The sequence below is a fragment of the Bos taurus genome, chromosome 28 (genome assembly GCF_002263795.3).
Source record: "Bos taurus isolate L1 Dominette 01449 registration number 42190680 breed Hereford chromosome 28, ARS-UCD2.0, whole genome shotgun sequence".
NCBI lineage: Eukaryota > Metazoa > Chordata > Mammalia > Artiodactyla > Bovidae > Bos > Bos taurus.
In genome coordinates this window covers 26379006-26481125 of record NC_037355.1, presented here as the reverse complement: position 1 = coordinate 26481125, position 102120 = coordinate 26379006, and the positions used below count along the sequence as shown (strand labels likewise).

At 42.5% G+C, this 102120-nt stretch overlaps 4 protein-coding genes and 1 long non-coding RNA gene across 10 annotated transcripts in view; 4 read left to right on the top strand and 1 right to left on the bottom strand.

Moving 5' to 3' along the window:
* NPFFR1 (neuropeptide FF receptor 1) overlaps positions 1 to 12897 on the top strand; it is a 20109-nt gene extending 7212 nt beyond the window's left edge. The window contains exons 2-5 of the mRNA XM_024986819.2: positions 521 to 611; positions 5968 to 6312; positions 9101 to 9200; positions 11315 to 12897. Coding sequence (XP_024842587.1) covers positions 521 to 611; positions 5968 to 6312; positions 9101 to 9200; positions 11315 to 12194 — 1416 coding nt within the window. The 3' untranslated portion in view covers positions 12195 to 12897. The remainder of the gene's footprint in view (positions 1 to 520; positions 612 to 5967; positions 6313 to 9100; positions 9201 to 11314) is intronic.
* Positions 12898 to 24624: 11727 nt separating this feature from the next.
* On the top strand, positions 24625 to 62934 carry PPA1 (inorganic pyrophosphatase 1). Its single transcript, NM_001075118.1, has 11 exons — positions 24625 to 24770; positions 27084 to 27142; positions 42830 to 42883; positions 43688 to 43807; positions 46914 to 47000; positions 47868 to 47994; positions 55915 to 56042; positions 56442 to 56527; positions 60727 to 60796; positions 61802 to 61844; positions 62592 to 62934. Exons 1-11 carry the CDS (start codon positions 24707 to 24709, stop codon positions 62621 to 62623), a joined length of 870 nt encoding a protein of 289 aa, NP_001068586.1. The 5' UTR covers positions 24625 to 24706; the 3' UTR covers positions 62624 to 62934.
* Positions 62935 to 63605: 671 nt separating this feature from the next.
* Positions 63606 to 85203, bottom strand: LOC101903896 (uncharacterized). Of its 2 annotated transcripts, none has more exons than XR_240481.5 (3): positions 84899 to 85203; positions 84290 to 84366; positions 63606 to 70228 (listed from the first exon to the last, which is right to left on the bottom strand). It is a non-coding gene; the product is annotated as an uncharacterized lncRNA (long non-coding RNA). The 2 variants fall into 2 exon arrangements; XR_009493260.1 differs by having other exon boundaries at positions 84903 to 85203.
* A 17-nt stretch (positions 85204 to 85220) lies between these two features.
* SAR1A (secretion associated Ras related GTPase 1A) lies at positions 85221 to 98766 on the top strand. Of its 4 annotated transcripts, none has more exons than XM_005226384.5 (8): positions 85221 to 85322; positions 85717 to 85933; positions 88713 to 88786; positions 88905 to 89024; positions 89448 to 89513; positions 91989 to 92092; positions 95183 to 95314; positions 96362 to 98766. In XM_005226384.5, the coding sequence occupies exons 3-8, from the start codon at positions 88729 to 88731 to the stop codon at positions 96476 to 96478; spliced, it is 597 nt and encodes a 198-aa protein (XP_005226441.1). In that variant the 5' UTR covers positions 85221 to 85322; positions 85717 to 85933; positions 88713 to 88728; the 3' UTR covers positions 96479 to 98766.
* Positions 98767 to 101109: 2343 nt separating this feature from the next.
* TYSND1 (trypsin like peroxisomal matrix peptidase 1) overlaps positions 101110 to 102120 on the top strand; it is a 7880-nt gene continuing 6869 nt past the window's right edge. For both annotated transcript variants that reach the window (XM_059882669.1, XM_024986881.2), the window contains exon 1: positions 101110 to 102120. This exon is cut by the window's right edge and continues 260 nt beyond it. In XM_059882669.1, the coding sequence (XP_059738652.1) occupies positions 101209 to 102120 (912 nt within the window). In that variant the 5' untranslated portion in view covers positions 101110 to 101208.

The window sequence follows — 102120 nt, the reverse complement described above, 5'->3', positions numbered from 1 at the left end:
AGACCTGGGTTTGATGCCTAGGTTGGGAAGATTCCCTGGAGAGGAGAAAGGCTACCTACTCCAGTATTCTGGCGTAGAGAGTTTCATGGACAGTCCATGCGGTAGCAAAGAGTCGGACACGACTGAGCGACTTTCAGTTTCTTTCACTTTCTCTCCATTTTACTAGTGAGGACTCTGGTTTCCAGAGAGGTGACATGACCTACCCGAGGTCACAGCCAGAAATTGTGTGTTTCCACTTTAAAGACAAGAACAGTAACCTCCCACGCAGATGAGGAGATGTCTTAGTTTTGCTGCTGTAACAAAATACCATAGGCTGGGTGGCTTTTATGCCTGTGCGCATGCTCTGTCGCTCTGCTGTGTCCACCTCTTTGCGATCTCATGGACTGTAGCCCTCCAGGCCCCTCTTGTCCATGAAATTTTTCCGGCAAGAATACTGGAGCGGGTTACCATTTCCTACTCCAGGGGATCTCCCCGACTCAGGGATCAAACCCGTAACCCTTGCAGTCTCCTGCCCTGGCAGGCGGATTCTTTCCCACTGCGCCACCTTGTGGCTGTTCAACAGCAGAAACTGACCTGTTACAGATCCGGAGACTGGCAAGTCCAAGATCGAGGTACAGATCCAGTGTCTGGTGAGGATCCTGTTGTTGGTTTATACACAGCTTCCTGTGTCCTTATGTGGTGGAAGGGACGAGGGAGCTCTCTGAGGTCTTTTTAAAATGAAGGCACTAATCCTATTCAAGAGAGCTTGCCCTTGTGACCTAATTAGAGTTGACCCTTGAACAACACGGGTCTGAACTGCACTGCTTCATTTATACACAGATTTTTTTTCCCAATAGATGCATACTACTGTACTACACGATCTGAGGCTTGTTGAATCCATGCATGGATTCGCAGGACTGACTGTAAATTTATATTCAGGGCTGACTGAGCTGAATTTAAAGTCATATTTGGATTTTTGACCGCACAGGAGTCAGAGCCCTGAACCACCCCATGCATTTTTCAAGGGTCAGCTATGCCTCCCAAAGGCCCTACTTCCAAATACCATCACACTGGGTATGAATTTTGAGGAGACACAAATATTCTGTCTATTGCCTGAAGTCAGGAGAAAAGAGGGCTGGGACTTACCAGTCTATGTGCATCCACTACCTCCAGGGTCTTTGGGCTAAGACCTTCAGCTCTGTGGTTCCCAGACTGGAGTGTCCATTGGAATCATGCGGAAGATACATTAAAACAGAGATACCTGGGTTTCTGTTTCCCTAGATCAGGGATGATTCCTGAGAATATGCATTTCTAGCAAGTCCCAGGTGATGCTGATGCTGCTGGTCAGGGACTACACATTGAGAACCAGAGCCTCCTCATCTTCTCTGGCCCCAGACTTTCAGTGGCTCAGAGCTTAATCTCTGAGATCATCAGAATGCCCTGGAGGAAAGGGGAATGGCATAATTGGGTCCAGCGGATGAAATTTTCACAGGCTGTAATGTATCCACAAGGGTACCAGGCAGATCCCCAGAAGGACAAGTCCAGGTGTTAATGAGGTCTCCAGCTTCTGGTATGGGGTCCAGATGGGGTGGGAGGCCTGCCTGCCTCCAACCCATCTCACCACCAGCCAGGGAAATTGCCAGGAATAGGAAGGAGTTTAACTAAATTGAGAATAAATCAGTCTACAGTGCTGGAAACTGTCCTAAGTGTAGAGACTGATGCTCAGGCTCAGCCAAGGGTCCAGGGATGGTCAGGGTTGCTCCCAGACACTTTTCAGGGCCAGCCTTTGGGATATGAGCTCACTAAGCAGTCCCTTGAAACCAAGTGAAAGGCAGTGGGGCAAACACACAGGCTAGAATTTAGTTGGGCAGGTTTTGACAGTTTCCTCTACTCATCCACACCCACAGATTCCCCAAGTTATTCAGGTCGATTTTGAGGCTCAGCAAGAGTGAGCTAACTAAGGAGGCTTCTAACAGACTGTGGTGGGGGTTCTTTCCAGAGGACCCTGGAAAGGGCCTCTCAACACTAGCAATGCCAGCCTTGAGCAGGACCCTGTCACCCGACATCAGGATCTGCCTTTCCTTCCTTTTTCTCTTCATACACGTATTTATCCTCTTAACAACCATTTAGTAAACCATTTATTAACACAATGATCAGGCCCTGCTGAGATGCTGAGGATATCTCCCCATCAATGAGAAAGAAAAGATCCTTCCTCTCCAGAAGATGATTTTCAAAGTTGGAGGAAAAAAAAAAATCCAATAAACCTGGGAGCAAAGAAAATATTCACAAATGGAAGAAAATAAGCAAGATGCCATGAGAGATAATAGTGGGCACCTAAATTAAATAATCAGGTCATGCTTCTTCAAGAAGACAGTATTTAAGCTGAACGCTAAAGGAGGGGGAAAGGCAGAGGGACTAGGAAGAGATTAAAGTGTTGAGATTGGAAAGAGCAAGAGTGCGCTGGAGGCATCAAGAGGGGACCAGAGCACAAAGGACAAAGGGGAGGGTAGCAGGGGGATGAGGCCAGATGGATGGCAACAGGGATCAGACGGTGCAGTAAGGAGTTTGGGTTGCATATGAGATGCAATGAGGAGTCTAGGCAACAGTTAGTGGCTCCTGCTGAAAACATTGGTGAAAGCTAATGGGAAACTTGATAGAGGAGGGATCAAGCTGACATCACTTAAGCCCACTGTTCAACCTTAGCATTAAGAAAGAGACCACCAAGGAGTTCCCTGGTGACCTAGTGGTTAAGATTCCAGGTTTTCACCACTGCAGCCCAGGATTCTGCAAGCTGCAGCCAAAAAAAAAAAAAAAAGAGAGAGAGAGAGAAAGAGAGAGTCCACCAGACATAATCAGATCAAGCCTCTAGATCTAATTGTTATTTACAGGAAATACAGCAGACAGAGAGCAGAATGTGTAAAATGACATCAAGAGGGGGCAATCAGCAAAATCCAGTCTGTGAGAAATTCTACAGACATTTATATGATCCCAAGAGAGACCTGCAGAAGGGCCACTCAGATGACTAAACCACAGTGCCATGTCACTAGATTTTGGGGTGGTTTGCCACATAATAATACATAATAGAAATGGAAATCTCATTTGGATCCTCACTCAGACAAACCAGTTATTTAAAAAATTCTGTAAATCCTTCAGTAAAAAATAAATTAGTTAAAATATCTAACAATGAGGGAATTTTGAATGCTGGATAATTGATAATATTGTGACACAATGGTTAATTTTGACACTGGGTTATGGATTTTTTGAGTCCTACATTTTAGAAACACAATCTGAAATATTTATGAACGAAAGAGAAGTGATTGTGCTTCAAAATCATCCAAGGAGAGGTGTGGGTATGGATGAAGCAAGATTGGCCTTGAGATGGTAATTGTTGAAGGTGAATAATGTACGCTTGGAGGTTCTTCATACCCTTCTCTCGTCATGGTTCATTAAACTATATACTCTTATATACATTCACCCTTACATTCTCTCTTGTACATGTTTGTCATATTAAAATAAAGATGTTTGGGTACAATCGGATGCCCCTGGAGGGCCTAAGCAGAGTAGTATCATTTCCTTCTCTCACTGTGCACCCAACACTTCCAGCGTCTCCTCCTCCTCCACTGGCACACCCTTCTCCTCTGACCCGAGTGCCCTCCTGCACCTGCTCGTCCCTGTGGCCCCACTGTGCCAGCTTATTATCCTGTGCTTCCCCCAGGGTCTTTCTAGTCTCTGGTCCCAAGGCTCCTGTGGGCCTCCAGGCCAGTGGCTGAGCTCTATATGCAACAGAAACTCCCCAGTGACTCCTCATCTCCTGAACAGGCCCCATTCAGTCCCAGAGGAAAGCAGGAGGAGAGTTTACAAGACAATATCATGAGTCACCACAACTAATGACTTCCCAGAAGATTTGTGGTTGGACACTCAGCCACTCCTTCCAAAGGTGCCTGGAGAAACACACACTGAAGCCTGAGGCACATTAGAGACACAGAACCATGGCAACTCAGCTGCAGAGATTAGTGTTCTCTTGAGCAAGTCTGGGAACCCCTCTGGTCACAGTCCTGCCATTTCAAATGGGGTTAATACCTAACCTATTTACCTCATGAGGTAGCAGGAAGGATTGGATCAAATAACAGATATGGAAAAGTGAAAATGTTAGTTGCTCAGTCATGTCCAACTCTTGGCGACCCCTATATCCTGCCAGGCTCCTCTGTCTATGGGATTCTCCCGGCAAGAATATTGGAGTGGGTTGCCTTGCCCTTCTTCAGGGGAGCTTCCCAACACAGGGATTGAACCTGAGTCTCCTACACTGCAGGCAGATTCTTTACCATCTGAGCCACCAGGGAAGCCCAGTAGATATGGAAACTCTTGGCTAAAAGCTGTGCAAATGAAGCAGCTGATACCCCGATGGGAGAAGGTGAAGGATGGGTGGTGGCCTTGGCTTTGGATGGTCTGAAGAATTGAATGTGTGCCTTTGATCCTCAGCCCTGGTTCAGAGGCCCCTTTTAGTCTTCCTCTCTCTGCTGCCTTCTGGTCTTCCACAACTAAAGTCTGTGGCGATGATGAGGAGGGATGCCAAAGATATTGAGGGTGTAATTGGAGAAGGCAATGGCACCCCACTCCAGTACTCTTGCCTGGAGAATCCCATGGACAGAGGAGCCTGGTAGGCTGCAGTCCATGGGGTCGCTAGGAGTCAGACATGACTGAGCGACTTCACTTTCACTTTTCACTTTCATGCATCGGAGAAGGAAATGACAACCCACTCCAGTGTTCTTGCCTGGAGAATCCCAGGGACGGGGGAGCCTGGTGGGCTGCTGTCTACTGGGTTGCACAGAGTCGGACATGACTGAAGCGACTTAGCAGCAGCAATAGGATCCCAGAAGAAAACAGGTGGTGCACTCAGAAAGGGTTTAACTGAAGAGAGTTTGGTAGAGAGACTTGACAGCGGGGAGAGGAGGGCAAGAGAATCAGCATGGGATGGTGATGCACACAGGGACAGCCAACCACAGGAAGCTGTTGCTGCAGAGGGGGAACCTTGTCATTGCAGCCCTGCAGGAACTGGAGCCGTGGAGGAGGAGTTACCCAGCCGGAGCTGCACCCATAAAGACAGCCCCATGGGCAGACCTGGTCCAGGCAGGGAGGGAATCAGGAGATGAATACCCTGACCTCTCTCTCCTCCACTCCTTCAGTCTCCTTCAGTGCCTCCCATTGGCTGAAACCCAGTTAAAAAACCAGAAGGCAGGGAATAGAATCTAAAAAAGAGTGGAGATAGATATATATATATATATATATATATATATATATATATGAAAGTGAAGTAGCTCAGTTGTGTCTGACTCTTTGCAAGCCCGTTGACTGTAGCTGTAGCCTACCAGGCTCCTCCCTCCATGGGATTCTCCAGGCAAGAATACTGGAGTGGGTTGCCATTTCCTTCTCCAGGGGATCTTCCTGACCCAGGGATCGAACCCAGGTCTCCCACATTGCAGGCAGACGCTTTAACCTCTGAGCCACCAGGGAAGCCTATATGTATGTATATATATATATATACATACATACATACATGTATAACTGACTCACTTTTGCTGTACAGCAGAAACAACACTATGAATGAACTGTACTCCAACTAAAAAAAAAAAGACCCAGAGAGCAAGGGAACCTGGCTGACATAGGTTCCTGAGAGGTCAGCCTCTGGGGCAGAGAGCAGGGCTGAGAAGTTTGGGGCCTGGATGTGGCACAGTGGGACTGTGTGCAATTGGAGAGTGACCAACATTGGGAAATGAAATGACAGGTGGACAAGCGGGTTGGGAGGTGTGAGATCATGGTCTGAGTGGGTGTGAGATCAGGGTCTGAATGGCTGTGAGTTGCAAGTCTTGGATCAGTGAATCCAGTTGCAATTGGAGTTGAGCTCATGCCCAGGTGCTGGGCATGGTCCGGGTCTGGAGCACAGAAGGATCTCCCAGTGGTGAGAAGTCAGTCATCTCTTCTTCACCTAAGATCCTGACCTGTGTGCTCCTTTGCGCCTAGGGGAGCCTGCCCAGCCTTCCAACAGCAGCTGGCCCCCAAGCGAGAATGGAAGTGATGCTCAGGCCACCCCGGCTGCAAACCTCACCTTCTCCTCCTACTACCAGCACTCCTCCCCGGTGGCTGCCATGTTCATTGTGGCCTATGTACTCATCTTCCTCCTCTGCATGGTGGGCAATACGCTGGTCTGCTTCATCGTGCTCAAGAACCGGCACATGCGCACTGTCACCAACATGTTTATCCTCAACCTGGCCATCAGCGACCTGCTGGTGGGCATCTTCTGCATGCCCACCACCCTTGTGGACAACCTCATCACTGGTGAGTAGGGGCAATAGAGGCAGCTTCCCCCTGAAATCGTGGCCCCCTGACCAAGGTGCCATTGTCTCAAACTCCCCAGTCTTATGGCTGAGGGATTAGACTAGAAATAACAGATACAATGAATTAACCATTTGCTTTGTTCCAGGCTTTGTGTGACTTATTCTTCCTGCATTATTTTAACTAATCCTCACAACAATCCAATGAAGAATGCATTATTGTTATCCCCAGTTGATGGATGAGGAAACTGAGGCTCTGAGTGATTAAGTGGTGGTTCTGTAGTTTACACAACTAAGTGTCAAGTCCCACATTCTCACATCTGTATTTCTAACCACTGCACCGTTCAGTCCTACTCTCCAGGGGAGCTCCCATCTAGTTCTGGGCAGAACTAGAACCAGCAGGAAGAAGTGCTAAGACGGCAGGTTTCCTCTGAATAGGGACCTAAAAACTAATTTGAGATGTTCTCCACCAGAAAAAGGGTTCCTGCCTACAGGTCTTGTGCTCCCTGTCACTGGGAGTGTCTAAGTAGGGACTGGCTGGCTGTTTAGCAGGGATCTGGTAGAGGGATTCAAGCAGAACTAGGCCCCTTGACTTCTAAATTCCCGCCCAGCATCTAAAAATGTCAGAAGGATCCCACTATCATCTACCTTCTCCCAGGATTCACTTTTCTTGTTTCAGAGTACAGTGCCATGGATTCTAGGTGGGAAGGACTAGTTTCCAGAGCTGGGGAGACCCCTAGAGGTCTGTGCCTGCAGCTTCTGCACTCAGAGCTCCCAGAAACTTAGGATTCAGAGCCTGGGCAGCCCCGTTTGGAGTGACTTTGGTGTCTCTGTGGAATAGTCGGTTAGCACGTTGGACTGTTAACTGAAAGGCTAGCGGTTCGAGCCCACACAAGGATGCTCCCCCTTATGCCAGCCATTTGGGCTTCCCAGGTGGCTCAGCAATAAAGCATCTGCCTGGAATGTAGGAGATACAGGAGATGCAGATTCTATCCCTGGGGTTGGGAAGCTCCCCTGGAGGAGGAAATGACAACCCAGTCCAGTATTATTGCCTGAGAATCCCATGGACAGTGGAGCCTGGCAGGCTACAGTCCATGGGATCACAAACAGTCGGACATGACTGAGCACACACTACCACACACCACAGCTGATGTGAGGTTGGGGGACTCACAAACCCAGAAAGTGAAGCCAGGGCTGTCACTTTCCCCGTGGCTGTCCTCTGGCTAAGCCTGGTGGGATCTTTAATCACAGCTGAATCGCAGATTCTTTCAGGGATGCTGAACAGAGGCCATGCATCCTTCTTCCCAAAACACACACAAACATATGCGTGCACACACACCTGCACATGTGCATACACAGATGTGCACACATGCATGCTCACTCACCAGTTAACAATAGTGCGATGAGGTCACTAGCTGGTTACAGTAGTGTCTGCCAGTCCTTTTTTATCTGTATAAACCATTGTTTATTCAACAACTTCTTAATGTGGGCATTTAGAGTTTCTCTGATATTTTGCAGTTACAACAGTACTACAATGAATAACCCTGTGCATATGTATTTTGTGTCATCAGAGGTGTAGATTCAGAGTAGAGTGAGACTGTTAGATCAAAAGACAAGTGCATAAGTTAGGCATTGCTTAGTTCCCCTCCAGAAGGACTGTAATGCTTTGCATTCCCACCAGTGATGTCTGAGAGCTCCTATTTCTCCACAGCAAGTATCATTTGCGTTTTTCTAATTTTGAATGAGGTTTGAACATTTTTTCATGTTTTTCCATCTGCTCTCTACAGCAATATTGACTTTCCATGACATTTAAACTCCCTGGCACCCAGATCAAACTCTCAGCACTGATCCATAGTGATTTAGAGACAAAGAGATTGTAAATTAATCTCCCCCTTCATTTTCACATCTGTAAAAAGGAGACAGTAATGGGGCTGGGGTGAGGACTGAGCGGGCCAGCGCTTGGTACCTTGTAAGGGTGCAGACAGAAAATCAACACAGCAGAGGCTGTTGGTGAAAGAAGACCCCAGTCTTGGGAGATGACTCCTGTCCACAGGTACAACAGACAAGAACAAGCTGCCCCTCCCCACCCCAGGCCTAGAGGGCTGGAAACACCAGGTAGTTACCAACACAGGGCCGCAGGCAGCCAAGAGGTGAACCTGGCTACCAGTCCTGAAAGCAGGTGGGACCCAGGTCTCATGAGAAAGCAGAAGCTCAGGGGTCAGAGTGAGGACCTCAGGTAGGATGGGCTGGAGCTGCTTATACCTCCCCCACTTGTGAGTCAGGATGGATCTGTCCTAGTGGGTCTCCACTTCGGCTGCCACTTAAATCTCCTGGGTCAATTTGGAAAATATGGTGGTCTGAGTCCCACCCTTAGAGATTCTGTTTGTGATTAGTCTGGCATGGTCCTGGGCACTGATCCTTTTCCAAGCTCTCAGTTGATTCTAGTGAGCAGCCAGGTTTGAGAACTACTGGCCTCAAACTTGGAGCTGGTCTATGGGAGCAGAAATCCAGGCAGGGCTGGATGAATCTAAAGCTCATGGAGAAAAATTGCTGGTCAGTATAAAGGCTGTCTCTAGTAGGACTGTCCACAGAGGTACCGGCCGGTCAGCTCCTCACTCCTGGAAGTGTGTAAGCAGAGGTGGAATGACAACCTAGCTTGACTGGAGGGAAGATACAAGCCACAGAGGGGACTGGCCCAGGTGGCTGGAGGTCTCTGGCTCTTTGTGGATGAAGGTCTCTGGCTCTTTGTGGATGAGGCGTCTCTCACTTTGTAGTGGCCTCTGTCTTTGCAGGCTGGCCCTTTGACAACGCCACGTGCAAGATGAGCGGCTTGGTGCAGGGCATGTCAGTGTCTGCTTCCGTTTTCACGCTGGTGGCCATTGCTGTGGAAAGGTGAGAGGGTTCCTGGCTGGGTTACCCTGGGCTGACTGGGGCACAGCGTGAGGACTAGCTGCTGTTTCCACTGCTGGGCCTGCTAGAAGGCCAGGACTGCTCTGCGATCTGTGGTCCTGAGCCACAGAGGGAAGGGTGGTGGGGCTGCCTGCCCTCTAGAACTGGGGGACTGCAGAGGATACTGCCACCTCTTTCTGGAAGACCTTGAGGCAGCTTCTGAGGAGGTTTAAAAGGTATTCTTGGGCCCTAAGAGGAGCTTGGGGACAGTCCTTGTCTCCTGGGGGGCAGACCTCCTTGCTGGTCCCTGACTCCCCAACTCCACCATCTTCTGCTGCTTCTGGTCTTTCAGCCTCAGATTCCATCAGAGTCTCTGATAAGCGTGGTTCTGCTAAATAGAATGGAGCCAGGGACCAAGCAGCTTGCAATACAACTGACCCAGTTGCAAGAGGGTCCTCCTCCCTCTCCGAGAGCCCTTTCAATAAGGGTGCTTATCCCAGAGCAAGGGAGGCAGGCAGGTAAGTTGGAGGGCTACCTAGCTGGATGACCTTGGGTAGGTCATTTAACTACGCTGAGCCTCTGTCTTATCACCTGTCAAATAGTCCTCCACACCCTACTGGCTGGCTGGGAGGCTTCAGTGAACTTCTGTTTGTAAAGCTGATACATACTACCTGGTACGGAGACCATATGTCAGCAGTTAATAGCATTCTATTTCATCTTTACACCCACACCCTCCTCCTTGTCGTCTTCTAAACTCAGGCACTACTAGCTCCACTCTTCCTAGAATCTAGTGTCCTCATCGTCCTTCCACTTCTGCCCTCATCAAATCCAGTCTTTTGTGACCCCGTGACGAAGGCAGCTGGGGAGATAGAACTGGGTCCCCATCTGCAAGGCTGCTAATTAGCTGGGTAACTGGGGGACGTCCTCCTTCATTGGTCTTCATTTTGTTGTCATTGTTAACGTTGACAATGTCTCCCAGTGGTGTTTGGGTATTCTTCAAGTTCCTATCTCCTCCGGGAACTCTTCCTGGTCTGTCCTAGGATCCTTCTCCATTTATTAAGTGCTATTGCACTTAGAGCCAGTACTGTGTGCTTTAAGAATTATTTGTTTTCTGGCAGTTCCTTATTTGATGTTATGAAACCAGGAGGTCAAAGTTAGGTAGGTTGAGAAAGTAAGGCTTGAGACAAGCTGTGGGAAAAGTGGAAAGTGCTGTCAGGTGAGGAAAAGGATAGGAGGGAGGAGAGCAGGACAGTTTGGTGAAGGGGAAAGAGCAGATGGCTGGGAGACAGCTCTAGGCCTGTGTTCTAGCGCAGGTTTAGCCCTTAAATTGCCCCATGACTTTCCTAAACTAGATGGGCATCTTTGACCAGGAGAACTGGGCCTAGGTATTTTTAAAAACGCTTCGGGAGATTCTAATGCACAGTGAGGGTTTACAGCTGCCGGTTTATATGGCATAGTGGAGCCAGACAAATCTGTATTCAAGCTTGGTCCTTGGTACTAGCTAGCTGTGTGACCCTGAGCCAGTTACTTAACACCTCTGAATCGCATATGTAAAGTAAGGGTGTAATAATAATCACAGCTGAGACATCCTAAGGAGGAAATGGTGCAGAACTGTCTTGATACTATGGAGGCACTGTTGGAAGCATTCTGGCTAAGATGATATAGGGAGAACCTGTCACATAGACTCCACACCTGAACTCCCAAGGTTTTCTGGAGAAGCCATAAACAGCTAAAATTTGTTTTCTTTGATACACCTACCCAATCGGCCTACTCAGGGACAGAATCTGCCAGCTAAGTCACTGCTAGCTGCCAGCTATTCAGTTTATCCTCCAAAATGCACTAACAGGATTCAGTTCTTGTGAAACCCGCCCTTTTGTCTTGTTCCATGGCCACCCAACCTTGGAGTTGATTGTCCTACAGGTGAGAAACCAATTTGCTTGTCAACGAACATAATTAACACCCGAGCCTTCTTTGACACCACCTAAGGTGCAATGGTGGAGGTGAATTGCCCCAACCCCGCCAGCCCCCAGCCCTCTGCCCTCCAGGGGTTGGCGCTCATCCCTGGGACCCTTGGGACCCTCCCAGACCCCCTGCTTTTCTTTCCTCTGTCGCCGCAGGTTCCGCTGCATCGTGCACCCCTTCCGCGAGAAGCTGACCCTGCGGAAGGCGCTGGTCACCATCGCGGTTATCTGGGCGCTGGCCCTGCTCATCATGTGCCCCTCGGCCATCACGCTGACCGTCACGCGCGAGGAGCATCACTTCATGGTGGACGCCCGCAACCGCTCCTACCCGCTCTACTCGTGCTGGGAGGCCTGGCCCGAGAAGGGCATGCGCAAGGTCTACACGGCAGTGCTCTTCTCGCATATCTACCTGGCGCCGCTGGCGCTGATCGTGGTCATGTACGCGCGCATCGCCCGCAAGCTGTGCCAGGCCCCGGGGCCCGCGTGCGCCGGCGGCGAGGAGGCGGCGGGGGAGGGCGGGCGAGGCGCGCGGCGCAGGGCGCGAGTGGTGCACATGCTGGTTATGGTGGCGCTGTTCTTCACGCTGTCCTGGCTGCCGCTCTGGGCGCTGCTGCTCCTCATCGACTACGGGCAGCTAAGCGAGCCGCAGCTACACCTGGTTACCGCCTACGCCTTCCCCTTCGCCCACTGGCTGGCCTTCTTCAACAGCAGCGCCAACCCCATCATCTACGGCTACTTCAACGAGAACTTCCGCCGAGGCTTCCAGGCCGCCTTCCGCGCCCAGCTCTGCGCGCCGCCGTGGGGGAGCCACCGGGAGGCCTACTCCCAGCGGGCCAGCCGGCTTCTGCGCACGCGGGTGTTCGTGGAGGTGCAGCCCAGCGACTCAGGCCTGCCCTCCGAGTCGGGCCCGAGCAGCGGGGCCCCCAGGCCCGGTCGTCTCCCGCTGCGCAGTGGCCGCGTGGCCCACCATAGCTTGGCCGCCGAGGGTCCCGGCTGCTCCCATCTGCCCCTCACCATCCCAGCCTGGGACATTTGAGGGGGATGCAGAGCGCAGGCCTCTGAACCCGAGGGCCACGACCACACATGTGACACCCAGGCATGACAGTGTCTGGTGTGGTATTAGGAGAGGCTGCCATATGTCTCCCTCTCAAACACAAGACAGTGAGCAATTGTTCGTGGAATCTTCTCTGTCACCTTCCCCCTCAGATAGAGGCAGAGGAGGGGAAAGAGAGAGGCGCTGTTTCCCTGAAACCCTCTGCAGCAGAAGCCACAGGCATCATTAGGCATCATCTCACTGAATTCTCACACTTTGGGGATAGGGTTTCTTATCCCCCTTCTGGGGCTTCCCTGGTGGCTCACTGGTAAAGAATCTGCTTGCCAAGTAGGAAATGCCAGTTGAATCCCTGGGTTGGGAATATCCCTGGAGAAGGAAATGGCAACCCACTCCAGTATTCTTGCCTGAGAAATCCCACGGACAGAGGGGCCTGGCAGGCCACAGTCCATGGGGTCGCAAAAGAGTTGGACACAACTTAGCGACTAAACAATAACATACCCCCTCTACGGGTGCAAAACTGAGGCTGGAAGAGGAGATGAGACTAGTCTGTCTCTCAACTAGAGCCTGCATGACTCCAGTGCCTGCCTGTCTGGTTTTGACCATCTCCAGCTGCCTCCAGAAGGGCCCCTTGGGCGGAGCACAGTGAAAAATGTGAACCCTAATTAATCATTTGGGAAGAAATGAAAAGCAAAGCTGGCCTGTCCATCTGATGCTTGGTGTCCATGTCCTGGAGTCTCCTATGTATGATTGAAGCCACTCCCCTGATCCCTTCCCAAGAGAACACAGTGTGTTCTGTGTAGGTCTGTCTTGTTTTTTTCAAGAAGTGTCCAGGGCCATTCTCTTCTCCCCAAAGTACCATTAACAGGACGTCACGCCTGAGCATGAGCTCTATAAAGAAAGCTGAGCACCGAAGTATTGATGCTTTTGAACTGTGGTGTTGGAGAGGACTCTTGAGAGTCCCTTGGACTGCAAGGAGATCAAACCAGTCAATCCTAAAGGAAATCAGTCCTGAATATTAATTGAAAGGACTGATGCTGAAGCTGAAACTACCATATTTTGGCCACCTGATGCAAAGAACTGACTCATTGGAAAAGACCCTGATGCTGGGAAAGATTGAGGACAGGAGGAGAAGGGGACAACAGAGGATGAGTTGGTTGGATGGCATCACCAACTTGATGGACGTGAGTGAGCAAGCTCCGGGAGTTGGTGATGGACAGGGAGGTCTTGTGCTGCAGTCCATTGGGTCGCAAAGAGTTGGACTCGACTGAGCGACTGAACTGAGCTGAACTGATGCCTGAGCAATTGCAGAACAATCCCTGGGGAGCCTGTGTCAATTGCAGAGAGTCTGGGTCTGAGCCCAGAGAAGGGGGTGTCTGCCCTCCCTCCTCTCTCATAGGACCCACCACCATCACCCAGACCCAGGTCAGAGCTCACAATGTGACAGGCAGCTGCAGGGTCACAAGAAGCATCAGTTTATTTATTCACAGACAGGAGGAAAGGAGGGCAGAGCACCCACTTTCAGCCTTCCAAAATACATCTGCTCACTAGAGCTACAAGTACACAGCATTCCCAAGGCCCTTTCCCTGCTCCCTCCAGGGGATTGTGGGGGCGAAGTTGGCCAACCAAAGCTACGGTGTCCCCTGAGGCCTCTGGGATGACAAGCACTAAACCTCTCCATAGCATGGATAACTCATGTGCCCTAAAAAAGGATGGGATCCACCCCTTGTTTTCTCTGGCTCTCACCCAGCATGCCTGCATCACCTTGAGGAGAGAGGCTTCTCTCCAGGAGGTGGGAGGAATTGGGATTACCCTGTGATCCTTGCATGGCCCCAGTCATCTGTAGTTAACTGGATACTTCCTCCTTATCTCTATAGAACACACACTGTTGCCAGAATTTTAGTGAATAAAAAAGAAACATTTCCAGGGCAGAGAATGTGACTCTGAGGCTCCACTAGTTTTCTTAATTGACACACGATGACTTAACCCTGTTGACTCCACTCTAAGTACTAACTAGATGTAGGGGCAGAAGAAAACTCCTAAGCCATTGTACAGTATTTTCTACAAGCATGTCCCCAGACACGTTTGACCCATGCAAATGGGCTGAAGGAGATTCTGCCATTCTCGAAGTAACTGAGGCTCAAAAGGACCAAGAGGGGAAGGCCCACGGTGGGGGTGGGGGGCAGGGTTTGAGTTAGAATTGTCTTCTGATGGCTTCTTCCCATGCCCCTTCCTGCCTCTCAAGGAAGGTGGATTGGGGAGGAGAGGTGGAAATTCCCACAAATGCTGTTTGCCTGATGGTGAGCCAGAATGCTCACAGAACCAGCAATCGCACCCTCCCGCCCCAAGCTCTTGGTCTGGGAAGTGAGAATCTATTGTGTTTACTCTTGTAACATCTGGCTTGCGCTGTTCTGTGTATGCTATCTATAACCCATGAATGGAGCAGGCTGCCAAGATCCATCATGACCCCACCCCAGTCAAAGTGTCTAGGAATGACGGACGAGGGTCTCAGGAAAGGGTGTGCCATCCTGTCCCTCATTCGCTAGTACGTGTCTGGGACCCACTTCTGGTTCTCTGTCAGTGTTCTGTGTCACTAGAGTATAGGCTGGAGAATTCCCGGCTGCTTGCCTTAAACAACTCTGATGCCAGGCTCTAAAAACAGACCAGAGAAAGGGCCATCTTAAATCCAAAGGCTTGTCCCTGTGGCTGGGGAGATCTGTTGGGAGACACTGTCTGGTCTTTCCTCCAGTGCATGTTTTTCCCTTAGCATGGCCTCCCCAACCACAGAATCACAGCCTAGGGGGAGACCAGGGCACTCACCCAAGCCAACCTTCTATCAAGGCCCCTTTGTTTCACTTTTCCCCAAAGATGCCATGCTTTGAAAGACAGGGTTGGCCAAAAGAAAAAATAAAAAATTGCACTAGGCCATAATTCATATGTTTGCTGGTATTTTTATTTCTTTTCAAAAAAAATCCATCAAGGCTGTGTCTGCTTATTCAGATTTGATTTGATTCAGGCATGACTCGATGCTTTCAGGAGAGGTGAGGCCTTGTGGGTATCTGTGGAGGGTTTGGTTTCTTGTGTATGTGGCAAAATACATATACAACATAACATTTATCCTGTAACTATTTTTCAGTGTACAGTTCAGTGGCATTGAGTGCCTTCACACTGCTGTATAACCGTCACTGTCCATTTGCAGAACTTTTTTTAACATCTCAAACTGCAACTCTGTACCCATTAAACAATGACTCCCTGTTTCTTCCTGCCTCTGGTAACTGCCATTCTACTTTCTGTCTCAATGAATTCGATCACTCTAGGTACCTTGTAGGGGTGAAATCACACAGGACTTGTCCTTTTGCAATTGGCTTATTTCACTGAGTATAATGTTTTCAAGGTTCGTCCGTGTTGTAGAAGGTGTCATGTTCTTCCTTTCAAAGGCTGAGTAATAGTCCATTGTATGGATATACCAGTCATTATCCATTCATCCGCAGGTGGACATTTGGATTGCTTCCTCATTTTGACTATTGTGAATAATGTGTGGAGGTTTCAGATGCTAGACAAAGTTCCTGAAAATAGTGTCTGTGTGAGCCCTGAGAACAGAGGCCCCAGGTTGGGACCCAGGATCTCTTCTGACTTGGCATGTATGGGTGATGAAGCAGTGGTTCACGGAAAGCTATGATTTGTCTTATTCTCCTAGCCCACCCCAGCTGCTCTGAGCTGGGTTTTACTTCTTGACCAGAGTGGCTAGAAAATCGTATGTTCCCTCCATGAGACACTATTTTATGAAGATATTTTTCAAAGTATAGCTTTATTATTCTGGCTGGTATCCTATGACCCAGCACCTGGGGCCTCTCAGGGCCCCTGTCCAGTTGCCCCAGGGTACACAAGGGTAAGTAACGTGGACTTCTGCCCATGTGCTGCTATTTGCCTACAGGTTGGCTGGGTCTCCTAAGGTGACTGCCTTTTCACAGGCAGCAAGTTTGGAAATGAATTGGATGTGTGATGGGGGAAAGGGCCAAAGGCCTGTGGACACTGAGCATCCCCACCCCAGAGGAACTCTTGGAGGGACTCCGTGTCCTGTCCTGCCACTTGCAGCACGAGTGGTCATTCTAATCATGGGTCTTCGCTGATGAATGGCCTCTTGACTTCACCACGCAGCACTCAACAGGCCAACGGGAGCTGGAGGCGGATGCCCAGCCTGGGCCCCGCACACCACAGTCTGCCGGCCGTAGGCCGAGGACTTTCTCTTGGGGCGCAGGGGATGCATGATTTGGGTTGGAATGGAGGGCAGAGTTGGCAAAGTCGGATGAGAGCCCCCCTATCATTAGTCTACTGTGTATTCATCCAGAAAGCCAGGTGAGAGCCAAGCCGAGAGCTGGATAGACAAAGCATTGCTATTAAGCACTGTGCCTTTCTGCATGTTTCCTCAGCTCACCCCTCTGAAGTGCCACTGAGGAAAGACAAATGAGAAGGAGGTGACCCAAATGGGCTTCACTGCAAGCAAACAATGTTGAATCCACAATAGATTCCTTGTTGAATAACCCAATTATTTATGTTTATGACATTTTATTGTTTCTCTTTTTCTCTCTTTACACAAACACTCCATTGTGGAAATTTTACAAGATTTAGATAAACAAAGAGACGAAAATAAAAAGCACCCAAATCTAGCCACAAGAGATAATTGTGGAATTATTTTCTATGTGTATATATGTTTAAAAATTTTATAACAGCTTTATTAAGGCATACTTTACATGCAGTAAAATTCACCCACCTTAACTGTACATTTTGATGAGTTCTAGCTATTGTATACAGTCATGTAACCACCACTACACTCAAGATATTTCCAGAATCTCCCCCAAATTCCCTTGTGCCAATTTGTAGTCAACTTTCTCCGCTCCTCCAGGCCCCAGATAACCACTCATTTGATTTTGGAAGGTCATCTACTTGTGTAGCTTTTTGATCTGGCTTATTTCACTTTTGATCTGGCTTATTTCACTTAGAATAATGCTTTTGAGATTCATCCATGTTGAAGCATAAATCAACAAACAATGAAGTTTGTTCCTTTCTGTACCTGGGTAGTATTCCATTGAATGGCTCTATAATATTTTATTTGTCTATTCATCAGTGGATAGATATTTGAGTTGTTAACACTTTTTATGAATTTACGAATTATGAATAATGCTGCTATGAACACACATAAGTCCTTATATGTATATGTGTTTTCAGTTCTATTGAGTAACCTAGGAGTGGGTTGGGTTGAGAGTAAGTGTATAGTTTTACTATGCAAGAAACTGCCAAAGTATTTTCCAAAATTGCTGTGCCATTTTGCATTCCCATCAGCAGTATACAAGTGCTCCAGTTGTTCTTGCCAACACTGAGTAGTATCAGTGTTTAGAAAATTTTCCTGATGACTAGGGATGCTGGGCATCTTTCCATATGCTTATTGGTCATTCTTATATCTTTTATTCACAGTGTTTTCAAATATATCTTTAAAAATATGATTATGTTGAAATGTCATTATTCAATATGATTATATCATCGAGACTTTAGTACAAAATCTTGCCCTGAATCTAAGAGGAATTTATTACTAAATAGAAGATTTAAAAATCCATCAAGAATGGGTCTAAAGCAAGATTTGTTGTTGTTCAGTCGCTAAGTCATGTCCAGCTCTTTGTGACCCCATGGACAGCAGCACACCAGGCTCCCCTGTCCTTCACTATCTCCTGGAGTTTGCTCAAATTCATGTCCATTGAATCAGTGATGCTATCTAACCATCTCATCCTCTAAAACAAGACAGACCCATTGAAAGGATCCTCTTGACAGAAGGTGTTTAGGGGTGGAGGGCTATTTTAATAGGTTACCTGAAATGGCCTCTCTAAAGATTGAGATTTGAATATGGATATGAATCAAGTGTGAGACAGAGCCATTGGAATAGCTGAGGAAAGAACAACCCAACCAGAGAATATCATGCGCAAAGGCCCTGAGATAGGAGAGGAATCAATAGGGAAGGAATTAATGCATATCAAAATGGTACTGAATTTCAAAAATTACATTTCTGGTCAACTCAAACTGTTTACTGAGGGCCTGTTAAAAACCAGGCACTGTACTGAATGCTTTATGCTGCTGCTGCTGCTGCTAAGTCGCTGCAGTCGTGTCCGACTCTGTGCGACCCCATAGACGGCAGCCCACCAGGCTCCCCCGTCCCTGGGATTCTCCAGGCAAGAACACTGGAGTGGGTTGCCATTTCCTTCTCCAATGCATGAAAGTGAAAAGTCAAAGTGAAGTTGCTCAGTCGTATCCAACTCTTAGCGACCCCACGGACAGCAGCCCACCAGGCTCCTCTGTCCATGGGATTTTCCAGGCAAGAGTACTGGAGTGGGTTGCCACTGCCTTCTCCGGAATGCTTTATGACTGTTATTTATCTCTCCCAACAGTGCATAAGCTCCATGAGGACAGGAGCTATCATCTATTTCACTCACTTTTGTGGACTCAGATCTAGGACACTGCCCGGGACATAGGAGGCACTCAATAAATGTCTGTTGAATTAACGAAATAACTACATAAACAGGTATTTTAAAATTATTCCCATATTATATATGGAAAAAGTAAGTTTCAAAGAAGTTAAGTAACTTACTGAAGGTCATATAACTAGATGGTGCTAAAGCTGAGACTCAAATCTTGGTGCATCTGACCAGGAAGTCCAGATTTTTGCCACTCTCTCAAGCTGCTGTGAATTCTCCTTCCTATATTTGGGAAACAGGTTCAAAATGAAAGAAAGAGGCTTGATGGAAGTCCCCTTTAATCCTAAAAAATAAAACCAGCCAGGTTCCAGACTGCTGTTTTGGCCAGAAGACCATATTTTCATCACATTCAGTGGCTTCCACAGATTTGAGATGGAAGAAATACCAGCAGTTTAAGTACATGATGTACATTTAGTCTGATTCAGTACCATGTCAAGCCTTCATGGCAGCCATGGGCTGAAAGAAATTATCTTCTGACTCCTCTGCCCTGGGGTCATTGATGAGATGAAAGCTGCTGAACTGGCTGTCGGTCCCACCTTGAGTTATTTGTGTTCTCTTGTTAACTGCAATGCCCAGGCCTTTGAATCCCAACACCAACAAATGCTGCTATTGTCATGTGTAAGCAACCAAATAAATGTGGGTGGAAAAACCCAAGCTTGGTGATTTGAGCAAATTAGTTTATCTGTCACATAGCCAATGGTGGTGTTAAATCATTCTCTGTTTGAGCAGTAATTAATCCCCACTGCCCCCTGTCTTGCTCTATTCAGGGAGGGTAGAACATGTTGTAGCATGAGTTAGGATTTCATTCCTTTTTCAGGCTATTTGTCTATTTTAGCCAAGATGTTTTGACTTCAAGTAACAGAAATCCCCAATTTAGCAGGTTTAAATTCTAAGAAGTTTATTATCTAATGCAGTAAAAGATTCAGAGGCAAACTAATTCCAGGCTTAGTTAAGTCAGTATCTCAAAGACATGTCAAGAACTCAAGTTCTTTCCATCATTTGATTTGCTAATCTCTGCATGTCAGCTTGGTTCTCAGGCAAACTCTCTTGATGTTTGATGCCTCATAAGAGGGCTACAGCAGTTTTAGTTATTTGTATTGGTCAGTTTTGGCTAGATTATGATGCTATGCATGCATGGATGCTCAGTTGCTCAGTCATGTTCAACTCTTTGCCACCCCATGGACTATAGCCCATCAGGCTCATCTGTCCATGGAATTTTCCAAGCAAGAATACTGGAGTGGATTGCCATTTCTTCCTCCAGGAGATTGTCCCAATCCAGGAATCAGACCTGTGTCTCCTGCATTGGCAGGTTGATTCTTTACCACTGAGCCACTAGGAAGCCCAGATTATGATGTTACAACAACTTTTAAAATTTCTGTGGCTTCAAACAACAAGTATTCAGAAGTATTCCCTCCTTTTAAGATAAAACCTTTCCTGGAAATACTCTGGGAAGCCTTCCCTTTATCCCATTGGGAAGAATTGTATCACATTCGCATGCCTGAAACAAATACTAACAACCTTGATTGTTTTAGCTTATTTAAAATGCATTTCTTTGTGGGCATAGGAAAAGGAGGATAAATTAGGAGTTTGGGATTAATTTATACACACTACTATATATATAAAACAGATAAGCAACAAGATTTACTGTATAGCCAGGGAATTATACTTAATATTTTGCAATAATCTATAAGGATAAAGGGCTTTCCTGGTGGCTCAGCCATAAAGAATCTGCCTGCGATGCAGGCGACTCAGATTTGATCCTTGGGTCAGGAAGATCCCCTGGAGGACGGCATGGCAACCCGCTCCAGTATTCTTGCCTGGAGAATTCCATGGACAGAGGAGCCTGGCGGGCGACAGTCCATAGGTTCACAAAGACTCGGACATGACTGAAGTAACTGACCACACAGGCACTCGTAAGGGGAAAGAATCTGAAAAGGAATGGATAGGTATATATGTGTGACTGAATCACTTTGCTGTACACCTGAAACTAATACTATGTTGCAAATCTACTATGCTTCAATTAAAAAAAACATAAAAATAAAATGCATTTCTTGAAGACAGTGGAGGGGCTGGCTGCCCTGAAGCAAAGGTATGCATAGAGGAATAGATTCCTGAACAAACTTAGGATTCTTTTAGAAAAGAGAAGGTGATATGGTTATTGGGCAGAAACTAGCAGTGTTTCCTATAATATTCAAAACTAAAGTCATCATTTTTCTTACCCTCCATCCTAACCAAACTATCTCAGTAAATGACACACCATTCAACCAGCTGTTGCAGCCAGAAACCTAGAAATCGTCCTCAAATCCATCTTGCTCATCTTCCACTCTGTCCAGCCAGTGATCACTTCCACTGAATCTACGTTGAACACAGCTCTGTAATTACTCATCTCTTTTGCCACCCAAGTCCAGGGTACCACCACCTATTACCTGGGTCACTGCAACAGACTTCTCATGGTTCTCTCTGCCTGTTCTTGCTAAACTTGAATCCAGGCTTCAGGCTCCTAACAGAGCCACTTACAAACTTTTGTGTGTGTGTTTTATTTACTTATTTGGCTGCTCTGGGTCTTAGTTGTGGCATGCGGGATCTTTGCTGTGTCATATAGATCTTTCACTGAGGCGCACAGACTGTAGTTGTGGTGCTTGGGCTTAGTTGCTCCACAGCATGTAGGATCTTAGTTCCCCAACCAGGGATGGAACCAGAATCCCCTGCATTGCAAGGGGAATTCTTAACCACTGGACCACTAGGGAAGTCCCCAGAGCTACTTTTAAAGGCAATTCTGATCATGTCACTTTCCTGCTAAAAACACTTACAGGTTTTTCATTGGTCCTTCAGAAAAAGTCCAATCCTTGTATCATGCCTCCCAAGGCCCTCTGTCACTTAACTTTGACCTCTTCTCTGGTTTCACCTCTTAATACACTCTTCCTGGCTTCTATCTTCTCCTTTTTGCTTTATTAACCACCTCTTATCTTTTAGGTCATGGATTAAGGATCATTTCTTTGAAAAGTTTCCCTGCTCCTATAATGCAAATCCTTGTACTTCCTTTATCACTCTGCTTATCCAAACCTTTTTTCTTTTTTGGCCTTGCCCCCACAGCTTGTGGGATCTATTAATAAGTTCCCCGACCACAGATTGAACCTGGGCCATGGCAGTGAAAGCCTGGAATTCCAACCACTAGGTCACCAGGGAACACCCTCTACTTATCCAAACTTATTGCACGTATTTGTTGAAGTCTGTCTTCCCTTCAGACTATAAGTTCTGTGGGGCCCACAACCATGTCTTTTGAAGCACTACAACCCTACCCCCTAGCAGCGACAACAGTCACGAGTGTTAAAGAAAACGTAGTTATAAATTTGAAAGTTTTCCTGCTATAGGACCTATAGGTGGTAGTTAACACCAAACATATACATGAGATAACCTAGGGAGAGGGCATCTCTAGAGAGAAAGAACATGAGAAGTTAGAAAAATAGTGATGATCCAGATGAAGAGATGGCTAAAGGGGAGAATGAGAAAGGAGTGGCCAGAGAAGCAGGAGGGATGTCAGAAGAAAATGCAGTCATAAAGCCAAGGAAGAGAGAGGGCATCAGGAAGTTGGAGGTGCAGGATATGGACTAAAAAGCACCATTGGATCCAGTTACAGAGTAAGAGAGACAACATTTGAGAACAGCTGGGTTCATCCTTTGTCAAACTATTATACTTAAGAAGGTATTTTTGCTCTCCTTTTCATCAACTCCTCTACCAATTGTTCTGGCAAGGAGTCATTAAACACCTACTCTAGGCCAGGTACTGTACTCGGCTCCAGAGAGATATGAGAAAGAGAACAAGGTCCAAAGGGCCTGTGGGCTCACCGCACCTGCCTGCAAGAGCAAGTTATACAGCACTGACTTGTGCCCGAGCAAAGGCAGGATTTGGCTTTTTACTGGGGTTGAGTACTGATTGGCTCTCCCAGGACATTCAATGAAACAAGAGCTAGTGTGCAAGTCCAGAGGTCAGCAAGACTTTATTTTCTTGCTCTTAGTAGCAGGAAGCAAAAGGGAAAGTGCATGTGGCACACTATTGCATCATTTCTATCTGTTCACACGTCAGTTACACATGAGATTCTGGGGTTTTTCTAAGAAAACTAGCTCCACCTGCTTACAGGTAGAAAACTGACACCGCAGTTCAATTTCCACACCCTTTTAAGAAACTTTCTGAAGGCGAGCCTACTTAGTGTTCACTGGGCAGAGATACCTTTAGCTTTCAGTAACGTGTTGCATTACTGATTGAACTACTGCCCTACTACTTTCTTTTTCCTGCCCTTGTGTTCCAATTACGGTAAAGCTGTGTGGTGTAGTGTTTAAAAGGTCGCTGAGTCATGGCTTTCTGAAGATTAATGAGAGTTTGGATGGAGACAAGGGAAGGATACTCCCAGTACCTGGAAAATTAACTTGCTAGGTTTTCATTTAATACAGGGAACATCTCATTTTACATATTAGACATTGTTTTTTGGGGGAAAAAGAGTTTATATCAAAATATCTTTGAGGCACATTATCTTTTATGGCCTAGAAAATCAAGATTATTTAAAGAGGCCCAACCCATCAAAAATTTTAAATAAAACTAGGCATTCTCTGAAATAACTTTGTAATCAAATTAGTGAATTATTGCTTGCTGCTGCTGCTAAGTCTCGTCAGTCGTGTCCGACTCTGTGTGACCCCATAGATGGCAGGCCACCAGGCTTCCCCGTCCCTGGGATTCTCCAGGCAAGAACACTGGAGTGGGTTGCCATTTCCTTCTCCAATGCAGGAAAGTGAAAGCTTAGTTTGAGGATTTTGAAATTTACATGAAAAACCCAACATACAGAACTGGGGATGTAAGTGATGTAAATTATCTGCCCATAACGTCAATCAGACTTCAGCTTTTGGGGGCTGGCCTAACACCATGAAACAGTGGTATAAAAATAAGCTTCAAAGAGCTTGTGCCTGAGAGAAATGTCCTCAAGGGACTCTGAGTTCAGGCCTGGACTTTTCCAATGCTTCCATTTGAAGTCCTAAGGGAGTGGGAAGTGTTGCCCAAGCAGAGGGTGCAGACTTAATCCTCTGCAGATAAGGGTGGGAATAAAAAGTTACACTTCCTGAGTGCTTACAAGCCAGCTCTTCCTTTCTTTTCCTCATTTGCAATTTTTTTGGCCACACCACGTGGCACGTGGGATCGAATCCGCGCCCCTTTCAGTAGAAGGGCAGTCTTAATCACTGGACATCTAGGGATGTTCCTCCCTTGATGGACGGATCTTCACGTCCATCAGCTCGGTTCATCATCCCTGCAACCTCTGAAATCTTTACTCTGACCAGCTCCATTTCCCAGGTGAGAAACTGAGAGGTTAACAGCAATTTGCTCGATGTCACACGCTAGAAAGTGATGGAGCTCCTACCTAGCTGGGAGCCATTACAGCTTGGTGTCAGTAATATGCCTTAACTTTGCTTAAACGGATCAGAAAACTGGCACAGATCGTCAGGTAAAGCAGCTGACTCCTATTAAACTTCTTTTGAGATAAGGAATTATCCTGCGGAGAAGGCTGTGTGAGTCAAAGGTGAGCTCCCAGTGTGCGCGAGATGTCGACAGTCAATTCTTAGGTGGTCCAAGCTGAGAACTGGTTACCCTTCTGGGTCAGATGCACAAAGCCCGCCAGGTCAGAAGGATCACGGCCAAAGCCGGCCGCCAGCCACGTGGCCCAGCCTGCGAGCTGAGCGCTGGTCAGCGGAGGCGCGGCCCGAGGGGGTGGAGCTAGGGCGCCGGGACTCGCCTTACGAAGTGCGCCTGCGCACGGGGTGGGCTCGAGCGCGCCCGCGGCGTTAAAGGCGGCTCCCCGCCCTGCTAGCCGTGCCAGTCTCTGCAGTGCGCAGGCGCGGAGCTCATTTCTTGTCAGTCGGCGCCGCGTGCAGGCGTGTGGCTCTGTAGCAATAGCGGCGGCGGCGGCGGCGGCGGCGGCTGTTCCCCGGCACGATGAGCGGCTTCAGCAGCGAGGAGCGCGCGGCGCCCTTCACCCTCGAGTACCGAGTCTTCCTCAGTGAGTGTCGGAGGCCCACGGCCCCTCCCTGCCAGCCCGCCCATTCATTCCCGGGCCTCGCTTCGGCTCCGGCTCCAGCAGTTGCGGCCCGCGCTCGGCTCGCTGTCCCGGGCGCCGGCCGGCCTCCTCCTCCTGTCCCGGGGACCTGGGCGGCGGGTCTGGGAGGGCCTGGCTCGCATTTCACACGTCCCGCTCGCGCGTCGGATAGGCGTGGATAGGCGTTCCCCTTTCACACGCCCGATTGGACCTGAACCTGCGCTAGGCTAATTTCGCAGGTGTCCGGCTCAGGCAGTGTCTGATGGGAAAAGGAAATCACTGAGCCACCCTAAATAAGGTGTCTTGGGCTAAGCTAATGCCCGTAAGAGGATTATTCAATTCGGAAGAACGGGGTGGGGGAGAGGAGGTGATGGTGGAGACATCCTAAGACCTTAATTCCTCCACTGTAGCTCAGATTGTGGGGACCTGGAGGGGTCAAGTCCAGGCCCACGTCCTACAGACGGGGAAACTGAGGCCCGGATCAGGAGCGGTCAGTAGAGTACTGGACCGGTCCCTCTGAGGTCCCAGTGGCGCTTCTGTCTCCCTGACGCTTGGTTTCCCATAGCCCTGATGCTGGAAAGATGCCTTATGAAACAGAAAGCTGTTCCCCTCCCGTCAAACAGGTGACGTCAGTCGGGCAAGCATGAGTAAGAAAGTGCCAAGTTTTGGCCCCTGGGCCGTGGGATCGCGTGTAAGGGGTACCCACCCAAAGTCTGCACTTAAAGGCTGTAGGCTCTGCTTTCCTTTAGCCTCCTAGGTGGGGGAAAGCTATCTTTTGTTTATCTTTATCTTCTTACCACCCCCCCCCCTTCCACCCTGCCAAGATTATTAGAGATAACGGAGGAGTTTCTGTTTTAACTGCTTCACTATTTTGTTCCAAAGGAAATGGGCAGGTGCCGTGAGTTCTATGAGTTCTGGGTATGAAGAGCAGTAAAGAGACGGGAAGAGAGTATACATGGTTAATACTGAAAGAACAAAGCTCCTAGCCTAAAGTAGCCTGGTGTTAGAGGAAAAAGAAAGTGAGCAGTAAAGTTACACAACTAGTTGAAGTTTAGACTGCCATTTAAAATCGAAAAAAGGTGTGGGACCTCCCCCACCCATTTTATGAATTTCAGGATTCAGCAACGAAGGCAGTGCAGAAACCTTTGACAAATAATTCACTGAGCAGTTTTTCTGGAGTTAGTGTTGGCTCCACAATTTCTCTGTAGGGAGGGACTTAGAGAAGTGACTCTAGTTGGAAGGTTTGGGGATGATTACGGTAATCGTTTTCAAGTTATATTTACAAAAGAAAAACAATTTTTACTCAGATTATGCATAGGTAGTGATGCATTGGAGAAGGAAATGGCAACCCACTCCAGTGTTCTTGCCTGGAGAATCCCAGGGACGGGGTAGCCTCGTGGGCTGCCATCTATGGGGTCTCGCAGAGTCAGACATGACTGAAGAGACTTAGCAGCAGCAGCAGTGAGTACTATATAATTTTAATTTAAAAAGATTATAGACTTCTTAGCATCCTTCTTTAATAAGAGAAGCTTTTACCTCTATAATGTTAATCTGCCAATCTTTTAAAAACTGATGGTGGGTTGGACCACAAATCACTGTTGACTCTGAAGGGTCATGGGGATGGTCACTGCTCAATTTTTCCTATTCCACCTTGATTTTTAATCATGAAGGAATGCAATGTAGACTAAGCCTTAAGTTTCCTAAAGAATAGTGAGGAAGTTTTAGAAGTAGTTTTTGGATATGGTAGCTAGTTCTCTAGAATACAGAAATTGCCTGTTAAAGTGAGTTACAACTAGATTATCCTTAAGAAAAATTATGATCTCAGATGGCTCTGTCTCCCTGGAAACACCACTTAAAGCAACACGGTTTACCCAGGTTATGTCCTTAGCTCTGTTAACTGATGTAAGGTCAAACAGCTTGCTTGCCTTTTGTACACCAGACACTGCAGACAGGCTCTGGGGTACACAGGTTTGTAAAGCAGTCCCCACCCTCACCAGAGGTTAGTATCTTCTAGACTCCTAAGGAACAAGTAGAATGAAAACCTAACCTGGTCTTGGAGCAGTCAAGTATAAAACCAGTTTCTCTGGGGTGGGAATAAAATCTGGCGAGTGGTGTTGATATGGGGAGGAGAGGGTATGTGGGATATCTCTATACCTTTTTCTCAACTTTGTTGTAAATCTAAACGTTCTCTTAAAAAAAGTCTTGAAAAACGTGTACTTCATGCATCTGGAAATGTAATTAACAAATAAGAGTAATATTTTCTAATTGATTTTGCAGAAAATGAAAAAGGACAATATATCTCTCCATTTCATGATATTCCAATTTATGCAGATAAGGTAAGACTTCATTCTCTGACCATAGTCTCTTTGCTCAGCTCAGTTTGACATGTGGATTTTCTTATATGTCTTAACAAGTGCTTAAAATGCCTCATTGTTCTACAAGTTAAAGGTGCATTGACTAAAAAGGAGACTGTCTTCAATTCAGATTTTTTGGTTAGAAGAAGCAGCTATAATTTGGAGAAGGAGTAGAGGAACAGAAACAAATGTATTAAAGCTGCCTGGGTTAAAAAAAAAAAACCACCAGAATTGCTGGTAATTCTTTTAGTTTTTATTTTCATTTTTGCCTTTTTATCTTTCCTAATCTTTTTGCAAAGAACATGTATTATTTGTGCAAATTTAAATAGTTTTTTTTTAAAGCCATTTCTTGTTTTATGCTCCCTCCCAGTAGGAAAAGTTTATACATATTTAGGAACTGACACAAGGACAAATGTCTGATTCTTTTTTATACCTTTGAGGTTTTTGTTTTTCATTCAGCCAGGAAGCTTGACCCACAGTGAGTGCAAATCTTTTAGATGTTAATACATAATACCTGTGATATCACATTCCAGTGTTTGTCTAGAATAATAAAGATGAAATCTCATCCTTATGTGTGCTGAGTCTTACTTTTTTTCTATGCTAGACTATCAGAAATAGATAAATTCATTGTACTTCTACCAGGAAATTGCTACAGTTCTGTCCTGACACTTGGACTCTGGCAGAAAATCTAATCTGTGTGTTGCTTCTGAGTAACCTGCCTGAGCTGGGCTCTGACTGGAGGCAGTGGAGCAAACAGCCCGAGGCCAATTATGCGGTATCGTTACAGGAGAGACCTCTAATTGGCATGTGTTCTCCGGTGGCATTCTCAAAGCTGTACTTATTCAGAACCTTTTAATTTGTTACCTCTGATTTCCTGGGAGTTGATATGAACTGCAGAATCCTTCTTTCCTCTTGAATTGGCGTCGTTTGGTTGACTTGGCATCATTTGGTTGGCTTGAATTGTCTTGTATAATTAGTAATCGAAGTACTTTGCAGTTACATTAAAGACCATTTTGAATAATCAACAGGTATAAAATGATGACCCTAAGTTTATTGATACCTTGACATACAGATGTAGTAAGGAAGGAAACCATTTTCTTGACATCTAGCTGGGTGGGTGGGTGTGTGTGTGTATGTATGTGTGTGTGTGTGTGTGTTCATAGTATCTTAGCCTGTTTGGGTTGCTGTAACAAAATACCTAGACTGGGTAGCTTATAAAGAGCAGAAATTTGTTGCTTGCAGTTCTGAAGGCTAGAAGGCTGAGATCAGGGTGCCAGCATGTCTGGGCAAGGGCCCTTTTCTGGTCAGAGTTCTAGCTGTTTGTGTGGTGGAAGGACCTGGGCATCTCCCTGGAGCCTCTTTGATAAGGCACTGATCCGATTCATGAGGATTCCACCCTTATGTCTTAAGCATTTCCAAAAGGTCACACCTACTGTACCCTCACTCTTGAGGGTTAAGATTCCAACATACGAGTTTTGGAGGGACAGAAACATGTAGCCCATAGCTGTAAGTTATTGGACAGTATTCTAGCCAAGGACCAGAAAAATCATAGCAGTTATGGTGCCTAATCTTGTTGCTGCTACAAGTTACCCCAAAATAGGAAGCTGAGGTTACTTTTTGATGTTGTGTAAAACATCTTCACTCTGGTGACCCTGCAACTCCTTAATGTCTTACACAGGACTGGTTGTATCTATAATCTGGGATTACTCAAGTGAAGAGTCTGCCTTTGTACCATCCTGGTGGTGGTGGTGTAGTTGCTAGGTCATGTCTGACTCTTGCAACCCACCAGGCTCCCCTGTCCATGGGATTTCCCAGGCAAGAATACTGGAGTGGTTTGCTATTTCCTTCTGCAGGGCATCTTCCCCACCCAGGGATTGAACCTGATCTCCTGCATTGCAAGCGGTCTCCTGCAATGCTGGGGATTCTTTACCTCTGAGCCAGCAGGGAAGCCCCGTTGTACTATCCTGGGCTGGCTTAAAAGCACAAGTTCTGGCAATGACAGTGGATTTCACCAGTGGTCGAGACCTCAGTGAACTGAAGACTCCTGCCTTAGAGGCAGGAAAGAGTCGTTTTTGTTTTGTTTTTAAGGAAGTTTAGTCTATACAAAACATGGGTGTGGTACACATAACTTATTTTGGATTCTAGCCTAAATAAAAGATCTGATTAATTCCATTGTTTACAGAAGAGTGTGATTTTTGGGGGGAAAAAACAATTCAGTATGATTAAGTTTATGTAAATACATTTCTATGTGGGTACACATAGACTTTATCCCTAATGTGCCCTGCAGTTTGAGGGATGATAATGAGGGAATGTGCCTTTAACACAACTCAGCTCTACAAGGAAAAAATGCCCAAAGGCTTGTATTCTACTCCACATCAGGACCTTTCAATGTAGGTAGGATTTGGGAATTCTGGAGTGGTCCAGTGCTTAAGACTCTTGCTTAGACTCTGGGGGGCATGGGTTTAATCCCTAGTTGGGGAAGTAAGATTCTGCATGCTATATGGGGAGGCCAAAAAAAAATGTGGACAGTAAGTGATTTCTTATTATGTGTCATTAGATAATTGATCCAGCCAGTTCTGGAAATCTCTGTGACCCGGATGCCCTCCTTGGGTTATTTCCAGACCCACTGGGTGCAAGTGAAGGAGGCACTCACTGGATGTTTAATTGTAGGGATACCCTTTGCTCTGGGCCTATTTTGGGATCAAATATAAAAACATCTGTAGCCCAAAGTGTATTCTGACTTAAAACTTCTGAGATAACAGAAAATTTAAATATCCAGAACGTAATCAGGAATAACGGTGTGAAACATTGCTGCTGCCAAGTCGCTTCAGTCGTGTCCGACTCTGTGCGACCCCGTAGATGGCAGCCCACCAGGCTCCCCGTCCCTGGGATTCTCCAGGCAAGAACACTGGAGTGGGTTGCCATTTCCTTCTCCAATGCATGAAAGTGAAAAGGGAAAGTGAAGTCGCTCAGTCGTATCCAACTCTTAGCGACCCCACGGACAGCAGCCCACCAGGCTCCTCCATCCATGGGATTTTCCAGGCAAGAGTACTGGAGTGGGGTGCCATTGCCTTCTCCGTGTGAAACACTGGGTAGATTAAAAAGCTTTATCAAAATCAAGCTACATCAAAACCTTAAAGTGCTCAAGTATCATGAGTTGATGTTCTAATTTTAGAAGTTTGGTATCTTTTATTCCATATCTTAAACTTCTGTGTTAAATGCCAGTTGTAACCATATAGGCCTCTGTAATGGTTTTCAGGTGACTGTTGGGTGAATATGTAAATACGGAACTTTTTGCCTTTAAAAAAGCCAAGCTTCTAGTCAAATGGGTGGTTGCTCTAGAAACTGAACAGGATATTTTCTGCAGTTGTGTACCATTCTTAACTTTTTAAAGATACTGTTACTATACCTGAAATTTCTAGAGGAGATGTGCCACCCAAGTGGATGCTTTTTAGATTATTGTTGACCCTTGAGCAATGTGGGGTTAAGGCCCCTGCTGGCTTATGATTTACAGTTGGCCCCCTGTATTCCTCCCTATCTGGGGATTCAATTGACAGATCAGGTCGTTCTGTAGTATTTACTATTGGAAAAAATCCACGTATAAGTGAACCTACACGGTTCAAACCCAAAGTGTTGTTCCAAGGGTCAGTGGTACTCACTTCCTTACAGGGTTTGCTTTGTTTTGAATTTTCTGTTTGTTTTTATAGACAGTTTTATAAATGAAACTTTAAAGAATGTCACTAAATTAATAATTTAAATACTGTTCCTCTTCTCCAACATTATATGTATATAGACTGGTTGGAGTTTTGTGTTTTCCAAACCTAAGTTAGAACTGGGAACATAGATGAACAGTGATAACAATTAAAACTTAATTGGCATGTTGTAACTAAGAATAATGGAGAAGGCACTGGCGACCCACTCCAGTACTCTTGCCTGGAAACTCCCATGGACGGAGGAGCCTGGTAGGCTGTAGTCCATGGGGTGGCACAGAGTTGGACACAACTGACGTGACTTAGCAGCAGCTAAGAATAAACTCCTATTTTTTTCCCCCTCAGATGAGCTTTAAGATGGCTAAATTTTAAAAACAGATATCCTGACCATAATCTCTGATTTATCAATTTTGTCAAAAAGGTAAAGTTATAAAACAAACTTGAAACAGACTCATATAAATAGAGAACAAACTCGTGGTTGCCTGAACAGGGATGAGGGAAATAGTTATGGGAGATTGAGGTACAATCTTCCAGTTATAAAATAAGTTATGAGGATGTAGTACAGCATGGGAAATATAGTCAATAATATTGTAATCACTTTGTATGGTGGCAGATGGCAACTAGACTTATGGTGATGATTTTATAATGTATATAAATATCAAATCACCATGTGGTACTCCTGAAACTCACATATTTTAAGTCAATTATGTGTCAATCAAAAAAGTAAAAAGACAAAATTTTTTGGATGGATTTGACTAAAAAAAAAGTTGTGATGATTAAATATGCATGTAATGTGCATTCATAATGCCTGGCTTATAAAATCTCAATATACAATAACCAAAAAAAAACACACAAAAAACCCCCACAATAGGATGATGATGTTAACCACAGCGACTGGTTCTGTCTGAAGCCTTTCAGAGCTCTCGTGTAGAAAGATCACTGAACTGGGAGTAAGAAACCTTTGTTTTAGTCCTGGTTTTGCCACTAACTACCTTGGTCATATTGAGCAAGTTGCCTCCCCTCTGAGCACTGTTGCTCTTAGTGGGTGTTTTAGATTACATTTAGCACCTCGCTAAAGCCCTTATGTGGATTATCTCCTTTAGCCGACATTCCAATCTCCAGGCTGGGTTCTTTCATTAACTTGGTTGTCCAGGGTTACCAAGCAGCATTCATAAGCAGCAGTGGCAGGGTGCACACCCAGCTGTTAGAACCTGTCGTGCTAACCACTGAGCCACACGGGCTCAAGTGAGAATGGGTGGTGGGTTTTCCTCTGTGTTTTTTGGTATTTTCCAGATTTTCTACAGTTGATATCTCTTTGATATTTATAAAGAAAAAAAGGTGGGGGGGGGCAGGAAAACAAAAGGTTTGCTTAATTTTTTTTTAAACTTAGAATTCAAAAGAAATGAGTAAGAACTTTTTTCATTTGGGAAGGCTATAAACTCCTCTAGTTCGGGGATTCTTGGTGGCCTTGAGACCCTGGAATACTCATCGATGGGTTTCTGAGGTTCTGAAATCTTTCTGAAATTGCAGTTTGGTGTCAGTGTGCATTTTCTATGTGTAGGTTCTATGGTCAAAATTCTTAGTCATTGCAAATCATAGGAAAGGTTGACAGCTTGATATGCAGACTCTTGCTTGATTTTATAAAGATAAGAAAGAACACAGATATGGTTAAGCTATCTATTTCCAAAATTTAGTCATCTTAAAGCTCATCTGAAGGGAAAAAATAGGAGCTTATTAGTTATGTCAATTAAGTTTTACTACTTTTTTTGTGTGTGGTATATGGCAGTGTACATTACCAAATACAAGAGTTTTTTGAAACTGCTATGAGTAAAAATGTATGTGATTGGAAAACAAATGAGCATTACTGAATCGTGTTTGTTTTTAAATTTTAATGGGTTAACTGTCTCCCCTGGACACTTAATTTGTTGAGCAAAATTTTTTTTGGTTGATGTAAATCATGTTTTCCTTTGTGAAATTATAATTTAAATGAATAAGGGCACACAAGTGAACTTTGGTAATCACATTTCTTTTGTGTCAGCTTCTCCAGTCGACTTTTGTTACTTGTCATTGAAAGAATTTCAGGAGCCCATTTTTAAAAATTTATTTTTCAGCTCTTTTAAGATATAATTGTCGAATAGTCATCGTATTTAAGGTGTTCAGTGCGAAGTTTGGTATGTGTAAACGTTGTGAAATGATCCTCTTAATCATGTTCATTAACCTCTCCATCCACCTCATTTATTTTGGGTGTGTTTGGTAAGATCTGCTATCTTAGCAGAATTCATAGAACCATGCTATATATACATTAGGTCTCCTGAACTTATCATGCTTATAACTGAAAGTCTGTACATTTCAGACTGGGGAGATCAACATTCCCCCCATTTCTCCTACCCCTCTGCTGCTGCTAAGTCGCTTCAGTCGTGTCCGACTCTGTGCGACCCCATAGACGGCAGCCCTACAAGCTCCCCCGGCCCTGGCAACTATCATTCTACTTTCTGTTTCTATGAGCTCAACTTTTTTAGATTCCACATACAAGTGAGGTTATGTAGTATTCGTTTTTCTCTGACTTAGTTCACTGAGCATAGTATCTTCCACATTCATCCGTATTATCATAAATGGCAGGGTTTCCTTTTTTTTAAAGGCTGAATATTCCATTTGCGTGTGTGCGTGCATGTGTACCACATCTTCTTTATCCACTCACCCACTGATGGACACTTAGATTGTTTCCATATCTTGGCTATTGTGAATAATGCTGCAGTGAGCAACGCAGTGAAGATCTCTCTTTAGGATTCTGATTTACTTTCTTTTGGACAGATACCCAGAAGTGCGACTGCTGGATCATATGTGATAGTTTTCTTGTGTGTGTTTTGAGGCACTGCCATGCGTTTTCCATAAGGGAGGACCAATTTACAACCCCATCAACAGCACACAGGAGGAACTCATTTACTTCTAACAACTTAGGATATATCCTGTAATCACAGAACTGACTTTGAAGTCAAAACTTAAAACCAGGTGTTCCTTAGTGAGTACTTAATAGGATAAAAATACTGTTAGAAATGATATCTGCTGTACCTTTACAAAAGCACCTTTATGGGAGTAGAGCATTTCCTTAATACATGGGCTCTTCTGATAGGAATTTTATATTTCGAAAATACTGTAGAGGTTAGAGAAAAAAAAATAAGGCAAGCTGCCCTTTTCTTTTTAGCCTCTTCCTCTTGATAAATTTAGAAGAAAAATCTGTCACCACTTTTTTTCCCCCAAATTTTATTGCAAAACAGAAAAATAAAAAGATGGTGGAATCAGGATGAGTTTGTATTTCTTCCTAAGTCTGGTATCTACTTGATTTCTGAAGTTATTTAGAGAAACACATGAAGAATCAAAATGGAAATGCTAATTTAAACCACTTACACAATTTTGCAGTACAGCAAGTCATGTTCACTAGACTTCAGATCCAGTGTTGGGAAAAGATCATAAGTCATGAGGCATTCATAAGTCTCCCAATAAAGACACATTTAATGTTACTATTAAGATTCATGGATGGGATGTAATTAAGAATATGTTCCCTATATATGTACTTAATGATGTTAGTAGTTACAGCTTACCTAATAGTCGTAGCCTGTTCATTAGTAAATGACCTGTCAGACTATTGACTTGATTCCCAAGAAAATTCACCAGTTTGGAAATGAGACCTATGCTCACTGTAATACTCCTGTTTAATCAATGAAGTTAGAAACCTGATTGAGATATAGGTTGATTTCTTCTATTTCTAAAGCAATTTTATTTTAAATCTTTTTGATTAATGGAACGCTATGAGTTAGAATTTCTGGTCTCCTTAGAATCTGGACAGCTATAGCATTAACATTTTCGTCTTACTGATGAAATGATTATAAATGTGGGCAGTCAGAGTGATGGCTATGTTTCAGACTTTGGAAGCTGTGGTTTGTCTTTCCCCTGCTTCCTACAGCCTTGTCAAGGTCATCTTACTAGGAATTAGTAGGATGTAGCTTCTTAGAAATTAGCTAATTTCTAAGAAGTACCAAACCTTCAGGCTTTCTTTCTCTGAAACTGTAAACAGGGAGCTGAAAGCTTGATGCCAGAGCAGGAATTTAGAACCCAAAACACAGTAGAAGTGGAGAACAGTTCTGAGAAGCCTTAACAATGGGAATAACAAGATACTAAATCCAGCATTGAGCTAAGTAATAGTTGAAACCAGTTAGGATTAAAGAAAGAAAGCATGAATTTTTAGGTAGTATTTAAATGCCATAAACACTGGAAATATTAGAATGCATATTTTTTTCCAATTTTTTAATTTGTAAAATACACATAACATAAAACCGACTATCTTAACTACTTTGAAGTATACAGTTCAGAGGTATTAAGTACATTCATCTTGTTTTGCAACCGTCACCACTCTACATCTCCAGAACTCTTTTCATCTCACAAAACTTACATTCTGTATACCCATTAAACAATAATTTTCCATTCTCCCCCATCCCCAACACCCTGGAAACCACCATTCGGCTCTCTATCTCTATGGGTTCGACTTCTCTAGATACCTCCTTTGAGTGGAATCACAGAGTAATTTGTCTTTTTGTGACTGGCTTATTTCACTTAGCATAATGTCCTCAGGGCTTATCCCTGTTGGGGCCTGTGTCAGCATTTCTTTCCCTTTTAAGGCTGAATGGTATTCTGTTGTATGTACATACCACATTTTGCTTATCCATTCTTGCCTTGAAGGACACTTGGATGCTTCGGGGTGTTAGCTATTGTGAATGATGCTGCCACGAACAGGGGTGTAGGGATCTCTTCAAGACCTGCTTTCAATTCTGGGGGTGCGGGGTATATACCCAGAAGTGGAATGGCTGGATCATATGGTAATTCTATTTTTAATTTTTTGAGGAGCCACCATACTGTTTTCCACAGTGGCTGTACCATTTTACATTCCTATCAACAGTGCGCAAGAGTTCCAAATAGAATGCATAATGTTTCAACAGAAAAGTGTTGCTTTTTTTCCCCCAGTAGCGGTGGAGTGATTGGTTGGATTTCTCATATCAGTTGCCCTGAAAATCCTGAGGATCATGGTGTACCTAGTGGCAGCTCCCTGAACTGCAGACATGGTGTCTAGGAGAAACAAACTTATTTACTAGTAGTTCCTTCTAAAGAATAAGAACGTCTTCCCTTTTTAAATATCAAAATAATTGGAAGACACCCTCTTTTGATAATAATTGATGGGGAAAGTAGTGACTGAAAGTTATTATGCATTCATTGCTTTAAAAAAAGATACAGTAATCACTACGGTAGCTACCTACACTTGAAAAATCGCTAAACATTCATTTTACACAGGTCCTCACCTAGATGTGTGGATTTCAGGCTATAGCCTGAGGCCTGTAAGCTAAGTGATATGGTTCAGAAATCCGAACTCTTCGGGAGTTGAAAAAGCTTGAAATCTGTTCACTGCTTGTATCTGGCACAAAACAGTGGTGCTCAATACATATCTGTTGATGAAAAATGAATGAATGGTCTCTGAGGCTTCTTGCAGGATACTCCTTGCTATTTTTGGCTCAGCTAAATTCTAAGAAGTACCAAACCTTCAGGCTTTCAGAGTTCTTCTGTTTTCAGTAGTTTTTTCCTGAAAGATGTTCTGTTTCCAGTAATGTTTCTTTCTCTTTCTCTTCTTCTACATTCTTAATAGCTTATGTAGGTTTGTAGTATTAGATAATGTGGTTTTTGAGGATCTCTATGTGTTTATCATTTAATAAAGCATTCAATGTGTTTTCCAAACTTTGAATCAATGATTTTTATTCGCTCCTTTTTTTTACTTGAGGTGTTTTATTCGTTTGTTGATATTTTATTTTAAAAGATTAGCCAGTATCCCAGACTTAGAACAAACTTCTGGTCTCCAGAAAGTAAGAATGAGGGCAGGAGATAGGGAGTTTGAGATCGACATGTACACACTGCTATATTTAAAATGGATAACCAAAAAGGTCCTACTGTGTAGCATAGGGAACTCTGCTCAGTGTTAGGTGGCAGCCTGGGTGGGAGGGCAGTTTGGAGGAAAATGGATAAATTTATACGTATGGCTGAGTCTGTTTGGTGTCCACCTGAAACTATCACAATACTGTTAATCAGCTATATTTTAATACAAAATAGTGAAGTCGCTCAGTCGTGTCCAACTCTTTGTGACCCCATTGACTGTAGCCCACCAGGCTCCTCCGTCCATGGGATTCTCCAGGCAAGACTACTGGAATGGGTTGCCATTTCCTTGTCCAGGGGATCTTCCCGACCTAGGGATTGAACCCACGTCTCCCACATTGCGGGCATACGGTTTAACCTATAAAGTTTAAAAAAAGCCAGTTTCCTTGGTGTTCTGGTCTCAGGTAATCTTTTCATGTAGTAACAGCGCCATCTTGTGGACCTTAAGGGTATTACTACTGTACACTTTTAAGTTCTGACTTGTTTGCGAATGTGCAGATCTTTCATTTTAACACCTGAGGTGTAGACGTGGTGCTAGCTACTAGACGCTTCCAGTGAGTAGAATGACATGTAATAACATATTGAGTCTGAGGTGCCGGGAGCCGGTGAGGCATTCCACTCGTGACAAAGGTCATGAGGAAGGAGGCTCGGCATACGCAAAGGCGGGATCGAGCCTCAGGAGTCCCCCCGGATATTCTCGAGCATCTACCCCCCAAAAACCAGAGTCTGCCTACTTTATTGCTTTGTGCTCTCACCTCTGACTTTACTGGGGGCTGTCCCCCACCACCATCTCGTTTCCTCTGTCAAAGAGTTAACTTACAGCTCCAATTAATAAAGTTCCTGGGCAATTAGGAGTGTTTAAATCCAAACCCCTCAGATGGCTCTCTAACTCGCCTCACAAGTTTACCCGGACTCCTACAGCTATGCATACGATTGTTTACAGTCTCCCAGCCTCGAGAGGCACGGGAAGCTTAAAATATTCAAATAGCTTAGAACCTGTCAGAGAGTTAGAAACTGTCAGAATAAACTAGTAAAGGATTTCATTGATGAGCCAATGCGTGTTACTAAGTTTCCACATCCCCTGAATTGTATCCTTGAATGTGTATTAATTAATACAGTTGGTATGTAGAAAAAATAAGTAGTGGCCTTGGTGTTAGTAACTTTAGACCCTTAAGGTAATAAATTCTTTCCTTTGTTGTAAACCCATTACACATCCGCCCTATAGGAATGCAATTTTATCTTCGGAAGATGGAGCCAAACCTTAAAATAATTACTCTTAGAGAAAATAAGTCTTTGTTGATAAGTCTTTGTCAAGAGTCATAAAATGTTAATAGGCCTTCTGGCCAGAAGATGATGTAAATCACCTAAACCATTTGTATACGATAAATTTGCAGGAAAGAAACCCTGGTTTTTGATAAGGATCAAAAACTGCCGACTTTGCATCCCCTATTATCCTCTATGTGTAACTTAGGGTATAAAAGCCCCTGTTAAAAATAAAGCTACGGGCCTTGCTCACCAACGCTTGGTCTCCCCATGTCATTCTTCCCTTTAACTTCCGGCTGAAGTCTCCATCTGGAGCGCGGAAATCCTCTGCGACCATTTATTTGCCTGGGCTTCTAAGACCCACTCGAGAAGGTGTCTAAGGTGGGGCACCTTCCGCTATTTGAGAGGGCGCCTGTGGCCTCCGTGGTCAGAGCTAACCTGGTGTCACGGGTTATATTGATTTTCCGCGTAAACCAAGCTACTCAGCCTCTTTTCTCCACTGAATTTTCCTACTGAGCTATCCTCATTCTATTACTCTTTATATCTCTAATTACCATTTGAATAGGTCGCCGACGCCATCTCCCCTTCGAATACCCTGGATCAGCCGGGGCTAGACCCCGGCACTGAGGTTTCCTACCCATGAATAATGTGTTACTTTTTCTAAAACCATACAGTATGACTTCAGGGATAGAGCAGTTTACTAAGTCCTGGATTTAAATAATGTCTCCATATTTTGGGCTTCCGTGGTAACTTAGCTGTAAAAAATCAGCCTGCAATGCAGGAGACCCTGGTTTGATCCCTGGGTTGGGAAGATCCCCTGGAGGAGGGCATGGCAACCCACTCCATATTGTGGCCTGGAGAATCCCCATGGACAGAGGAGCCTGGCGGGCTACAGTCCATGGGTTGGCAAAGAGTTGGATACAACTGAGCAACTCAGCACAACATAGCACCATTCTTGGGGTTTTTTATGCTGTGTAGAGTAGGTGTCAGAAGGCTTGGAGCAGAAACTGAGGAATACTATAGTCTCCCTTAGTTTGACCAAGAACCTAAATAAGTGACAGAAGTTTTAGCCTCTTGAATATAAATCTGTGTAGCTTTCTGCTTAGCCAAAGTAGCAGCAAGGTAATTACTGTCTGGAAACCTTTGGCTTATTTCCTGTACTGATCCATCATCAGTCCCTGTTTTTTGATGCAAAGTAGCAAAGAAGTCAGACTGGACTGAGCGACTTCACTTTCACTTTTCACTTTCATGCATTGGAGAAGGAAATGGCAACCCACTCCAGTGTTCTTGCCTGGAGAATCCCAGGGACCAGGGAGCCTGGTGGGCTGCCGTCTATGGGGTTGCACAGAGTCGGACACTACTGAAGTGACAAAGCAGCAGCAGCAGCAAAGAAGTAATTCTAATAAGTGTGTCATTAAGTGATTTTCATTTTAAATCATTGTTTAAAATATGCATTCTTAGAAAAGTAATGGCAGATTTGGCATCATGTGTGCCCTTTTATAGAAGTTTTAAACTGAAAAACTGCATTTAAAATTTTATTCCATGGTAAAAAATAATTTTACAACTATTAAAGTATAGTTTTATTTAGAGACTCTATTTCAAGTTGATACTTGACTCTGGTATACAAAGGAGGTAACAAAGTGATTTTTCTTTAACTGGGTTTTCAGACAGTAAGCATCTGCGCTTTTTTAAATATATCATTCAATTTCAAATAGTTTAAGGATGTAAACTGATTACAGTAGAACTGTCATTGGTTAAAATATTTTTGGAGCATAGTATTTTATCTTCATAGTATTTTATATACAGAATACTATAAAACACAGTATTTTATATACAGAAGAGCCATACAAAAAGGATCTTCATGACCCAGATAACCACAATGATGTGATTACTTACCTAGAGCCAGACATCCTGGAATGCAAAGTCAAGTGGGCCTTACGAAGCATCACTATAAACAAAGCTAGTGGAGGTGATGAATTCCAGTTGAGCTCTTTCAGTTCCTAAAAGATGATGCTATTAATGTGCTGCAGTCAATATACCAGCAAATTTGGAAAACTCAGCAGTGGACACAGGACTGGAAAAAGGTCAGTTTTCAACCCAATCCCAAAGAAAGGCAATGCCAAAGAATGTTTAAACTACAGCACAATTGCACTCATCTCACACACTAGCAAAGTAATGCTCAAAATTCTCCAAGCCAGGCTTCAGCAGTATGTGAACCGTGAACTTCCAGATGTTCAAGCTGGATTTAGAAAAGACAGAGGAACCAGAGATCAAATTGCCAACATCTGTCGGATCATCGAAAAAGCAAAAGAGTTCCAGAAAAACATCTGTTTCTGCTTTATCGACTACACCAAAGCCTTTGACTCTGTGGATCACAACAAACTGGAAAATTCTGAAAGAGATGGGACTACCAGACCACCTGACCTGCCTCCTGAGAAATCTGTATGCAGGTCAAGAAGCAACGGTTAGAACCAGACATGGAACAAGAGACTGGTTCAAAATTGGGAAACGAGTATGTCAAGGCTGTATATTATCACCCTGCTTATTTAACTTCTATATGCAAAGTATATCATGCAAAATACTGGGCTGGATGAATCACAACCTGGAATCAAGATTGCCAGGAGAAATATCAATAATCTCAGATATGCAGATGACACCACCCTTATGGCAGAAAGCAAAGAACCAAAGAGCCTCTTGATGAAAGTGAAAGAGGAGAGTGAAAAAGTTGGCTTAAAGCTCAACATTCAGAAAACAAAGATCATGCCATCCGGTCCCATCACTTCATGGCAAATAGATGGGGAAACAATGGAAACAGTGACAGACTTTATTTTTGGGGGCTCCAAAATCACTGCAAATGGTGACTGCAGGCCTGAAATTAAAAGATGCTTCCTCTTTGGAAGAAAAGCTATGACCAACCTAGACAGCATATTAACAAGCAGAGACATTACTTTGCCAATAAAGGTCAAAGCTATGGTTTTTCCAGTAGTCATGTATGGATGTGAGAGTTGGACTATAAAGAAAGCTGAGCACTGAGGAATTGATGCTTTTGAACTGTGGTGTTGGAGAAGACTCTTGAGAGTCCCTTGGACTGCAAGGAGATCCAACCAGTCAATCCTGCAGGAAGTCAGTCCTGAATATTCATTGGAAGAACTGATGCTGAAGCGGAAACTCCAATACTTTAGCCATCTGATGCGTAGAGCTGACTCATTTGAAAAGACCCTGATGCCGGGAAAGATTGAAGGTAGGAGGAGAAGGGGATGACAGAGGAAGAGATGATTGGATGGCATCACCGACTCGATGGACATGAGTTTGAGCAAGCTCCCGTGGATTTGGTGATGGACAGGGAAGCCTGGAGTGCTGCAGTCCATGGGGTCACAAAGAGTCAAACACAACTGAGCAGCTGCACTGAACTGATTTTATCTTCAGTGTCAGGCTTCTTGTCTTTTTGAGGAGTACCTGATTTTTTAAACAGCTCCCCTTGTAGCTCAGCTGGCAAAGAATCTGCCTGTAGTGTGGGAATCCTGGGTTTGATCCCCGGGTTGGGGACATCCCCTGGAGAAGGGAAAGGCTAACCACTTCAGTTCTAGCCTGGGGGATTCCATGGACAGTATAGTCCATGGGGTTGCAAAGAGTTGGACGTGACTGAGTGACTTTCAGTGATTTTTTAAAAAGACAAGAAGTTTGACACTGAAGGCAAAATAACTATGTTCCAAAAATATTTTAACCATACCTGATTTTTAAAAGGCTTCTCTGCTGGCTCAGATGGTGAAGAATCTGCCTGCGATGCAGGAGACCTGAGTTCAATCCCTGGGTTGGGAAAATCCCCTGGACAAGGGCATGGCCACACGCTCCAGTATTCTTGCCTGGAGAATCCCATGGACGGAGCATCCTGACGAGCTGCAGTCCATGGGGTCACAAGGAGTCGGACACGACTGAACAACTAACATTTCACTTTTTATTTTATCTCCAGTGCCAAACTTCTTTTGAGGAGTACCTGATTTTTAAAATCAGCCAAATTGGGGTTTCCCTGGTGGCTCAGTGATAAAGAATCTTTTCTGGCAATGAGGGAGACATGGGTTTGAGTCATGGCCCAGGAAGATCCCACATGCTGTGGAGCAGCTAAGCCCGTGCCCCACAGCTGCTGAGCCTGCGCTCTAGAGCCCGGGAGCCACAATTACTGAGCCCATGTGCCGCAGCTACTGAAGCCCGTGTGCCCAGAGCCCGTGCTCTACGAAAGGAGAAGCCCCCGCAATGAGAAGCCGGAGCACCACCACTAGAGAGTGCTCCCACTCACTGCACCTAGAGAAAAAGCCCGTGCAGCAGTGCAGACCCAGCACAGGCAAAAATAAATAAAGTTATTTTTAAAAACATAAAAACAGCAAGATTGGGAGAATAATGTGGGTGGGTAATCAAGCTGATTGATTTTGTTTGTTCTGATTTGGGGTTTGTCTTATAAACCGCCTCTGAGATAGAAGCTTTTGATAGATTACTCAAAAGCATTTTGAGTAATTGCACTGTTGCTGGAGGAAACGCATAGCCTTTGGAGACGGTTGCTTTGCAGATGGCCCTCCTCAGAGACACAAGTTCTGCTGTTTAAAACTGTTTCCTTTATAGGAACATTCTTTGCGTTCCGTCCTTACAACATTTTATTAAGAAACTCAGTATGTTTATTGAAGGGAGAGGACAGAGGAGCACCAGTGACCGTCTCCTCTTCTCTGTTTTTCAGGAAGTGTTTCACATGGTCGTTGAAGTGCCGCGCTGGTCGAATGCAAAAATGGAGGTATGTTTCAGCTTTGCTAGTCAGATACGGGATGTCAGTTTTGCTCTGGTCACACCGAGTTGCTCAAGGGTTAAACAGCTGAAGTCCAAGGCTGTCGTCTTTCTAGTCCCAGTCGGTTTTCCAGTTGTATCTCCCCTTGCCTGCCTGTCTTCCTTCCGTGCCCCAGCTAAACTCAACCATTTATTCTGTACAAATACGCTGCACTTTTTCCTTTCCCACGCCTTTGCTTCTGGCACTCCCCAAACCCAGAATCACCTTTTTCTCTTCTGTCTTCTCTCTAATTCCTTTGTTGACTCCTCCATGTAGTTAACAGGCTTGCTTCAGTCAGCCCAGCCATAAAAATAATTTTATTGGAATTTCTGTCACATTGTATTAATTTATTCTGATGACACCTAATAAATTTGGCTTTTTGTTGTGGATATTGGCTATCACCTAAGCTTTTTGACAGTAATAAAACTTTATATGTAATAGACAAATATTTGACTAATTCTAAATGCTTTAAAGGAAAGCTGAAGTTAGATATTTTCTCAAATGTTAGGATTTATTCTAGCTAATTTTAATTTTTGCTTTCTGGAATTAGTAAATGTTCTTTTCCCCATCTTGTTCGTTCCTGTGTACCTCAAATAAATTTTCCACTTACAGGCTGATTATGATGAAACTTTTATTTTAAATTATGAAAGTGTTCAGAGTAAAAATATATCATGTAAATGGAACTAAGGGATGCCTATTTCATAATTCCTTAAATCCCTATTTGAATAGTATTTTAGATACAAATATACAATGATTTGAAATTTTTTGTTTTAGATTGCTACAAAGGACCCTTTAAACCCAATTAAACAAGATGTGAAGAAAGGAAAACTCCGTTATGTTGCAAATCTGTTCCCGTATAAAGGATACATCTGGAACTACGGTGCCATCCCTCAGGTCTGTCTCTCTGCAGTTGTGAGAAGTGTACTTTTCAGCTTAGCTTATGAAAATTTAACCTACTACTTAAAAAATAGACTTAAATACCTATAAAAAGTTGTTCCTATCAGATCAGATCAGATCAGTCGCTCAGTCGTGTCCGACTCTTTGCGACTCCATGAATCGCAGCACGCCAGGCCTCCCTGTCCATCACCAACTCCCGGAGTTCACTCAGACTCATGTCCATCGAGTCAGTGATGCCATCCAGCCATCTCATCCTCCGTCGTCCCCTTCTCCTCCTGCCCCCAATCCCTCCCAGCATCAGACTCTTTTCCAATGAGTCAACTCTTGGCATGAGGTGGCCAAAGTACTGGAGTTTCAGCTTTAGCATCATTCCTTCCAAACAAATCCCAGGGCTGATCTCCTTCAGAATGGACTGGTTGGATCTCCTTGCAGTCCAAGGGACTCTCAAGAGTCTTCTCCAACACCACAGTTCAAAAGCATCAATTCTTCGGCGCCCAGCCTTCTTCACAGTCCAACTCTCACATCCATACATGACCACAGGAAAAACCATAGCTTTGACTAGACGAACCTTTGTTGGCAAAGTAATGTCTCTGCTTTTGAATATGCTATCTAGGTTGGTCATAACTTTCCTTCCAAGGAGTAAGTGTCTTTTAATTTCATGGCTGCAGTCACCATCTGCAGTGATTTTGGAGCCCAGAAAAATAAAGTCTGACACTGTTTCCACTGTTTCCCCATCTATTTCCCATGAAGTGGTGGGACCGGATGCCATGATCTTCGTTTTCTGAATGTTGAGCTTTAAGCCAACTTTTTCACTCTCCACTTTCACTTTCATTAAGAGGCTTTTTAGTTCCTCTTCACTTTCTGCCATAAGGGTGGTGTCATCTGCATATCTGAGGTTATTGATATTTCTCCCAGCAATCTTGATTCCAGCTTGTGTTTCTTCCAGTCCAGCGTTTCTCATGATGTAATCTGCATATAAGTTAAATAAACAGGGTGACAATATACAGCCTTGACGAACTCCTTTTCCTATTTGGAACCAGTCTGTTGTTCCATGTCTGGTTCTAACTGTTAACTTCCTGACCTGCATACAAATTTCTCAAGAGGCAGATCAGGTGTTCTGGTATTCTCATCTCTTTCAGAATTATTCCACAGTTTGACTGCGATCCACACAGTCAAAGGCTTTGGCATAGTCAATGAAGCAGAAATAGATGTTTTTCTGGAACTCTCTTGCTTTTTCCATGATCCAGTGGAGTAGATTATAAAAACATAGGGGGTAATTAACTCATTTTAATACTTCCTTAAATAACTTATTTTCAAGATAAACTAAAAGGTAACTATTTCACATTTGAAAGTTTGTTCTTCTCTGAAATATCTATTTTTTTTTGAACATGGACTGGTTATAAACTACACAGATTCTTTCATTACAGATTGAGTAGCAGATCTATTGCGAAACTAGAGCTTAAAAGCACTGATTTTTTTTGCACCATCTGGAAGAGGGTACAAATCCTAAGTCTGCCAGTTTCTAGATTTCCTAACTTGCTTCTGCTTCTTCCTCCCTGAGATGGTAATATTCCCCCCTGAAATATTCTAGTGCATAGCTCATGTGGCTGTTTGAGGAATCAAGCACTTAGAACCTGGGACATGTAAGTTCTCACAGCTGTTGACTTTTATCTCTGTCATCCAGATTTCTGCTTTGTGGTAAAGTAATAATGGAGTTCTCTTTTCCTAAGCAGTCGTCCCTTTGAGGTGAGGGGATATCTGCATTGTTTACCAGTTTATCCCTAGCACAACAGCAGTGTGTATAGGCTCTTATTTCATATTTGAATAAAGAATCACTAGAATTCAGTATACATTACTGAGTGTATACTAAATTCTGGTTTGATTAAACCAACGCTGTGACACTTAAGATTTCTAAATATTCGGTTTATTTTCTTCCTGTTGATAGTTTGTTTTTATTAACCATTAAGTCTACTAAGTGGAATCTACTATGAAACAACCTGTAAGTTACTAAAACATAGGGCAACCCCATCTAGCTTGTGAAGTGAAAGTCACTCAGTCATGTCTGACTCTTTTCGACCCCATGGACTATGCAGTCCATGGAATTCTCCAGGCCAGAATACTGGAGTGGGTAGCTGTTCCCTTCTCCAGAGGACCTTCCCAACCGAGGGATTGAACCCAGGTATCCCGCATTGCAGGAGGATTCTTTACCCGCTGAGCCACCAGGGAAGCCCGTCTAGCTTGGGAGGTAATCACCGAGTCTAAGCACAGCACCTCACCATGTGCTGCGGTTGATTCACTGTTTAGCCTTGAGACGTCGTCCCTCTGGGAGAACACTGCTGAAATACCTCACTCTTCTGTAGGTTGAATTTGGTTTTGTTGGGTCTGGTCTTCTTTTCCCCATCACTTTTATCTCCCTGCCTTTACTCCAGCTGAGTAAGCAAACAAATCCAAGAAATGTGTTCTGGGTTGGGAGGGAAAAGAACCAAAGCAGCAGCTGCACTTCAAACTGGACTTCCTGGCGAGCACAGCCCGTCCTTTCCCCGGCGCCGGGCTCTGTGAGCACTCTGCCTCACAGTTTAGCAGGAAAGAAACTCGGCCGTTTACATTTTCAGCAAATCCTGCTTAAATTTCTCATTCTTGATCCTGACCAGTGATGGCATTTTTGCCATCAGCACATGTCATTTCCATCTTGATATTACCTGTCTCTGCTTGGAGACATCTTTTAAAGAAAAGTCTAGTTAATAGAATAAGTACTAAGAGTTCACCAAAGCAGTTTTCTTTGAATACATTTTTTTTAAGTGAACATCTGGGTCTACATTTGTGTTTGCGTATTGTCTCAGTTATTAGATAGTTGGGTTTTTTCTGTTTAAAATAGTATCATTATCCATTTTAAAGCTTAACAGGAGCCCAACATTTAATTAAGGTTATTGTGGTAGTTAAGACATGAATAAAGGATTCATTTTAATGAGGAATAAATAGCTGAAGATTCCTATTTTGCAGAACGATCACGGGATGTTATCTTTTAGTGCCAACATGATCTACTTTTGTCATTAACACATATAGGAATAATACACTCTGACGTTTTATTTTTATTTTTTTTTAGACTTGGGAAGACCCAGGACACAATGACAAACACACTGGCTGTTGTGGTGACAATGACCCAATTGATGTGTGTGAAATTGGAAGCAAGGTAATAGAATCTGACATATTTTTCTTTAGTGTTGAGATGAGAGCAATGAAATCTACAAAGTTCTTACTTTAAAAAACATTGTAAATAAAATATATGAATATCAGTGAAGTAATGATGTCTCTTTGGGTGATAAAAGCTTCCATTCCATTCTAAGCATTTGTACATTATAATTTGTAATTTAAACCTAGCCTAGGAAAAGATGTATAGTATATGCATGTGTGTGGAAGAACTAGACATGTTCTGCATTGCTTTAAAAGGCAGATGAGGAGTCAGTGGATGAAGGGTACCAGGAGGCAACAAGGCAAACCCTGCCTCAGGATTTGGAGTGACTAATGAATTGGCCCCATGGGGGTTAAATAACCCCCACATGTTTATGGTAGGGATTCCTCTATCAAGTAGAGTTGCTCTAAGGTTCTAGCTATGGTTATTTTCCTTTTTTTTTTTTTTTTAATGGTTATTTTCTTTATGATCTTTCCCAGCCTCAAGAAAAGAGTAAGCAACTGAAAAGAAAGTTGTCATTCAGTTGCTTAAGTCATAAAGTTCAGGCTTATTGTATGACTTACCTAACTCAGTGACTTCTATAAAATAAAAGGTAAAGAGGGTGTATTAAAATAGGTGTTTGAAACAAACTCTGGAGCACTTATTCTTCAGCACAAGCAATGACAGTTTAAAAAACATGAATCACCCTCAACTCTGATAGGATTAGTGGACATTCACTTGTTTAGCTTTTTAAAAATTCCTTACAGGAACCATCTTAAGTTTGTAGAATTTTGGCGTCTTCCTCATTTCCTATTATCCACCAAGTAAAACTCTTCTTCCAGAGTTTGATTCTGTAGTTTTGACCTAGCTGTGGTTTTTGACTCTCAGGTGTGTGCACGAGGGGAGATTATCAGAGTGAAAGTTCTGGGCATTCTGGCCATGATTGATGAAGGGGAGACCGACTGGAAAGTCATTGCCATTAATGTGGAAGATCCTGATGCAGCCAATTACAATGGTAAGAAAATATGTAGGGTCTGAACCTGACCCCATACGAGACTTGACCTGTAATGATAGTCGTTAAGCCCACGCCTTCAAACTGTTAAAGGACGGAGGAGCAAGACATTTGACAGCAGAGCACTGTGATTCCTGCTGCTGAACTCCTGTGGTTAGCTAACTAAGTGTTCTCCTTCATTCCAGGAAAGAAGAAATCTGGTAGTTTGTCTTTCCTCTTTTCTTCTTTCCTTTTCCACATGCTAGCACTTACTTGCTCTATTTTTAAAAAATAAAAAAATTGAGATATACATGCCACATGTCATAAAATTCATCACTGTAAAGTTTCCAGTTCCATGAGTTTGATACACGCGCTAGGCTGTTAACCGCCACCACTATCTGATTCTAGATCATTTTTACCATTCCAAAAGAAAATCCCACATGCGTTAACAATCACTCCCTATCTCCCCTTCCCTCAGGCCCTGGCAACCACCTACCTATGGCCTGTCTCTATGGATCTGCTTGATCTGAACATTTCACATAAATGGAGTCACATGATATCTGACTTCCTTCACTTAGCATACTGTTTTCCGGGTTCATCTACATTGTGATGTGTATCAGTGCTTTATCCCCCCCTTTTTTGGTGGTAAAATTAACATAACATTCACTGTCTTGACTATTTCAAAGTGTAGAATTCAGAGGCATTTAGTACATTCACAGTGTTGTGGAACCATCACCACTTACCTCATTTCAGAACATCCTCATCACCCTGAAGGAAAACCCTGTACCTTTAAGTACTTAGTCACCCTGTTCCCTCCTCCTCCGAGGCCCGACATCACTGACTGTTTACGTCTCTGTGAATTTGCCTATTTTGGATATTTCATATACATGGAATTGTAAACTGCATGGCCTTCTGTGTCTGGTTTCTTTTTACTTAGGTTTTCTAGGTTTATCCATCTTGTAGCATGTATTAGTACTTATTTTTTTAATGGCTGAGTTACATTCTGTGGTGTGGATATATATCGTGTTTTGTTGATCCATTCATCTATTGATGGACATTTGGATTCTTTTTGGCTATTAGGAATAGGCTGCTGCTATGAACATTCCTGTGTAAGTTTTTGTGTGGACATGTATTTTTAAGCCTCTTGGGTGAGCAAGCTCCAGGAGTTGGTGATGGACAGAGAAGCCTGGCGTGCTGCAGTCCATGGGGTCGCAGGGTCAAACACAACTGCGCGACTGAACTGACTGACTGGGTGTATATACCTAAGAGGGGGGTTTCTGAGTGAAATGGTAACTCTTAATGTTTAGCCCCCTGATGGTGGTTTAGTTGCTACGTCAAATCCAGCTCTTGCAACCCCTTGGACTGTAGCCCACCAGGCTTCTCTGTCCATGGAAATCTCCTGGCAAGAATTCTGGGGTGGGCTGCCATTTCCTTCTTCTGGATCTTCCCGACTCAGGGACTGAACTGGGGTCTCCTGCACTGTGGGTGGATTGTTCATCAACTGAGCTACCAGGAAAGTCCCATGTTTAGCCCCTGGAGGAACTGCCAGATTTTTCCCAAAGCAGCTGCACCATCTTACAGTCTTCAAAGGCTTCCAATTTTTCTACTTCCTTGCCAGCATTAGTTACTTATCTTTTTAAAGTATAGCCATTCTAATGGGGTGTATCATCATGTTTTTGAGCTATAAGAGCACTTCTATGTTTTGGATGCTAGACCTTTATCAGATGTATATGATTTGTCTGTATTTTCTTCCATTTTGTGGATTTGTCCTTTTGTTTTCTTAATGGTGTCCTTTGAAGTACTCATGGTTTTCATTTTGATGCAGTCTATTTTTTCTTTTATTGCTGTGCTTTTGGTATCATATTTAAGAAACCATTGCCTAATCTAAGGTCACAAAGTTATTTCTAAGAATTTTATAAATTTAACTCTTACATTATTCCTTTCTGTTGTTATTTTTACCTTTCAGAGTATCATCTCACATGTGTTTAAATATGTGCATATTTGCATATATATATACAAACTCATTTAAAAAGGACTCAACACCAACCCTTTAATAGTGCAATGGGAAAAAAAGATGGAGACTGACTTTTTCTTTCAGATACTTCTGTATTATTTAAATTTTATACATTGAGAGTGCATTCCTTCATTTAGTCTTGATCCTGTTGATCACTGTGTCCATTTTCACACGTGCTGTTTACACAAGAGTTCAGTTCAGTTCAGTCACTCAATCGTGTCTGACTCTTTGTAACCCCATGGACCACAGCATCCCAAGCCTCCCTGTCCATCACCAGCTCCTGGAGTTTACTCAAACTCATGCCCATTGAGTCTGTGATGCCATCCAACCATCTCATCCTCTGTCGTCCCCTTCTCCTCCTGCCCTCAATCTTTCCCAGCATCAGGGTCTTTTCAAATGAGTCAGCTCTATGCAACAGATGGTAAAAGTATTGGAGTTTCAGCTTCAGCATCAGTCCTTCTCAAGAATATTCAGGACTGACTTCCTTTAGGATGGACTGGTTGGATCTCCTTGTAGTCCAAGGGACTCTCAAGAGTCTTCTCCAACACACCACAGTTCAAAAGCATCAATTCCTCAGTGCTCAGCTTTCTTTATAGTCCAACTCTCACATCCATACATGACTACTGGAAAAACCATAGCCTTGACTAGACGGACCTTTGTTGGCAAAGTAATGTCTCTGCTTTTTAATATGTTGTCTAGGTTGTTCATAGCTTTTCTTCCAAGGAGTAAGCGTCTTTTAATTTCATGGCTGCAGTCACCATCTGCAGTGATTTTGGAGCCCCTCAAAATAAAGTCTGCCACTGTTTCCCCATCTATTTGCCATGAAGTGATGGGAATCTATGGCATGATCTTAGTTTTCTGGATGTTGAGCTTTAAGCCAACTTTTTCACTCTCCTCTTTCACTTTCATCAAGAGGCTCTTTAGTTCTTCTTCACTTTCTGCCAGAAGGGTGGTGTTATCTGCATATCTGAGGTTATTGATATTTCTCCCAGCAATCTTGATTCCAGCTTGTGCTTCCTCCAGCCCAGCGTTTCTCATGATGTACTCTGCATGTAAGTTAAATAAGCAGGGTGACAATACACAGCTTTAACATACTTCTTTCCCGATTTGGAAAGAGTCTGTTGTTCCATGTCCAGTTCTGTGGAGGCAGGTCGGGTGGTCTGGTATTCCCATCTCTTTCAGAGTTGTCCACAGTTTATTGTGATCCATACAGTCAAAGGTTTTGGCATAGTCAATAAAGCAGAAATAGATGTTTTTCTGGAACTCTCTTGTTTTTTCCATGATCCAGTGGACGTTGGCAATTTGATCTCTGGTTCCTCTGCCCTTTCTGAAACCAGCTTGAACATCTGGAAGTTAGGGTTCACGTATTGTTGAAGCCTGGCTTGCAAATTTTGAGCATTACTTTACTAGCATGTGAGATGAGTGCAATTGTGCTGTAGTTTGAGAATTCTTTGGCATTGCCTTTCTTTGGGATTGGAATGAAAACTGACCTTTTCCAGTCCTGTGGCCATTGCTGAGTTTTCCAAGTTTGCTGGCATATTGAGTGCAGCACTTTCACAGCATCATCTTTTAGGATTTGAAATAGCTCAACTGGAATTCCATCACCTCCACTAGCTTTGTTTGTAGTGATGCTTCCTAAGGCCCACTTGACTTCGCATTCCAGGATATCTGGCTCTAGGTGAGTGATCACACCATCATGAGTATCTGGGTCATGAAGATCTTTTTTGTATAGTTCTTCTGTGTATTCTTGCCACCTCTTCTTAATATCTTCTGCTTCTGTTAGGTCCATACGATTTCTGTCCTTTATTGAGCCCATCTTTGCATGAAATGTTCTCTTGGTGTCTCTAATTTTCTTGAAGGGATCTCTAGTTTTTCCCATTCTATTGTTTTCCTCTATTTCTTTGCCCTGATCACTGAGGAAGGTTTTCTTATCTCTTCTTGCTATTCTTTGGAACTCTGCATTCAAATGGGAATATCTTTCCTTTTCTCCTTTACTTTTTGCTTCTCTTCTTTTCACAGCTATTTATAAGGCCTCCCCAGTCAGCCATTTTGCTTTTTTGCATGTCTTTTTCTTGGGGATGGTCTTGCTCCCTGTCTCCTGTACAGTGTCACAAACCTCTATCCATAGTTCATCAGGCACTTTATCTATCAGATCTAGTCCCTTAAATCTATTTCTCACTGCCACTGTATAATCGGTAGGGATTTGATTTAGGTCATACCTGAATGGTCTAGTGGTTTTCCCTACTTTCTTCAATTTAAGTCTGAATTTGCAACAAGAAGTTCATGATCTGTGCCATAGTCAGCTCCTGGTCTTGTTTTTGCTGAGTGTATAGAACTTCTCCATCTTTGGCTGCAAAGAATATAATCAATCTGATTTCGGTGTTGACCATCTGGTGATGTCCATGTGTAGAATCTTATCTTATGTTGTTGGAAGAGGGTGTTTGCTATGACCAGTGTGTTCTCTTGGCAAGACTCTATTAGCCTTTGCTCTGCTTCATTCTGTACTCCAAGGCCAAATTTGCCTGTTACTCCAGGTGTTTCTTGACTTCCTAGTTTTGCATTCCAGTCCCCTATAATGAAAAGGACGTCTTTTTTGGGTGTTAGTTCTAAAAGGTCTTGTAGGTCTTCATAGAACCATTCAACTTCAGCTTCTTCAGCGTTACTGGTTGGGGCATAGACTTGGATTACTGTGATATTGAATGGTTTGCCTTGGAAACGAACAGAGATCATTCTGTCATTTTTGAGATTGCACCCAAGTACTGCATTTTTGACTCTCTTGTTGACCATGATGGCTACTCCATTTCTTCTAAGGGATTCCTGCCCACAGTAGTAGATATAATGGTCATCTGAGTTAAATTCACCCATTCCAGTCCATTTTAGTTTGCTGATTCCTAGAATGTTGATGTTCATTCTTGCCATCTCCTGTTTGACCACTTCCAATTTGCCTTGATTCATGGACCTAACATTCCAGGTTCCTACGCAATATTGCTCTTTACAGCTTCAGACCTTGCTTCCATCACCAGTCACATCCACAACTGGGTGTTGTTTTTGCTTTGGCTCCATCTCTCCATTCTTTCTGGAGTTATTTTTCCACTGATCTCCAGTGGCATATTGGGCACATACCGACCTGGGGAGTTCATCTTTCAGTGTCCTATCTTTTTGCCTTTTCATACTGTTCATGGGGTTCTCAGGCAAGAATACTGAAGTGGTTTGCAGTTCCATACTCCAGTGGACCACATTTTGTCAGAACTCTCCACCATGACCCGTCTGTGGGTGGCCCTACATGGCATGGCTCATAGTTTCATTGCGTTAGACAAGGTGCCTTGCTGGGGCTTCTCCTTTGCCCTTGGACATGGGGTATCTCCTCACAACCGCTTCAGTGCCTACCGTCTTACTGGGGTTTCTCTGCCCTTGGATGTGGGGTATCTCCACACGGAGATGTGTACACAAGGGTACCCATGCTAAAATAGTGTGCTTTGGCCACAGTTAATGAAGCCACACCACATTACATCAGCAGCATTTTCTGGGTGTCATTCTCTTGCAGTCAGTGTTGTTAGAACCCTGAAAGTTTCTCTGGGTGGCTGGCCCTGTGGTGCAAGCTGTATACAGCTTCCCTTAAATGTCAGTGTAAGGCAGTGTCCGTCATCTGTTATAACTGGAAGAGAATTAAGTAGAGCACTTGACAAGCCACAACTTTGGGGGGAATATACACAGAGCCATGGGGGAGGCTGGCCTACCCACTAAAGTGACCAGGTTGGCCATGGTGATCCTCTTTGACATTGTGGGGCCCACGACAGCCAGCCACCCGCCTGCTGCAGTTGTGGTCGTCAGGAAAGTGAGCATTTCTTGCTGCTCATGGTTGTGGGCTGATTAGAGGCTGAACCCAAGGAACAGCACAGAATTGATACATAAAGTACAACAGGGGGCACAAAAATTGAAGTTTTTCTTACTTTTTTTTTTTCCTGGGTCTGGTGTCCAGGGTTCCCTAGTCTGAGTCCAGCATACGTTTCGATATCTGGATCAAAAAAAGTCAAATAGTTCATCAGTTCTTACATTTTTCCTTACTATGATAGAATACAGAAATATGTTAGATCTTTGTCTCTAGTTTTTGGCAAAGAACTAAATCCCTTGGAATTTCCTGAGTGATGAGTGTGTCTTTTATTCACAGTGAGCCTCTTTAATTATACCTGAGTTTGTGCTAATAAGGGGACTTAAGGTGGGGCCCTAGCTAGCCTCAGACAGGCTCAGTCAACAGAAAAGCTGAATGATTAGAGAGTGGGAACTTTTAGCCCCAACCACTGACCCCTGGAACTGGGAGGGGAGGCTCCATGAAAAGTCTGGAATCATGAGATGTGGAGCCCTTCTGAGACGGTGAGCATACTGCAGTGCTGGGAGGGTGGCATGCCTCCCTCCGCCCCCAGAGGACATGGGAACTACACCTTCCATCCCCCACACTGGGTCCTAAGCATCTCTTCCATTGGACTGTTCCTGAGTTGTATCCTTTATACTAAACCAGTAAACATAAGCTCAGTGTTTTCTTGAGTTTTATGAGTCTTTCTGGCAAATTATCAAACCCAAGGAGAGAGTTGTAGGAAACTGTAGCAAGTGGCGTGGCTTGGAATTTGCCACCAGCGTCTGAAGTGGGATCACTGCTGTGGAACTGAGCCTTCGAACTGTGGGGCCTGACTCCATCAGTCAGTGCCATTACTGAACTGAATTGGCGGACTTGCATTTGGTGCCTAAAGAATAGAATTGGATGGGAAATTTGTTGGAAGACAACGTACACTTGCATTTTGGATTTCTGGATTTTCAAACTATTTCTGTATCAGATGATACCTTTTATATGAATTATAAGTTCCTTGAAATTAATCAGTGTTTAAACATTTCCCAGTTCACTTTGTAAACTTTCCCTACTTTAAGTGGTACTCTGATAATAAAATGCATGATTTTCTTTAACTATATACATTATAATTTGGGCTTAAGCCGAGTTTATATTATAGAAATATAAATAAGCTGTTGTTGAACATATTCCTCCTTCCAGTTACAGTTTTCCTGATGGATTTTTTTTTTTTGTACTTGTATCTTCTATTTATTTGCATGGAAAAGCAATTTGGTAATTTAAACTTGAGTTTGATGGCATTGAGGCTCGACATTGATAACGACTATACAGAAACTTAAAAACATTTTTTTTTTTTTTTTTTACAGAGGACACTTTTTTTTTTGGCCAGAACTAAAGTATTGTGATATTGAATGCCTATACTGTAGAGTGAGGAAAGCTTATTCACATGTAACAAGTAACCTATCAGTGAACATATGTAATGCATGTTTTCTTGTCTTTTAGTACATCATTGGAGAGTGATCCTCAAGTACAACCTCAACCTCTCTTTTAGTATCTTTTATCCTTCTCTTTGGAGAAGGGCATGGCAACCCACTCCAGTATTCTTGCCTGGAGAATCCCATGGACAGAGGAGCCTGGAGGGCTACAGTCCATGGAATCGCAAAGAGTTGGACATGACTGAGCAACTGAAACAGACATCCTTCTCTTAGGGCTTCGCTGGTGACTCAGTGGTAAAGAATCTGCCTGCATTGCAGGAGACGCAGGTTTGAGCCCTGGGAAGTTACACATGCTTGCCAAACTATTCTCTCATGCAGCCCCCAGTCATTTCTCCCTCCTCTTATTTAATAGGAATTATTGTGGTACTGATTGTTCTCTTAGTACTTAGTGTCAGAGCTATTCTAAGACACTAGATGATTTTTATTTAATGTGTATATATGTTCTCTTCTCAAAAAGATACTAGTTCTAACATTATTTGAACTTTTTTGACAATCCATCCTATAGCTCTTTCAAAGTACTTGGTATTTTTATTGAATGCATAAATAATTACATATATATCTTGCAATCTGAGAAGAGAATCTTATTCTTTTCTTAGATATTAATGATGTCAAGCGGCTGAAACCTGGCTACCTGGAAGCTACTGTGGATTGGTTTAGGAGGTACAAGGTTCCAGATGGAAAACCTGAAAATGAGTTTGCTTTCAATGCAGAATTTAAAGATAAGGTAAGGTGTCACTCAGAACTGTAGCTGTAGGCCTACCTGTATTGAGACATAATTTAACCACATTGTTACCATCTAAAGACTATATGACCTATAAAATAGCTGTTTAAAGACACAAGACAGGCTTTATGTTGATTTCTTCATTTAAATGGTTTTCTTCCATTTTTGATACAAGGAAATGATTCAAGAGACGAAGCTATGATGCTTTGGTAAAATACTGATAATAAGAAAAGAACAGGGATGTTCCCTGGTGGTCCAGGGGTTAAGACTGTGTTCACTGCAAGTACCATGGGTTCTAGCCCTGGTTGGGGAACTAATCCCACATGCCATGCACCGTGCCCAGAATTAGAAAAGGAAAGAACTTGCTTCTGTTATTCTAATGAATATCTCTTTAAATTATAGAACTTTGCAATTGACATTATTGAAAGCACTCATGACTATTGGAGAGCATTAGTGACTAAGAAAACTGATGGAAAAGGAATCAGCTGGTAAGCATTAACTCTTTTCTCCATGTTTAACACATAAAGCAGACTAGCTTACTCCAGATACGTTAATAACCTCAACATATTGTACCATTACATTCACTTAGGAAAGAGATAACTGGTTTTATCAGTACTTAAGTCAATAGGAAGTATAGACTGAAAGAAAAACCACACAACGTAAAGGTTGTGAGTTACAATTTATTTGAGGACAGTTTATTTTCTATTTATATAGAAATATAAATAAGCTGTTGTTGAACGTATAGCCCAGGAGACAGCCTCTCAGATAGCCCTAAAGAACTACTGCAGAGATATAAGGGAGGAGCCAAGAGCAATATAAACTTTTTTTTTTTTTGCTGGGAAAACATGTAGTCATGCATAAAAAGATGACTGCTAATCACAGAGAAGAGGCATCTCAAGTTAATGCTTTCAGTACTTTTCTATGTTTGAGAAGAGGCAGGAGTCTGGGGTCATTTGAAATTTTTTCTTAGAAATTCATGTTAACTATCTAGGGGCCAGTATACCCAAATCTTTCCTGTTCTTCTCCATCCTGAATTCCCCTCAGGGCACACTGTCAGCAGGTGACTGTAGTGGCTAATGGCTTGATCCTTGTAGAACTGGAATATCACAGGCAACATTTTTTTCTTTGCAGAAAGTTAAAAAAAAAAAAAGCCACAAAGATACTCTGAATAAGTACAAACTAAAATTATAAAGGGGAGAGTGAGATCAGAGCTTTGTTAGGGTAACTGGGGAAAACTGCCTAGCATCAGGGTGCTCAGAATGGGTTGAGTACAAGGGTTGGTATTCTCTGATGTAAATATATAGGATCATCACAACTAAACCAGGATCTACCATGCACATTGAATTAACTACTACTACTTCTACTACTACTAACTAATACTGATTGAGCAGTTAATATTTGCCAAGCATGCAACAGAGACACGGGGAGACTTAACCAAGGTCATACCACAGTAAGTGTTTTGGAGTGAGGACTCGCATCCAAGTCTGTGTGGCCCCAGCTTATTTTTAGTATAATATACTCCCTCTTTTGAAGATTATAAGAGAATGGCCACCATTACCACTTAACTAGTGTTGTTCTGAAAATACTAGCTGATGAAGTAAATAGGAGAAAGAAATAAGATGCAGGAATACTGGAAAAGGGGGAAGCAAGTTGTTGCAGATGATATGACTGTGTACACAGAAAGCCCTAGGAAAAAGAATTCTATAAGGTGGAGGATTACAAAATGAGTATATATGCACATTGCTAGCTTTGTATATGAACATAACAGAAACTATAATGGAGGAAAAGATCCCATGTAGAATAGTATTTAAGAAAAAAAAGTATAAATAAGAAATCTGAAGGACCCAGAAGAAAACTTTAAAACTCTATACAGAAATATAAAAGATGTTAAATATAAAGGTATCATATATTCATGAATAACATTCAGTTTCATCTAGGAAAAAAAAACTGCATGTCAGAATAGTGACAGAAATCCTGAAAAAAACAAGGGTAGTGGTGGTGAGGTTTGCACCAACTGCCTATTTAAGGAGAAAATAAGGCTAGATCTCTATCTCGCCCTTTACGTTCCTTTCTTCCTCCAGGTATGCACACTGGCAACCACCCTCATGCTGTGGCTGCTTTTCATTGCTGAAAGGTGCTGTCACTAGGCAGGTACTCCTGTACAAGTAGCCCAGCGCCAACCAGTGTTCTTAACCCCAGCTACTTTATACCCACATGTTAATTGGCACTGGCTGCCAGCATGAGTTTGCAACTCTTGTCTTATGTCAGTGTTTAATTCCAGACAGATAAACTGTAATGTGAGAAAATTCTAGAAAAAGACTAGGTGAATTTAATTCATTAGCTTAGTAGTAGGGAAGACCTTTCTAAACAGAAGACAGACTCAAAATCCAGAAAAGAAAGATTTACTTATGATTTTTTTATGTATCAGGAGGCAGTTCTTCCCAGTTTTTTCTTAACACCTGACAAAGGACTAAATTTCTTAATTTATAAATAACTTACTCAAATTGATAAAAGAAAGAATACTAATAGAGGGAGAGAAAAAGAGAAAGTAAGTTTACATATAAGAAGATGTGCAGCCTCACTTTATAATTTAAAATGCAGCTCAGAAAGATAGTGTTATCCTTCAGTAGATCTGCAAAGTTAAAAAAAAAAAATTACACCCGTGGCGGATGCATGTTGATGTATGGCAAAACCAATACAATATTGTAAAGTAAAAAAAAAATAATAATAAAAATAAAATTTAAAAAAATTAAATGATAGCCTGGAATGGCAACATTTATATGTAGTTGTGAGAGTATGAATGGGGATAGCCTTTGTGAGGGCAGTTTGACAGTAGTCAGTCCCTAGGGTTTTGGTTTTTTTTTTTTTTGGAGGATAATTGCTTTACAATGCTGTGTTGGTTTCTGGTGTATAACATGTAAATCAGCCATTAATCTCAAAATTTTAAATTCTTCTATTTCTTTGAAGCACTACTACTAGGAATGTATCCTATAGATACAGTCCTGCAAGATGCAGGTACAAGGATGTTCACTGCAGTGTCATTTATAATATCAAAAAAGTTAGAAACAACCAAATTGTAATGATTAAACAATTTATAGAACAGAATAGTATATGGCACATTATTCTCTAGATGTTGATATGGAATGATGTCCAAAATATATTAAATGAGAAAAGCAAAGTCCATAGCAGTTTATTTATCATAGTGTGATCCCATTTATGCAAGGTAAGATATACATACACACCCCAGCATCTGTTTATATTATAAATTTCTTTTCTGGAGGGAGAAAAGAACTATAGGAAATTCTCAGGAATCTTCTGTAAGTCGGGATAATGTCTTGTAAAATAAAAACATCTGTCTCTCCACAAACATAAGAAAGACTGAGCACACACACACCTTTGTATGAAAATGTACAATCATGAGACTTTGCTTTTAATATCGTCTCTATTTTGTGGTATCCTATTATTTCTGTGGAAATGGCTTTAGCACATGTTAAGTAACAGGTGGCTGAATATTTTTTCTTTTTCATAGAATATTTTTGATTATAACCACTTAATAGTATACAATAATTCAATATGAAGGAAATTTTGAATCATAGTTAACCAAAAAAAGTTTTTAAAAAATCACTTTAATCTCAGTTTTTCCATAGACACTCTTAGTAACATGTAGAGTTTTCTCTTTTTATAGTCCTTTTTAAGTATATTTTCAAAAATAATCATATTGTATGTATAATATATGGGCTTCCCAGATGGCACAGTGGTAAAGAACCCATCCACCTGCTAATGCAGGAGACACAGGAGGTGTAGGTTCGATTCCTGGGTTGGGAATAGCCCCTGGAGTAGGAAATGGCAGCCCACTCCAGTATTCTTGCTGGGATAATCCCATGGACAGAGGAGCTTGGTGGGCTATAGTCCATGGGGTCCTAAAGAGTAAGACAGAGCGACTAAACAAATGCACATATATAATATATACATTTTGTTTTGTGGTTTAGAAAAGTTAACACTACAAGCATTTGTTATGTCATTAAATATTCTATCTGTATATTGTTCTGTCTGATGGATAAATCATTTTTAATCATCTGTTGGACATTTTGGTTACTTCCAGCTTTTCAATCTTATCAATAGTGAAATCATGTATGTTGAACATCTTTGTACATAATTATTTAAATCTCTGAGTTTGGAGAGATGGAATTTGTCTATCAAAGTGCATGTGCTTTTTAAAAGGTTTTGGACACTTTTTTTTTTTTTTGGTGTTTTAAAATTTTTTAAAAATTTTGTTGTGGACATATTTTACCAGATTATTTTTCAGGAATATTGAACCAGGTGTTGCTCCTGCCAGGTGTCAGCACCGACAGAAACCAGATTTTTGTGTTTTTTTTTTTTCATTTTATCTAATTAGGAAAGATAGGCTTCTCATTTTAATTTGCATTTCTTAGCTCTTTCAAATAATTACAAAGCACTCGATCACAGATTTTAAAATCTGAACTTGTTAAAGTATTTGAGTAAAATCTACCTTAAGAATAGCTGTATCTTGCCAAAATAAATAATCAGAATGTTTAATATAGGTGAGGAATCTTTCAATGCCAAACTTGAATCTCACCTGACCTACCAGCTTCAACTTGTCATTTTTAACACGAGTTTTAATGAGAGAAGTTTTTGTTAAGTGTGACGCTTTCCCTTTGTGTAACAGCATGAACACTACAGTGTCTGAGAGCCCCTTCCAGTGTGATCCTGATGCTGCCAAAGCCATTGTGGATGCTGTAAGTAAAGGTTTCCTGGAAAAAAAACAAACTCGGCGGCCAAAAAATACGGTGTTGAATGGGGAGGGAAAGTAGGTTCAATAAATATTTGAGGGTGTCCTGTACGTCTGTTACGGTGTGAGGTCTTGAAATTACAAACCATAAACTCAGGTAGACATTGGACTGAGGGAAACCTGAGGAGAATCCTAGTCAATCCTAACCTGGGCAGATAGCAAGCTAGGACAGTCTGTAAGACTCAGAGTGACTCTAGAATGTTCTAAATAACCCAAGGGCCTGGGTGCTTATCATAAGCCATTTTTCATAAGAGTACCAATGGGAACTTATGTGGTTTGGTCATAGCAAAGATGGAGAAAGTCATCAGATTTCAGGTATCATTGCAAGAGTGGTTTGTAGTCCTAGAGAGACTTTCAGGTGAGGTAATAAATCATCCATCAAAGAAATAATCTGATTTTGATTAACTTAAAGACTGAAGCTTGTCTAAAATTATTCTCATTTGTAATGTTAGACGAGAAAAACAAAAGAAAATGAGGTCTGACTTTACTGACTTGTACAGTACAAGGGAAAAAGACAATTTAATGATGAAGCCAGTACATTTAGATTTATTTTTATTTGTATATAAATTTTTACAAAGTTGAGATAAATTAAAAGGGGAAAGCCATTGGTTAACGACCATTACTTTTCAATAAGAACATTCTGCCTACATTTTATATATATGTATGTATATATAAAGTCTATATATACATGTTTTTCAATTATTTCAAAAAAACATTTTTATTAATTATTCTCCTGTGTGTCATTAAAAGCCAAGAGGTTTTGAATTTGTTAACATTTCTTAGCAGTAGAGCAAGCTTTGCATTGTTCCCATCTGGTGTAAATTATTTTTAGAACTTAAAATTTGAGATAGTTGTCTTCTGTTAACATTCCTTTTAATCTTTCTGTCAATATACTTTTTTAGCTTATTCTTTTTCCGGAATTAGACTAATACATTTTAATATTGTATTTTAGTTACCGCCACCATGTGAATCTGCCTGCACAATACCAACAGATGGTAAGATCTATATTCTGGTAAAATTACATTAAAAGTTATGCATATATGTGGGAAAATTACATGTATATCCATAGATACATCTTACATACCACATACATACAGAGAGAGGAGAGTGGGGAGAAGCAGCATTCTGTGTTTTGAGGCACAGGTGGGAAAAGATGGCTGTGCGTACCACCTTTAGTGCCATCCCCTGTGACCGCAGTTTCCAAATCATGACCCACTGTTCTCTGAGTTCCTGGTAGATGCCTTGTGGAGGCTGGAGCAGGCTGGGCTCTGCACCCCAGTCTGGCCACAGGCTGATTCACCCAGAAAACAGTTCTTTCCATCTTTAGATATTAGGATTCTCTGTAAGGTTCTTCTGGTGAGAATTGCCTATCTATAGGATCAGCCATCAAGAGTAAGGATGTTTAGTTGCTCAGTCGTGTCTGACTCTGCGACCCCATGGACTATAGCCCACCAGGCTCCTCTGTCCATGGGATTTCCCAAGCAAGAATACTGGAGTGGGTTGCCATTTCCTTCTCCACCTGCCATTTCCTTCCTTCCTTCCTTCCTAAGGAAGCCCAAAACAAAACACTGATAAATTACCTGTTTTGGTAATTTAGTGAAGTTATGCATGTATGTAGATTTGTTTTAATGGAATCCATAGCAGGATATATTAAAGCAAGTATATTATTCACTGTTATATATTGGGTGTAATTTTGATTCTTAACAGGGATTCTAATTTGTTTTTCTTTTTCCTGACTACAGTGGATAAGTGGTTCCATCACCAGAAAAACTAAGGAAATTTCTCTGGAATACAAGCTGATAATTGCTGCATCCTACTTGTCGGAAAGTGTTAGATGTGATAGTAGCTTTTCCAAGCTTTAAATTTATAGAACTAATCAGTCAGATTCTGCTGTCACCAATCCAGTGTATTCATACATTATCTATCTAAGAGCATTTATCGTGTCAACTAAGGTAACATTTAGTTCCTGCTTAAATATCAAGGCGGTTGTAGTTTGGAAGTCATCTGTGACAGAGTATGCAAGATAAGTACATATTGGATGTATATGTTTGCTATGGTTAGGAAATAAAAATTATTTTGTTTCAACTTGGTTTATGACATTTTTATTTTAATCTGAAGTCTAACACTACCGAGCAGGCTTGGGTGCTGTTTGGTATTTGCTTTCTATGACTGATCTTACAATTCAGTTTTACTAAAAACTGACTTTTTTAGGCACCTGAAAATGAAATCCCTTGTATTTACAGTAGTTCTTGATACTCTGCTCTTACCTAATTCCTGTCGTCTCATTGTGAGCCATCAGTCAGAATAGTTCTGTGATTAAATTTGTGGACTGTGGAGCTCTGCAGACCTGAGTTTTTAATGCTACATGATCTACCTGCTTAGCTCTGTAATCTCAGGTCAGGTACCAAACACCCAACTCCAGCTCCCTTGTTTGTAAAAGAGATGCAATTTGTGTAAAGGCATTATTAAGCATTCAGATTGTTTTAATTGAAAAATTTTTTGAGATCATTGTAAAATCACATGCAGTTGTTAAATAATACAGAGAGACTTTCTCTATACCTTTCCCCCCAAAGGTAAGTTTGTAAAACTACAATATAATACAACCAGGATATGGCCCTGATAGTCTACCCATCTTCCTCAGATTTCCCAGTTTTACTTGTACTCAGCTGTATGGTGTGTTTTTCTGTATAATAACTTGTGTAGGCTCCTGTATCCTACTAGATACTTAACACTTCTAATATCACAAAGACCCCTGGTTTTATCTTTTTATAACCACACCCGCCTCTGATCACATGTATCTGTAGTTCATTCTTTTTATTCATTCCTTTTTATTGCTGAGTAGTATGTTATGTATGCCAGAGGCTGTTCACCTTGGAGACCTGCAGATATGGGTGTGGCCTAGCGTGAGATGCACACCCTCTCCCCCGGATGTATGTATTGTTTTACCGTATGTGTAAACTGTTTCACCTGTGAAGGACATCTAAGCTCATTCCAGTTTCTGACTATTAAAGCTGCAAGGACTTACCTGGTGGTCCAGTGTCTAAGACTCCACACTCCCAGTGCAGGGGGCCCAGGTTTGTTCACTGGTTAGGGAACTAGATCCCACATGCTGAAGCTCGGGAGTTCGCATGCCACAACTAAGACCCAGTACAGCCAAGTAAATAAATATAAAAAATAAAGCTGCTGCAAATATTCATGTACATATTTTTGTGTCAATATATAACTTTTCAGTGTAATTGCTAAGTCATCTCATAGATGCATAGATTTGGTTTTATAAAATGCTGCCAAACTGTTTTCTTGAGTGGCTATACTAGTCTACACTTCCTATAGCAATGTATGAGAGATTCCGTTTCTCTGCGTCCTTGCCAGCGTTTGGTTTATCACTATTTTTTTATTTTAGCCGTTCTGTTAGGTGTGTAGTGATATCTTGTTGCGCTTTTCATTTGCATTTCTCTAATTGCTAGTTATGTAAAACATCTTTTCCTGTGTTTATTTGCCATCTTCTTTGGTTAAATATTTGTTCCTACCTTTTATGCATTTTCTGATTAGATTTTTTTCCCCATGATTAACTGTTGAAAGTCCTTTGTCAGATACGTGGTTGCAAACATTTTCTCCCATTCTGTGACTTTTTATTCTCTTTACATGGGCTTTTACAGAACAGATTTTTAAATTTGATAAAGTCTTCTGTATCAAATTTTCTTTTAATGAATTATGCTCTTGGTATCAAGTTTAAGAATTCTTTACCTGGATCCCAAAGAATGTCTCCAAATGTTTTATAGCTTTACATTTAAGTCTATGATCCCTTTTGAGTTTTTTTTTGTATAAGGTATGAGGTTTAGGGCAAGGCTCTTTAATTCTTGCTACAGATGTCCAACTGCTCCAGCCCCATTTGTTGAAATGTTATTCTTCCCTCAGTGTACTGGTTTTGTGCTTCTGTCAAATATCAGTTGAGTGTATTTGTGTGGGTCGATTTCTGGGTGCTCAGTCTGTTCCACTGATCTATGAGTCTTACCTGTCAGAACCATGCTCCCTTGGTTACTCTAGCTATATGCTAAGTCTTACTACCAAATAGAGAACTTCCTTCCACTTTGTTCTTTAGTCCAGGGTGTGTGCCTTTTCAAATAAATTATAAAATACACTGGACTATGTCTATTGTCTATGCCTAGGGAAGAAACCTTACTGGGCTTTTGATAGGCACTGCATGAAACCCGCAGATCAGTGTTAGCCGCGTGTTTAGACTCCTAATGTGTTTATGTCAGTGATTTCTAGTTTGCTTCCATTATGCTCAGAAAACAGTTCATATGATTTCAATTCTCTTTAATTTGCTGAGGTGGTTTTATGGCCCAGGATGTGGTCTGTCTTGGGGAATGTTCCATAGTTGCTTTAAAAAAAATTTTTTTTAATTTGGTGTTGAGTGGAATATTCTATTTAACTAAATCCTGTTGATTGGTAGTATTTTTCAGATCTTCTGTATCCTTGCTGGTTTTCTTCTAGTTTTATCAATTGTTGAAAGGGAGGTACTGAAGTCTTCAATTACAACTATGGATTTGTCTGTTTTACCTTTCAGCTCGATCAGCTTTTTCATGTATTTTGAGGCTCTGCTGTTTGGTGTGTACACATTTAGGGTCTTTGTCTTGCTGGTGGGTTAATCCTTCTGTTATTGTGTAATGTTCCTCTTTGTCTGTAGTAATTTTCTTTGCTCCATAATCTACTTTATCAGACACTGACATAGTCACTCCTTGTTTTTGGCTGTTTGCATGTTATATCTTTTTCTATTCTTTTACTTTCAACCTATATATGTTCAATTTGAAGTGAGTTTCTTATAAGTAACATATAGTTGAGTTGCATTTTTATCCAATCTTTGTCTTTTAATTGATATAGTTAGACCATTTAGATTTAAGCTAATTACTGCTATGTTACTGCTTTATCCTGTTTGGGATTTGGTCTGGAAGTTTGTGTCTTTTATCAAATTTGGGGATTTTCCAACTGTATTTCTTCAAACACTCTTTCAGCCCAAGCCACACTTGCCTCTCTGAGACTCTGATAATATGAACATTGGATCTTTTGTTACTGTCCCACAGGTGTGTAGGCTCTTGTTTTTCTCCCAGTCTATTTTTCTTTCTCTTTCAGGTCGGTCCTATTATTCCATCCTCAAGTTCACTGAATCTATCTTTTGTCTTCTCCGATCTTAATAGTGAACCTAGCCAGCAAGTTTTTCTTTTGTTATAGTATTTTTCAGTTCTGTGATGCCCATTTGGTTCTTTTTTATAACTTCTATTTCATTGCAGGGAGTTTTTATTTTTTAACTTATTTCAAGAGAATTTCTAATTGGCAATCTAGTCACAGCTTTAAGATGACTGCTTTAAAATCTTTGTCAAGATTCATCTCAGTATTGGCATCCATTGACTCTTTTCTCACTCAACTTGTGATTTTCCTGGTTGTTGGTATGATGTGTGACTGTTAATAATATCCTAGGCATTTTGTCTATTATGTTAGGAGATGCTAGGACCCATTTAAATCTTTTTATTTTTAGTAAGCATCACCCTATTTAGAGTTAGCACATGGGTCTTGGCCTACTTTTGTGGACTGTGGTTTCAATGGCAGTTTAATTTTCAGCAGCTTTGCAGTGTTATTTTGGTCAGCTTGGTTTATCTGCGGCCAGTAGGGTTTCTGTTGGTTCCTGCTGGTGCTGCCTGAGAGGGCTAAGTATCTACTGGTGAAGGAGGAGAGTCAGGCTCCAGGGATAAAGAAGCTTCCTGAACTGGTATACCCATTATGACTGGATTTCTCCCTCTGGCTCAGTCCACCCACATACCTTGGTAACTCTTGGTGGAAAGGGGGAGTCTCAGGCCTTGTGGGGAAGGAGAGTGCCTCCCTGGCTGTTTCTTTCCACCTGGGTTGCCAGTGACCCCCTTGCCAGGTGGTGGCATGCCCACCAGGGGGACCCCCGTTCTCTACGGGTGCAGGCGGGGGTGTGAGCCTGTCTGGGCCGCCTTCTGTTGCGAGGCTGGGGTTTGAGAAGGGCTCTCCCCCTGTTGCGTGGTGGGACTGTATGTGCCCTGTCAATGCTGTTCTCCGGTCCTGGGCTCCCAAACCAGCAAGCCTTCTTAGCAGCTTTCAGAGTTCTTTGGTTGTGTCTCGCTACCTCCAGGGCTGTTAGCTGTGCTTAGCAGAAGAAGCAGGGAAAAACAGGTCTATGTCTTATTGTCTGGCCCAGAATCAGAAACATCAGCATTCAGACTTAAGTAGCATTTCTCTTATTCTTTTATACGTTGTTTCTAAATGCTGCCTCAGTCATGTGGTTTCTGAAGTGATTTGTTAAGATAAAAATTGTTTTCTAATGAAAGACGATGCAAAGTAGGGGACTTCACAAGTACTGGTCCAATAAATAGGAAATCACCCACCCCAATTTTATGGGAAGGAAGGGATACAAGGGACAGAACACTAGTTGGAAGGAATGTCAGCAACAGTTCTGTTACGAGCGCCTCTGTAGAAAGCTTTCACTCCTCTGGTCAAGTAAGGAAATGCAAAATACTCTTGTACCTGCTTACTGGGGCTGCAATAACCGAGTACCACAAACTGGATGGGCTAAACGACAGAAATGTTTTGTCTTACTGTCCTGGAAGCTGGAAGTCTGAGGTCATGTATCTGCAGGCCTGTGCTCCCTAGGGAGGAGTTATTCCAGGCCTCTCCCTGCTTTTGGTAGTTCCTGGCTTGTGGCAGCATAACCCTAATCTTGACAAGGCATTCTCCCTCTGCTTATTTCCAAATTTCCCCTTCTATAAGAACATCAGGGGACTTCTCTGGCGGGCCAGTGGTTAGGACTTGGCGCTTTTGATGTCGTGGGCCCAGGTTCAATCCCTGCTTGAGGAACTAAGATCCTGGAAGCTGCATGGCACACCAAAAAAAAAAAAGTCATTTTGGGTTAGGTGCCCACTCGACTCCAGTATGACCACATCTGAACTAATTACACCTATCATGATCCTATTTCCAAAATAGGTCACCTTCTGAGGACTGGGTGTTAAGAATTCAAAATATGAATTTTTGTGGGACAGAATAACCCATAACAACTTCAGGCATCTGTAAAGTTCTTCATCACTGGTGCTGGATAAGGGTTATCTACATACTAAAGCCTCAAAGAAAGCCTAACCCTTGGGACAACAGTCATTCTACAAACATTTCTTGAGATTTGGTTTTGTGCCAGGCACTGTCTCAGGTCCTGTGGGGAAAGTGGTAATAAGCAGACTGGTGAGGTTAGGCACATCATCTGGATAGGCCCCGTGTTTGGCACTAACCAAATCTCAGTGGCTTAAGAAAACAACAGTTCATTCCTCACTCCTCACAAAGTCGTCTCTGCCTCTGGGCAGCTGTCCTCCCTGTGACAGCTCAGCCTTGGCCCCCCGTTAACGTCTGCTTTCTCCTGACGGTCACCATCACACAGAGGGAGAAAGGGCTGGAGCCTCACACTGCTGAGTAAATTCTCTGAAGTGACACACACCATAGACGTTCTTGGTCATTGGCTCATGCAGGCCTCACGGCCATGCCTAACCATGAAATAAAGTGTTACTATTGACATACAGTGGGAATGCAAATCCTCTGAAACCTTATCTTATACACAGAGGAGTAATATTTTTTTTCTTTTTGAGAAAAAAAGAGACTCAGAGAACCTAAGTAACTCACCCAAGGTCCCTCAAATGGTAAGTGATGACTTAATCCAGTTACCTGACTTTGAGATCAGGGGTTTTCCCACTATTTCACACCGTTCCTTAGTTTTCACTGTCATTATTATGTATACCTATGACTGATTCATGCTGAGGTTTGACAGAAAACAATAAAATTCTATAAAGCAATTATCCTTCAATTAAAAAATAAAATTTTTTAAAAAGAAAAATGTACTTACTAATCCATAAGCTGATTATTTCCTTAATCATTTCTCCTTTGTTAAACTTTTTAGCTCTTTGTTATTGGTATCTTTAGGCATAACTTTTTTCCTTTGGGATTATTTTCCAAGGATAAATTTCCAGGGGTAGATTGTAAATGGAATACAGACATTTTTGTTCCTCTTATTTTGTTTTCTGCAAGGCTTCTGCCAGTTTTCAATGCAGCATATAGTTGCATTTTTATCCTCCATGGGCCTGGAAGTCAAAAGGAGCGACTATGTTGCTGTGGCTAAATGATTTGGCTTATTTGAGCATTAGTATTCCTATCTCTAAAATGGTGATATCACCATCATCACAGGGTAGCAGGAAATAGGTGAAGGACTTAGCCCAGTGCCAGGGTCATAGTGCGTGCTGAGTGAAGACTGGTTGTTCATAACTACTCTAGAGGGTGTGGAGAAAAGGGTATCCTCCTACACTACTGGTGGGAGTGTTTTTAAACTGGTACAAGCACTATGGAAAACAGTATGGAGGTTTCTATAAAAACTAAAAATAGAACTACCATATGACCCACCAATCCCATTCTTGGGCATAAATCTGGAGAAAACCATAATTCAAAAAGATAACATGCACTCCAATGTTCCCTGCAGCACTATTTACAATAGTCAAGACATGGAAGCAACCTGGACATCCTCTGACAGAGGAATGGGAAAAGACGATGTAATACTTCTTTCTCCACATACAGATATACAATGGAATATTCAGTTCAGTTCAGTCGCTCAGTCGTGTAAGACTCTGCAACCCCATGGACTGCAGCATGCCAGGCTTCCCTGTCCATCAGCAACTCCCAGAGCTTGCTCAAACTCATGTCCATAGTCAGTAATGCCATCCAACCATCTCATCCTCTGCCATCCCTTTCTCCTCCTGCCTTCAATCGTTTTCAGCATCAGGGTCTTTTCCAATGAGTCAGCTCTTCGCATCAGGTGGCCAAAGTATTGGAGCTTCAGCTTCAGCATCAGTCCTTCCACTGAATATTCAGGACTGATCTCCTTCAGAATGGACTGGTTGAATCTCCTTGCAGTCCAAGGGACTCAAGAGTCTTCTCCAACACCACAGTTCAAAAGCATCAATTCTTTGGCGCTCAGCTTTCTTTATAGTCCAGCTCTCACATCCACACATGACTACTGGAAAAACCATAGCTTTGATGGACCTTTGTTGGCAAAGTAATGTCTCTGCTTTTTAATATGCTGTCTAGGTAGGTCAATAGCTTTTCTTCCAAGGAGGAAGTCTTTTAATTTCATGGCTGCAGCCACCATCTGCAGTGATTTTGGAGCCCCCCAAAATAAAGTCTCTCACTGTTTCCATTGTTTCCCCATCTATTTGCCATGAAGTGATGGGACTGGATGCCATGATCTTAGTTTTCTGAATGTTTTTTTTTTTTTTTGAATGTTGGGTTTTAAGCCAACTTTTTCACTCTCTTCTTTCACTTTCATCAGGAGGCTCTTAACCATAAAAAAAGAAGGAAATAATGCCAGCTGTAGCAACACAGATGGACCTAGAGATTATCATACTTAGTGAAGTAAATCAGACAAAGACAAATATCATAAGTGGAATCTTAAAAAAATGATACAAATGAACTCATTTTAAACAGAAACAGACTCTCAGACTTAGAAAACAAGCTTGTGGTTACCAAAGGGGAAAGGTGAAGAAGAGGGATAAATTAGGAGATTGGGATTATCATACACCCACTGGTGTGTGCTTAGTCACTCAGTCGTGTCTGACTCTTTGTGCCCCTTTGGACTGTAACCTGCTAGGCTCCTCAGTCCATGGGATTCTCCAGGCAAGAATACTGGAGTGGACTGCCACGCCTCCTGCAGGGGATCTTCCCAACCCAGGGATCAAACCCACGTCTCGTGTCTCCTGTACTGCTGGTGGATTCTTTACCCACCTAGCCATCGGGGAGTCCATATACCCACTACTGTGTATAAAAGTGATAAAACATTATTTATATATATAAAACAGATAATAAGAACCTGATGTACAGTACAGGGAACTCTCAATATTCTATAATAACCTATAGGGGAAAATAATGTGAAAAAGAATGGATACATGTATAACTGAGTCACTTTGCTGTACATCTGAAACACACAACATTGTAAATCAACTGTACTCCAATATAAAATTAAAAAAAATTTTAATATTGTACCCTCAGCAACACTGCATGATCAATGCATTTTTTTTTTTTCAGGTAAGGTAATCTGAAGCATTGGCCCAGTTATATAAAGGGCCCAAATGAGACCTCTGATTGGAAATTCAAAATTCATTTTCACCATCCCTGAGCCCAGGCCTGCATATGCTGCACCTGTAATGGCAATTAAGTCCTGTCTAATCAGTATATTTGCTATGCACAGGCTTCTAGTGTGCTTTTGCACAGAATGTTCTTTACCTTGAGAACAGCTGTCCTCACTTTTGGGCCACAGGGAATTTGCCTTTACACTGATAAGGTGAAGGTGAAGTTGCTCAGTCATGTCCGACTCTGAGACCCCATGGACTGTAGTCCACCAGGCTCCCCAGTCCATGAAGTTCTCCAGGCAAGAGTACCGGATTGGGTTGCCATTTCCTTCTCCACACACTGATAAGAAAGCTGTGCAAATTACTTCATGATGGCAAGCATTTACTGAAGAGTTATTAAGTCGAGTCAACTGCCACAGAGTTTATTGGTCCTTCTGTCTCTGGGATCTTTCCTTTAGTTATTACAAAACCGTTAACAGAAAATATTCACCAGGAATAAGATTAAGCAATAAAAATCACAAGGGTATGTGGCAATCTGAATTTTTTTTTAAAAAGCCTGAGAACAATTTGGCTTGTTCTATCAAAATTTTAAATTTATCTTGACCCTTTGAGTCACCAGTTCTGCTATAAGAATTCATGCTAGTTGACTAAGAATAGCCAACCAGGCATACAGCCTATGGCAGCTTTGTTTATTATAACGAAACCTGGAAAAAATATCCAGCAGTCCAGTTGAGGAATGGCTAAATATTCATGCCATGTAGCAGTCAATGACATCACTGCATGTGCTGATATGGAAAAGATGTTAAAAAAAAAATCCAAGTGAAAGGAGAAAGTTGTAGTACTCAACAGCTGCCAGCTACGCCCTGGGGGCCAGATCCAGCCTGCTGGAGGTTTGGTAAAAACATTTTACTGGAACACAGGCACACCGTTCATTTATGAATTGCTGTGACTGACTTCTAGCTACAATGGAGAGAGAATTTAATTATTGGGATAGAGACCATATGACCTGCAAAGTCAAAAATATTTACTGCTTGACCCTTTACCAAAAACTTTTGTCAATTTTGCTCTATCCTACGATCCTCTTTGTGTTTTTTTCACAAAGAAAGTATTGATAGGGTGGTGAAAGAGATACGTTAATGGATCTGCTTGTATGCGTATAGACGATTTCTGGGGACAAACAGACAAAAGTTAACCACAGCCAACAACCGTTATCTCAGGGAGTAGGAATGAGTTCTGTATGGAAGGAGTCAGGCCCAAGGAGTTTCCTTCCACTTTGTAAGCTTCTAGGCTCTTTGGAATGCAAAGAGGCAAAATGGTTGTTTTATAAACAGCTATATAAGGAGGAGACCTTATAAACAGCTATGAAAAAAAGAGAAGCAAAAGGCAAAGGAGAAAAGGAAAGATATACCCATTTGAATGCAGAGTTCCAAAGAATAGCAAGAAGAGATAAGAAAGCCTTCCTCAGTGATCAGTGCAAAAAAATAGAGGAAAACAACAGAATGGGAAAGACTAGAGATCTCTTCAAAAAAATCAGAGATACCAAGGGAACTTTTCATGCAAAGATGGGCACAATAAAGGACAGAAATGGTATGGACCTAACAGAAACAAAAGTTATTAAGAAGAGGTGGCAAGAATACACAGAAGAACCATACAAAAAAGATCTTCACAACCCAGATAATCACAAAGGTGTGATCACTCACCTAGAGCCAGACATCCTGGAATGTGAAGTAAAGTGGGCCTTAGGAAGCATCACTACAAACAAAGCTAGTAGAGGTGATAGAATTCCAGTTGAGCTATTTCAAATCCTAAAAGATGATGCTGTGAAAGTGCTGCACTCAATATGCCAGCAAATTTGGAAAACTCAGGAGTGGCCACAGGACTGGAAAAGGTCAGTTTTCATTCCAATCCCAAAGAAAGGCAATGCCAAAGAATGCTCAAACTACTGCACAAATAACTGCACTCATCTTACATGCTATCAAAGTAATGCTCAAAATTCTGCAAGCCAGGCTTCAACAGTCCATGAACTGTGAAATTCCAGATGTTCAAGCTGGATTTAGAAAAGGCAGAGGAACCAGAGATCAAATTGCCAACATCTGCTGGATTATCAAAAAAGCAAGAGAGTTCCAGGAAAACATCTATTTCTGCTTTATCGACTACACCAAAGCATTGACTGTGTGGATCACAACAAACTGTGGAAAATTCTGAAAGAGATGGGACTACCAGACCACCTGACCTGCCTCCTGAGAAATCTGTGTGCAGGTCAAGAAGCAATAGTTAGATGTGGACATGGAACAACAGACTGGTTCCAAATCGGGAAAGGAGTATGTTAAAGCTGTATACTGTCACCCTGCTTATTTAACTTATATGCAGAGTACATCATGAGAAATGCTGGACTGGATAAAGCACAAGCTGGAATCAAGATTGCTGGGAGAAATATTAATAAACTCAGATATGCAGATGACACCACCCTTATGGCAGAAAGCAAAGAAGAAATAAAAAGCCTCTTGACGAAAATGAAATAGGAGAGTGAAAAAGTTGGCTTAAATCTCAACATTCAGAAAACTAAGATCATGGCATCAGGTCCCATCACTTCATGGCAAACAGATGGGGAAACAATGGAAACAGTGAGAGACTTTATTTTCTTGGGCTCCAAAATCACTGCAGATAGTGACTGGAGCCATGAAATTAAAAGATGCTTGCTCCTTGGAAGAAAAGTTATGACCAGTCTGGACAGAATATTAACAAGCAGAGACATTACTTTGCCAACAAATGTCTGTCTAGTCAAAGCTTTGGTTTTTCCAGTAGTCATGTATGGAGAGGTGGACCATAAAAGAAAGCTGAGCACCGAAGAATTGATGCTTTTGAACTGTGGTGTTGGAGAAAACTCTTGAGAGTCCCTTGGACTGCAAGGAGATCCAACCAGTCCATCCTAAAGGAAATCAGTCCTGAATATTCATTGGAAGGACTAATGCTGAAGCTGAAGCTCCAATACTTTGGCCACCTGATGCGAAGAGCTGACTCATTGGAAAAGACCCTGATGCTGGGAAAGACTGAAGGCAGGAGGAGAAGGGGACAACAGAGGATGAGATGTTTGGATGATATCACTAACACAACGGACATGTGTTTAAGTAAACTCTAGGAGTTGGTGATGGATTGGGAGGCCTGGCGTGCTGCAGTCCATGGGGTCTCAAAGAGACTGACATGACTGAGCAACTGAACTGAACTGATGCTCTTTGGTTTGTTTTTCTAAAAGCATGTATAAGATTTAATTTAAAGTTTTTTTTAAGAAAATCAAATAAAGTAGGAAAAGGACACCAATGGACAGTGCTCAGCACAGCTAGTGGCAGGGGGCTTCTCTCTCCCTCTCTCTCTCTCTCTCTCTCTCTCTCTATATATATATATATATATATATATAAATAATATACATATATATATTAACTATATATATATGTATGTATCTTTCAGTTCAGTTCAGTCGCTCAGTCGTGTCCGACTCTTTGCGACCCCATGAATCGCAGCATGCCAGGCCTCCCTGTCCATCACCATCTCCCAGAGTTCACTCAAACTCACGTTCATTGAGTCGGTGATGCCATCTAGCCATCTCATCCTGTCGTCCCCTTTTCCTCCTGTCCCTAATCCCTCCCAGCATCAGAGTCTTTTCCAATGAATCAACTCTTCGCATGAGGTGCCCAAAGTACTGGAGTTTCAGCTTTAGCATCATTCCTTCCAAAGAAATCCCAGGGCTGATCTCCTTCAGAATGGACTGGTTGGATCTCCTTGCAGTCCAGGGGACTCTCAAGAATCTTCTCCAACACCACAGTTCAAAAGCATCTGAATAAGGACTGGAAGGGACTAGGCCCCAAAATCTGATTTTTAACCAGTTCCCCCGGTGATTCAAACATATCCCTATGTTTGAAACTCATGCTCTAGTCATAAGTCTCAGAGATCAGGAAAAATTTCTCATGGGGTTTTAGATTAGCATGAGATAACCCAGCAAACATCTACCACAGCAACAGCAGCAATGATAATAGCTCCCATTTGGGCCTGAGGGTATAGGCTCTATGTATTCATCTAGTGGGTATCCTTGTCCTGTTCCTGATCTTAGATGAAATGCCAAATCAGAAGTTGGAATCACGACTGCTGAGAGAAATATCAGCAACCTCAGATATGCAGATAATATCACTGTAAAGGCAGAATAGGAACTAAAGATACTCTTGATGAGGGTGAAAGAGGAGAGTGGAAAAGCTGGCTTAAAACTCAGCATTCAAAACCTAAGATCGTGGCATCCAGTCCTATCACTTCACAGCAAATAGAAGGGGAAAAAAGTGGAAACAGTTGCAGGTTTCATTTTCTTGGGCTCTAATATCACTGTGAACAGTGACTACAGCCATAAAATTAAAAGATGCTCGCTCTTTGGAAGGAAAGCTATGACAAACCTAGACAGTGTATTAAAAAGCAGAGACATCACTTTGCCAAAGAAGTTCCATATAGTCAAAGCTATGGTTTTTCCAGTAGTCATATACAGATGTGAGAGTTGGACTATAAAGAAGGCTGAGTGCCGAAGAATTGTAACAATAACCCTGTGTACGAGACAGGAAAAGAGACAGTGATGTATAGAACAGTCTTATGGACTCTGAGGGAGAGGGAAAGGGTGGGAAGATTTGGGAGAATAGCATTGAAACATGTAAAATATCATGTATGAAACGAGATGCCAGTCCAGGTTCGATGCACAATACTGGATGCTTGGGCTGGTGCACTGGGACGACCCAGAGGGATGGTATGGGGAGGGAGGAGGGAGGAGGGTTCAGGATGGGGAACACATGTATACCTGTGGTGGATTCATTTTGATATTTGGCAAAACTAATACAATTATGTAAAGTTTAAAAATAAAATTAAGATTAAAAGAATTGATGCTTTCGAATTGTGGTGCTAGAGAAGACTTTTGACAGTCCCTTGGACTGCAAGGAGATCCAACCAGTCCATTCTGAAGGAGATCAGCCCTGGGATTTCTTTGGAAGGAATGATGCTAAAGCTGAAACTCCAGTACTTTGGCCACCTCATGCGAAGAGTTGACTTATTAGAAAAGACTCTGATGCTGGGGGGGATTGGGGGCAGGAGGAGAAGGGCACGACAGAGGATGAGATGGCTGGATGCTATCACTGACTCGATGGACGTGAGTCTCAGTGAACTCCAGGAGTTGGTGGTGAACAGGGAGGCCTGGCGTGCTGTGATTCATGGGGTCACGAAGAGTTGGACACGACTGAGTGACTGATCTGATCTGATCTCTGGACAGTGAGGAGATCAAATCAGTCAATCCTAAAGGAATTCAGTCCTGAATATTCATTGGAAGGACCAATGCTGAAGCTTCACTTCTTTGGCCACCTGATGCAAAGGGCCAACTCATTGGAAGGGGCCCTGATGCTGGGAAAGACTGAAGGCAAAAGGAAAAGGGGGTGACAGAGGATGAGATGGTTAGATAGCAACACTGACTCAATGGACATGAATCTGAGCAAACTCCAGCAGATAATGAACAGGGAAGCCTGGCGTGCTGCAGTCTATAGGGGGCGGGGGGCAAAGAGTCAGACATGACTAAAGAACAATAGCAACTTAGCTTTTCATCATTGAATTTGATGTTGGCTGTAGGTTTATCACATATGGACTTTACTATGTTCAGGTTTGTTCAGTCTATACCCACTTTGTTGAGAATTTTTATAAGTGGATGTTGAATTCTGTCAAAAGCTTTGTCTGCATCTATTAAGATGATATGATTTTCATTCTGCAATTTGTTAATGTGGTGTATCACACTGACCGATTTGTGGATATTGAACCATCCTTACATCCCAGGGATAAATCCCATTTGATCATGGTGTACAGTCCTTTTAATATATTGTTGAGTTAATGTATTTTTAAATGTATTTTATTTTTTAAATTACACAAATTTTTTTCTGTTCATTTTACTTTACAATATTGTATTGGTTTTGCCATACACTGACTTGAATCCACCATGAGTGTACATGTGTTCCCCATCCTGAACCCTCCCTCCCCACCCCATCCCTCTGGGTCATCCCAGAGCACCGGCCCCGAGCACCCTGTATCATGCATCGAACCTGGACCAGTGATTCGTTTCACATATGATATACATGTTTCAATGCCATTCTCCCATATTGTCCCGCCCTTGCCCTCTCCCAGAGTCCAGAAGACTGTTCTATACATTGTGTCTCTTTTGCTGTCTCACATACAGGGTTATTTACACAAATTTTTATATGTTAAAATTTCAAAAAATTACAGATAAATTCCTCCATGCTTGCTGTCAATCTCACTGCCTTCTTAACGATTAACCATTATTATCAGTTTAGTATGAATCCTTCTTGATTTTTCTTTATGTTTTTACACACACATATCTGAATATAAATATACAATTTAGTATTTTTAAGTATGTATGGGATCATAGTTATTATATACATTTTGAAATTTCATGTTATTTATGGATGCTGCTGCTGCTGCTAAGTCACTTCAGTCGTGTCTGACTCTGTGCGACCCCATAGACGGCAGCCCACCAGGCTCCCCCGTCCCTGGGATTCTCCGGGCAAGAACACTGGAGTGGGTTGCCATTTCCTTCTCCATATGGATGCTACCTAATTCTTTTTTTATAGTTTATTTACTTATTTTATTTCTGGTTACAGTGGGTCTTTGTCGCTTAGAGCAGGCTTTCTCTAGTTTCAGAGTGCTGGGACTAATCTCTAGTTGCAGTGTGAGGCTCTTGATTGCAATGTCTTCTCTTGTTGCAGAGCACAGGTTCTAGGTGGGCTTCAGTAGTCCATATGAACATGGACTTCAGTAGTTGTGGCTCAGGGGCTTTAGAGTACAGGCTCAGTAATTGTGGTGCACAGGTTTAGTTCCTTCACGCATGTGGAATCTTCCTGGGCCAGGGATCTAACCTAAGTCCCCTGCATTGGTAGGCAGATTCTCATCTAATGTACCGCGAGGAAAGTCCCAGATGCTACCTCATTCTTTTAAACTGGTGTAAAGGTAATACAAATGTATTGTTGAACACATTCTTAAGCACACATGACATGTTTCTGAAATCTAATGTGTTGTAGGTAGCTGGAATGCTGGTTACAAGTTGGAGAATAGAAGAGGGGCAGGCAAGAGAGGTAGGCAAGGATTGGGTAATGAAAGGACTTGCTAGAGACCCTGGACTTTAGGAGAACCTTGAGAGGCACCAACAGTTTTTACAGCTGGAAACAACTATTGTCTTATTTCTGTAATGGGTACAGAATTCTAGGAATCCTGGTGATCTGCAGTGCTGTTTGATAATATTTCCCCCTCCCTACCATACTCTTCTCATTAGGAAATGTCCAACCATATTTACTGAATGCATAACTCCTCTATAAATACTGACGTGATCTTGGTATGGTATGTCATTTGGACATGTTCCACAAGCATTTGCTGGGTGTGCCATGGGAGGCAGTGGAGGCGAGTACCAAGTTGTGCACTGGTTTCCGAAGCAGGGTCCAAGGCTCTCTGGAGGTGCTAGAGGGTCCTCCAGGGGGGCCATTCAAAATCTAGGAGGTGATTCCCAAGTGCCACTAGACTCTAAGCCTCATGAGGCTTCATGAGGTTAGGGGCTCTGTCTCTTTTGCTTCCCTCTGTATTTCTAGCACCTAGCACATGTCTTGACATATATCACGTACTTCATAAGTATTGAATGAGTTAATCCAAAATACAAATTCTTTCATTGCTTCCTAAAGGGAAATACTTATGTACCAAGACAAGACCATAATTGGGCATTCACAAACTAAAATGTGTATTTCTGGAGTTAGCTGAGAACACTAACTTAATATTTTACTAAATTCTATCTAACTATCATAGGATAGTTAATTTTGTTAAAAAAAGGAAAAAAAGGGGAGGGAGGAGGGAGGAGGGTTCAGGATGGGGAACAAATGTATACCTGTGGCGGATTCATTTCGATATTTGGCAAAACTAATACAATATTGTAAAGTTTAAAAATAAAATAAAATTAAAAAAAAATAAAGTAATTTGGGGAAAAAAAAAAAAAGGAAAAAAAGCTTCCGTATTCAGGCTTTTTTCTTTTTCTTTTCTGCAGGTATGGAGGTGGTTGGAATTTCCGCAATGTAAGGAAGGAATCTTTATTTTGTTGTATCCTTAATGCTTCTTGGGGACCTCAACTAATGCTTTTTAATTAAAAACTACTATTAATTATTCTACTAATATTAAGATAGTATGCTGTAAGTGTTAACTCTGTAATATGAACAGGAGCAAGATTATCTGCTAAACCTGACCCTCCAAAGACAGAAACCAAGCCTGAAAAGACTCCTGCAAAGAAGGGAGAAAAGGGACCCAAAAACAAAGGAGGAAAAGCTGACAGTGGTGAGAAAGGGAATAACCCTGAAAAAAATGGAAATGCCAAGTCAGACCACGCACAGAAAGACGAAGGTGCTAGGGATACCAAGTGAACGAAAAAAATGTTTTTAAAAATTGTGGTAAAATACACGTAACATGCATTTACCATCTTAACCATTTTTAAGTGTTCTGTACAGTTTAGTAGTGTTGAGCACATTCCCGGTGTTGTACAACAGATCTCCAGCATTCTTTTCACCTTGCAAAACTGAAACTATGTGTGTGCTAAGTCTCATCGGTTGTATCTGATTCTTTGTGAACCTATGGACTGTAGTCCGCCAGGCTCCTCTGTCCACGGGATTCTTCAGGCAAGAATACTGGAGTGAATTTCCATTCCCTCCTCCAGGGGATCTTCCCGACCCAGGGATTGAACCTGTCTCATGCATCGGCAGGACTGCCACCATAACCCTTAAATAATTCCCCATTCTTGCCCCCTCCCAGGCCATGGGAACCACCCTTCTACCTTCTGTCTGCAAATCTGAGAATTCTAGTTCTCAGAACCTATACTAGTACCTAGTATAAATGGAATCATATAGTATTTGTCTTTTTGTGGCTTATTTCACTTAGCATGTCCCCAAAGTTCACTCATGTTGTAGCATTTGTCCAAATTTCCTTCCTTTTTAAGGCTGAATAATATGACATTTTGTTTATCCATTTATCCATCGATGGACACTTGGGTTGCTTCCACCTTTTGGCTGTTGCGAACACTATTGCTGGGAACATCAGTGTACAAACATTTCTTTGAGACTCTGTTTTCAATTCTGTAAGTTATATACTCAGAAGTGGAATCCTGGATTGTATGGTAATTGCATTTCCTATACTTGAGCAAATCCCCTGTTGATTTCTATAGGGGCTGCACAATTTTACATTCCCTCCAACAGTATACACATTGGGAACATACAATTAGCTTAAGAATTAAGATTTTTTCCAAATTACACTCTAGATTATGTTAAAGGGAAAACATTTAGAAATCTTAAGACTTTTACCTCCTCAAATTTTAGATTGATTGCTTTTCAGAACAATTTTTCTAGCATTATATGAACTCCTCTGGCTAACAAAAGGCTAAACATTTACATTCTTCTCAGGAGTTGAATGACTTATGTATTAACACAGATGGTTTTCCAGTTTTTACCATGCTCAGTGCAGGAAGGAATCACTAATTTTCATCATCCATGCCCTTTCGCTCCCTGGTCTCTCCTCTCCTTCATAGCCACATTTCAAATGGCGCTGTCTCGTGTCACTGCCCCCTTTCTTCCCCTCCTGGCCTCTCCTTAGGTCACTCCAGTCCAGCATCCATCCCTGTTACTCCCCTGAAACTGCATGTATCAAGGTCATCCATGGCCTCCATGCTGACAATTTCAGTAAGTGGTTAATTTTTATTGTCAACTTGACTGGACTAAAAAACACCCAGATAACTGGTGAAACATTATTTCTCGCTGTGTCTGTGTTTCTGGAAGAAATTAGCATTTGGTTCAGTACACAAAGTAAAGAGATGTGCCCTCACCACCGTCAATGGGCATCATCCATCTGCAGAAAGCGCAAGCGGAACAAAGACACAAAGGAAGGGTAAAATCTCTCTCACTTCTTGAGCTGGAACATCTACCTTCCTGCCTTTGGGCATCAGAGTTCCTTGTTCCACAGCCTTCAGACTCCAAGACTTACACCAACAGCCCTCTGATTCTCAGGCCTTCACACTCAGACTGAATTATTTCACCAACTTTTCTGACTCTTCAGCCTGCAGATGGTGGGACTTCCTGGCTTCCATCACCAAGTGAACCTGCTCCTTAATAAATCTCCGCTTATACAGATCTATGTACTCTATTGGTTCTTTTTCTCTGGAGAACTCGGACTAACACAGGTGCATTTCAGTCTCCATTTCAGTTTCTGAGTTCCTGTCTACCTAATGTTGAGCACGCGTAGGGGAATAAGACTAGAATGGGGAGGAGAATTACATAAAACTCAACAAAACCCCTCCATCTCCAGATCACTCACAATAAAAGCGAAATCCTCACAGTGGCCTACAAGGCTCTAAAGGTTTGCCCCTATTGAGAGACAACTCTCCACGAATCGCTCATATTTCTGCACTTTTTGTAGCAGAGGTACTAGAGGCCTTTATTTCAACTATCTTTTTTTTTTCCAGGGATGTTTAGATAAAGAACAGCCTTGGAAGAGAGTCTCCATCTGGGCAGGAGATAGGTCTCTATGCTGGCCAGTGTAATACTGTCTCTATCTGGGTCAAAAGTCAGCCAAGTTTGCCTGAAGTCCATTATGAAAGACGGGGGTTCCCTAAGCTCTGGGTTCTTCAGCTGTGATCCAAACCCATTCTGGGCTGCTCTGCATCACCCCTGAAGAACTTGGTGGAGGGCAAGTGCAAAACACATCAACATGAAGCTCATGTTACTTGCTTTGGTTGAGGTAATAAGATCCTTTTTCTCTGCCCCAGGAGTCTCGTGTTTGCCAGTATCCATGGAAGTGTGCCTGGATAACTCCTTAGGTAGTCTCAGAACCTTCTCAATTCTTAAACCGCCTGCCCCACACTTTTATCACCTCATCTCCTGCTACAATTTCCCTTGATGCCCTGCCTGGCTATGCTGGCCTCCCAGCTGCTCCTGGAACCTGCCATGCACACTCCTCTTTGGGACCTCTGCACATGCTCTGCTGTTAGCCTGGAACATTTCACCCCCAGATGTCTTTCAGGTCTTTTCCAAATGGCATTTGGTGGGGCCTTCCTTGACAATAGCTTCACCACCAGTAAACAGGCTGACATTTGCCAACCTGAGTGAAGATGTTATCTCAGTCAGTCAGTTCAGTTGCTCAGTTGTGTCCGACTCTTTGCAACCCCATGGACTGCAGCACGCCAGGTTTCCCTGTACATCACCAACTCCCAGAGCTTGTTCAAACTCATGTCCATCGAGTTGGTGATGCCATCCAACCATCTCATCCTTTGTCATCCCCTTCTCCTCCTGCCTTCAATCTTTCCCAGCATCAGGGTCTTTTCCAATGTGTCAGCTCTTTGCATCAGGTGGCCAAAGTATTGGAGCTTCAGCTTTAGCATCAGTCCTTCCAATGAATATTCAAGACTGATTTCCTTTAGGATGGACTGGTTGGATCTCCTTGCAGTCCAAGGGACTCTCAAGAGTTTTCTCCACCACCACAGTTCAAAATCATCAGTTCTTCAGCACTCAGCTTTCTTTACGGTCCAACTCTCACATCCATACACAACTACTGGAAAAACCATAGCTTTGACCAGACAGACCTTTGTTGGCAAAGTAATGTCTCTCCTTTTTAAAACACTGTCTGGGTTGGTCATAGCTTTTTTCCCAAGGAGCAATCATCTTTTATTTCATGGCTGCAGCCAACATCTGCAGTGATTTTTGAGCCCAGAAAAATAAAGTCTCTCACTATTTCCATTGTTTCCCCATCTATTTGCCATGAAGTGGTGGGACTGGGTGCCATGATCTTAGTCTTTTGAATGTTGAGTTTTAAGCCAACTTTTTCACTCTCCTCTTTCACTTTCATCAAGTGGCTCTGTAGTTCCTCTTCACTTTCTGCCATAAGGGTGGTGTCATCTGCATATCTGAAGTTATTGATATTTCTCCCGGCAATCTTGATTCCAGCTTGTGCTTCATCCAGCCCAGCATTTCGTATGATGTACTTTGCATATAAGTTAAATAAATAGCATCTCACCGAGTTTTAAATTTATTAACTTTTATTACTTTCTGTAACCTGTATTTTTATTGTGAGTTTATTATGATTAAGAGCCACTTACATTTCCTTCCCTGGTAATCATCTGATTCTCTCCTTACCTATTTTTTTAGAAAATCTTTTTCATATAAAATTTTCACTTGCCTATGATGTAATTACAGCTTTCCTTGTGGCTCAGTGGTAAAGAATCCACCTGCCAATTCAGGAGAAGCAGGTTTGATCCCTGGGTGAGGAAGATCCCCTGGAGAAGGAAATGGCAACCCACCCCAATATTCTTGCTGGGTAATACCATGGACAGAGGAGCCTGGAAGGCTATAGTCCCTGGGGTCATAAAAAGGTCAGACATGATTAGGTGACTAACAGCAACAATGATGAGATTACACCTATTTTTTTCTCAACTTATTATCAATCTTTTGAGTTTATGGTGTCATCATTATTGCTATTTTGCCATACAAGGTATTTTAATTTTTCTGTGGTTGAATTTATCAATCTTTTATGGCTTCTGGATTTTCAGTCACAAACAGAAAGACCTTCTCTATTCCAGGAGAGTTGAGACTATAAAGAGCTGAGGCTATAAAGAAAGCTGAGCACAGAAGAATTGATGCCTTTGAACTGTGGTATTGGAGAAGACTCTTGAGAGTCCCTTGGACTGCAAGGAGATCCAACCAGTCCATCCTAAAGGAAGTCAGTCCTGAATATTCATTGGAAGGACTATGCTAAAGCTGAAGCTGAAGCTCCAATATTTTGGCCACCTGATGTGAAGAAGTGACTCATTAGAAAAGACCCTGATGCTGGGAAAGACTGAAGGAGGGAGGAGAAGGGGATGACAGAATCTGAGACGGTTGGATGGCATCACAGACGTGATGGACGTGAGTTTGAGTGGCTCCAGGAGTTGATGATGGACAGGGAAGCCTGGCGTGCTGCAGTCCATGGGGTCGCAAAGAGTCGGACAAGACTGAGCGACTGAACTGAACTGACAATGTTTTAATATCTGAGTGCTAGATCCCCCTCCACGTTCTTTTTCACAGACTGTTTTCTACTATTCTTGTTTATTTTTCCATTTGAGTTTTAGGAACAAACAGGGAGTTTAATTAATCCTATTTGTACTTTTATAAGAATTATGTTAAATTTGTAATTTTACTTACAGAAAATTGAGACCGTTATATTGCATCTTCTCATCCAAAAGCATCATTCATCTTTCCATATGACTCAATTTTCTTACCTGTAAGATGAGAGCAATAATACCAGTCTCATACGGCTGTCCTCATAATTAAATGGGGAAATGCAGGTGAATGACAGTATAACAGGAACCAATGTTTTGGTTTGGAAGTGCTTTGCCACTTCCTGGAGAAGGAAATGGCAACCCACTCCAGTATTCTTGCCTGGAGAATCCCATGGACGGAGAGGCCTGATAGGCTACAGTCCATGGGGTCGCAAAGAGTCGGACACGACTGAGCGACTTCACTTCACTAGGGTATGAACTTGGGTTTGGTTACCAGAGTATTACGAACTTTGATTCTCTCATTTGTAAACTGAGGATAACAATAGTATAGGCTTCACAGGGCTGTGACGAGGGTCAAATGAGATGAGGCGTGCAAAGTACTCAATGAACAGGAACTTAAGTACTCAATGAATATTAGCTGTTCTTCTAGAAAACAGGTTATCCCAGGGGCACTGTGACATAACGCTGAAGCTTACGGAAATCCATCTTAGGTCGAGGGCTCTCAGGTCAACTCTTGCTTCCGAGAACCTACCTACCCGCTGGTCGCCACTTCTGACTTTCCCCGAGCGTCTAGAAAAACATGCACTCGTATCTGAAGCCGCGAGATCGAGCGCCTAGTTTCGCTGCTAGACTCCAGAACCCTACTCCACCCATTGGGCTGCAGCGCTGCCACGTCTCGCGCATCCCGAGCTCCCTACGAGAGGTAGAGCCCGCCCCAGAGCGATTCGTCACGCCGAGGCCCGCCCCTCCGCGGCCCCAGTCACTGGTAGGGCGGCACCGGATGGCCACGCGCCGTGACGCTACGAAGGGGTGGGGACGAGCACGCGCCCGGAAGTTCCGGGGAGGGGGGTGTTACGTATATCCGGCGAGTAGCTGGCGGTCCCGGGTGCTGCTGGGCTCTGTACTCTGAGGGAGGGTCCAAGCCGCTTGCTGCCGCCGGAGGAACCCCTTGGGCCGTGAGTCAGGGGGCCTCGGCGAAGGAGGAAGCTGGGGCCGGAGGCGCGAAGGTGGCGGGCAGGGAGGGTCTGGGTGGAGGCCGGCGCAGGCGAGGTTGGGGGAGGAAGTGACACGCAGGCGGTTCTGTGGGGCCGCGGGGCTTGTTCTGGGCGGGGACGGGCCGGCTTGGCCGGGTCTGCTTGGTTCCCTGCTGGCCTCACGGGTATCGGGTCCATCCGCATTTCACTCGGGGGTCTTGGCAGCTGTTGGGCAGGATACCAGTTTTCCTGTCTTTACTGTGCGTCCGGGTTTACGAATCGGCTTCACATCCCCTGTGTCGGATGATTCTCAGCCCTCGGTGGGGTGGATTGAAGTCTTGATAATTATCCTTTTTTTTTTTTTTTTTTTTTACAGAGATTAAGGCCTGTAGAGGCATAGTGAATTGCTCAAAACCCCGCAGATAGCAAGTGTGACCGTTCGAACTAGATATCCTGGCTCCTAGTCGAGGGCCCTCCCCACCCCCACTTCAGCCACACTTGTATTATCATCTGCTGTCCTGGGTTGAACCCCGTGTTTTCTTCTTCCGCCACCCTCCTTTTCCCTCTCTTCAGTGCATGGGAAAAAAATCTCGGTTAGTGTTCCCTCTTGTTCTTGTCTTTTCTCTTTTATTTCGGTACATCTGTTTAGGTTGTAACGGGGCTTTACAGAGTTTCGCAGTGGGGCTGCCCTTTGACATTTACCCTGCAGCTAAGCAGAGTTTCCTAGCCAAACGCCAGCTGCTTGCTATCCCAAATCTGTCTGAAATAGTGTCTTAAAGTTGCTCGGAGCATATATAAGTAACGAGTATGTGCAATATAAGTGATGCATAGCTTTTTTTATTGACTGATCATCAGTCTCCTGCTCTTTATTTATTTGAATCATCCGTCTCCTTAAATTTGCAAATTTTAGGTACGTTGGCAATGCTTTTGTTGGTAGTTAGAGCCCTTAAGCTAATTTGCCATAAGATGCCATAAGGATTGTAAAGTGGGTCAAGGCTAGAAAAGAAATAAAGTGCTAGTTATTTAACTTATGGTTTAAAAGTTGTGATGAGTTCTAAGGATGAAAACATTGGATTATCATAGCTGTAACTGGTGGTTTAAGAAAGTTTTTTTTGAAGCAGTTTTGTGATTTGCATTGGAATTTTATGTGATATTAAAAGGAAGGGCTTTGACTTTGGCATTAAAATAGAAGGGTTTGAGTCTTCACATTGTTACCTTTTCAGCTGAGCTCTCTTGGTTAAGCTAAGTAATCTGGGACCATCAGCGCCCTCATCTTGTTAAATGAAGCCGGGGATCCCTACCTCCTAGGGTTAGTGTGAGGCTGAAATGAGATGTTTGTACAGGCATCTTAGAAACTGAGAAACGACTCACTCGAGGGTGCAAAGCCTAAGATCTCAAGGATGGAGGCACCATCAGAGCCATTTCCTCTTTGGGTAGCACTACTGTGAGGTTCTTTGGGTCCAATAAGGGGTTTTTTTATTTTTTAACATCACCTTCATTTTGGAGGGAAGAATTATAGGATTTTTCAAACAGGGATATCAAGGGAACATAAACTGGAGAGTTAAAGTAGTTCTGTTAATTATGAAACATTCCTTAAAATGGGATTTTCTGCCATTCTGTCACCTCCAGAGAATTTATCTAGTTGGGTACACTTCTGTAATGATGTGGTGAAACTTTACAAAATGTCTATAAAGTACTGACTGCAAACCATTGTAGTACAAATGAATATATGCGTTGGGTTTTAAAGTTGAAATCAGTGGGAGTGACCTTAATGAGACATGCTTTCTAAAGGTGAGACTTCAAGTGGTAGAGAAAGAAAATAGGGAAGGATGACTGGTTTGGTAGGATTGCTGAGGAGAGGCACATTGTTCTTTTACTTACCAACAGTGGAAACTTAAGCACAGGAACTTTGTAAGTGTATTTAAGTCATTGGCCTTCTTAGAGACTAAGTTTCCAGACACAACTATTATTTAACATACTAAATTTGGTTTTTCTACCAAAATATATTTTGATGTTGTTGAAGAAGGCAAAAAAATCTTATTTAGTATCTTTGTATAAAAGCTTTTCCCTCAGTCTCTACCCCCACCCAAACTCCCAAGCTTCTTTTGACCCACCTATGGTAAGCCATAGAAGATAAGCACTAAGCAGTCCTGAAAGTTTACAGGTCAGGCCACAGGCCTGATAAAACCAAACCAAAACAAAAACAGTAATTGGATGAAAAAGAAAACTAACATATACTGTCTCATTCTTTAAATGAATATAGGTAGGTTTTTGTAGTTAACCCTTTTACAGTAAACCTTTACTTTTCTAAAAAAATAAAACTTCAGGGAATTTGTTTGATAACAATTGGCCACATCTAGTGTAAAGCCTTGCGTTCAGGTGTTCTTGCTGTTGGAGAGGAGTGAAAGTGGGTATCATTCTTTTTTCTGCACCAAAACTGGTGCTGAGGCAAACATTCAGTGTGATCAGGAAGTGCTGACTCAGAAAACTAAACACCCACCATTGGCTCTGGATTCTATTACGGTTACATTTAGAGGTCCTCTTGCTTATTCCCAGTATATGTATACCTTTTAGTAGCTTTGGGTCGTCTTCTGTTTTGTCTAGGCTTATGGGAAACAGTAGAAAAAGTGCTGTTAATATCAGTATTGAGGTATGTAGTTGGGTAGGAACCTGCCTCTATGTACTGAATGCATTTTCTTATTTTAAGAAAGTCCATATTTGTAAAATGGGTTAGGTGAGTCTTAATTATTCACATTATGACTGGACTCTCTTATCTCTTCATGGCTCTCCAACATAGTGCTGTCATCTTTTTCTAACTTGAGACACATCTATAGAAGAGATTAAACAATACTGTTAAAGAAGAGATAGAATTGGTAAATGGAGCAGTGCAAATTGTGCCAGCTAGTAGGATTTTAGCGAGCTTGTTTTTTAGAGTTGTTTACAAGAATGGGTTAATATGCCTTTTATTCTTGTTTTCTAGTTAGCACATCAGTGTGACATTTTGATCCAGATTATTGATGAGGGTGATTTCCTAGAAGTTTTGTTAACTGGTAGACAGCTGTGGTGTATCTAGGGAACGTGAATGAGCAGGTGCCTGGAGAAGTGAGTCATACAGTGAAAGAGGAAAGTGTATCTTTAACGCCTAGTGCTCTGAGTATCATAGATTGGAAACTGATAGGAAATCAGGAATTTATGCAGATCTGAGTACCCCAGAGACTTCCACTTCCCTCCAGGGTGCAAAATCCTTTGATTTTTTAGGTCCAAAATATGGGGCCCTAACCATGCATGAAGGCCAGCAAATGCGAGTTAACGTCTCCAGAAGTATATCAGCATTCACAAGGCTAATGTTTGCTGCTTTCCTATTTTATACAGGGAGTAAGCATTAATAATGTCTTTCATCTTTGAGTGGATCTACAATGGCTTCAGCAGTGTGCTCCAGTTCCTAGGTAAAGCCATTTCCCTGAAATACACATTTCAAATGCTGTGCATTTCCCAAAACAATTTAAATATAGGTAGATTTTGCTGTGTAGGAGCTAATTATGCTATTATTATTTTCTTTTTTAGGACTCTACAAGAAATCTGGAAAACTTGTATTCTTGGGTTTGGACAATGCAGGCAAAACCACTCTTCTACACATGCTCAAAGATGACAGACTGGGGCAGCATGTTCCAACGTTACATCCAAGTAGGTTTGAAAATACCTGGTGACCTTTTGTTATTTGAGGGTCAGTGTCAGAGTTGGAGGATGGATCTCCAATTTATGCAGTTCTTTTATTTACTGAAGCCCCAGAAGACTTGACAAACAATTCTCTATAGGACACGCTCAAGTCACATACCCATGAATCTAAAGACCTCTGGAACTTTGTCACTATCTGTTCTCACTAGTCCTGCCATGGGACACATCTCCCATATCTACTTCTAAGGAGTAGCAAGCACTTTGGAGAAAAAGAGACTTGGCTTTTTAAAATAATTGAAGGGTATTTTCACCCTTGTATCCTTTTCTTTACAAAGTGAAAGCTTCATTAGGTTTTACGTTTGTATTGGATTATAATTTTGGTAGCTTGGCCTTGTTGGCTGGAGAAGTTTATTTATTTCCTTTATTTTTCAGCATCAGAAGAGCTGACAATTGCTGGAATGACTTTTACAACTTTTGATCTTGGTGGGCATGAGCAAGGTAAGAGATGATTCAGTAGAAGGGTGATGTTGGCTTCTGGATCATTTTGTTCCCCTTTTTCAAAGCAGAGTCTCATATATACCTTTTAAATTGCTTTCTAATAACATGAATATTCCCTTACATAATCATAATAATTGTCAAACCCAGAAAGTTTCATTTACCTACTCTATAGTGTATACTGCCTTTTTTTGGTCATTTGTTCTGGTAAGCTCCTTTAAACATTTTCCCTCTCTTAAACAAGATCCAGTACAGTATCACATGTTGAATTTAATCATGTCTCTTTTTTATCATTTATTCAGTGGAGTGTATGTAGGAAATTATTTGTAATTTTAAGTCATTTTAAATTTGTCAAGAGTTGCAAAGATAGTAGAGTGACTATTTGTGATCACTTTGATCTGAACTGATATTTTGTGTATTCTCCCCATTTGGGGCCGTTGATGGAACATTTTCTTCTGCCTTGTTCTCCTCAGTGCTTTGTGCCTTACTCAGCCTATGTCTGCTTGGTTCCCAGATTCCTATCTGGTGTTTATGCAGAATTTGGGGCATCTTTATCTAATGGATGCCCACTTTACATTTGGCATGACTTTATAGTCAGTGATTTTATTAACATTACATTTACTTTATTCATGTAATATTTATATTCTACAAAATCATATATGTAAAATGATCATCAGCACATAAAATACTTATACAAAAACGTGACTGAAAGAACATGTACAGAAACATCAGCAGTGGCTATGTATTGATGGAGGGCTACAGATGATCTTGTTTCCTTTTTTCCTATAATAAGCTTGTATCATTTTCATTCAGGTAGAGAACGGTGCATGGTATCTTTTCTGCTTCTTTCAGAAGTATCTGTAGCCACTTAACAGATTTAAATTCGGAGATAAAATAGTTGTAAGCTGAACTGAGACCATCTGGAGAATGCAGAAGGAGGAGGTGTTTTTAGATACCTGAATTGGGAATTGTATATTATTTGGTGTGATAAATTTAGCTTTCAGGTTTTGATAAGAGTAGAAAAGGAAATGCATTTATGTACAGATGGTCTCCAACTTAACAATGATTTAACTTAAGATTTTTGACTTTACGATAAAACAGCCTTTCGTCATGCTGGGCAGCTCCCCGTCAGCCATGAGATCCCGAGAGTAAACAACTGATATACTTGAAATCATTCTGTGCCCATGCACCGTGCTTTTCTTCATACAGCATTTCATACAAACATATAGTATTCAATGAATTACATGAGAAAGTCAACACATTATAAAATAGGCTTTGTGTTAGATGACTTTGCCCAACTATAAGCTGATATAAGTGTTCTGAGCACTTTTAAGGTAGGCTAGGTTAAGCTATATTTGGAAGGTTTATCAAATACATTTTGACTTAGGAGATTTTCAATTTACAATAGATTTATTGGGATATAACCCCATTATAAAGAAAAATTTGTCCATAGTTTTGTTTGAGGAAAATTTACTTAACGGAAACATTTTTTTCCATAATAACCTTGCTACATTTTACACAAATTACTGAGATGCTGTTGGGAGGGTTTTTCGGTTTTTTTGGTTTTGTTTTTTGGTATAACTTAAAAATTTAACTTATAAAAGTAGTCCAGGATTAACGTAGCAAATTCAGTATATGTTGAGTATACAAATCTGAAAGGTAAAAGTGAAATTCCCCCAACTTCTCCTTCACAGTCCCACTCTTCAGAAGTGACCACTGTTAAATGTTTGATGTAGAAATGCTTCCTTAATCATCCCATAGAAATGAATGGCTTAGAAATTATAATACAGTTAAAGCACTGCTTCCCAGATCATTGTCGCATCATGTTATAAACCAAAAATTGAAATTTATAAGGCACACTGGGTTAAATTAGGAGACAGGTAACTGGCTGGAAACGTCAAGCACCTGGCAAGCCCTGTCTCCCTGTGGGCTGAGTGGATGAAAGTGTCAGTACGCTTACAAATTGGTTAGTTAGGAACTAACTTGGGACTACAGTTATATGGATAAATAATTTGCATCCTGATATTCTAACTCAGAAGTTGCAAACTAAAATGGTTCTGGGGTGAGGTAGGTCATTTAAGTGAGTGAAATCGGGAGTGAGACAGTAGGAAGTGGTGGAAACTTTGACAGACAAGAACTGAAGCCGCATGTAAAGGGGCAGCCACTGCTCAGTCCGCTGATTATTATCCACCCAGTATATGTGGACTGATAGGCGTGGGATTGCCAGATGTTGTACTTTTTCAGAAAATCAGGCAGAAAACCCTGATTTTAGTATTTAAATAAATCAGATTCAGTTCATGGACCATCAGTTTATTCGTCCTCTGTTCTGACTTAATACTGGCTAGGACTTGGAGAATCTGTACAGAGTTTAATGCTATTGAAACCTGGCCAGAATTTGCTTACTTCATAGACCATTAAGTTATTCATATTCAGCATATATGTTTTTAAATTGATGCAACCGCAAACTTTCTCTTTTAGCACGTCGGGTTTGGAAAAATTACCTCCCAGCAATTAATGGGATTGTCTTTCTGGTGGACTGTGCAGATCATCCTCGACTTATGGAATCCAAAGTTGAGCTTAACGTATGTTTATATTTTCTTTTTCTTTTCTTGGTCTCTGTTTCTTTTAAGAAATACAACTTAGTAGTGCCAGTACTTAATCATTCCAGTTAACATTTGGTAAAAGTCCTAGCTACAGGAAGAAAGTATTTTAAAATCAAAAACATTATTTTTCAATGTTCTGAGGAATCTTGTCTTAAATGCAAGTAAATTAACTTTGCTTAAATTTATCACAGGGTGATTCTATGTGCAGTTTGCTCAGGACATTCTGCAGTTAATCCCTGTTTTCCCAGCATAATTAATGTCTTTCCCTTTCACGCATCACGTATGTTCACTCTTTATGATGTGTTGGCATAGTGAAACCTTAAAGGAGATATTAGAGTTCTTTGTGCTTTTGAATCTGTGTTCTCAGGTTGTACCTGCCCAGCCTTTGGCACTGAGTGACCTCCTAGACCTTAACAGGCTGTTCTGTCTTCAGTTTTGGTCACATGCATTGTTTGATATTAACTAGGATTCATGTCGGATTTTTTCCTTTTTCAACATTGCATTTTTCTTGTCTTGATCGTTTCTGTAACGTTGCCTTTATAATCCATACTGTGTCACTCTGCCTCTTCTTTCTCTTTGATTTATAACTCTCTGCATTCTTGTGTCTGGCAATTTGAACCTCTCTCTGGTGGAAGTATGTTTGTTGAATCTGAAGCTGTAGTCTTATGATCCTTCCCTTACTTGACCCCTTGGCACTCGTCATTCTCTCTGTCTGTAAACTCCCCTTTACATTCTTGGTTTTGGTGTTTTCTCTGGCTGATACTTCTCTGACTCCTGGCACAAGCGCCCATTCCCCCTGCTTAGCCCTTAAATCTAGGTGCTCCCCAGGGTCTGTACTTTTTCCCAGGCTGGTCCAGGCTTGTCCCATTCTTTCATCTGCAACCCATCATGCCAGTGACCCCCAAATGGGTTTCTATTATTTGAATCTCTCTTGAGCTCCAACCTCATACATAGTGTTACTTATTAGAAACTCTGCCTACCAATTCTGTCCTCCCAGAGTGGAACTATTCGTCTTACCCATCCTGTACCTGTACATGCAGTGAATGACTATAGATTTCACCACCACCCTGCCATATACTACTTGTCTTTGCCCTCCTTAATATCCTTGAGTAGATCTCTTAACAGTCTGGGGATAAAATCTACAGCTCTTTTGCATAGCACATAAGTTCTTTTATAATCTTTGTTCTGTTTATTTCTCCAGCTTTTCCATTGCCTACCTTGAACTACATTCCAAACATAGATAACAACTTGCCCTCCCTTGAATATTCAGAAGTAACTGTCTATTCAGAAGTAACTGTCTCTTCCTGGTTTTCTCACCTGACCCTTACCCGCTTTTGCTTGCAAATTTCTAAATGTCCTTTAAGAGATCCCACAATTTAGGTATGACTGTTTCTGAGAAGCCTTCTCTGACCTCTCAGACTATTAGACTCTCCATCTTACCAGCATCTGTTGTTTTTACTGATTTTATTAGGTCTCTCCCACTGGAACTTAGATGTAGGGATCTTGTCTTATTTCTTTGTGAAACCCCCATATCTAGGTAGAGAGAAGACAATGGCAACCCACTCCAGTACTCTAGCCTGGAAAATCCCATGGACGGAGGAGCCTCGTAGGCTGCAGTCCATGGGGTTGCAAAGAGTCAGACACAACTGAGGGACTTCACTTTCCCTTTTCACTTTCATGCATTGGAGAAGGAAATGGTGACCCACTCCAGCGTTCTTGCCTGGAGAATCCCAGGGACGGGGGAGCCTGGTGGGCTGCCGTCTGTGGGGTTGCACAGAGTCAGACACGACTGAAGTGACTTAGCAGCATATCTAGTAAAGCCTTGGGCATATAATATGCACTTTGTTACTATTTAATGAATGAATAACTTCCTTACTCTGATTTTGTCTAACATTTCTTGGTACTTGAGATGTTCATAGTAGGTTTCCCTTTATCCTTTTAATCCTGCCATCCTTTCCTAGCTCTTCCTGTCAGTGAAATAGATTCCTAGGCTTGAAATGTTTGCCAGCTTCGGCTCCTGTGTTGTCTTATCATTTAGACATCAGTCTTTTCACTTCTTTCTCCAGAATGCTTGCTGCACTATTCCGTACGTGCTGCTATCTTAGGTTAGATCATCATCCCTTACCTGAGCACCACAGATAGATACTATTTGAGAATTCATTGTACTGAAAGTGTAGATTCTATTTAATAATTCCTGGATTTAGGGTCTATTGCAGCTAACTTCTCAGACTGGCACCATAATATTTGTCATACCATCCCAACTCATTTACTCTGTCAAGACACGTCAACATAAATGCTTTAATCCAGCCAGGTGATACTCCATATGGTTTTATGAACTCTTTCTACTGTAAAGCCATTGGTTATCTTCTTCATTCTTTGGGTTCTGCCTATCCAAACCCTGCCCCTCCTTCAGAGTCCAGTTTAGTTTCCACATCTTTGTTAAGACTTTGCTTAAGTCCATGTCACTGTTTTATTTTCCTGAGTGCCTTTTAGTATTTGTATTCTCTTCCTATTCACTGTGACAGGTAATCATCCACTTGCCGTGCTTTATTGAGAGACGAACATAGAGTGAGGATTTCTTGAGCCAGGGATGTGTCTTCCCTTTCTTTTGTCTTCCTGTCATTGTTGGGGACGGTATGTTGCACACAGGGGGCATCTAGTGAATACTTGGGGTTTCCTGTAGTCTCTTTGAGGCTGTGTAGCCAGAGCTTTGTTCTTCCTGGCCAATGCTCAGTGGAGAGCTGAGGATGGTCTGTGGTTGAGTGATTTAGCTCAGAGTTAAGGTTCTGCTGCTTTACAAATAGACACAACTTTACATTATAATTGTTTTGAAGCTTTTGGGGAATTTTAAACTAATGTCAAGGTAATTTTTAGGGGCTTTTTGCCTAAAGATAAGGGTGTTATATAATGTCAAGATTAACTTTTAGTTAATCACTCAAGTATAAGTATGATCAGATTTTCACTCTGCATTTGGTACCTTGTAGACAAGTTAAAGGCAAAATTATCTTCATTGTCTGGTGGGCTTTTATAGATGCTTCACCCAGCTCTTTTTTTAAATCTTGGCTTTAGGCTTTAATGACAGATGAGACAATATCCAACGTGCCAATCCTTATCTTGGGGAACAAAATTGACAGAACAGATGCAATCAGTGAAGAAAAACTCCGTGAGATATTTGGGCTTTATGGACAGACCACAGGAAAGGTAAGAGAAAAAGTCTTCAGCAGATGCATTATAAAGGCAACTCACAGCTTTTGAAACATTCACGTTTTGCAGTCTAGATTTACTTGTCTTTTAAAAGTAACTGGGCTTAACATTGTTTTTCTAGAGGTGATTTGTAGACTGGGAAGGCTGGAGCATGTTCGTTCTTCCCGTGTTTTCTAAGGAGAGTTTTCTTCAGGTATTTGAAAGAGTCTTTAGCTAGAAATTTTTTTGGACTGGAAATTTCAGGTTATGAAGAGTGCTCATTTATATCATTTTCTAAGCATTGAAATTAGAGTACTGGGTTATTCTCTGTGCTCCTGCTGAGAGAGGTAGGACTGTTACTTCGGTTTGGAGATGAGGAAATTAAGAGGGATTGGTTCAGATCTACACAGCAAGTCAGTGATAAAACCAGGAATAGAACACGGATCTTCCAGATCAGTAGAATCTTGTTGCAGAAAAGTATGCTTGTGAGAGAAAAATCCAGATCAGCTCTAGTTTATAGGCATCCTGGTCTTTTCAGCATAAGGTTTGGTATATTTAATTTTTAAAAATTTGCTTTTCTGGAATCTATAGCTTCCTGACTTTTTTGCATGGTTCCTTAGTCTTGCCTCTTCTTGGTTATATAGTTCTTTCTAGAAATACTTCTTTTCATTAGCTTAGTTTTCCATTTTACACACACTTGAATTTTTAATTTTCTTGACATAACCTGTCATTCGTATATATTTCTGAATACTTGTATTAGTAAGAATGTTCTTATTTCTAAGAAATGCTGGACTTCTTTTGTTCATAAGAGAACATGCTTTTCTTGGTTTGCTGCCATAGCTTTCCAGATGAACCAGTTCGTGTGTTCAAAGCAAGGGTGCTTCACAGTGAGAGAATCTGGGAGTAGGACTCTACTGAAAGCATGAACCCCAGTGGCCTTGACCACATTTCTGTAATTAATCCCTGCTCAGATTTGCTTCTGACGATGGAGAAAGTGATTTTTGTCATCACCCTCGCAAGCTTCTCCACATGGAAATGCTAACATGTTGGTTTTGCCTCCCCTAGGGGAATGTGACCCTGAAGGAGCTGAATGCCCGCCCCATGGAAGTGTTCATGTGCAGCGTGCTCAAGAGGCAAGGATACGGCGAGGGCTTCCGCTGGCTCTCCCAGTATATTGACTGATGTTTGGACAGTGGAAATAAAAGAGTTTTACTTCTCTGGACTGATCCTATTCACAGCTTCCTCACGAACTTTTCTAATAGAACAAGGAAAGCTCTCCGACCGTGTCCGGCGTTGAGAAGCCAAGAGTCTCTGTCTGCTCTCTCATTGCCCAGTGGTGACATGTGCTCTTCTCCACACTGTTGGGAGCTAATGCTGCCCCACGTGCTGGTGCAGGTCAGCACCCCGGGACTTGGAGGTGGCAGGATTTGTCGAGTAGAGCTGTGTGCCATCATGGGCCACCTGGAAAGAAAAACACGTCTCACCACTGTGGTTGATTTCAAAAGAAAGTGATTCTATTTTTTAAAGAAAGTGTTGTTAATGTAATCGGTGACCCTCCTCATAATTTTTTTTTTTTAAGTTCACAATATACTTGGTCCAGAGTTTTCTTTTCTTTTTTTTTAATCTAGTGAATGGCATTTAAATATTTCATAAAATTATGCACAGATACACGTTGGAGTCCAGAGCTCAGTTAAGTGAACAGCAGGCTGGTGAGAGAGGCTCCCCCGTGTCCCTGACTGCCTTTAGTAGGTGGCACCACCCTGTGCACAGAGCACTAGGGAAGAGCAGAACTCCAGCCTCGCCGCTGAGGCTGGTTTCCACCGTGCCGGGCTCCGGTCATGTCTCCTCCCAACATGGATAGCAGATGGGTCACTGTGGAGGAGTTAGTTCTAGCCTGGGTTATTGTTACTGTCTTTACTCAATAAGTTACCAATTTCAGCCCGTCTTTGCTTTTATGCAGTTTTAAACTTTGATTTCTTTCTGTAGCACCTTCTTCATTTTCAGTTGTAAAAAGTGACTTTCGCCTCATGAAAGATTTGAGTACATCTCCCATGTTGTCACACACTACAGGTGTGTCCCAGTCATTTTTGCAAATTCTAGGGGAAATTTTTTTCTCAATAGGAGAGTCACACAGGACAAAGTTAACAGCTTAAGAACTCTTAATTCTGTGAGTTGAGAACTTCGACATCTGATATTATAGCATTTGTTTGAATCTAGGAAAGATTTATTTCACTTGCAGAATTTGGTTTCTTTATTGGACTTCATGAACTCTCTTTTTTTGTATTGGTTATCAATTTTTTTTTTGGTGTTAAAGGTTATCATCTGTAACTTTTCCAGATTTTGGGGGTGGGTGGGAGGTGTTATGAAATTGTCTTTCTCCAGGCCAGAAATAACCTGGGGAAATTCTAATCCAAGAACTGTGTGTTGAGCTGTTCCTTTTGAGCCAGCATCACCTGTCAGTTAGCACCTGGTATAAAAGCCTCAGTGTCCCCAGCAGTGTGATGAGGGTTATTTTTATAGCATTCCACTTTCCTAATGTCAGGTGTGAAATCAGATTTTCATGATCTTAACCAATGTTTTACCCTTGTAGTCAAGGATGAAGGGATAAGAGATGGTCTTCATGTGGAAGGATATCTTCTTTAATTAAAAATTAGAGGTATTTTTCTCAGAACTGAAAATTGTGATGTTGAGGCTTATTTGCAGAGGACTGAACTAAATTCAGTGGATTCTTGCTTTTAATGTGAGAGCATGGAAAGTGTGGATTACACATTCCTGGGGTGAGAGTATTTTTCTTTAGTTGGATTTTGCATTGTTAGTTTTCAGTACTGACCTGTTGGGAAAGCATACTTTTTCACAGCTAGGTACCAAATGCAGAGGCTCAACGAAGCATAAAGCTGGGAAGAGCAAGTTTTTCATTTATTAGCAAGCATAGCTGGTTTGGAAAGGGATTAAAGCCTTAAGTGAACAAATCTAGCTAATGGTGAATGAACTAGGTAGTTAACTTGCATACTTTTGATTTCCTTTGGCTAAAGGTAACCCATACTTCTCTGTCCAGAGATAGGAGAGGTGTGATTGCTTCAGTGTTAGTTTTCTTTTTTTTTCTTCCTATTTGTCCCTAGTCAATTTTTAGCAAGCTAGAAAACTATGGATTCTACACAGGGCAGCTCTTTGTGAAAGTGGTTTATTTTGGCCACCGGAGAAAGAGTTGGGATTGAAAAATCAAGTGGCGCCTGTCTGTTTTTTGCCCCACAGAAAACACAGTTCCTATAATAAAATAGAGGAAAGAAGCCGCTGTGAGGAGCTCGGCTCCTAACAGGATCAGAGCTTTGTACAGGAACTCCCATGAATTGCGACTTTTCATTCTGTTTTATCAGAGTGCGTATATGTCCTATTTCAGGAAAAATAAAACAGTCATTTACAGAAGAGAGTCAATCTGTATCTTAAGTGTTTTAATAAAAAGTTAAAACAAATTTTCTATCTTGCTCCTTTTTGGCATTGGCTTGTTCTGAGTATGAACATACAACAGGTAAGAGAGACAAATTTTGCTTATGAGGGGATGCAGGGTGTGAGTGTGTGGAAAGACCAGGCCAATTTACACATTCCACTACAAGTAATAAATTGAGTACTGTTTGTGAGCCTTGCAACAAATGGTGGTCCCAGGATTGGTGGTTATTTCTGCAACTGGATGGACATGGCAGACTTTTTGTACAAAATCTCATATATTAACACACTAGTAGGGGCTGGGTTCAATTTAGCCGTGTTTTATCATTTGATATAAAATTGGAGAGATTCAGTTAAATGTTACATTTTGCAAAATAGGAAAAGTAATGAAACGTATGCTTGAGCATTTAGTATGCTTGTAGGAAGCTTTGCTTTTAAAAAACCCAAATAAGGTTCTAAAATTTAAGTACTGGGATAAAATAGAATGGGAAGCAAAATGCAGCAGGTCGTTTTAAATTACCGGAGTATTAAATTACCGGAGACATCTTGAGCTTGAAACATACTGTGAAATGATGGCATGGGTTTTACGTTTATATAAATTTATTTGTGCTACTTGAGTCAGATCAGAGCATAAAAATTAAAGGCTAAGTCAATGAGCCCAGCACTCAGGGGGTCAGGACTGTGCTGTGATGTGTCGTAAATAGAGAAAAACCTGATGCAAACAGTTCATGCTGGAGGCTTGAGCATCACTCTGGAAAGAAACACTTTCTTAATTGCTGGGAAGTTGGATAGTCAGATTTTACTGTGATAAGCCATCTTCTGTGTCAGAAAAAGAAGACAGTACCTGCTATGGGAAAACTGCTGATTTCAGTACTGCTTCATACTATAATGGATCATTTCCCTTTCTCAGACAGGTTTGTGTGAGACTGGAAATATTGAACATTACCCTGTATTGTGTTGCAGATAAAACCAAGCAGCATTAATTTATTTAAAAATTGACTAGAAAGGTTATGTAGTGTAGCAATTGAATGTTTTTCATTAATGCTGACATAAATATCTCCTAAAATAATTCCATTAAAATTAATGTGTACTTTAGTTGATAGTATGATAAACAGACCTTCATAAAATGTCTAGCTTGTGGTGTCTGCTTCAGGGATATCCAAAACACACTTGTTTGTATTCCTCTGCCTTCAGGGTGACTTCATTGGAAAAGATCAGGGGTGGCAAACTATAGCTTGTGGTCCCGATCTGGCCTGCTGCCTGTTGTATGACCTGTGAGGGGAAAAAAGTGCAATTTTGTGACATGCTACAATGATAAAAAATTTGAATTCTTTGTAATTTGAATTAAATTTTATTGGAACACAGCCATCCCACTCCTTTGGCTTTTGCACGCTACAGCAGCAGAGCTTAGTATTTGAGACAGAGACTACATGGCTCACAAACCATGATCTATTTACACTCTGGCCCTTTACAGAAAAAGGAACCCCTAACCTAGATAAATACTATATAAACCATATAAATGTCTTTATATGAAATGTGTATACTGCCAACTATAGGTTGTGTAATTTAAAACTTTGACTTCAGTTACTGTTTATCCTGGGTTTCCCTGGTGGCTCAGTGGTAAAGAATCTGCCTGCCAATGCAGGAGATGCAAGAGACCTGAGTGGGGAAGATCCCTTGGAGGAGGAAATGGCAACCCATTCCAGTATTCTTACCTGGGAAATCCCATGGAGAGAGGAGCCAGGCGGGCTACAGTCCATGGGTTCACAAAAAGTCGGACACTACTTAGCAACTAAACAACAACTGCTTATCAGTTTTGAAGGCCAATTTTATTTTGAGCAAATCCAGTTTCCATGAGATTGGTAGCGTGGTCTTTGGCATCAAAAGACCCGAGTTGTATCTTATGAGCTCTATTATCTCCTAGTGGATTGCTGTACGGTTTACTTACAAAATTTCAAAGTACTGAACGGCTTCTTTGCCCGTCTTATCCCAGGGATCAGAGGTCAGATGTCTCCTACACCTGGGCAGATACTGACAGGGACCCGTTAGGGACTGGGCAAATCTACGCACGGCACCACACATTTGTATTCCCTTTCCTGCAGCTCAGCGAACAGAGACGAGACTAGGCTCCGAAGGACCAGCACGCCCTTATCTCCCGGTAAAAGCCACATTCCTGTCACTCTCCCGGGGCTCGTCCTCCGGTCCTACAGCTCCCGCTTACATTGCGCTGGTGACCTGAACGGTCTAGGGCGGGGAAAGGCGGGGTTAGCCTCAGCAGCCAATCAGGACTCGGCCCCTTGCCCAGCCAATGGGGTTTAGCCAATCCGGCCTGACAAGGAAGCCCTGGGACAGTGCTTGCGCCTCTTGCTTCCAGCTTTGGGTGGCGCTACGTGGGGTCAGCTGGTTCCGGTCGTGGTCTTTGCTCACTCGCTCGCTCTCCGGGAAGCCCTCGGTGTGCCGTCCCGGAGGCCATGGGGCGTCAGTGGGGGCCCGCCATGAGGGCAGCTGAGCAGGCGGGCTGCGTGGTGAGCGCCTCCCGGGCAGGGCAGCCCGAGGCAGGCTCGTGGAGCTGCAGCGGGGTGATCCTGAACCGTCGCCCGGGCCTGGTGCTGTGCCATGGGGGCATCTTCACCCCCTTCCTGCGGGCCGGCAGCGGGGCGCTGACCGCTGCGAGCACCGCCTTCCTGCCGGGCGACAGTTGCGGCGACGACCTGCGCCTGCACGTGCAGTGCGGCCCAACCGCCGCAAGTCCGGCAGGCCGCGCGGAGCGGGGTCGCCCGGGGTTGTGCACGCCCCAGTGCGCCGGCCTGGAACCCGGTCCGCCCGCCCGGCCCCGCGGGCGGCCACTGCAGCCCCCGCGCCCCGCCGAGCTTCTGCTGCTGTTGAGCTGCCCGGCCTTCCGGGGCCACTTCGTGCGCCTCTTCGGCGGCGAGGAGGCCGAGCAGTGGCGCTTCGCAAACGCCGCACCGGATGATGAGGTGTCGGAGGAAGAGGAGGAGGACCAGCTGAGAGCGCTGGGGTGGTTCGCACTGCTTCGCGTGCGGCCGGAGATGGAGAAGGAGGCGGAGGAGCGAGGGCCGGTATTGGCCGTGGCGCCTCTCGGGGACGTGCCCAAGGGCGCACCGCTCCTGGCTTGCGGCTCCCCGTTCGGGGCCTTCTGCCCGGACATCTTTCTCAATACGCTCAGCCGCGGTGTGCTCAGCAACTCAGCCGGCCCGCTGCTGCTCACCGATGCCCGCTGCCTGCCAGGCACGGAGGGCGGAGGCGTGTTCGCGTCGCGGCCCGCGGGGGCGTTGGTGGCGCTGGTGGCTGCACCCCTCTGCTGGAAGGCCCGCGAGTGGGTGGGCCTCACGCTGCTCTGCGCCGCCGCCCCACTGCTCAGC

What these genes read in the sequence shown, in the direction of transcription:
- PPA1 (NM_001075118.1), top strand. Translation starts at nt 24,707, where the DNA reads ATGAGCGGCTTCAGCAGCGAGGAGCGCGCGGCGCCCTTCACCCTCGAG. An exon ending in TGATGCAGCCAATTACAATG is followed by an intron (nt 47,995 to 55,914) that starts GTAAGAAAATAT and finishes TTCTTTTCTTAG; the next exon opens with ATATTAATGATGTCAAGCGG. An exon ending in ATGCAGAATTTAAAGATAAG is followed by an intron (nt 56,043 to 56,441) that starts GTAAGGTGTCAC and finishes TTTAAATTATAG; the next exon opens with AACTTTGCAATTGACATTAT.
- SAR1A (XM_005226384.5), top strand. Translation starts at nt 88,729, where the DNA reads ATGTCTTTCATCTTTGAGTGGATCTACAATGGCTTCAGCAGTGTGCTC. An exon ending in TCTTGGTGGGCATGAGCAAG is followed by an intron (nt 89,514 to 91,988) that starts GTAAGAGATGAT and finishes TTTCTCTTTTAG; the next exon opens with CACGTCGGGTTTGGAAAAAT. An exon ending in AATCCAAAGTTGAGCTTAAC is followed by an intron (nt 92,093 to 95,182) that starts GTATGTTTATAT and finishes TCTTGGCTTTAG; the next exon opens with GCTTTAATGACAGATGAGAC.